Genomic DNA, 144,179 nt, shown 5'->3' on the forward strand with positions numbered 1-144,179 from the left:
CCCTAGGACCCGGCGCCGCTGCTACTCGAGGCTAGGCGCATGCGCTCTCTGCAGCTGGTTCGCGACCAGGCCAGGTGAGTAGTCGCGTTCATGTGATCTTGGCCGTGGATGACACGAGTGCCGGACCGTCTTATTCCCTGAGCATTCCGCGGGAGAAGGAAGCTTTCAGCCGTCGTCGGCAAGCCACGTTGGACAACTTGCGGTACATTTCCCGGCGAGCTGCTACAATGGAGGAATCCCAATCCCGCAGAGCTATCGTCAGAGACTCACAAAAAGCCAGCCGTTCGGCTCGCAAAGCGCCGAAACCGTGGCTTTAACCATAGGCAAAGGCAGGCTTCGGAATAATAGTGTAATAACAGGTAAATCAAAAATTAACCAAGGGGAACCAAGACCTAATCAGGGTAAGCACAGCCTTCGATTTTGAAATCCAACGTTTGCTGAGCTAAGCTGCAGCCTTTTTTTCACTTCGCGAGTTCGCGATGCGGTGTACAAAAGAAAGTGTGAAGATTAGAGGAGAGAGGAAAGTATGAAAGCAAGGGAAAGATAAAGCAAGAAAGTGCGATAGAAGGAGCCCAATATTCCAGGGGATTCAGGAAACCAATCACACCGGTCAAGGCTACATGTAGTTGGCTGCGCGGTGGCTGCGTAGGGGTTGGCCTTAAGTGTTCATCTGAAAAGCTTTGCAAAACTCCACTACATCCGTTTCGTTATGAGTTTGCTCTTGCAATTGGCCAAATACCAAAACGCCGAAGTGATTGGGGCATGAAAAAAGTCCTGCACTCCTTAGGTATTTAACGGCGCAGCAGTCTCAGCTGGTACTTCCGCCTCGGAGCAATACTAGGGAACTAACTTAATCTGCGAAAAGGAGAGACTGACAATACTAGGCGAAAAGGTATGAGGCAAACTGTCGAGGAGGCAAGAGCTCACGAGCGCGTGTTTGTGCTCAATAACAAAAAGCGGTTAGGAAGGTTCTGTAAATCGAACTGGGCATTGTTACGTTGTGAAACCGTCAACCGAACCACTGGGCCACTCTAAATGCCCGAGAAGTACGGGGTAAGCAACGGCTGGGTACAATAACAGCAGATTGGACAGACACGTAGCCCCTATTGGCAGTCGTGAGCAACACGAACAAGCCAAGAAGGCAAGAAAGAAATTTTTAGAGTAATATATTCCAATACTTCATTTTGAAGCGAAAAATTATATAAGCCGAACAACAAATTCAGCCGCCTAGTGCGCACAGAAAACACGCGGTCTCGCCCTCTCATGTCTCCTTATTACTAGATGTAAAGGCAAATGCAAACATAGGTTAGGGAAGTTATAAATAACTTATAAAAACAATACAGCAATAACAACCCCTACCAAATTCAGAGCAACAGAAAAAAATTAAGATATCGTCAATACATAAAAGACAGAGAGACGAACCATGGCAAAAACGTTTTCTGTGGTCAAAGCCTAACCTGGCTTCCTCAGGATATAAAAGCGGTTTCCTTGAAGTAGCGTTCATGACATGATCTCTTGCGTACTGTTCTCCACGCCAGTTCATGTGCATTGGCGCCTGAGATTGGGAACACCGACGCCGAGTTCGGCTACAAAAACCAATTTCTAGCTCTTTCTGACGCCGCTCGCTATTTCTCTTGCAAAATTTTTTTGTTGTTTCTACGCTGTTTATGTTACCAAATAAGATGAATTGGCAATTCACTGACCCCAATCCAATATTAGTTGTTTCTTAGAAATGTAGAGAATTTTGTGCATAGCGTCACAGAGGTAAAGAGCATCATGTAGCACTAAATATTTCCACATACGTATGTATTTGTGGGATTTGCGTTGTTTCCATATTTTTAGGGAAGAACGTCTTGAGAAAACGAGGAGAAAGTTTAGTAATTCAGCAGCTAAAGCCGTCGCGCGCGTCGCCATTCTGTTTCTTTACACTCGTAGTAATCTTACTAACCACCAGATGGCCCTAAAATATTTATTGTTAGACAAATCATACCTAAGTATGCCTAACTAGAGAAAATGTTTAGTTTTGGTAGTTCTTGTTGCCAGAAATACGAGGATTTAAATGTGCCCAGTGGTGTACATAGAGTCTGACAGGGCTAGAAGCCGGTGGCTGTGGCTTCAAGCGCGTGCTATTGGGAATATCTGAAAGCCTGCAGCCAAAAGATCCGGGGCAGAGAGTCATTGAAAACTTTCCCCGGCAAATTTAAAAATCCATGAGAGGTGGAACAGGCGGGTCTCCGAAGAAAGGTTTAGTGGCCTTGCACCCCTAGTGGGAGCTGCTCCATTTATAAACAGCTGATCTGTTTAAGCTCTTGGTTGCGCCGTCTATACGCCAAAATACCAACAAATGCCGAGCGCGTGAGAAATCGAGCAGGAATTGGGTGTCAAGAGCAAAAATGCACCCGCTACGGAAACCTTAAAATTAAAAAGTTAAGCTTTTGACTGAAAAAAGTGCGTGTAATCCCAAGCGATATTTGATAAAAAATGGTGACCTAGAGGTGAGAACAAAAGAACAACCAGTTTTAACTGGAAACAGTAAACGCTATCAGGGCAGGCTCATATTCACAGATACGTATTCTGGCATGCGCATGGGCTTGCGCAACGTGTGGAGCTCGCAAAAACCAATAGAAAGAATACCGAGCGCACTTGCCAGTCAGCGTTTTAGCAAACTGTGTTGCCGACAAAGCGACTGTCGTCTGCTTCTGAAACCCCTGGCTTCGCGTTGGTAGGGGCACTTGCGTGCGCTCATAAGATTTGAGATCGCTGCGGCGGGAGCGGCAGCAACGCTCTCTCTTACTCTGCGGCTCACATTGGGGACGGGGCAACAAAGGAAGATCCGGACGCCTAAAGAGGAGGCGGATAATCAGGACGGGTGCCGCGCTGCCAGCTGAGAAATGAGTAGTGAAGAAGTATCACAAAAAACGACAGGAGGAAGTCGAGGTATTCAATGGCGAGATAGCGCTCAGTGAAGCCTTTGCGGCGGCGGACGATGTAGCATACAAACACTGAAAGGGCGCTGCAGAAATAAATATCTTGTATACTTTACTCTGCGTGTAGTCTATTCGCATGCTGACGAGCGCAATATATTACACGGGGTAAATGGTTGTCAACAATTTGCATCGTGGTTGTCGAATTTAGCTTAGTGGGACAAACACCAGCTGTGACTCCATGCAGCCACTGTCGTGCAAGCTTGCTCTCGATTTTTTTACGAAAGGATTTAAAGATATTTCCTTGTAAAATATTACGCTGCAAAAGAATTTGCTCCTCTTCACACACCACGAACAGCTCTTGGCACCTGTAGTATTTTAACAGGAGAGCTGATGAAACACTTGGTTGTGGCGTTCCTACGGAGAAAGAAGTAGCAAGAAATTCCGATCACGAGTACACCCGTTGGGGATTCGCGGAAACCGTGCGTAGAGAGTATTAATGCGACATCAATCGCAAAGAAGATGCGGATGCCTTAAGAAGAAGCGGATAATCAGGACGCGTGCCGCGCTGCCAGGGCCAGAACTTCCGCTTCTAGCCCAATGAAGTGAAGAGCGACAGATCTCAGCGTTCAGAACGCGTACACACGGAGAGAGCGGGGCATCGCCACATTAGTACGAATAGTACACCAGTAGAAAGTGAGTAGAATAAAAATTGTTGTTCATTTTATGCACAACCTGTTCACTGCGTTATTTGTACCGAATTGTTTACTTTTTCTTCTTGTCTTGTTATACAAATGTAAACCTAATTATCATTTTTTTACAATTACCCTAACTTGTATTAACCTAACTTCCTCACAGAAACTGATGCACGTGCCTTTTTTATAAATCTGCACAGAGCAGGCAGAAACAACGCTTTGGCGTTCGAAAACCACCTCTTAATGCGAGATTTCCGTGTGAATATTAATCCGTTAACAAAGGAATATCGGCACCGAGTGCAGCCGATTCCATAAATGAAGCTAGCGATGTATTTATAAACGTATTCAAAATCTATGAGGGAAGTTTTAACCATGTTTTATATCCTAGGTTCCAGGTATCAAACCCAATCGCTAACTCGACCGAATGCAGCTAATTTGTTCGCGTTTTTAATATCCTTAAGCGACATTTTGTAAAGCGAGTGAAGTGGATACCAGACTGAGGTCGATTTAAAAAAGTTAAGAGTGTCACTCGGAGCTCGTGCCACACAAAATATATATCGAGCATAAAAAACGCAAATTTCTTTGCAACAAGAATTCAGATGAAACAACAATAATAGTAATGATCTTATTACTAATGCAGTGAGAGAGTTCCCGTTTTTGCAACACGCACTTCCCCCCCTGCAATATTTTTTTAGCACACATTTTATGTCTCCAGGATACGCAAATCCTTTACCATTAAAACAACTATCGGCGAGAAAAAAAGCGCCGAGCACAGGCATATAGGTCGCAAGATATTGGACTGGTCAGTTCACAAATTTTTACCAATATATATCCGAGCACAGAGGACAATGGTCCGAAAATAATGGGTGGCCAGCCGCAGAATAGCTTACAATTACAAAGAATTAAGAAATTACGGAACGACATAATGGGTTAATAGTGTACCACGACGCCGAATCAACCTATCAATATTTACGCTGTAAAAAATTGACCTTTTACGAAACGTACTATGACGAACGGACATGTGACCACAGCTTACCCGGACAGCTTATCCAACGCGTATTTATCAAACGCTCTTTCATTGAACGCCGTGTCATCGACGAGCGTTTTCTCGAGTAACTTCCCTCAGGCTTCTTACGTACCACAATTTGCTGTAATGATTTTAGTTTCCTCCGCGCTCTGTATAAACCTGTACTGAACGGCGTTTGTGTCCACAGCGAGTGCTTGTTCAAGAGAACTTTCGCAGTCATTTTTCCCTCTAGAGTGCTTATGTTTCTCTGATGCCCAAACTTTGCGTCCAAAAATTGTTCTTAATGTTCCTACCGCAAGTTCGGCGATGTTAGAAAATCTCAATCTCGCTGCATTCTCCCCTAGGATCACAGCAAATTACGGCCTTGCAGTAAATGAGCCAAAAAACCGTGATATAATCTGTTTATGTTTCTTTACCTCACTTTTGTTGACCTTCAAAAGTGCTCAATAATTGTCGCTTAGGTTCCGCGTACGGTTGGTGCTGCTTGTTGATGTTCCTGTTTGAAAAAAGCTCAGCTGGAAAGCTGGAAATCTGGTCCTTCTTGCCACATCTAAAGGCGGTTACTTGTTAAGTGCAGACTGGCAGTTGTTCTGGCAACCTTAGCAGTGAAGAACGCAAGGTTACATTTTGAGCTTGGGGGATTACCGCTGAAGAGGTAGAAAGAACATCAAAAGAAAAAGAAATAAAGGAGTAAAATAAGAAGAATGAAAAGTGTGAACAAATAGTTACTAATTCCAATTGAAATAAAACTGGAATGCAATCTCTGGATGACCCCCTGATTGTATTGTTTCCGTATGTATTCAGGGACATTGCAAAATGGCTGATGGTTGTAGTGACAGCACGCGCTGGAGCCGCTAAGGTTACGGCGCAGCTCGCAAGAGAACGGAATGGAATGGATGACTTTATTACAGGAGGAGGCCAATAGACCCTGGTGTGGGACACGGGGAAAAGGGGAGGGGAAGATTGTTCATATAAAGTCTGCACTGCACTGTGAGCGTTCACTTAGCACGATATGCACAGGTGAAGTTGTGACGAGGGCACTCTAATACGACCATGATTGGGGTATCCAAAAGGAGCCATTCAGGAGCCACAAGGGGTGTGTTTGGGGGTACATCTAGAGAGAGGGTGAACGATCCGCCATCAGAATTCTTTATAGAGACCTGTTTTGAGACCGAGTGCTGTAATTTTCTGTAAAATTTGGGGGTTGTTTCTGACGTGCTGGACATGTTCTTCAGAAGCCTTCGGGCGTACGTGCGTCGTAAGGAACTGGTCGCGGTCAGTCGAGTAAGCTGAACAAGCCCAGATGAGGTGGAAAAGGTTCGGTGTATTGTTGCTGCCACAGTAGGGGCACCGAGGACTAACAAGGTGCCTATGCGTTGTCCATTTGGAGATGACGTCCGGAGTGTAGGCCGAGTCAGCGTAGACTTTATTAGCGAAAATTTCTCCTGTTCTCGGCAGGAACAAAATCTGGAGTCGCTAGTTGCTGGCCTGTGATTATTCCCGCCGTCACATGGCGTTTCGCTATCAGGCGGTTGGTACTATGACGATTTGTAATAAGGGAACATTCGGCAAAGTCTGGTTCGAGAAATTGGAAAATAAATATCCACGCTTTTTTTATTAGTATATGGTCCTTAGGGAAGTTGATGGGATGGTTAAACAGCTAAAGAGTATGCGGAAGGGGAACCGTTAAACTAAAAAATGGGCTCCAAAACGCGGTGTGAAGGTGTTTGGAAAGCAAAGCTTTGATTCATGTGACGCCACTTTCATGTGACGCCACTTCCATTGTGACGCCACTTGAGTAAACGAACGTGGCTCTACAAAGAGTGAAACCAGAGATTCTGCCAGCCGGTACGTGGGATTCGGGGGGGGGCGGCGTCCCAAACGCCGCAGCATCAGCCACGGCGGGGCTTGAGTGGCAGACGCACCGCTGCAGCCCGGCCTTGAATCCCAAGAAATAAAATCCTGAGGACCGTGTTTCGAAGATTGAGACAGCGGCACCTAGTCATCATGATGTGCTAGCTCGGGGCTACACCCCCGCTCGACACAAGCGCAGACACCAAAACAATCTGGCATGTGGGCTTAATATTCCCATTTATACAAATTTAAACTGAAAAGTTTCGTAAGCTTGACAATTGCGGAACGCTCACGGAATTTTTAAGACCGCTAGTTCTCAGAACCACTTGTTCAATTCGCCTCTTGTAATACCTGTTAAAACAACCGAACTGGTTTTAAGTAATTTATATGACGCAGTCGCATTCGGGACAAACAGTGCGGAAAAGGTAGCGTTTCTGTAGTGGCAAGATCTCTGTAAGTGGTGTCTTCTTTTTGTTTTCCTGCCCTGCAAAAAAAATCCTTAATGAACATTTCCCATACTACCACTTGATTCCGTCGGGTCCGGGTTACCCAGGAGCTGCTGTCGAACAAGTTAATCAAGCCATGCGAAGTAGGCGCGCTATTGACACGAAGCTGTGCCAAAACAGGCCCAAAACCGTCGCTAGAGCAGACACTGTAAACGCAAACTAGCCGGAATTGGAGTTTTAATCAATAAATGCGCCCTGAAAAGTACCTATAGCAAAAAATGTACTCCCTAGGCATAGTCTAAAAAAGTACACGAACCTCCATGGTAGTACCGTTGCCCATCCATGTACAAAAGAGAGGAGTTAGAACGACTTAACAGCATTTGTGAGATGGCGTTCGGTTCCTTGTATACTACCATGTCCACAATAAACTCCCCATCGGAGGTAATCATCTGAAGCTGGCGGTCGCCATGTTAGTCTTGTGTTGTTTCCGTGTATCAGAATTCAGCACTTCAATCGTGGCCTAATGCTAATTAGAACGAGAAAGCAGGACGCGACGGTTGCATGCAGCTACAAAACCGATACCGTACGTATACCCGTATAGAAGCTTCAACCAGAGAGATCACAGGCAGACAGCGCGGCCGTGTTGTTTCAATCTGTTTATTTTGGCGATAGGTGTTGTCAAACACTGCTGCTAACGAAGAGACAGTTCTCGCCGTTGCAAACAATTGCAATGCAATCTGCTATGCAATGTTCATCTGCAATGTTCATCTGCTTCGCTTGCTTGCGCATACATAGAAGATTTAAATTCTCGTGCCAGCAGGCCAACGCACCCGACTGCAGCGACTCAACTTGCCCTGGCGGCACGACTGGCTGCCCGGATGTAAACAACCTCCGTGCTATAAACGCAGCGTGGCCGGTGACTCGGTGCAGCCCGAGCTTCAAGCCTCACCTTGGGCCGTCCTTTTTTTCTAATTTGTGAAGGACTATACTCGGATACAACTCAAGAAGAGTCTTTTCCTCATCAAAGGACCCCCTCCAGCCAATGGTTTCGCCGTAATAACGTGACGTCGCGGTAGGCCACCTCCACGCCGCGCTCCCGGAAGAAATCACAAAGTATGTTCTTCCGCGCTTACGGACTTCTACCAAAATGGCCGCCTCCGCTGTTCGCGTCAAACCGTCGGCGGCGTCGGGCTCTCTGAAGGCGATTTTTGTTAACGTTCAATCGTATTCCTTGTTTGCATGTTGTGACGGAACATGCTCGGTAACGACAATCGCTATGGTGATTTCCTTCTGCTTTGTGAGTGATCGGCGTTGTCGGGAAATAGCCGTCGCTGCTGGTGCTGGAATCTGCGTACGCGATAGCAAGCGGTCGTCTTCATCCGGTGCAGGCGTTTCTTCTTGAGCGTGAAGTGCTTCTCGTTCTGTATACCGTTTAGTCCCTCGTGTGTCTGTACTACCCACGTTATCCACCAGTGACTGCGACAGGGGGCGATAAGTCCTTGTTTATTTCTCGCAGATTACGCCAGTCATAAATATTACTGTTGTGCCTAGCGCACGACATTGACTCCATGGAGAGTTGTGCACGGGGCCACTATATTATTTCTATGCACGGGGCAAAACGGGAACAGCGCGACGTCGCGCGCTGCATTTTGTTAGAGCAAATGTCGAGCCGTGTGTCCCAAGTCTATGCCGGGCGCAAGCGTGTTCGGCCAAATTGTGATCAAGTCACCAAATACAAGCTGAATTTTCGCGTTTTTTTACCGTGAATGCGTACGAGCTGTAGCTTAGCTGCGTGATGTGATTTAATATGCCACCTTTTCTATTTTATTTCTCGGTTACGCTGATGTTCCATTGGTAAAGGTCTTATTTGCAGCTGGTATGTTTTCGTCGCCTGTTTTTTTTTGTTAGAGCACTTTAAGTTGTTTTTTGGACAAAAACCTTTGGGAATTAGATACTAATAAAAATCTTCGTCGAGTTTGCATTGTCTATGATAATAAAGATTCCACATGAGTATTACCACTGTAAGTTCAATTTCATTGTCTTGCTTAGGCTTCGTGAATGAGCTGTGCCTCGCGATTGTGACATTGAATGAGGTAGATTTCACCAGTATGACCAGGTGCAACAATGCATATGAAGACATGAAACGCAGCACTGAAATCAAATAAACCACCTTTCAGCTTTTCCTACACGTGCACATTTTTCACGAAACCAAATTCTTGCATGAGAGATGGGCATTATTGAAGCTGTGCAGGCGCTTCTCGCCTTGTGTTTGTCACTTAAGTAAGAAGCAGCTGCTGTAATGGTCATCTGCATGCATGTGCTCTACATTCGAAATAGAGCATTCAGGGTGGAAAACTTCAGCATTTCGCCCATTCTCCTGGTCGCATCACAAGTGGCTGCTGGAGCGAGAAGCCCGCTGCTACAGCAGTTTTCAACATCCTGGATGTCAAGTCGAATAGTAAGCTGCTGCTTGCTGCAGCGCTGTTGACAACGTGACACGTGCAATGTCTTCTCTTCTTGTTATGCAAGATCCAGAATTGGATCATATGTTCAGGAAAAAATGTATTATCTTGACAAAAATGCACTACAATAAATTATTCCCATACATAGGAGGATCGTTTGAAGCCAACATTGTTTCCTCTTCCCAAAGCGTTGGGCATTGTTTTTATTAACGTTGTGCTTCTGCATTTATCCAGTGCCTTAGACAACAGATAAACCCTATTTATCTTATTCCTGCGTAAGACACCAGATAGCCAGATAGAATTTAAACAGAATCAACGTAGAAATAAAACACCGAAGCAACTTTTCTTGTCCTTACTGCTGTTATCATAAGACAGATTTGGCCCAGACAGCTAAACAGACAAACTGCTGAATTATGCAGAGCAAATGAAATGAGCACTAAAAGACTGAAGCAGATTTATTTGTTCTTAACGCTCTATCAGAAGACAACTTGGCTCAGCCAGCCAGACGGGCACACAATGTTTAGTTACATGCTTTCATGTAGGCATTTTATTTGCAACTGCTTCTGCATCGCATACATGCATGAGTATCCAAACAATGTAAAAAACTTGCAGTGAAAACTCGGACTAGTGTCTTGTCCTGTAGGTGAAACTTGTCTTTATCGACATTAACATAGTGTCGCACAAGGAGCCCTAACGCCACACACCGCAGAAGTTATTCTGCTCGAACGGAATTTGTGAACTCGCTTGACTCAGCTTGCACACACCTCATGCTATACATGCGATAGTCGTCCTCCCCGTGCAGCAAAAACTAAACTATCGCACAGTACAATCGTGGCCTTGCTTCCAGAAAATAGTTTGGAACGGTGGGGGTTCTCTTTAGCTCGAGATGTACGATTTTCTTTTAAGGATACACCTGCTATGCAGTATCCTGTCACGACTGAACTTATTCGGCTGAATTCCCGCCCCAAACTTGCAACAAATGAGATCGGAAACCAAGCACTTCAACAGCCTTTTGTTATTCGCATAGTTACATATCAACCATGAACCAGCACCACACATCACACTGCTCCATTCACTACAGAAATTGAGATCATAACCCATTTTGTTGAAATAGCTTCTGCCGCCTTCACTGTTATACTGGAAGATAACTGTTGAGTCTACGACACAGCAGACAACACTGAGTAATGACAAATGAGATTGCAAGCGAAACAATGCAATGGCCTCTTCTGATTCTCGTAGCTACATATCAAAGCAATCAACCCTGAGCAAGCTACGCACCACACACAGGCTGCTCAGTTAACTCCAGAAATAAGTCTGAATAAAGCACACAAACAGCACATCTGGTCTTCTCTGCTTTCTGAAGGAGTTTCTTGCTCCTACAGCTATGGAAACACAGGTATTTAAGCTAAATGCCGCACTCCGCACTAACTGAACGAGGCAAAGGCAGCACTGGCGAATAGGTCGCAGCCTTACACATCTTGGAAGGACTTTATAGCAGATAGGTCACTGTCAGAGTCTATGTCGTCTTCACCTTGATGTATTATAATAGGTTGAACATGCGCACTTGCTTCACCATCTCCTCTGAACTTTGTTTCAATGTTGATCATATGCCGAACAGTGTTGGCCCAGTGCTGAGCTGTTACCTTGGCAACTTCTTCCCTCAGGACCACCTCTACATCTGCCAGCTTAAATGTGGCATTTCTTGCTGCGACGCCTAGCTTCATCTGTGCCCATATGCACTCAATTGGACTGATCTCAGATTGGTAGAGCTCCTGAATACATCCGGTCCTTTCAGCTGCACCGTCAGTACGATACCTGATGTACCGTGTCTTAACAGAGGCAACAAAGGTGAGGAGCTGGTTTTTAAGCGTTTTTTTTTCATCCCAAGCAGGTCCTTGGACGTCACCCAGTCCTGAACAACATTTTTGCGCAAAGTCAACGTAGGCACTGCTTCTTCCAGCCACGAGTGGTACGAGGCATTGTCCATGACAATTACACTACCGTGAGGCACTTGTGGCAAAACGGCCCCAAACCACCTTTCAAAGCGGGTGTCGTCCGTCTCCTCGTGGTAGTCGCCGGTCTTCGTGCCCCAAAAGATGTCCAGGCACCCACCGACGAAGCCGCCCTCGCTGTCGATGTGCGTTACAATCAGGCGCTATCCTTTCCATGACGGCTGCTTCAAACCTGTGGTCAGACCACGCATGAAGGCGTCGTGGTGGGAAGCAACCGTCGTGTCCTTCAAACAGTCGATATCGTGTGTCCCGCATTCACCCAGGTTTCATCAAAGTAGAACATTTTTGGATCTTCAATCCTGTACCTGGCGATGTCGTAGAGGTACTTCTGCTGCCACGCGACAATGTCGTGCCGCTCGATCAGGAGCGAGTTCCGGCCGCTCTTCTCATACCTGAACCATATTGATGTCATTCAGCAGGCGGCGCACAGTCCATGGCTTGAGAGGAGTAACATCGCCCCTAGAGCTGACATCCGCAGCAATTGCCTTCACTGTCGGGATCCCATTGCGGCGAAAAAGGCGATGCACGGACGACCGCAATGCGCACTTCGTGTAGTCGTGGTACACTTCTGTGCGTTGTCTCTCTCCACCGCTTCGCGGGCGCTTTCGGCCAGGCGTCGCAAGATTGCCATCGTTATTTTTCATCTCCTCCTTCACGTCCATCACCAAACTCACGCTGATTCCAAGAAGATCGTTTCTTCAACGCTGCGGTCTGGGTGTAGACGCCGCAAGCGAACGTACGCGTTCCGGATAATCTCCCGCCCGCAGCTGCAGATAACACGGCCACTTTTCTTTTCCTGACCATTGGCGTGGCCAGGATAGGAACGCACAATAATCCTCACTCGAGAACGACAACGCACACTCACTTTCACTCAGACGCGACCCTGACGCGAATTCTTCGGCTCCAAACCAGAAAAGGGAACCGGCAATCCATAAAACCAGAAGCAAGCGGTTGAGGGAAAACCCGGAAGAGCAGAAATTTACCATCAGCAATAAAATTGAAACTCACTACTCTGGCTGACGAATAAGTTCTTTGACGCGTTTCATTATATTGGCAAATAAGTAATTTTTAGCTAAGGTTTTTATCTCGGCTCTAAATAAAGGCATCCTGAAGAATTACTTTTCGGCGCGGACTCACTCAGAAAAGCTTGGCTCCGAGCGCTGCCTGCAGGTGCAAGGCGGTCGGCCGCGACGTCACGTTGATAGAGCGATACCACTGGCTGGAAGGGGGTAGTGGAAGAGGGGGGGATTGGGTAACTCCCCTTTTTTCTTGTCTTGTATCCGAGTATAGTAGTGCCACTTGGTGGAAAGATTTTCATCTGCCCCTGTCACAGCAGGAACGGCCGCAAACAGCATTTGGATACGGCGACAGCTGTGGACGGCTCGCTGGTAAGTGGTCTGTCATCAGTCGATGCGTTTATCAAACGTTTGGATAGGGTTAACAGCGAAGCACCCAGGTACACCCGGCGTCAAAATAAGCCGGGGCACGCGAGCGCGTGGCAAAATTAATTGCCGCGACATCTGACGTTGCACTTCTGGTATCGAGACATCGATGAGCGCGTGCGCGTCCAACCACGCTCGCTACGCTGTCTTTTACTTCGCTTCAAACGGTAGCGCTGATGACATTCAGAGCTTGGCGCCAGGGGTCACGTTCTTTGCTCGACATGTCTTGCTCGTACACGCTTCAGCGGCCGAGGGTTAGAGTGAAGATGCGTTGCTGGTCCTTCCCTGTTATGACAGATAACTAATCTTGCCCGTCTCGCGGTGACAAAATATGTCCCACATATGCTCTCCCACTTCGATATTTCTAACAGCGACGCTGTTCTTGGGCTGGGCTTGATTACAGCCTGTCCTTGTATCGTTTTACGCTCCCTCCGAAGTTCCCAGCAAAGCGTTCGTGTATACAGGTAAATCCGACTTTATGAAAATCGGCGGAAGCTTCGTCTTTGTAAGCTGGCCTTCCGACACTGCCTGTTGCGCAGCGAAGCATGGAAATCTACGGAGGGAGTATAATTAAATAAAACGGCTTTAACTCATGTGCTATTAATTGTATCCAAAAACAAGCTGAATGAAACTATGCCGATATGACGATTATACCGCTAGGCCGAGTTTTGTTTACTTGTCGTAATTAGGTAGTGAAGTTGTAAACGTTGAAGAATTAGTATGTTGTCATTATAACGCAATCTACGGAGAGAGATTGCCATGTATTGGAGAAAACGGTCGTTACTGCGGCTCCGCGCTGTTTCAGTAGATATCAATCACAATCCCTAGAACGAGTTTTAATATTTTTTTCGTCAAACATGCAATTGGTTGTTAACTAAGAATGAGCACTCTGTGAAGAAAAATGACCATCAAAGCTGCGGTACCGAGCCTCAACGTGACCTTTGACTGGGTCCAAGGGGTGCACGAAGCAAAACACGTTTGTTTGTAATTTGCGATTCAGCATAGTTCCTGGTTAATTGACTGAATGTACTTTTGATTAACTAGAGTTTTCTTCCGGTGGAAAAACATGGGGCTGTCCGTTTCCCTCCCGTAGAATCCCCCATATGTACAGACAGCGGACGAGAATTACACAACATTTACAATTTCACTGTGAACCATGAAATTTTGAAAAATATAAAACCCGGCTTTGTTTTAGATTCGTCTTAGCGGCTAATTGTCATATAATTTGTTTCGGTATAGTTTCAATGAAGCAAGCGTTAGAGCCACTTTATGTTATGGTATTCCCTCCGAAGATTGACTTGATTCACTGTTCAACCGTCGATGTGGGAAAGCCATCTTACACAGATCAAGCTTACAACGATCCCCTTAATGTCTGCTTCACCTCCTAACACAAATGAATTGCAGGGAAGACATTTTAGGAAACAGCCCTTTGGCGCCCTTCTCTGGGCTCACCCGCGTCGGCGTCGTCGTGACCGAGCGAACGAGGGGAAGACCGAAGTGTGAAGGAAAGCAAAGGAAGAGAAAGTTGCGAAATTGGGAGAGTAGGTTCGTCGTCGTGGCGCGAGCCAGCCCTCTCCGAAAGTGTGTGGTGGGGTAAAAGAAGGGGCAGTATGCTGTGCCCGCAGGAGGCGCTGGACGCTTGGCGGATACGTGAGGGGTGCGTTCACGCGACAATGATGTGCGTTCACTTAATGCTATGTTCAGACCCGCCGCGGTGGCTCAGTGGCTAAGGCGTTGCGCTGCTGAGCACGAGGTCGCGGGCTCGATTCCCGGCCGAGGCGGCCGCTTTTCTAATGGAGGCGAAAAGCAAAAACGCCCGCGTGTACGAGATTTCGGCGCACGTTAAAGATCCCCAGGTGGTCAAAATTATTATGGAGCCCTCCACTACGGCGCGCCTCATCGCCTGCGTTGCGTCGGCGCGTTAAACCCCGCAATCAATCAATGCTATGTTCAGACTAAAAACGTAACAGCCGTATCGTGCTCTATGGACGTAAAAAAACGGCGTTTTACACAGTTCGGTTGGCTGAGACGTCAAATGACGTCATTACTTAAAATTATTACGACAATTGCAACAACACTCTGAACCCACCCTACGACGCAGTTCTTGTCTACATATTGTCTACATTCTTGTCTACATTGCTATATTACCGAAAATTGTCAGCTCGATCCTAGCCATAGAAAGTTTTTCTGCAAAAAAGAATGCAGTATTAAAAACTAAGATAGCAGTCCCGTTTTAATGTATCCATTATAAGAGCAGCGCAGAGCGAGCAACGCATCTTCACCCTCGCCCTCGGCCGCTGAAGCGTGTGTGAGCAAGAGGGGTTTCCCAAAGAAAGTGGCGCCTGCCGCCAAGCGCTGAATGTGAGAAGCGTTGCCGTTTGAAGCGAATGAAAAGACAGGCTAGTGAGCGTGGTTGGACGCACACGCGCACATCGGTGTCTCGACACCAGATGTGCAACGTCAGATGTCGCGGTGATGCATTTTGCCACGCGCTCGCGTGCCCCGGCTTATTTTGACGCCGAGTGTACCCGTGCAGCTCACAGCACGTACACACACGGGCAAAAAAAAAAAGCTCACACTCGCATTATTTTACTTGTTTGCGGGTTTTGGGGTATGCATTCGCATTTTTTTGTAGGCCGCTTTGTAACAGGGCATTTGAGATAAAATCGTTTGTCGCGCGGGGCGCCGTTTCAAACCAACGTGACGGTTACTTCGTGCTGGCGAAAAACAGCGCAGTCAGACGGAAGCGCGAAGGAAGGTAGAGAGATCGGGAAAGAGGGCGCTAATATATAAAAGAATGCGTAATGCAAGACGATAAATGAAACGCAACCCGCCTGCGTTTCTCCGAACTTCAGGACAGAGCCGCACGCGGGAACGTTGTCACAAACTCGAGCGTACGACGTCTATAAGTACCGTATATTTTTTTCATTTTTCAACGTGACCTGAGCCACTTATCTTCTCATTGCCGCGCATGGAGACCTGATTGTGTCCCTGTGTTTGAGCACACAGCCATCCTTTTCGGCCATAAGAACCAGCAAACGCGAGAAATTGTAGAAGCCAGCCACATCAGAAAAGCTGTTCCGAATGTATCAGTCATCCCTCTATCGCCCTGCTTAATCGAGAGGTCGCATATTTAGACGCATATTGATCGCTGTTTCGGTGCCTCTTCTGGCCATGCGTGTTGGGGGTGGGAGGGGGTCTTAATCCATGTATGACGCGCTTATCTTTGCTGATTTTTCGCCTTTCGTGCGCCTCAAATTTCTTTTGTCGTTTTGTTGTTACGGTTTTTTAGTATTTTCGGCTGAGTGCGCCGAGAACTGTGACGCATTGGGGGCGCGGCAAATGGGTCCTTGGGCATTTAAAGCTTTGAATTGTGCAATAATAAACTAGTTGCGAGTCTGCGCTTGTGCCGTCTTCATGTGTTCTTGTCCTCGTTAATTTGAGCGCAGTTTGTTTTTCGAGATGCATCATTACCAACTCGCCCAACTCTCAACCCTTTTACAGATCCTATACTTCGTAAACATGAGTTGCCTGTCTTTTTAGGTAAGGCAAAATCTCGCGCAGCGCATCATTCTGCCAGGGGGCCATATCCTAATGTCAATGCACACACTCTGAAAGCAGCTTGCACCTAATGCGTCACATTGTCTGGTGATAAGCATTTAGCTTCGCCCCTCTCATCATCATTCACTTCGTGGAGATTGCGGGATTTTCTTTCATAGCTTGTTGTCACTGCAGTAATCAATAGCAGAATCAGTCCTACAAATCACAGCCTGGTGTAAGAGGGGTATAATAGTGTTCTCCGTGAGCTAATCTATGAACCTAGAGAGACTTGCATTTTACTTCACTGTCATTTAAAGTTGTGCTTGAGTATATTGTGCGGAAGTAATATCTTTTTTATTGCTGCAAAAGCCACGATGGTTAAAGGGGCCCTAAATAGGCTTCCGTAGGTCGCCATGTCAATCGCGCAATCGCTAGAGTACCCCTTCACGACAACGTGTACCAAATATTACACCTCTGCGTAAAGCAGGGGCCGCACAAACACGAAAAAAAGATTTCACTTTCTCTCCTGGCTCACCAACCATACCTTGCTGCCACACTTGCGCGCTCTGACGCAGTTCTTTCCGGCTCTGACGCGCCTCTATGACGCACGAGACCCTGCCCAGTGCGGCGCCGCGAACGCGAACCACAGCGACAGCGCGACAGCGCTAACCGTGCAACCGGAATCTGGTGGGCGGAGCATGCGCGTCGAGTGCTAAAAAAAAAAACAAAAAGCGCGCGCAGGGCTTGGCGCAGCCAATGACTGCGCGTACATCAAGGAGGGTGATGGATTGCCCTGTTTCTCTCGGTGGTCTTGCGCCGGGTCGATGACGTCGCGGCTTCCACAGTGCTTCGGAGGAGCTACTAGAGGAGGAGAGCCCCAGGCCTTATGGGTGGCCCCTTTTAATGAGCGATAACTCAGCTAATACTTAACGCATTTAAACAATTTTTGCGGCGTGACGTTCCTTGGATAGTACTCCAGTGACTGCGCACGCAAAATCGTAACATTTGGCAGCCTATTTAGGGCCCCTTTAATGTACTGGTGCTTGGTTTTATGAAGCCTTTGCATTCCTAATTTAAGTGCTGAAATTCGCAGGGAACCTGGCCTAACAATGTTAATACTGCACCGAATAATTAAGTTCACTTAACCATAGTGTCTGTTTTGAATTTTACATGTGGGGCATTTGTTTTCTTTTTTTGCTTTTTCAGGCAGGTGTTCCTTTGACTTCCTGCCTGCATTCCGCGAACGGGGAAGTTAGCCTCCACATCGATGGCCAGAGTGTCTTGACTGCATCATCTTTACTCGGAGAACTGTGTAGTCTGTTTGCATCGTTCTGGGTTTTCAACATTCAATATCCCAAGAAGGCACACAGAGCTCTAACGTTTGTGGGACATGCCTTTTTGGACCTTGCCAGCACCAAACCACGTTTGAAGGATTTAGAACTAATTAACTGTAATCGCATCGATATCCCTCACTAATATTTTATTTGTTTTCAATCCTGTTCTCATTGGATAGTAGTTTAAAAGAATTGCGTATTATGTTTCTTACTTTTTCTTTTTTTCTTTTTTTACTTAACAGGGGATCTTTGATGGGCACTTCTGTATGCTGATAATACAGCCATCTTTTAGTGAAGCAATAATATTAACGAACTAATATAAGTTGGAAAAATTATCTGAATAATTTTGGAAACTGGCGCCAAATGAATCAATTAAAAATTATCCGAAAAACACGAAATACATGGCTTTTTCTTCTCATTCTAAAGAAGCCGTTGCGATACAACCTATTCTGTTCCATATCCTTCCAAATAACCCTTCAGACTCGGTCCCTTTTCTTGGAGCATTTGTGTCTTTATCAAAACGCACTGGTGTTTTCCGCAGCATATTTCTCGTTCTTTATATTGCTCATTTATCCATAGCCATCTCATTGCTGTCTGACTCCCACATCATTTATCTCTTGTGCCTTTACCATCTAGAAAATGCTCGTTACCGTTCACTATCAAATCGTTACACAGCTCTCGCTCATTTCACCACCAATTGAAAAATTTTTTTCTTGTTGTAAACCACTGCAATCATTTTTTTCACTTTCTGTACTGAGTACTGATGCGTACTGATAAGTACTCACGCGTTCTCAATCCTCTAGTAATATATAATGATGTCACTTACCATGCCGTTGTGTCTGTGCCTATATGTTTTTCGCATATTTCCAGTTCTTGTAGCAATATTGTTTCTACAGTCTGTTCAACTAGCACAGAGCTCGGTTATTTTTACCACCAGCTTAAATTTTTTTGTTGTTGTTGTAAACCACTGCAACCATTTTTTTCACTTGGTGTACTGAGTACTGATGCGTACAGATAAGTTCTGATAAGTACTGACGCGTTATCGATCCGCTAGTATTATATAATGATTTCACTTACCATGCGGATGTGTTTGCGCCTATCTTTGTTTTTCGCGTATTTCCAGTTCTTGTAGTAATATTAATTCTACGGTTTATTCAACTAGCATTGTATTGCTGTCTTCCATTTCTAACTGGCATGTTATTTAGCAATGTACCATTTGTGCTTTCTTATAGGAGGTCGCCCTAAGTTTGTATTCCAGAACCTTCTTGTGTACACCATGTACCACGTAAACTTGTATGCGAACGTTCGTTGAAATAAACCTGAAACCGAGAAAAAGCGTGTGAAATCAGTATTCCCGCACGGAACTAGAAACTCTCCCTTGTGGCCTTGAAAAAAATCCTTTCAGAAGGCCTACAAAATCGCCCCAACTTTCGCAACACTCCATTCAAAACAAATATATGCTTCTCTTGAACCTCCTAAAAAACTCCCCTCACGAGGACTACTAAGAGAAAAATGCCTCCCTGGAAGCTCCTAAAGACGCCCCTAAAATAACATAAGTACTTCCCAAGAGAGCCATAGTAACCTCCTATTCAACCGCCTAAAAAGTCCATAAACATCACTTAAAAACGCCTTGAAGAAGTAAAAAATACTGCATTTTGATCTCCTTAAAGTCTCCCAAACATTACTTAACACTCCCAAACTACCTCCTTTCTATTACCTAAAAACGCCCTCTTTTGAGGAGGTAAACAAAACCAACCTGTTCCATGTAGTAAAAAAAACTCCTACAAGGACGATCACTAGAGGACTGGCGAAAAAGAACCTCTAGGGAGTATATGGGAGGAAAAAAAGTTCAGACTGGGATGTCAAAGCCGACGGAAGGGGGCCACCGACGCACCCGCCGATGTGAGCACGGGGAACGCTGGGCAATAGCGCTCTATCCCCGGGCCATCTACACTGTGCTCTGTGAGTGAAAAGCGCCATCCCCCTCACCAGCCTTGTTGGGGTTTCTTGTACCGCACGCCACGAAAGAACCGCTGGCCGCTAGATGTAGAAAGCGTTGGTTGAAAATGGGACTTTGCATTAAAAATGGGACAATAACTGAAACAGGTTGGGAGGAAACGAAGGACTTGCCCCCACTCCCTTTGATTCCCGAGGCCGGTTTGTGCGTCCTTCAGCCGCACACCTGGACGGAAAGAGATATAGAGTCACCCTTTTGAGCGCTCACTTGCACACGCGCACGCAGATTCTTCTGTCACGCACCTGTGCACGCAAACACACGCGCGTAAAAGCACCAGCTCCACTGCACAACTTTAGGCTAAGCCGCCACAACCTAAATCGACTAGAGATATCGAAATCAGCTTCCTAAATTGCATATGTCAGCCGGGACATTTCACCTAGTAAACCCTTCGGTAAGTGTAGTCATAAGCGCCAATTCTTTTGTCTACTTCGTGGTGATATCACGGTGATGTCCATTAGCTGAGCGCCGCTCCGCGTGCTGTGGCGTCAGCGCGTTAGATTAGATCCAATTAAAGTATGTTCTTCGCGTCGCAGGCCGCTCACATTTCAGCCAGGGTATTCTGTTGAGTAAAGGAAGCGAACTGTGCAATAACATCAACGCCGAAATTGGTGTCAGTACCACTTTTGGTTACGGCGCATGGAACGCAATGTGTAGCCGCGGAGTGATCCAATCCGTCATGACATTGGAGCTGTTCACTGCAGAACAGAAAGCCGTCACTCTTCCCAGCAGCTGTTCTGCAGATGCCTTCCATTAAGTAGGTGAGCTGACCACCTTCGACATTCACGCGCCTTACTCAATACCCCGGGCGAGTTCGTACGTGCTAGAGCACAAGCGACAAGGGAGATAACATCGCTCCCATCGTCACGCCAAAATCGATCATCACAGCAGATCAAAAAGGCTCTGGTTTTTGTGGTTTTCCTGCACCATATCTGCTCCGTAAAGTAACGCCTCTTACGATCTGTGAAAATGTTTATCGAAACCATACACTGGGAGATTATGCCTTATGATTTTGCCTTCTGGTACAGTTTCAGGTAATAATAATTTAGCGCATTCTCTTTACAGGCCGATGACACCAGAGCTACAGAATTTATACTCCCGCCTTCAGCCTGTGTTTACACGACTGGCTTCCTTTCTTTAGGGGAACATCACATCCAAGCGGCTATTTGGGGGTGCCTGATGGTATTTCTCACTGTTTCAAAACAATGTGGTCACATTTTTTATCACAGAGCATAAACTTCAGTGTATAAAACTCTCGCTCTAAATGAAATAATCCTGGAAAAGGGTAGGAAGTACGGTGAACTTGGGTTCCCAAAATGTTGGGCACTGCCTAACCTAGCGACGGTAGTGTAACCTTCTACGGAAAAGGCAAATTTGTGAAGCTTTTTACAGCGCAAGGAGCCAAGACGGTATGCCGCCTTTCATCCTGATTGGAGCGTGGCGATTAAAATTTTGTTTTGCGTGCCGTCCGTCGTCAGCATCCTTTTTTTGTGTTCATAATTCGACTAGCATTAGCGGAGCGAAATAGGAGCGGCTTAGCTGGTACTCCTTCCCGCTCTTCGCGGAAAATTTCTTTTCAAATATGGTTGCAATGCGCCTCATCTAAGCCATAAAACGTGTTGCAGGAAAGCTACACAAACAAAGTTGCAAGAATTATAGGATAAGAGTTCTGTAGCGCATAATCTCAAAAAGACTAACACTCCGGAGTGATTTTTCTTACCTGTTTTCCAAGCGCCACAATTTTGCTTTTACCAGAGCGGCAAAATTTGAAATCCACAGTGTTCTTCTAAGCAGCAGCAGAAAACGTTAAGACACCCAGGGAGGCTAGCGCGTTATTCGTACAAGCCTACACTTTTGCCAATGCGTGCAGCTGGAGCCGTGCCGTAGATATCCAGAACACGTTGTTTTTAGCTGTCTCCTTTATGGAATGGTGGCCATTTGTTTTCTGCGCCATTCAGTCGCGCACCGGACGGGCGAAGAGCCAGGAGAGGGCACAATCATGCTTCGGCGATTCGTGTCCCTCAGTCCTGGGGATGTTATGTTTTTAGGTCATATAGAGGGCCATGAGTAGACATTTTACAACACATGGCCTAACGCCGCCTCTCCTAAGCCACTCCAGAGGCATCACAAGATCTCTCTGCACACAAAATTGTTCGTCTTGTGGGCTAGAGAAGTAGCCCAGCGAAATTTTGTTTCGCATAATGACTTAAATGTATAGCAAATCGACTTTGCAAGCTGACGCCTTATGTTTTTGGCTTGATAACCACACCTAGGTCCATGAAGTTCTGCTCAGTACAGACATTTGGTTTCGCTACCAAGTAATGTTAAGATTATGTATTCGGGACAGGTATGTTTGAGTTCAGCAAACATTTAAGCATTCTTTGCATCCTCAAAATTCACTTTATTGCAATCACCGCTTCACCACAATGGTCATGACAGCTTCATGGTATGGTTGTTCCAGGCACGGCATTGAGACGTGTTATTCCACCAATGAACAATGTCTGGGTACACCGATTCTTCCTTAAAGCTGGTGCTATAAAGCTTAGCACAAAGGTTGCAGTAGGTATAGTACTCCCAGTGCTTCACGTCATAGAGTCCTTTCCACGCAAAATACTTTCTGTACAGACGAAATTCTCGTTTAACATGCTTAAGATAGTCGGCGAGGTCCTTCGGGGTCTTGAATGCAAGAGCGTCAATGTAGGAATGTGGTGGGGCGAAAGATTTGTAGTCTGCACCACCAAAGGTCACGGGTATTATGTCAAATTGAATGGTTAAGTAGAACTTTTCTGCAACGTAGTCTTTGCATACAGTGTTTTCGAAAGACAAATAAAAGAAGTATTTTCGGGCAAATTCTTCATGACATTTTGAGCCGCGGGGCTGACACGTATAGTTGCCACAGTCTCCATAAACGTCGACCCGAACATACTTGCGTAGCTCCTCGACAAAGTTCTCTCGCTGGCCGAATGTATTGCAGTGGCTGACTGGCCAGACCGCCATAATTTCTTTCTGCATCCATATCTTTCTGATGTGGTCAATGGAATACGACTCTGGTGCTGCCTTTCGTTTAACGCTTCCGTACGTATCCAAAACATCCGAGTCAAGCCTGTATGTCATGGTCCAGTTTATAGCGGTCCTCCAGGAAAGAAGCGGCCCCATCTCAAAGTTCGTGGGCGGCTCCAGTGACCAGAACACCCACTTCTGACCCAGCGCTCTTCGAGTAGGCACGTCAGAGGCGTTCAGGTCGGAGTAGTAGAAGACGATGGCATCACTTACGGCCATTGTACGCCGGTCATTTGCTATATAACAGCGATGTGTGCACTCAGGGTTTGCCGTCCAATAGGCCAGTTCAGCAGTTCCATTTTCGCTGAGTCCAGAATAACCCCACCAGCCGGATATCGTCGTCCAGAACAGAATCCGTGGTTTGTCAGGCTGTCCGAGTTTGTCGGTGCGCTCGAAGAACGGCTTCCATCTATAGTCCGTGCGAGAAACAAAACAAAAACGTTATTTTCATTTCGAAAATCAGGTATCATGGAGGCAGACTTACAGGGCAAAATTTTGAATGGGCCCAGAAAGAGGCTTGGAAAAAACATGCATGTACACATAATCAGATAAATCAATCTTATCGAAATAATTGTATACTAGATATACTAGAAATAACGTTTAAACCAGGCCCACTCTCTGTGTGGTATATCGATATATCCTACCGGTACGAAGGAATTACTGTCTGGTAAAGTAAACCTTACTTGAATAACGCTTCTGCAGCATAGTACTCTGAATCTTGGCGCACATTTCTACATTTACGCTCATTTCTTTCGCTAGTATTGATTCTTTCGTGATTAAATTACCTTCTGTAGCTAGTTTTTTCCACATAACAAACTTTATAATTTATACGACCCCACCGGTCACAAACGATTATGCAATTTGCAGCTCCGGAGAAACAACGTTGCGAAGCGCACGTTCAAAGCATCGCAAGCCAAAATACGGATCTCATTTGCACTTCTGTTGAGTTTTATGGGCGTCACATAACTTACTTAGTTTATTACACTCCAGAAACTAACAAAAATCAGCCACATTCACTGCTGCACAAATGTTTTCGGTGCACAGTTTTCGCTTCTCGATGGATTCTAGACGACCCGCTGGCCTGTCGATTTTGTTGGCGTCTTTGGTTTTGCGTCTTTGGTTGGCGTGTTTGGTTTTGGTTGGCGTCTTTGGCGTCTTTGATTTTGCTCCTTCGATCGGTCAACGTGTTAATTTCACTGTCGGCGTCTTGTGAAAACGTGCTCGGCGAGCGCGGAAGTCGGCGTCACCTTGGTGTTTTCGTCGTATCGCCACCGTGTTACCGAGTGTTATGAAGAAGCGTGGTAATACAGTGAAGAAGGCAAATAGGGCTAACACAATAGCGTTTAACCGTTCTGCAGGAAGGAATACTTAACAAAAAGGACGGCCAACCCGCCGACACTGGTCAGAACACTCTTCCTTTTGCAGGGAATATCTTCTTTGCGACGTACATGGCAGAATCGATGAGTACAATTGATTTAAATGGCGGTGCACAAAACGCACAGAAAAGGTTGGGAATAGGGCGACAAGTTTTGCAAGCAAAGTGGGGGCTTGCAGCTACTCGTACAAAAGTTATAGATGGCACAGGAAAAATTTTCCACCCAAATAAAAGACTGCGGTGGTTCATTTAGTGTGCTCAAAATGCTTTTTAGGGACCTTTAAGGAGATAGAGTAATAACGTCTTCAATTGATGAATCTAGGAAAATCCATAGCGTTCAGCTGTGGCGTTTTTCTGTGGCCACACTCAAACGTCAGCTGCCGCGTTAGCAGAAATTTTTTTTCTGCCTGCTTCCTTCGTCTCCGCGATTTCAGCTTGTCTCAAATAGAAAATGTATTGCAGGGCAACATAGCCACCAAACCTGCCATTTCCTTATTGCTCAGTTATCCAAGCAAAAAAGAACACGCTAATCTAATGCATCTCCATTATTCCTTGAAAGCCATAGGAACGCTGAACGCACAGGCCAATTCCATTGACACACGGAACCTTAGGAGCGTTCAAGCAGAGATAGCCGTGGAAGTGCCGTAAGTACGGGTTTAGTAGATAGTTTTGATACCCTGAGGGAACCTCTTAATGCCTTTATTTTATTTCTGTCAATGGCTACGAGCCACCTCAGCAGTCCAACGTTTGCCGCTCCTGTAAAGCAAGCGGCAAAGGGCTAGTTTGAAGAGTATTCGTGTTCCTTTTGAATGTATATTTTCAACCACCATGCTCATGCGTTACGGTATTATCTGAAAGCATTCCATTCTATTTAGTGTCAACAGTTGAGGGACTATCCTCACATGCTTGCATTATCCTCCTTATGTTAAGAAGGTCGCTTGTGCATTGGGAATTTTTCCTTGTATTCTTCTTACAACATGGCTAATTATATAGAAAAGTTTGCCGTATGCCTGTCTGATCGACTAAGGACTAAAGCTCGTATTGTACCGGTCTGCTCATGGGATCGTGATTAAGATCGTCTTACTGCAACTCTGTGTCGTAAATCTTAGTCCTTACAACCGTGGTTCCGAATGAAGTCAGGAACAATCTACAAACAAAAGTGCAGCTCCGTTGCGCAAGGAGAAATATTCTCAAAAAACTACATTGTAAATAAAGCGTTACTTTATTTTCTGTACTGGACGTTTGCCTTCGCCCAGGACTTCAGGTAATTTCGGTCCTCCAGCTGACAGCATGCTTTATTTCTGAGATTTTTTTACCAGGCGTCTAGCCTAACGCATTGGTATATCAAGCAAGAACACCCTGAATGCCTATAATAAAAGCTGCACGACACGTCACTGGTTCTTTATATGGCTTGACACTCTTGTTCCAGAAAGAATGCATTTCAGTTTTATGGCTATATTTATGTCGCCTTGAATGTTATATCTTTGCTCGTTGTAGTAGAATATAGTGTGAACCCTTGTAGAAAAAATACTTACCCAAAGAGTCCACCAGATTTATTTCCGAGTTCAGAGAGCCAGGGACGGGTCATATTCAAGTGTTTTAAAGGTGAAATTTTAATCGTGGGAAGGTGAAAGGCGGTCAGCAGAGCAACGACGAGCAGTGTACTGAACTGCAGCATCGCCAAGTCACGTCGCCGAGACTCCATTTTGGGCGACGCTGCAGGAAAGTTAGACCGTGATCAGCTGTATACACTTAATGTTTAAAATGCACAACAAAGCCAGCTGGCGCAGTCACAAAAAATGAATCTGTGCAATTTCAATGCTTGTCGTTATACGGGGTGGTCAAAATTAGGTCGACAGAATTATTTTTTTTTAATTAGGCGTTTAGGTTTACATGAACACCACTTATGTAGTGAGGTTACTTGCCCAGGGGGACACAGAATGGAGTGGTAATTGTTGATGTCGGTGGCTGAATTCACTAAAATATAATAATTATCTTTAAGTGGCTGCAGTAAGAAGGAATGTTTCGATTGAAAAAATTAGTCGCAATCGTGTTTCTACGTAGAATAATTTGTCCGAATTCTTCTATCGCATCCGCACTGCGAGATACTGAACTGCGAAGTTTATTTGCCGTTCGCATGATTCCGCATGCTAGATAGTGACGACCGGCGCAAAGCTCCTCCCTTTTGTTCAGCGGTTTCGCATACTAGAGATTGCGATAACGTGGGCCAAGGTTGAAAGGGTGCCAGTAATCACTTTTTTCCATGCCTCCACCCGGTTGTCAAACTAAACACCGTTCAGAGCAGGCACGTCACAAAAGGGAGGAGCTTTCGCCACACCGCACTGTCTTGCATGCGTAATCATGCCAACATCAATTAAACTTCGTAGTTCGACATCTTGGCGCATGGTTTCACAAGAATATTTCTGCGAAATGAAACTGCATAGAAACACAATTGCGTTTAACTTTTCAAAACATACCTGTCTCCTTATTGCAGCAACTATAATTTTTTTAATTTTCGTCAATCAATATTTACCACTTCAATCGGTGTCCCCCTCCGCGCATAGCCTCACTGTAGAGTTCACCTTCACCTAGATTCAAGGGCATAATTTTGAAGAAACCTTTCGAATTAGGTTTGATCACCCTCCATGATTTACGCGGGTGCACCGACACATCGGCGGGAGAACGCGCTCGAATAAAATGACCATTCGAATCCAGTGCCAATCCTACCAAAACCAAAAACTACAAGGAATGCGGAAAGTTATCAATAAGTGTGTCACTTCGGAAATATATAAATAATGTATGTACAATTTATTTATCTTCTTCCCGTCCACTCAACTATCCGCATTCCACAATTGCAGTTTTATTCACTTCTTTCATATCTCGTGTGAATAACTTTGTTGACGAAGCCCCACACACCTTTGCAGGCCTAAGAATTGCGAGACGTTTCATCATCATCATTTATTAAACACTTAAGGACCCCAGAGGGGCATTACATGAGGGGGTGGGGCCAGAGTCATCGTAGTACATATGTGGCACAAGGAAAATACGGTTTGATACACGGCTCATATAGAAAATGTATACAACAAATTTAATTTGAGAATTTAACTACAACCAAAATAATAATAAACTAGAAAAGGCAGCAGGGGCAATTCGTGGGGATTATATGAAAATGAAGACTGAGGTTAGATAACAAATATTCTTTGAATTTGGCCGGATTGTGTTCACGGACCAAAGAGTTTGGCAGCGTGTTTCATTCTTTGATGGCACGTGGTAGGAATGACATATTGAATGCGTTAGATGAACCTTTCCACACAACTGCATTAGTTTCGTTCATACGCTTTCAGCATTTTGATATTCCCGTGACCGCTTCCAGAAATAAGACGCCTCACTTCTGTAGAAAAAGGAGACACGTACACTTCCTTCCGCAGTGCTACACCACATTCCGCCTAAAGTACTGTAATATTGAGATCTCGGGTGAGAGAAATCTAATTATTATCTGAACTGTAACAGGGTACAATAATTTAATACGACGAACCAGTTTAAGCGCAGATAGGTCTAAGTAAGTATTCAAGAGTTCAAGAGCATTAGATTTCTTTCAAACGAACGACACAAATTACGACTCTGTCGGCCGTTTGGAGCTGCGGTGCTCTCAGGAGAGAAGAATTCTTGCACCGAATCCAGGTAGGATAAACGACGAATCATGAGGCTGCCATGTCACGAAGCGGCAAAACAAAAACTATAAAACAAATGCACAAGTGCCTCCGAAATTTCGTTTAGCTCCATGTAAATCTCGCGCTGACTATGCCTGTGCCTAAAATGACGGTTCGGTGATAGTCAAATCTCGACATAACTAATCGCGCGGGACCTTCGAAAAACCGTTCGTTATTTCAAAATACCCTTGAAATAAAAAACTGGCGCTTATAAGCCAGTGCTCAAAATAAAGCATCACAATAGAAGCGTGTGCATACAGGCAAACTATCAAATAAACATGTTGCGCTCACGTCAAAGCTGCTTCATCAGATATAAATCAATAATTTTCTTATGGCGCGTGTAGCACGCGCGACCGATCAGGAACGCGTTTACATATTCTGTCTTCCACAATACCTTATCGAGTATGCCATTGCACCGAGCAAAGAACGTGCGGGATTTGTTCATATGAAATAAAAGATAAATGTTCGACCCGGTCTCATCTCCTACTGTGCTCGGTGAACCGCAGTCGTGATCTTTCGCGTCGTCATCGTCACTAAAGTTGATGCCTGCACAAGCTTGTTCTTTGCTTTATCGCCAGCTGTTCTCATCTATGGATCTCGCCAGAACAACGCCATAAAACTATCCCCAACAAAGAAATACCTGCCCGCACATCTGATTAGCCTGAATAACAACTAACCGGCCACCAACACCCAACACAACGAGAGAGAAGAGAGACAAACTAGGCTAGGTCTGCTAGGCCATTCCACATGAAACCGCATCTTTATGTTGGCGCTAGCTGTTCGCGCTCGATATGGTGCTGATTAAAGCTACTGCACTCCGGGAATACGTAGAAAAACGGCGGTTTCTATTGCACGCGATAGTTCCGGCGCTGTTACTTATAGCCGAATTCGTACTACTGATGTTCCTCAATTAAAACAGGAAAAGAAATTACGTGCGTTTTTCTGAAATGTGGGCTATATTGAGATCCGTAATTCGGAAATATTTTTACATTGAATAACAGGCAATCGCGTAGGGATTCCTAAAAGATTCGTAAATTTGAGAAATTGGTTTGTGGTGTTCGCAGTCACGGGATTTGACTGCCGACGCTGTCTCTAGTGTACAAGATTCATATTCCCTGCCACTAGGGCTGAGTTGTTGTACTGATGCTGGCAGTGTTTTTGAATAGCGAGACGCCTAAAATTCATGCGTAGCATTCTTTGACGAGTACCCCCAGAGACAGGACAGTGTAGCACCTTTCATTTCTACAAAAGCACAGATATAGCGGGAGATTCAATTGTAATTGTCACAATAGCATAAATGGAGATAAATTGTCGAAGATATTTTCAAACATTGATCAAGAAAACACAAAAAATACCTAAAATGGCGAACCGTGTAGTGTCCTGAATTTTGAAAATAATGCACATTTACGGAAAGTTCTGCTTCTAATCGTCATAATAATGTAAATGGAGACAATTGGTCTTAATAAATTTTGAAAAAAAACGAAATGGGACAAATATTAAAAGACATTACGCTAAATGGCCTACTGTAATCCACATTATTGCGGCATTACCACACTAATACGATTTCGTGGAAGTTCCACTTGTAATAGTGATGATAGCGTGAATTGAGATAATTGATGGCTGAGTATTTAAAAGAAACAGAAAATGTGACTGTCAAAAAATCACACTCAAGACAAGCGGCATAAGAATGCAATACGTTAGTAGACGATTCTTAAAATTTCTGGTATCTTCTTCTGCACATTCTTCTTCTATGTAAGCGCTGTGCAAAGGTCATGCGCTTTTAACTTGGTAATCGCTGTGGCCGCAAATATAGTCCGTGGGAATGTAGCTCACCACGTTCTTGGCTTATTCGTGTCTTCTCTTTAAGGAAAAGTTCTACGGCAAATATTTGGCAGAAAGAACAGCAACACAACGCCTAAACTGAACTTTGACATGCCTACTTTTGAACGGTGGGAAGTGAACTTTTCTTGAGACGTGCATATTTCTAATTCGCCAAAGCGTTACGACGTCTGAAACAGTTTTTACCACAGACAAACTGTTTCCACCAAGAACTGTCGTTTGGGCACGCTCTGAGGCATCACGTAAAAGTGGATAATCTCGCCTCTTATTATGGGCCGCGTCATTCACTCCTTGCTGATCGGGATTGGATTTTGTGCGTACGTAATATGGATGATAAAGTGTGTATCTGGGATTATATTTTGCTCTTTCTGCAATCGTAATTTGGTGATGATTACCCGCTAAAAACGTTTTTGCTACCTCAATAGGGACAGCACAGTGGCTAGTTTCTAAAACAAATTGTCTGTTCATTTGCTGTGTCGTTTATTTAGTGGCGAACCAGATGCAAGCCCAGACTTTGTTTTCATGAGCAAAGTTTAAGCTATGCCTCTCAAGGGGGATGTAAAAAAAGGGCTGTCATGTGTAATTCAGGTATTTTTGGCCCGTAAGCAGGGCACCGCGAATGACACAGGGAACCAAGATCCATACTCAACTGAAAAAGTGTGCCATCTGACTACCATTAGTAGCGTCATCTAGCGTTCCTTGTATACACAGACAATGGAAATGTTTAGTTACAGTGAATAGGAGTAAACTTTTTAAGCTTCATTTAGCAGCCAGTAAACGTAGCCGAAAATTACGAGCTCAACCATGCTAGCCAGGTCGGAAAATTTTCCAGAAGATATTTGTTCCCGAATGCGAATCACGCATTTCGGTAATGCCATGTCCCGCCAAAACATACCGTCCATAATACAACTGAACAGCGCTGGGAGTACAAAAACGCTGACGGCATTACGCTATCATGGCCAAAGCGCGCCCAAGCGACGAAGCACAACATATATTCAAAATTATTTTGAATTACGATTTGTGCAACGCTTCTGAGACAACCCCAGCGAACACATCCAAACTCATGCAGTTCTGGTGACACTGGGCGAAGCACCAGCAATTTGTTGCAATTTTCGTTCAACCCGTGAATAAAACATAGGAGGTCGGTGCAACCACGAAACGGTAGGTATTTTAGGTCAAGTTATGTGGACCAGCCCGGGTACACCCGCGCTATCTATAGAAAACACAATATGATTTATTTATACTCCCTAAAAAAATCCCGGTAATGTGCAGGTGATACCTTTTTCAATTTGAGCAACACAGGCCTAATGTTAAGCAATGGCATGAATAGGGTATATTGAGATAGACAAATAGGGACAAGGCATGGCAGCGTTTATTCCGGCTTTCTCCAGCAAGCAGCACATGAAACCAGAGCGAATGATGATGAGAATTGAAGACTCTAATATTTGTAGAATGATGATGAGTATGTACATGAGGTGTAGAAGGTGTCCTGCGTTATAGCGTATCAGTTCGCAAAATACTTTTCTCACAATATTGATTTTATTTCGAAGTTCTCTCTGAAGATTTATTCTAACGCCCTCGTCTTGCCACGCTCCCAAAAGCCGACTTAAGTACAAAAACCAGGCTCGGAGAAATTCAATCACTCTGCATAAACATTTATGGGTATAAATACCAGTACACGTAGAAATACACAAAACTCAAGAATGGGATAAGCATTTTTTTTGCAATTCTTTACCCGGAGGTTGTATTTACAGCAACCTAAAAAAATGAAAAGTGCATGTTACACTCAAGCAAAGTCATGATTATAAGAACACAGTAAGAACTCCCAAAAGAACCACTTACAATAACCCGGAAGCTCTTGGCGTTACGTCTACCAAAATAAATAAAAGCGTTAACAAACAAATAACAGGTGCCTCAAGATCCGACTTTTCCTATCAGGAGGAGGTAATATTGTGATTTTCCTATGACTCTCACAAAAGCGCACCCTCAGCCCATGTGAAGGCTAAATTGCCAGGTCACCCATAAAATTTTCGTACATTTTTGCACCTTTTCTTATGCTACTGTCTACAAAAAGGCGCTATTATTTTAAAAGACCTCTAAACTCCACGCAATGCCTTTCCACCGACGACAAGGTACACGCCGAATGAATAGTGTAAAATTACGAAGACGACAAACGGGCCCGACATACTTAACCTTCCAGCTGTAGGAACAGCGCTGCTTCTCGCTCGTGTAATTGCATAATCGTCATTATCACGTGCACTGCCACTACCTCTCGTCGCTACTGCTGCATTTGCATTAGTGCGTGGTCGTGCAACGCAACCGGTGTCTCGCTTGTTATTGAAAAAAATTCACAATTCTTTATGCGTCTCCGAAAAACACAAATTCCGGCTTCGTTTTTAGCTTGTAGATGGTCTGCACATTTACGGAAAAAGATGTACCGTCCTGGTGCCTCGAAGATAAGAAAACAAGTTTTTTTTTTGGCTGCTTTGGCTACCTCTAATCTCATATCAGCCCTAATTTTAGAGGCAGCGATAATTTCTCACCGCAGTTTCCACGAAAGCTGGCTGGCCTAAACTTTTCTGAATATTATTACGTTCCAACGTAACCTAACATAAAAAACTCACCGAACCTAGCGTTACTAACCGAGCACTTTATAGCCAACTTAAATCCAACGAAACTGCAACAAAGCAAGTCTAACCCAGCCAAACGACAGAGAACACTACCTATAATAAACGTATTTTAACCCATTCTAAAAGTCATGTGCCTCGTTCTTGCGATATAGTAAAAACCAGAGAAAAAGTATTACAGAATCACGGGGACCGAAATATCCCCCCCCCCACCCAAAACAAATCAGCGCATTGTCAGATTCAAACCCAAGCCTTCTCGCTTAAAACCAACTACTATACCACAGCGTTACAAGGGCAACAGAAAGCGTAGCTTTGTAGGGAATATGTATCACGTACACGTAGAATCTCCGCGTAGCATGCTTAGCCAACGAGAGGCGGCAGCCGTGAGAAATTTCTGACGGTAATTCGCATGGTCGCCGTGATAATACCCTCTACCTTCCTTGTTACTTCGAACTGAGTGGGGATTGAGCAATATGTGGGCTTGCTGCAGTCAAATCAGCCGCATTGTTTTTTACATTCTCTGACATGGCTCGGCAGTGACAATTCAGCAGAGAATTCAACAATGCATTCTGTAAATTGTAACTCATTTGACGCAGTAGGTAATCATTCAAAGTAATAAATCTGCCCACCGCCCGTACAAAAGAAAGCAGTGGGCGGTAAAACGCACCGTTGCGAGAAAATATGAAGCAGACCACGGGGCAGCAATGAACCATGCGGGAGAACTTGGATGGTGGGGTATTTACCGTTTGCCGAGCAAGGAAGGAAAACAGTCAGCGTTTGGCAGACCAAGGAAGGAAAGCAGCTTCTAGGCGTCCGGTTCCATTGGAATCATGGAATACCGATGACGACGACGACGATGATGATGACGATGATGCCCTGAACGTTTGGGCGCGTGCCCACGAGGGGTTGACCAGGGCTAAATTACTCATGGAAAGAAGTAATCACTTCAAAATACTGAGCATTTTTGGGAAGAAAGCGGCCGCAAAATTAAAGTTGAGCCCCTAAAACACATTATTATTACCCTTCAGCAATCCAAGCGACCTGTAGTAGAAAGGAATGTGTGAATACAATTATGCATATTCCTCTTTGCAAACCCAAAACTTGTTTCAACAACAGAGAACGGGGTTGATAGAATAAACCCCAAATGCCCAATGGGGTCCTCCAAAAACAGTTGTCTGGCCGCCTAGAAGTGGCGACAGGCAAGAACAAAAAAGATCGATGGTTTCCGCGAGCGGGAACCACACACATAGTTTCGTAGGGGAAAGCCCTGTTTTGAACAGATAAAAATCTACCCTTGGAATCCTGCAGCGCTGGTCGGTGAATGTCACTTCGCATTTCTGCGAACACAAAGAGGAAATTACACGCGAAGTTTAAACCTTGATGTTTTTGAAAGGATAGGAGGCCAGCGGAACCAGTAGCGTCTAAATGTCAATGTCGTTTGAAGGGCTGCCGGTCGCCATCTGAGAGGGAGGAATTCAGGAAGGCTCCCCCTTCCTTTTACTCCTTTCAACCAGTTTTGGGCAAAATAAAGTTATTATCATCATCATAATCATTCTTGGAAGCGAAAAAAAGGCTCGATAATGTAGGCCGAATCGAACAGAAGCTGTGACAACGAGATTAGCTAAATGGCCTTCTAACTCGCTGCCCCCTGATGCCGGTATGGCCAAGGACCCAAACGAAACATACCTCCTTCCCATGCGGTGGATAAAAAAATGAAGCAAGCTCACAATAACGCCTAGGAGTTGCAGGTGGAGAAGGTGCACGCAACCTTCATGGCCATAACGAAGGTTTAAGCCCACGATTGCAGCCACTTTGATGCTTCGCTGCCGGACCGACCTTGATTCCATCACTAATGTTTACGTGTGAGCGTCTTTCATTTTTTGGTAGCGATAATCTTTGTACATAACCTTGGAGGGGCACATAAGTGTTGCCACGTGTTGCCCCGATTACGGCGAACGCTGCAGTCTATTCTTCCGAGAAAGTGCCAAGGTAAATGTACGTCGTAGCGAAGCTTCGGGCGAAAAGCGGCTGGCAACCGATTGCCAGCGACAGCTAAACGGGGAGTAACGGCAGTGGCGATTTAAGCGTGACTAGGTGAGGAAGGAACCAACACTACTAAAAAAAAACCAAGTTTTATTCTTCAACAAAACAATATTTATATTGTACGAACAATATTTATTACGGAATCACATTTATTTAGGCACAGTGCACAAAGAATAATGATAATGTTATTCATTCTCAAAAACCTTTTTTTGTAGCGCCTTCTGAAGAAGGGTATGGGCCATTGCTCTGTAATGCAGTCCTTGTAGTGTAAAGTTCGTCTGCAAGGAAACGCATTTTTGCTTGCGTTGGTTTTGCGCATTTGGATTCATTTTTATTTACTTATTTGGTGTGAACCTAATGTTTGCTGTGCGTGGAGTTGCGAGGTGTGTACGACGGGTACGGTGTCCAACGGGATGATGCTGCCAATGGTTGGCGCAGAGCGCGTTCCTCGGTACCCACCGAAACGATGTGCTGTACAAGGTTGCAACAGCAACTCCCGTGCGCCTGACGTTTCAATGTAGCGTTTCCCTATCATTGTGATAATTTAAGTCAAAAATATAATACTGGTAATAGGTCCCGGGGGGTTGTGTAAGGGGATGTCGTGGTGCTTTAAAAAAGAGTCTAAAGCTTTATGTTATGTCACAGTTACCGTTTCATTTCACCTCAACTTTGGCTCGGAGCAAGTGGTGTCAAATAGTCTAGCACTTATCAGCGTATTCCATTGGCGCAAGTATTGTGCGCCACTCGGATTCAAACGATTCGCTATAATTGTCTTTTGCAGGGCATTCTCTATTGCATCACAACGCTTGTAGTGATCGTAGCTTCCCGCGCTTGCACGTGCCAGCAATCTTTCCATCGCATTACTGTGTATTGTTGCTCTGTGCGGTGCTGCTGCGACATATGTTTCCTCCTATGTGTCTTTACTTAACGACCGTCGCTTTCTTTTTTATTGATCCATTTTTTCTCCTTTTACGTATCTGTTTCGACGCTTGCCTAAACAATGCTACTATGAAATTGCAGGCATGAATTCTGAGTGAAGTTCTGTAGAAACACATGTCTATTTCATATGACGCCCGGACAGCTACTGTTTGGAATGATGTGCTTGAAGCACTTTCGTGAATCGGCCTTCCTGCGGCTCAGTTTTCTGCGGCAAATTCGCTGTTCGTTCCATATTTACAGTTATCGGTTTTTTCCGGCACGTAAAGAAAATGATAGTGCATGCAGTGCAAACGAACATTTAGTATTTATTTCCATGCTTGAGTTTGTATAGCGTAACGAAGATGTTTTGTCTTTATCCTGGAATAAAATTGAAATGTCACGAGTTTGGCATGACTGTGCGTTATTTCGTCTCTTGGAAGTGAAGCACACACACCGCGCAAGCATTTATAAGGCCGGGTTCAGGCAATTGTCGCAGCTGTCGTAATATCTCTAAATAAGGACGTGATATCACCTCTCCCCCAACCGAACTGTGTGAAACTCCGTTTTTTCAGGTTCAAATCGCAGAATATGGCTGTTACTTCGGTAGTCTGAACATAACCTAACCTTGATCTAAATTTACGGCATGCACGAAACCTGCGTATGTGCGGCGCAATAACAACTAAGAAGTGGCGTAGGCAGAAATTTGTATCGGAGGAACGCGGGCGTACGCTTTTGGTATGAGGGGGGGGGGGGGGGCAGCAGAAAAGTGTGGTCTAGTGTCATTTTGTGCTCTGTATCCTAAGGAAGAGCAACATTTCTAGCGAAGAGGGGGGCGCAGTGCCCGGTTTCCTGTTTGCTACCTGCTGCAATCAAGGCAAACAACTGCTTTCTTATATACAGCGGTGGAAGAAATGAATGCGGAAGAAAGATTCCGAGAAAATACAAGATTTTTTAGCAATACATTGGCGAATCATGCGACCGTATGCTTAAGCATGTTCATCTAGTCACAAGTCTGCACTAGTTATGCTGGCGCTGAATTGAATCATACTCGCCCAGCGCTCGCCGAATTGCGTCGTATGGCAATGGCATGATCTCTCAGCAATCAGAGGCCTGCTAAAGCTATTTTTCAGTCAAATTTTCGCGCTAATCCAGCCAAAGTGACGTCACGTTTTGACTGGATCTTGCATAACATCGGATTTGTTCTTTGTTTCGGAGGAAGTGTACCCTCGTCACAAAGGCAGCGCTAAGCGCCATGAGCAGCTTTAAGGGCTTCCATTTTCTGAACTCGTGGGCTTCTATGGAAGCTTCGTTACAGGTTACATTCACTTTGCAATTGTTGTCACGGTTTAGGCGAATGCTGGAGTTTTTTTTTTGCCAATCTTGGCCAACCTCCCTGAGATGAGCGCTAAGCATTTAATTGTATTTGATAACTGCCGAGCGGTCATCGCGAGGCCCGCTCTCACGTGCTCCCACTCGGCAATTTCTTGGTATTTTTTTCTGCACACGGGGAATTAGGATTTGCGGTGCAGCTTCTCTGTAAAAGCAATTATATACCCGCCGCTGGGGCTCAGTGCCTATGGCGTTGTGCTACTGAGCACGAAGACTCGGGTTCAGACTACGGCTGCGGCGGCCGTGTTTTTGATGGAGGTGAAAAGCAAAAATGCCCGTCTGTTAGAGATTTAGGCTTATGCTCAAGATCCTTGGGCGATCAAAATTATTACGGAGCCCTCGACTACGGCGCGGCTCAATGCCTGCGTAATGTCGAAGGATTAAACCTCCCAGTCAATTTAAAACAATTATGTCCTGTAGAGTGGGAGAAGGAACTTGATGCCGATATAAGTGACAACAAATCGGATAATACCATGATGTCTGATACCTAATAAGGTACTTTACATAAAGCGAGAGCTATTGCTAAATATTTTAATATCGAAATGAGTGTGTTGTCCGGGATTCGTAGCGAATAAATCCAATATAGAGATCTTGCCCTCGCATGTGGAAGTAGCAACGGATGCGTCGATACTTGCGCCGGGTACGGGCGACAAAACTCTGAGCCCACAAGCTAATTGCTCACATTGTTATGGCTTACATGGCTATATTCTAACATGTGAAGCGACGGTTTGTTGCAATAGTTCTTGCCTTACAAATCTTACCTCGCCATTTTTAAATGTTGTTGTTGTTTGAGCCCTTCTGTCGGTCGCACCTCATAGCATCTTCAAAAGATTTGTTACTCATTCGGATTAGGTCACTCTGACTCATGACTAAATGAAACGGCTGATTTCAGCTGCCGCACCATCGAATCATCTTTGGCCGGATTATCCATGGCCGCATTATCTTTAAATTATGCTGTATTAACCCCTCTGCCTAATTTCATCTCTGCTGGCGTGGGCAAGGTTTTGCAAATACCACCGCATATGGAGAACACAACAAAGTTCTGTCATATTATAGACGACCATGCTTATCTAGGTCACACTTCGGAATTGCATTTTTGTGACCTCCCCGGAGTTATAAAATACATTATCAGCATTGACGTTTCAATTACTTCGGCAAAGCTTTTAATTGCATCGTGGTGATCTCATCCTATGCGCTCTTTGTGATGCTTGCGGTCAAAAGACAACAACAACTGATCATTTGTTTTATTGCCATGGTTTCCCTGCCGTTAGCAGTTGTTAATCAGCCACACCTAATCAACACCTTGACATTGCTCTGTCGATGCTCGCACTGATTTCGCTCGGGGCAGCATTCCTGATGTTTTGTCGTAAAGGTGCAGTTGCGGCCGTTCACGTGTACATTTAGGGCAACTAACTCCGGTCCTGTAAACCCGTTTGAGTGGTGGGCTTTTCCCTGTACTCCAAGCGGTGACACCAAACTATATGTTTTATCGAATTCTACTAAATAGTTCCGTTGTGATTTCCCCACTTCAATTCAGTGGACTGATTATATAGTGCTATGAGGGGGGCTTTTCAGGTCTGATTAGCTAACCCGTTTCAAGGGCGGTTCCAATGGGTGTATGCGCCATTTAATGAAGGAGCAACAACCACAACCTGGGACGTCGAAGCCGCCTAAGCTGCCACTGCTTTCCAGTTTATACTTTAACACACGCTTAGTGTGCCTCGTAAATACATCCCGTGCGTTGCGACGTTACATCATTGTCCCAATTGTCTAGGCAAGGCATCAAAACTCTGCTAAATAGACTTCCATGCAACTGAAGAGCATTTTTCAAACGTTTCTTACCAAGCACACAAATGTTTAACGGAAGAAACTGTTTCTTGAAGACATTGGAAATGCTGCTGCACCATACTCTTTCGCTGCTGGATCTTATATTGAGCAATTCTATGCTAATCAAGATGTTTTTAATGCTCAACCTTTACATTGAAAATAAAAATGGATTTCAGTATGCTCTTTGAAGCATAGTGCTAGTGTTCGGCAACATTTCATCTCCCGACAATCCGTGAATACGGAAGCATTTCAGTGTCCCTGGAAATACTTTACCTAGCTAATTTCTCGTGATCTTCCTTAAAGCTACCACATTGCAGAATTCCAACTACTCATAACGCACTTACGCAGGTCAATTGCTTGTCGTGACACGCACCCTTTATGGTCACACACAACTCCGACAAAAGCGATGCATCCGTAGTTTTTGCTACTGCCTCATACAGCAGTCGGCTTACTGAGTGAACCTTATACAAAACCAAAATTTCCCAAAAATCACCTAGAGAAATTATCCCCTGGCAGTTGACAGCTGTACTGAGTGGATCACGACGGGCTCAGATTTTACCATTATATTATTCTTCCGATTCGAACCACGTCGCAAGCTTAATTTTTGCTTCTCTTATATATGCCGCCAACAGAACCTGAGCAGCTGGCTGGTGTTGTGAATGCTTCTTTTGTATTAAGCTAACACGTAATGCATCTATTTTTACAGTAGTAGTAAATAAGTATGCCGCCCTCTACCAATATACGAACCATGCACATAAAGTACACATGAAACATTGCTTTTCGAACGGCGAAGCGGATGTTTTGTCGCAGCCATTCATCGGTTCTCTCAGCATTTCCCAAGAGAGAAAAAGCATTTATGAATTCTTTTTTATTCACATACCACCCGACCACGATCGAAACCCCCGTCATGTATAACTCTCCTCAGAGGAAGAAGCTTGTTGATTGAGCAGCCAATGGAGACGCAAACAGCGCAATACTATTTATACCAGAGTATCCAGGCCTTGCCAAAAACCTTTTTAGCAAGAAATAAACAAAACAAGCTTCCTCTTATGTAGCAATTAACAGGTCCTTTGTTAGAAAAATCCAGAATGCCCCAATATATCTTAGTTTTGGAAAACAATTTGTCAACATAATTCGGCATGCACTGGTCACAGTTCTTGGTGATTCATAAACTTTTCCCAATGGCTAGAAACTACACCAAGCTATTTTGAAAGACTGAATATAAACATGTACTTTAATGTTTCATGCTCCACTAATATTTGCGTTGGGAAGAAAACTTCAGTCCGCTGCTTATGGCAGTAGACCAGGCCCAACTAGCAAGAAATACGAATGTGCCGATTGTGCCCCCCCCCCCCCCCAGCAAAAGCAACCCCGTTCTCCGTGCTTGGAGGCACCAAAATTATAACATTGAATCAAAAAAATATTTCTGGAAACAAAGCTTCAAATAAGTGTGTTAGATGTGTCCTGTGCGTATGCTGCACTCCATGCAGTAACACCTGCCCTAAACAGATTTCAAGATGATAATGACTGAAATTCACCTTTGCAGCTGTATTGGTGGGCCAAGCGTGATTCGTTTGGCTGAATTCTAGACTTCTGTGCAGGGACGGACTCGTTGACGTTAAAAAAAGTCACTAAAACAAGTTTCAAAAGTTCAAAAAAGCCTGACTGGGGATATACTAGGAGGTAAAAATTAATATAGGAAAAAATTTATATAAAAATATTTTAAAAGAAATATTGATATCGCACCTATTCTTTATGTATGCTGTTAAAGAAGTTCCTCGGTTCCTGCTCGCGTTCAGAATATAATTATCTATTAAAAAGGATTCCAAGGTTCCCTTTGTTCGTCCCAGCCATTTATCTTTTCGTTTTATACAACATTGGTACACAAACCCGGCAAAATAACACGTATCGGTGCTGGCAAGTTTCCGTCATTTTGTGCAAGAATGATGGAGGCCTTATGGTGAACCTGGTGTCTACATACTGAAGGGCTAATAAGAAATTCTGACCAAAGGGCAGTGCCATGGCACGCTGCAGGATCGCGGTTAGTAAACCAAGGGCCGTATCTTTCCTTTAAAATAATACAACGGCTGACGCAGATAAGGGGGACAGTTTTTGAAGGTTCGCTGTAGCCGAGTCTATATTATAATACGAAAGGCGCTGCAAGCATAAACACCAAAAAATCAAGGCGAAGCCCTTTCACCCGGTGAATTGCTTGCACCACAGTGACATAGTACTCAAAGGCCTTCTTTAACGCATCCAACAACACAACGCCCAGAATAAAATATTCGACAAATAGAGTGAGTCCTACATATATACTAACCCAAAGTATTGATGAAGAAAATAGAACACGTTTTATGAAGAAAAAGTAAAATGGTCATTTGACCGACATTAGGATGCGCTTAAGAACAAACAATCAAGCCAGAATCCCACACTTGTGCTACCGGAGTAATACACAATAACGCCGTTTCTTCAGTCGCAACGCAAACCAAGAATTAGGTGCCACACCATCACCCGTCACATCATAGAATTTCAGCACCACCTTACTTATTGTTGACTCGAGTGATTAGGCTGCAGCGGCAAGCCATATTGTAAGCGGAAGCAGGGTGACGTACGCCAACGAGCAGGCTCACCCACCGGAGGCTCGCGCGGAGCTGGAGTAAGAGAGGAGATACGGTTTTGCTCCGCAGTGGGGTTTCTCTTTGAATGAGCTCTACAAAGTTATTCCGTGCAAAGCTACAGCAGGACATTTCCCAACAGCAAGGTTCCAATGCCTTTCTTTCCCAGCAGCACTTAGAGAAAACGTTTAACGACAGTGAATAACCAGAATGTGAGCACTTTCACTCGACCTCAGCTTGAACCCGCTTTCACAAAACACAAATTACTGTGCGCTTACCGCGCATGATACAGGCAGTGACAAATCAACGCGCACAGTTTGGACAGAAAACATCACACGCTAATCATATTTTTGTAGGCAAGAGTGGGAGCAGTGATTATTATGGTAGCATTATACAGTGGAAATTTGAACCACTTTACCATAACCACTTTTGAATAGGGGCCATGCATAAACTGTGGAATGTTGTGTCAACGGCAATATGAATAATTTCATATATCCAGTTGCTACCTCGTTGAACTGGATGCTTCAAGTTATCTCTAATTACATGCAGTGCCGGCTGGATATCATGTGGGTTCTAATGACTACAGGTTTTCGCTGTGCAAAAAAGGTTGAGGCAAATAATTTCACAAGGACGTATTTGTATGAATCGTAGTGCAAAAGATTCGCCCATTTAGAGTATGCTATCAGACACCGCGAAGGACGCACTACGCCACGTGTGGGTATGCTCTGATACGGTGGCCATGGGCAATAATGGGTATGTAGTAAATGGGGGTTGTGCAGACGACGAGGAGATAACACCGGCCTCGCGGAGAATGCGCCACGATCTCTGGGGCAGTCGGGCTTGGTCGGTGCAACGGGGATGTTTTTCGCGTTCTTCACTCATTTATTGCCGAAACAGGTCGCTTGCCTTGTTAATCAATAGCTTCAACCCATTTTTAATCGTTTCTTGAAATACCTGTTGGTACAGAGGCTCCCCTCCGGCGCCTGGGTCTCGCCTTCTGGGTGCGCAATTTATTAATTGTCATTTGGGGCAGTCGGGCTTGGTCGGTGCAACGGGGATGTTTCTCGCGCTCTTCACTAATTTATTGCCGAAACAGGTCGCTTGCCTTGTTAATTAATAGCCTCAACCCATTTTTATACGTTTATTGAAATACGTATTGGTACAGTAGTATTGAATCAATTTTGGGTCCAAAATTGTTAGCATCACTGTACCCTATTTTCCCTTCGTTTGAAACTAATTACTAAGCTTCTTCAGCAGTGGAATCACAATAGGACATGGACAATCCCCGAGAGTGGGTACGCGCCATTCTCGTTCCGGATCCAACCAACCAACCAACCATCTCTGATAGCTTGCTGCATTGTGATCATCGCTCCGGCTAGTCCTCTCAGTGCCTACCTGAGTACCGTCACCTGTAACGCTACCATTCCCTGCCAATAAACTCAATTTACAGGAAATAAATAAGCAATAAACAGGCTAAATATCTACGCATTTCCCCGAGGGGAAGAATGTGAAAGTGCGAATGCACGAGTTGAATTGGCGCGGTTCGGTAATGTTCGCGAAAGAGAGATCACACACACACACACACACAACTACAAAGAAAGAAAGATGCATTTATTCACAGACACCTATTTGTGTTGTCGTTGTACTTGATTGCTAGAGCGGATCTCAGCTTTGAAATGTCGTGTCAGTACTCCTTTAAGCAGGTGCATTAGCCCTTCTCACGCCCGATTCTTGGCCAATCCCCCCCGTGTGTATGTGCCACGTCAGCGGCCAGGCTGCGCGCGCCTATCTCCACGTGCGCGGACATCGCCGGTGGACGCAGGATCAGGGTCGCTTAAGAAGTGCATTCGCACTTAAAAACTTGTATTTGCAGTGGCTCACGAAGCATATGCACCGGTTTCCTAGCACACTGTGCAGCACTCCCTCGGGTGGTGGCGTCGGCGGCGCTCAGCCTCTGTTCTGGTACCTCGTTTAGTTGCAGGGGCTGAAGAAGTGCACGAACGGTTGCCTCATTCGAAGTTCAGAACTCACTCCTGATGGCTGCAGTGCGCTGAGGCAGCACTCACTGTTGGGTTCTCTTGACGGCAGCTATCGTGATTCTCTGGGTCCGTTACGCGATGTGCGTCTCAGGTGGGGACTGCGAACTCCGTCTCAGGAAGCGAACGCACATCATCGTCATGGCCCTCTCATGTTCTCGCCAAGCGTCGCGAAGTCAAGCGTCTTGTGCGGGCACAACGTTCTGCGCTCTCCCTTCCCCTTTTCGCCGACTTACGGAGAAGCATGTCGCACGCCCCTCCCAATTTCGCGACAGCCTCCTCCTTTTCTTTCTTTCCCTCTTTGGTCTTGTCATCGTTCATTTGGTTACGACGACGGTGACACTGCTCAGCCAAGTAACAAATGCCAAGGGCTGCGCCCTAAAAAGTTCTCTCTCTTTAAGACTCAATTCGTTTGTTGTGCGCTCTTAAAGAAAACTTAGTGTCGTATTAGTTTTTCTTTCCCACCACGGGCCATTAGAAAAGCCAGTCCCAAATCGAAGAAGTTATATTTTGGCGCCGGAAAGGCCCGTGCCCGGATGAAAACTTTAGCACGCTGTCCGTGTCCACCCGTTCTCAGCTGCTCTACAACCCGTGCACACATCTACCCTGCACGCAACCTTCTCCGCTTATTTATAGGTCACAAATAAACAGTGTCTCATAAAACGTTTGAAAGCAACAGTGATTTGAAAACAGGTATTGAAAAGTCTGGGTCGCCTGAAAGCGGGAAAGCGGGCTAACGGGAATGGTAGATACTACTTTTTCTTGCATTGGCTCGACCCGCCAGAAATGCGCACATTGTTTCGGTTGCTACCCGGCCAATGTGAAGCGGCTTCGTTCGTTGCTAGGAGTCGCTTTGGGAATTGGGAGAACGTGTCTTTGTTACAGAGAAATATTGCAGTTCCACTACTGAGTGTTCATTTCATAATACATGGCAAAACTTCGAATTCAGTTTCCTCAGTTTCCTATTTTTGGTTGTTTACCTCAGCCTTACGCAGCTTTTTGGAAACTTCTTTTTGCTTCATAAGGTCATTCCTGGTACCATTTTCTTTTTCAGTACAACCTGAGGTACCCGATGACATTCTTAGTTTTTCTATTTAGGCCATTCGTAAATAATGACTTGCAGTTATTTTGATGAGCCAAAACATCGAATACTGCCATCTTTTATACTTGACAAAATTTTTTTAAATTCCATGACTTTTGAGAAAAATGAAGAATGTCATCGGTTATAGAAACACTCCGGCTATCAATTCATGTAATAAAAAGCTACAAAGTGCAATGCAAATGTTCAATAAATCTGCGTAAGAAATAACATAATTGCGGTTTAGACTTTGTATGATAAGTTTCAAACTAACAGCAGCAACTCAAATATAATTGCATAGTTGAAGTTACAGAGAAAAATGCACTTGTGTGCAAATTTTTTTAACTTTCTGCCAATAAATAAAAAGTTAGTTTTAAGACCCCTGTTCCCTCTCAACCAGATCAATTTATTTTTTGTATCCCAGCACCTTTTTACGTCATGTTTTGCAAATAACAATGCGAAGCCCATTTAAAGGTGAAGAAATCCTGGTTCGTACATTTGTGCCAAAACGCACGGTATATCTGGAATCAGATAAATACTGAGTTTATACAGAGTATGCCCGGCCGAGGCATACCTAAAGGTAAAATTCTTTCCAGAGCAGCACGTTCAACGAATTTTTCACAATAAGAGCAACTGACGCAAAATTTTGGTTATCTTTCTGTAGGCTTGGTGAATGTGAAATTCATGTAGACAGTGATTTGGCGTTCCTGGCGATCTAATGGGAGGAAAAAATCTGGAGAAATAAGAAGTCTGGCGCCTGAAGCAACCGACGAAGAGCGAACCAGGACAAAAAGCTTGTTTGGTACATTTTCCCCCGCGCTTCAATGGGCATTTGCTCTGCGTCTTTCAAATTTCACCTCAATATATTCGCAAAAAAGTATGGGAATAGCGCCGGCGCTTTGAAAACTCAGTGAAGATCATCAAAAGGTGATAATTGTGACGGAGACTTTCGTTCCGCTCTTCTTTACCTTCCCCGACCGTTACTTCACTTCGCCGATCGCTGTCGATGTTTGTACCCGCACACGTCAGGGAAATACATCCGGTCTGGGTCCCAGTAGGCAAAGGTATTGAACTTAACGGAACCGCGGATTACCTGTCAGGAGTAGCACTGAATGGTCCTCTGTTTGATACTGTGCCCCCGATAGCCTACGTTGTTGCAATTAGGTTTCGAGGGTACAGTTCGCTGGACAGTTTCCCACCACAAAGCATCGCTGGCTGCCCTGACATTGAGCATCTCCGGCACTCTTAGAAGTGTGACTTTGCGACGTATCGTCTGTGCGAGGTCACACTGACTTGCTTTCGATGCCGAACTCCTAATTTGACATTTTATCTACACCGCGCACGCATAGCGCCATCGGCCATGTGCGGCTTCTGTAAAGAGGAGGAAACAATTGACCACTTCCTGTTGTCCTGCCGGCGGTTCTCCTCCCTCCGAAATTGTTACCTGGAGGATCCCCTCCGGCGCCTTGGTCTCGCCTTGTCGGTGCCTAATTTATTGTCATTTTGGGCAGTGGGGCTTGGTTGATGCAACGGGGATGTTTGTCGGGCACTTCGCTCTTTTATTGCTGAATCAGGTCAGGTCGCGTCTTTTGTTAGTCAATCGCATCAACCAATTTTGAATCGTTTATTCAAATACCTGTTGTTCTAGCAGTATTGATTTGTTTTCTTTATGTTTAAAATTCTTAGCCTCACTTCACCCACTATAATCCCACTTCTATTTTTCCTTAGTGTGAGTTCGTATTCTTCATCAACATTGAGACCACAATCAGACTTCGCCAGTCTCTTAGCGTACGTTACATTCTTGTTGATGCACATAAATTACTTATTTTGTTTTATGTGTAAATTTCGGCGAAAACACATATGTCGAGAAAGTCGCATAGCCGTTGGTGTACATACACTTGCCGAAATAAAGAGGGACTTGATAAAACTCCCTATATCCTGCCTAAATAGATGCACGCCAACTTTCCGCCCACTTGCGGGACAACAGTGACTTATCTGAAGGGTTCTGGTGGCTTCAATAGAATGCTGAACCCCCACTTTCGGGACAACGGTGACTTATGTTAAGGGTTCTGGTGGGCTCAATAAAATGCTGATCGTCTTCGACATCAAGGATGAGAACATAACTTTGTCTTTACCCGCAAATGGGTGTTCACTGGGTGCCAATTTCGCGGTACAATTGTTTGACCATGGTCCAGAACAAGTCGCTCTCCAGCCGCCCTACGACAACCGCGTCTTGACCTTCTGCTTGTGCATCACGTAGTGCCTTTTAACGAGAGAATTTCGAAGAAAGATTCTGGAGCAGTAATATGTGCTTTAGTTTCAATGACGTACACCGACCCTAACTGGAGGCTATGGATAGTGACGCTCTCGATTCATGTAGTCGTCCCCTAAAAATATTCGTATGGAATGTAGATAACTGCTTTTGAGTTTTGAAGCCGGACATCCGCAAGCACTTTTGCAACATCTCACCTCCATCTAGCCAACAACAGGTATTACGGCGTGCGGGAAGCCAGCCATTCTGACATTATAGTGTGGTGTAAAATAAATTTTGACGTCTTGACGATGGTCGATCTGAAGCATGCATATGGCCGTCAATACCTGGACTTAGCTTGTTGGCAACCTGAGAGACAAGGATACTCTTTTGCCTCTTCAAGTTGTTCACATTTGCGCATAAATGATGTCTTTACAGGATTCGAAGTGACCTAAGAAGAAGTGGTTATTTAAAGCAAATAATTTCGCTGAGAACGCAGGTCAGCAACATCCCCCTCCAGCAGAGAGCATAATCGGGCCCCCGTTCCTATCCAGCGGGTTAAGGCAAAGCTTTAAATGGATATTTACCCAATAGAACGACCACAATTACCACAGTCCAATAGGTAAGCTCAGGCAGCAACTTTAAAATGCCAAATATGCGCTTCAACGCAACGACACCCCGAATTGATAAACTAAATGTGCTGTCGTGTTTGCGACGCACCAAATTTACGCTCACTGGAAAAACTGAAGGGAGACTAATTGAGCACACAAATGACGTTGCCCAAAGTGACATAACGCTAATCGTGTTGCAGGTACACCTCAAACAACCCGGTCACAATATCACTTGGGACTCGGTCCCAATCATTGCCATCGATACGTAGCTATCAACGCGCGTTCCCCGGCAATCCTTTCCCATTACAGTCTAGTCCACTTATAACAATATCCAAGTACCAAGGAAATTCCATCAGTATAACCGATTATTGTTATATGCGGGTTGCTAAATAAAAAGACGTACCAGAGCTCAAAACAATTTATTTGTAGGCAAGCAAGGTTGTACTGCCACCTATTTGCGGAAAAGAAGCCATACCCCGTCAGCATTGTTTGCTGCACATCAAGCTGGTGCACAACGTTTTCAAGAGCATCTATAGATGCTTCACCCAGCTAAGCCAAGGTCCTTGGTGGAAACGAAGTCCTTGAGGGGTACCACGCGTTGGGCCTTCTGCGAAGGTCCTACCCGAGTAGGCTGTGCAATCGCGTGTGTGAGAGCTGTCCTTGCCACCGCTGTCCGCAGCACGTATCTGCGCAACGATTGCATCTTCAGTGAGACACTCAGACGTTTCCAAAACACTGGGCCTGACTTCCGATCTGCTGAAAAACAGACGTAGTTGAAGAGGCACCCAGTCAAATAAAAAGCAGCAGGCCTGGGGACGGGGCTAAAGCGGCGGCTTCGAGAGGGGAATTTGAAAGAAGAACTATTCCCCTCCTACCCTCGCTGCTCGTAAGTTGCGCAGTTGACTCGTTTTCTGAGCTGTGGACGGGACTCGGGCGCGTCGCGGCGCATAGTGTCGGCGTGGTTGGGATGGAGAGCCGCCGCACCTCGCATTTGCAGTGCTTGCTATAACTCGATTCAATCGTTATATCCGATATCGCGGCACTAGAGCATTGTAATAAGCGGTTTATTTTCCCACGGAAAGAACACAAAAGTGGACGGTGCAATAGCTGTTCATAGTTATATCCGATATATTGTTATAAACGGTATCGTTATAAGTCGACTCGACTGTATACCGATACCGCACCCTCCTTATCAGAATCTGCGCTCATGCGTACAGCCTACGTGTGCTCATCGAAGTTTTAAAACTTCGGGAAATATTGTCCAACGCTGTCAAAGAAGCCCTAGGACCCGGCGCCACTGCTTCTCCAGGGTTGGCGCATGCGCTCTCTGCAGCTGGTGCGCCACCAGGCCACTTGAGTAGTCGCGTTCATGAGATCTTGGCCGTGGATGACAAGAGTGCAGGACCGCCTTATTCCCTGAGCATTCCGCGGGAGCAGGAAGCTTTCAGCTTTCGTCGACAAACCACGTCGGACAACTTGTGGGTCATTTCCCGGCGAGCTGCTACACTGGAGGAATCCCAATCCCGCAGATCTATCGTCAGAGACTCAAAAGAAGCCAGCCGTTCGGCTCGCAAAGAGCCGAAACCGGGGCTTTAACCATAGGCAAAGGCTGGATTCGGAAGAATAGTATAATAACAGGTAAATCAAAAATTAACCAAGGGGAACCAAGACGTAATCAGGGGAAGTACAGCCTTCGATTTTCATATCCAAGATTTGCTGAGCTAAGCTGCAGCCATTTTTCTCACTTGGCGATTTTGCGTTGCGGTATATAAAAGACGGTGTGAAGATGAGAAGAGAGAGGAAAGTATGAAAGCAAGGGAAAGATAAAGCAACAAAGCGCGATAGAAGGAGCCCAATATTCTGGGGGATTCAGGAAACCGATAACACCGGTCAAGGCTACAGGTAGTTGGCTGCGCGGTGGCTGCGCAGGGGTTGGCCTTAAGTGTTTGTCTCAAAAGCTTTGAAAACCTCTACTACATCCTTTTTGTTATGAGTTCGCTCTTGCAATTGATCCAACTCCAAAACGCCGAAGTGAATGGGGCATGAAGAAAGTCATGCACTCTTTAGGTATTTAACAGCGCAGCAGTCTCAGCTGTTAGTTCCGCCTCGGAGCCTTACTAGGAAACTATGTTAACCTGCGAAAAGGAGAGGCTGACAATAGTAGGCGAAAAGGTATGAGGCAAACTGTCGAGGAGGCAATAGCTCACGAGCGCGTGTTTGTGCTCAAGAACAACAAGCGGATAGGAAGGTTCTATAAATCGAACTGGGCATCGTTACGTTGTGAAACCGTCAACCGAACCACTGGGCCACTCTAAATGCCCGACAAGTACGGGGTAAGCAACGGCTGGGTACAATAACAGCAGATTGGACAGAAGCGTAGCCCCTATTGACAGTCGTGAGCAACACGAACAAGCCAAGAAGGCGACATAGAAATTTTTAGGAGTTTATATTAAAATATTTTAATTTTGAAGCGAAAAAATATATAGGCCGAACAACAAATTCCGCCGCTTATTGCGTACAGAAAACACGCGGTCTCGCCCTCTCATGTCTCCTTATTACTAGATGTGAAAGCAAATGCAAACAAAGGTTAGGGAAGCTATAAATAACTTATAAAAAGAATACAGCAAGAACATCCCCCACCAAATTCAAAGCAGCAGAAAACACTTAAGATATCGTCACTACATAAAAGACAGAGAGACGAACCAGGGCAAAGCGCTTTCCGGTGTCAAAGCCTAACCTGGCTTCCTCAAGATATAAAAGCGGTGTCCTTGAAGTAGCGGTCATGACATGATCTCTTGCGCGCTGTTCTCCAAGCCAGTTCATGTGCATTGGCGCCTGACATTGGGAACACCGACGCCGAGTTCGCGCTGCAAAAACTCATTTCTAGGCCTTTCTGACGCCGCTCGCTATTTCCCCTTGCAAAATTGTTTTGTTGTTTCTACGCTGTCTATTTTACCGAATAAGATAAATTGGATATTCACTGACCCCAAAACATTCTTAGTTGTTTTTTAGACATGAATAGAATTTTGTGCATAGCGTCACAGAGGTCAGGAGTATCATGTAGCACTGAATATTTCAACATACGCATATATTTGTGTGTTATGAGTTGTTTTCATATTTTTAGGGACGAAAGTCTTGAGAAAACGAGGACAAAGTGTAGACATTTCAGAAGCTAGAGCCGTCGCGTGCGTCGCATTTTTCTTTGTTTACACTCGTAGTAATCTTACTAGCCACAGATGGCTCTAAAATATTAATTTTTAGACGAAGGATACTGAAGTATGCTTAACTAAAGAAAATGTTTAGTTGCCGCAGTTCTTGTTGCCAAAAATACGAGCATTTAAATGTACCCAGTGGTGTACATAGAGTCTGACAGGGCTAGAAGCCGGTGGCTGTGGGTTCAAGCGCGTGCTATTGGGAGGAGGAGGTAGCCTTTATTGTGGCAGGAAGACTCTACGTCAAGTGGGGGAAGGGGAAATAGAAGGGGGGGGGGTTGTAACTTGGGACATCTTAAATGAGTACAGTTCGACCCAAAACAGGTGGGCTCCTTAAGAATGCTGAAGAGGCCGCGTGGGGTGAGGAGAGCAGGCTCACGACTCTAGACTGCTCGCGCTAGACCGCTTTTTAGGGAAAAGTGTGCAATTAAAGCCAGCATGGAGGGTTCCAGTGTACGAGGGTCGATGTAAAGAGAGGCTGTATTTGGAGGAGGCTTGAAGGTTCTGTAGCGCACGAACTTCGGGCAGTGCCAAATTAGGTGCTGGAGATTGGCGGGAGTGGGGAAGGCGCAGAAGGGACATCGAGGCGGTAGAGACGGGGTGTACCATTTCCGGAAGGTCTCAGGGGTAAGGCTAGCATTAGCAAAATATTTGTTTATGAAAATTTCGGCTGATCTTGGGAGCGGAGGCAGGGCGGATAAAAAGCCGGTTGGAGTCAGGGCCTTGAGGCGGTCTTTTTTTTCCTTTTTGTAACGTAGAAGCTGTATCGCTGGTGGTAATGTCTCAGTAGGTGGAGGAGCCAAGTCGGGTAGCAGCGGAGGACTAGAGGTTATACACTCCCGCGCAGCCGAGTGGGCTGCCTGGTTCCCCGGTGATGACCCCTCATGTCCAGGTGACCAGTCGATGCGAACATGAATGCCGCTAGATTAAGATCTGAAAGCCTGCAGCCAAACGATCCGGGGCAGACAATCATTGAAAACTTTCCGCGGCAAATTTAAAAATCCATGAGAGGTGGAACGGGCGGGTCTCCGAAGAAAGGTTTAGTGGCCTTGCACCTTTAGTGAAAGCTGCTCCATTTATTAACAGCTGAACTGTTTAAGCTCTTGGTTGCGCCGTCTATACGCCGTGAAAATACCAACAAATGCCGAGCGCACATACACACGTGGGAAATCGACCAGGAATTGGGTGTAAAGAGGACAAATGCAGCCGCTAATCAAACCTGAAAATTAGAAAGTTAAGCTTTTGACTGAAGAACGTGCATGTAATGCCAAGCGATAATTGATAAAAATTGGTGAGGTAGAGGTGAGAACAAAAGAACAACCAATTTTACTGAAAACAGTAAACGCTATCAGGTCAGGCTCGTATTCACAGTTACGTATTCAGGCATGCTCGGGGGCTTGCGCTACGTGCGGAGCTCGGAAAAACCAATAGAAAGAACGCCGAGCGCACTTGCCAGTCAGCGTTTTCGCAAACTGTGTCGCCGACAAAGCGACTGTCGTCTGCTTCTGAAACCCCTCGCTTCGCGTTGGTAGGGGCACTTGCGTGCGCTCATAAAATTTGTGATCGCTGCGGCGGGAGCGGCACCAACGCTCTCTGACTCTCCGGCTCACATTGGGGACGGGGCAACAAAGGAAGATCCGGACGCCTAAAGAAGAGGCGGATAATCAGGACGTGTGCCGCGCTGCCAGCTGAGAAATGAGTAGCCAAGAAGATCACAAAAAACGACAGGAGGAACTTGAGGTATTCAATGGCAAGACCTGAAAGGGCGCTGCAGAAATAAATATCTTGCATACTTTACTGTGCGTGTGGCCTTGTCGTCTGCTGACGAGCGGCATATATTAAATGTTTAGCGGCATATATAAATGTTTCTCAATAATTTGCATCGTGGTTGTCGAATTTAGCTTAGTGGGACAAACACCACCTGTGACTCCGTGCAAGCTTGCTTTGATTTTTTTACGACAGGATTTATAGATGTTTCCTTGTAAAATATTACGCTGCAAAACAATTCGCTCCTCTGCACACACGAGGAACAGCTTTTTGGCAACTGTTATATTTTAACAGGAGAGCTGTTTAAGCACTAGGTTGTGGCGTTCCTACGGAGAAAGAAGTAGCAAGAAAATGCCGATCGCGAGTACACCCGTTGGGGATTCCCGGAAAGCGTGCGTAGAGAGTATAATGCGGCATTCATCGTAAAGAAGATCCGGATGCCTAAAGAAGAGGCGGATAATCAGGACACATGCCGCGCTGCCAGGGCCAGAACATCCGCTTCTAGCCCCATGATGCGAAGACCGACAGATCCCAGCGTGTAGAACGCTTACACAAGGAGAGAGCGGGGCATCGCCACAATAGTACAAATAGTACAACAGTAGAAAGCGAGTAGAATAAAAAAATTTCCTCGCATTTCCCCGAGGGGAAGAATGTGAAAGTGCGAATGCAGGAGTTGAATTTGCGCGGTTCGGTAATGTTCGCGAAAGAGAGATCACACACACACACACACAACTACCAAGAAAGAAAGATGCATTTATTCACAGACACCTATTTGTGCTGGCGTTGTACTTGATTGCTAGAGCGGATCTCAGCTTTGAAATTTCGTGTCAGTACTCCTTTAAGCGGGTGCATTAGCCCTTCTCACGCCCGATTCCTGGCCAATCCCCCACGCGGGTATGTGCCATGCACAGACACCTATTTGTGTTATCGTTGTACTTGATTGCTAGAGCGAATCTCACCCCTGCCACTGAAGCGACCCTGGACCACCTCCTTGGTTCATGCTCGGGCCTCCAGGCAGCACGAGTTCGTCACATGAGGGCCCTTGGGTACCACCCAGGACGACCACCTGACCTTCGCCGCTGGACGCACGGTTCCCAATACCGGCCCCTCCTCGACTTCATTGTGGAGACGGGACTGCTGGACTACATCTAGTTTATGCCAAAGGGCGTACTTGCGTAAAAAAAAAAAAAAAAAAGAATCTCAGCTTTGAAATTTCGTGTCAGTACTCCTTTAAGCGGGTGCATTAGCCCTTCTCACGCCCGATTCCTGCCCAATCCCCCACGTGGGTATGTGCCATGTCAGCGGCCACACAGCGCGCGCCCATCTCCCCCTGTTGCCAAGGAAGACGAGGAGATTCCTGGCCAATCCCCCACGTGAGTATGTGCCATGTCAGCGGCCAGGCAGCGCGCGCCCATCTCCCCCCGTTGCCAAGGAAGACGAGGAGCGCGCGCACCCGCAGCTGTTGCTATGTGGACGGACGGCGGTCACCGGAATTCAGGGTCGCTTATAAAGTGCATTCGCACTTAATAATTTTTCATTTCAAGCACAACCTGTTCACTGCGTTATTTGTACCGTATTGTTTACTTTTTCTCGGTGTCTTGTTAATACAAATGTAAACCTAATTATCATTTTTTTACAATTAACCTAACGTATATTAACCTAAATTCCTCCGCAGAAACTGATGCACGTGCCTTTTTTATAAAGGCTGCACACAGCAGGCAGAAACACCGCTTTGGCGTTCGAAAACCACCTCTTAATGCGATATTTCCGTGTGACTAATAACACGTTAACGAAAGAATTCCTGCACCGAGTGCAGCCGATTCCATAAATGGAGCGAGCGATGTTTTTATAAACGTATACAAAATCTATGAGTGAAGTTTTAACCATGTTTTATATCCTTGTTCCCAGGTATCAAACCCAATCGCTAACTCGACCCAATGCACCTAATTTGTTCGGGTTTTTAATATCCTTAAGCGACATTTTGTAACGCGAGTGAAGTGGATACCAGACTGAGTTCGATTTAAAAAGTGAAGAGTGTCACTGGGAGCTCGTGCCACACAAAATATATATCAACCATAAAAACGCAAATTTCTTTACAAAATGATTTCAGATGAAACAACAATAATAGTAATAATTTTAGTGAACGAGTTCCGGTTTTTTTTCACGCACTTCCCAACCTGCATTATTTTTTTATCAAACATTTTATGCCTCAATGATACGCAAATCTTTTACCAATTATACAACTATCGGCCGGAAAAAAAGCGCCGAGCACAGGCATATAGGTCGCAAGATATTGAACTGACTGGTCAGTTCACAAAATTTTAGCAATATATATCGCAGCATAGAGGACAATGTTCGGAAAGAATGGGCGGTCAGCTGCAGAATAGCTTACAATTACAAAAAATTATAAAAAAACAAAATGACATACTGGTTTAAGAGTGCCCCACGACGCCGAATCAAAGTATCAATAATTACGCTGTAAAAAAATCACCTTTTACGAAACTTACTATGACGAACGGACATGTGACTACAGCTTAACCAGACAGCTTATCAAACGCGTCTTTATCAAACGCTCCTTCATTGAACGTCGTGTTATCGACGAGCGTCTTCTCGAGTAACTTCCCCCAGGCTTCCTACGTACCACAATTTGCTGTAATGATTTTACTTTAATCCACGCTTCCTACACACCTGTACTGAACGGCGTTTGTGTCCTCAGCGAGTGCTTGTTCAAGAGAACTTTCGCAGTCATTTTTCTCTCTAGAGTTCTTATTTTCTCTGATGCCCAAAGTTTGCCTCCAAAAATTGTTCCTAATGTTCCTACCGCAAGTGCGGCGATGTTAGAAAATCTAAATCTCGCTCCATTCTCCACTAGGATCACAGCAAATTACCGCCTTGCAGTATGTAGCCTAAAAAAACGTGATATAATCTGTTTATGTTTCATTACCTCACTTTTATTGACCTTCAAAAGTGTTGAATAATTGACGCTTAGGTTCCGCGTACGTGTGGTGCTGCTTGTTGATGTTCCTGAGAGAAAACATTTCGGCTGGCAAGCTGGAAATCGGGTCCTTCTTGCCACATCGAAAGGCGGTTACTTGATAAGGGCAGACTGGCAGTTGTTCTGGCAACCTTAGCAGTGAAGAACGCAGGGTTACATTTTGAGCTTGGGGGATGAACGCTGAAGAGGTAGAAAGAACATCAAAAGAGAAAAGAAATAAATGAGTAAATCAAGAAGAATGAAAAGTCTGAAGAAAAAGTAACCAATTCCAAACTGAAACAAAACCGGAATGCAATCTCTGGATGACCCCCTGATTGTATTGTTTCCCTATGTATTCAGGGATATTGCAAAATGGCTGATGGTTGTAGTGACAGCACGCGCTGGAGCCGCTAAGGTTACGGCGCAGCTAGAGAGAGAAAACAATTCTGGAGTCGCTAGTTGTTGGCCTGTGATTATTCCCGCCGTCACATGGCGTTTCGCTATCAGGCGGTTGGTACTATGACGATTTGTAACAGGGGAACATTCGGCAGAGTCTGGTTAGAGAATCTGGGAAATAAATATTCACGCTTTTTCTTATGAGTATATGGTCCTTGGGAAGCTGATGGGACAATTATACAGCTAACGAGTATGCAAAAGGGGAACCGTTAAACTAAAAATTGGCTCCAAAACGCGGTGTGAAGGTGTTTGGAAAGAAAAGCTTTGAAACCCACAGCAATCATTCATGTGACGTCAGTTGAGTAAACGAACGTGGCTCTACAAGGAGTGAAACGAGAGATTCTGCCAGCCGGTACGTGGGATTCGCGGGGCGGCGTCCCAAACACCGCAACATCAGCCATGGCGGGGCTTGAGTGGCAGACGCGCCGCTGCAGCCCGCCATGCATCGCAAGAAAGAAAACCCAGAGGAGCGTGTTCCGAAGATTGAGACAGCGGCACCTAGCCATCATGATGTGCTAGCTCGGGGCTACACCACCGCGCGACACAAGCGCAGACACGAAAACAATCTGGCACGTGGGCTTAAGATTCCCATTTATACAGATGTAAACTGAAAAGTTTCGTAAGCTTGACAATTGCGAGAACTCTCACGGAATTTTTAAAACCGCTATTTATCAGAACCACTTGTTCAATTCGCCTCTTGTAATACCTGTTAAAACACAACCGAACTGGTTTTAGTAATTTATATAACGCCGTCTTATTCGGGACAAACAGTGCAGAAAAGGTAACGTTTCTGTAGCGGCAAGATCTCTGTAAGGGGTGTTTGCTTTTTGTTTTCCTGCCCTGCAAAAAATTCTTAATGTACCTTTGCCGTACTACCACTTGATTCCGTCGGGTCCGGGCTACCCAGGAGCTGCTGTCAAATAAGTTAATCAAGCCATTCGAAGTAGGCGCGCTATTGACACGAAGCTGCGCTAAAACAGGCCCAAAACCCTCGCTAGAGCAGATGACAAAGCCGACGGAAGGGGGCCACCGACGCGCCCGCCGCTGTGAGCACGGGGAACGCTGGGTAATAGCGATCTATCCCCGCGCCATCTACACTGCGCTCCGTGAGTGAAAAGCGCCATCCCCCTCACCAGCCTCGTAGGGGTTTCTTGTACCGCACACCAAGAAAGAACCGCTGGCCGGTAGATGTTGAAAGCGTTGGTTGAAAATAGGGACTTTGCATTAAAAATGGGACAATAACTGAAACAGCTTGGGAGGAAACGAAGGACTTGCCCCCTCTCCCTTTGATTCATGAGGCCGGTTTGTGCATCCTTCAGCCCCACACCTGGACGGAAAGAGATATAGAGTCACCCTTTTGAGCGCTCACTTACACACGCGCACGCAGATTCTTCTGTCACGCACCCGTGCACGCAAACACACGCGAGTACAAGCACGAGCTCCACTGCGCAACTTTAGGTTAAGCCGCCACAACCTAAATCGACTAGAGATATGGTAATCAGCTTCATAAATTGCATATGTCAGCCGGGACATTTCACCTAATAAACCCTTCGTTAGGTGTAGTCATAAGCACCAATTCCTTTGTCTACTTCGTGGTGATATCACGGTGATGTTCATTAGCTGGGCGCCGCTCCGCGTGCTGTCGCGTCAGCGCATTAGATTAGATCCAATTAAAGTATGTTCTTCGCGTCGCAGGCCGCTCACATTTCAGCCAGGGTATTCTGTTGAGTAAAGGAAGCGAACTGTGCAATAACATCAACGCCGAAATTGGTGTCAGTACCCCTTTTGGTTACGGCGCATGGAATGAAATGTGTAGCCGCGGAGTGATCCAATCCGTCTTGACATTGGAGCTGTTCACTGCAGAACAGAAAGCCGTCACTCTTCCCAGAAGCTGTTCTGCAGATGCCTTCCATTAAGTAGGTGAGCTGACCACCTTCGACATTAACGCGCCTTACTGCATACCCCGGCCGAGTTCGTACGTGCTGGAGCAAAAGCGACAACGGAGATAACATCGCTCCCATCGTCACGCCAACATCGATCACCACAGAAGATCAAAAAGACTCTGGTTTTTGTGGTTTTCCTGCACCATATCTGCTCCGTAAAGTAACGCCTCTTACGTACGTGTAAAAATGTTTATCGAAACCATACACTGGCAGCTTATGTCTTACGATTTTGCCTTCTGGTACAGTTTCTGGTAATATTAATTTAGCGCATTCTCTTTACAGGCCGATGACACCAGAGCCACAGAATTTATACTCACGCCTTCAACCTGTGTTTACACGGCTGGCTTCTTTCTTCAGGGGAAAATGACATCCAAGCGGCTATTTGGGGGTGCCTGATGGTATTTCTCACTGTTTTAAAACAATGTGGTCACATTTTTGACCACAGAGCAAAAACTTCACTGTATAAAACTCTCGCTCGTAATGAAATACTCCTGGAAAAGGGTAGGAAGTACGGTGAACTTGGGTTCCCAAAATGTTGGGCACTGCCTAACCTAGCGACGCTAGTCTAACCTGCTACGGAAAAAGGCAAATTTGTGAAGCTTTTTACAGCGCAAGGAGCCAAGACGGTATGCCGCCTTTCATCCTGATTGGAGCGTGGCGATGAAAATTTTGTTTTGCGTGGCCGTCCGTCGTCAGCATCCTTTTCTGTGTTCATAATTCGACTAGCATTAGCGGAGCGAAATAGGAGCGGCTCAGCTGGTACTCCTTCCCGCTCTTCGCGGAAAATTGCTTTTCAAATATGGTTGCAATGCGCCTCATCTAAGCCATAAAACGTGTTGCAGGAAAGCTACCCAAAAAAGTTGCAAGAAATATAGGATAAGAGTTCTGTAGCGCATAATCACAAAAAGACTAACACGCCGGAGTTATTTTTCTTCCCTGTTTTCCAAGCGCCTTAATTTTGCGTTACCAGAGCGGCAAAATTTGAAATCCACAGTATTCTCCTAAGCAGCAGCAGAAAACGCTTAGACGCCCAGAGAGGCTAGCGCGTTAGTCGTACAAGCCTACACTTTTGCCAATGCGTGCAGCTGGAGCAGTGCCGTAGATATCCAGAACACGTTGCTTTTAATTGTCTCCGTTATGAAATGGTGGCCATTTGTTTTTGGCGCCATTCAGTTGCGCACCAGACGGGCGAAGAGCCGGGAGAGGGCACAATCATGCTTCGGCAGTGCGTGTACCTCAATCCTGGGGATGTTATGTTTTTAGGTCATATAGAGGGCCATGAGTAGACATTTTATAACACATGGCCTCACGCCGCCTCTCCTAAGCCACTCGAGCGGCATCACCAAATCTCTCTGCACACAAAATTGTTCGTCTTGTGGGCTAGAGAAGTAGCCCAGGTAAATTTTGTGTCGCATAATGCCTAAAATGTATAGCAAATCGACTTTGCAAGCTGACGCCTTATGTTTTTGGCTTGATAACCACACGTAGGTCCATGAAGTTCTGCTCAGTACACACATTTGGTTTCGCTGCCAAGTAATGTTAGGATTATGCATTCGGGACAGGTATGTTTGAGTTCAGCAAACATTTAAGCATTCTTTGCATCCTCACAATTCACTTTATTGCAATCACCGCTTCACCACAATGGTCATGACAGCTTCATGGTATGGTTGTTCCAGGCACGGCACTGAGACGTATTATTCCACCAATGAACAATGTCTGGGTACACCGATTGTTCCTTAAAGCTGGTGCTATAAAGCTTAGCACAAAGGTTGCAAAAGGTATAGTACTCCCAGTGCTTCACGTCATAGAGTCCTTTCCACGCAAAATACTTTCTGTACAAACGAAAGTCTCGTTTAACATGGTTAAGATAGTCGGCGAGGTCCTTCGGTGTCTTGAATGCAAGAGCGTCAATGTAGGAATGTGGTGGGGCGAAAGATTTGTAGTCAGCAGCACCAAAGGTCACCGGTATTATGTCAAATTGAACGGTTAAGTATAACTTTTCTGTAACGTAGTCTTTGCATACAGTGTTTTCGAAAGACAAATAAAAGAAATATTTTCGGGCAAATTCTTCATGACATTTTGAGCCGCGGGGCTGACACGTATAGTTGCCACAGTCTCCATAAACGTCGACCCGAACATACTTGCGTAACTCCTCGACAAAGTTCTCTCGCTGGCCGAATGTATTGCAGTGGCTGACTGGCCAGACCGCCATAATTTCTTTCTGCATCCATTTCTTTCTGAGGTCGTCAATGGAGTCTGGTGCTGCCTTTCGTTTAACGCTTCCGTATGTATCCAAAACATCCGAGTCAAGCCTGTATGTCATGGTCCAGTTTATAGCACTCCTCCAGGAAAGAAGCGGCCACATCTCACAGTTCGTGGGCGGCTCCAGTGACCAGAACACCCACTTCTGACCCAGCGCTCTTCGAGTAGGCACGTCAGAGGCGTTCAGGTCGGAGTAGTAGAAGACGATGGCATCACTTACGGCCATTGTACGCCGGTCATTTGCTATGTAACAGTGATGTGTGCACTCAGTGTTTTCCGTCCAATAGGCCAGTTCAGCAGTTCCATTTTCGCTGAGTCCAGAAAACCACCCGCCGGTTATCGTCGTCCAGAACAGAATCCGTGGTTTGTCAGGCTGTCCAAGTTTGTCGGTGCGCTCGAAGAACGGCTTCCATCTATAGTCCGTGAGAGAAACAAAACAAAAACGTTATTTTGATTCCGAAAATCAGGTATCATGGAGGCAGACTTACAGGGCAAAAATTTGAATGGGCCCAGAAAGAGGCTTTGAAAAAACATGGATGTTCACATAAACAGATAAATCAATGTTATCGAAATAATTGTATGCTAGATATATTAAAAATAACGTTTAAACCAGGCCCACTCTCTGTGTGGTATATCAATATATCCTACCGGTATGAAGGCATTACTGTCTGGTAAACTAAACCTTACTTGAATTACGCTTCTGCAGCATAGTTCTCTGAATGTTGCCGCACATTTTTTTATTTACGCTCATTTCTTTCGCTAGTATTGATTCTTTAGTAATTAAATGACATTCTGTAGGTAGTTTTTTCTACATAATAAACTTTATATTGTACATGACCGCGCCGGTGACAAACAATTATGGCGTTTGCAGCTCCGGAAAAACAACGTCACGAAGCGCACGTTCAAAGCATCGCTAGCCAAAATACGGATCTCATTTGCACTTCTGTTGAGTTTTATGGGCGTCACATACCTTACTTAGTTTATTATACTCTAGAAACTAACAAAAATCAGCCACATTCACTGCTGCACAAATGGTTTTGGTGCACAGTTTTCGCTTCTCGATTAATTGTAGACGACCCGCTGGCCTACCGGTTTTGTTGGCGTCTTTGGTGGGCAAGCTAGTCTACTGCACGGACCTTCGATCGGTCAACGTGTTAATTTCACTGTGGGCGTCCTGTGAAAACGTGCTCTGCGAGCTCGGAAGTCGGCGTCGCCTTGGTGTTTCATCGTATCGCCACAGTGTTACCGGGTGTTATCAAGAAGCGTGGTAATACAGTGAAGAAGGCAAATATGGGATAACACAATAGCGTTTAACCGTTCTGCAGGAAGGAATACTAAAAAAAGGTACGGCCCCAACCCGCCGACACTGGTCAGAACACGCTTCTATTTGCAGGGAATTTCTTCGCGACGTACATGGGAGAATCGATGAGGTAGAATCGATTTAAATGGCGGTGCACAAAACGCACCGAAAAGGTTGGGAATAGGGCGACAAATTTTGCAAGCAAAGTGGGGGCTTGCAGCTACTCGTACAAAAGTTATACATGGCACAGGAAACTTTAACACCCAAATAAAAGACTGCGGTGGTTCATTTAGTGTGCTCAAAATGCTTTTAGGGCCCTTTAGGGAGATAGAGCAAAACCGTCTTCAATTGATGAATCTAGCAAAATCCATACCGTTCAGCTGTGTCGTTTTTATGTGGCCACACTCAAAGGTCAGCTGCCGCGTTAGCAGAAATTTTCTTTCTTCCTTCTTCCTTCGTCTGCGCGATTTGAGCTTGTCTCAAATAGAAAATGTATCAGGGCAACATAGCCACCAAACCTGCCATTTTCTTATTACTTATTTATCCAAGGAAAAAACAATACGCTAAACTAATGCATCTGCATTATTCCTTGAAAGTCATTGGAACGCTGAACGCACTGGTCAATGGCATTGACACAGGGACCTTAGGAGCGTTGAAGCAGAGATAGCCGTGGAAGTGCCGTAAGTACGGGTTTTTGTCGATAGATTTGATGCGCTGAGGTAACCTCTTTATGTCTTCAATTTATTTCTGTGAATGGCTACGAGCCACCTCAGCAGTCCCACGTTTGCCGCTCCGGTAAAGCACGCGGCAAAGGGCAGTTTTCAAGAGTATTCGTGTTACTTTTGAATGTATATTTTCAACCAATATGCTCATCCGTTAAGGTATTATCAGAAAGCATTCCACTTTATTTAGTGTCAAGAGTTGAGGAACTATCCTCACATGGTTGCATTATCCTCCTAATGTTAGGAAGGTCGCTTGTGCATTGGGGTTTTTCCTTGTACTCTTCTTACAACATGGCTAATTATATGAAAAAGTTTTCCGTATGCCTTTCTGCACGACTAAGGACTAAAGCTCGTATTGCACCGGTCGGCTCATGGTATCGTGATTAAGATAGTCTTACTACAACTCTGCGTCGTAAATGTTAGTCCTTACAACCGTGGTTTCGATTGAAGTCAGGAACAATCTACAAACAAAACTGCAGCTCCGTGGCGAAAGGACAAATATCATAAAAAAAACTGCATTGTAAATAAAGCGGCACTTGAGTTTCTTTACTGGACATTTGCCTTCGCCAAGGACTTCAGGTAATTTCGGTCCTCCAGCTGACAGCATGCTTTCTTTCTGAGATTTTTTTACGATGCGTCTAGCCTAACGCATTGGTATATCAAGCAAGAACACCCTGAAAGCCTTAATAAAAGCTGCCAGACACGTCACTGGTTTTTTGTATGGCTTGACACTCTTGTTCCAGAAAGAATGCATTTCAATTTTAAGGCTATATTTATATCGCCACGAATGTTACATCTTTGCTCGTTGTCGTAGAATATAGTGTGAACCCTTGTGGAAAACATACTTACCCAATGAGTCCACCAGATGTATTTCCGAGTTCAGAGAGCCGGGAACGGGTCACATTCAAGTGCTTTAAAGGTGAAATTTTAATCGTGGGGAGGTGAAAGGCGGTCAGCAGAGCAACGACGAGCAGTGTACTGAACTGCAGCATAGCCACGTCGCGTCGCTGAGATTCCATTTTGGGCGAGGCTGCAGGAAAGTTAGACCGTGATCAGCTGTATACACTAAATGTTTGAAATGCACAACAAAGCCAACCTGCGCAGTCAAGAAAAATGAATCTGTGCAACTTCAGTGCTTGTCGTTATACAGGGTAATCAAAATTAGGTCGACAGGATTTTTTTTATTAGGCGTTTAGTTTTACGTGAACACCACTTCTGCAGTGAGGTTACTTGCCCAGGGGGACACAGAATGAAGTGGTAATTGTTATGTCGGTGGCTGAATTCACTAAAATATAATAATTCACTTTAAAGTGGCTGCAGTAAGAAGGAATGTTTCGATTAAAAAAATTAGATGCAATCGTGTTTCTACGTAGTATAATTTGTCCGAATTCTTCTATCGCATCCGCACTCCGAGATACTGAACTGCGAAGTTTAATTGCCGTTCTCATGATTCCGCATGCTAGATAGTGACGACCACGCAAAGCTCCTCCTTTTGGTTCAGCTGTTTCGCATACTAGAGATTGCGATAACGTGGGCCAAGGCTGAAAGGGTGCCACTAATAACTTTTTTCTATGTCTCCACCCGGTTGTCAAACTAAACACCGTACAGAGCAGGCACGTCACAAAAGGGAGGAGCTGTCTTGCATGCACTGTCTTGTCTTGCATGCACCGCACTGTCTTGCATGCGTAATCATGCGAACATCAATTAAACTTCGTAGTTCTATATGTTGGCGCATAGTTTCACAAGAATAATTCTGCGTAATGAAACTGCGTAGAAACACGATTGCGTTTATCTTTTCAAAACATACATGCCTCCTATTGCAGCCACTATAAATTTTAAGTGCGAATACACTTCTTAAGCGAGCCTGAAGCGTCCGCCGCCGTCCGCATAGCAACAGCTGCGGGTGCGCGCGCTCCTCGTCTTCCTTGGCAACGGAGGGAGATGGGCGCGCGCTGCCTGGCCGCTGACATGGCACATACCCACGTGGGGTATTGCCCAAGAATCGGGCGTGAGAAGGGCTAATGCACTCGCCTAAAGGAGTACTGACACGAAATTTCAAAGCTGAGATCCGCTCTAGCAATCAAGTACAACGACAACACAAATAGGTGTCTGTGAATAAATGCATCTTTCTTTCTTTGTAGTTGTGTGTGTGTGTGTGATCTCTCTTTCGCGAACATTACCGAACCGCGCAAATTCAAGTCGTGCATTCGCACTTTCACAATCTTCCCGTCGGGGAAATGCGGGGAATTTTTTTTATTTTCGTCAATCAATATTTACCACTTCAATCGGTGTCCCTCTCCGCCCATAGCCTCACTGTAGAGTTCGCCTTCACGTAGATTCAAGTTCATAATTTTTAAGAAACCTGTCGAATTAGGTTTGGTCACCCTACATTGATCACCCTCCATGATTTACGCGGGTGCACCGACACATCGGCGGGAGCACGCGCCCGAATAAAATGACCAGCCGATATTACTGCCCATCTTGCCAAAACCAAAAAGTACAAGAAATCCGGAAATTTATCGATAAGTGTATCACTTGGGAAATATATAAATAATGTATGTACAAATTATTTAGCTTCTTCCCGTCCACTCAACTGTCCGCATTTCACACTTGCAGTTTTCTGCACTTCTTTCATATCTCGTGTGAATATCTTTGTTGACGAAGCCCCACACACCTTTGCAGGCCTAAGAATTGCGAGACGTTTCATCATCATCATTTAATAAACACTTAAGGACCCCAGAGGGGCATTACATGAGGGGGTGGGGCCAGAGTCATCGTAGTACATATGTGGCAGAAAGAAAATGCGGTTCGATACATCATTCATATAGAAAATGTATACAACAAACCTAATTTGAGAATTTAACTACAACCAAAATATTATTAAACTAGAAAAGCCAGCTGGGGCAATTCGTGGGGATTGTATGAAAATGAAGGCCGAGGTTAGAAAACAAATATTCTTTGAATTTGGCCGGATTGTGTTCACGGACAACAGAGTTTGGCAGCGTGTTCCATTCTTTGATGGCACGTGGTAGGAATGACATATTGAATGCGTTAGATGAACCTTTCAGCACCACTGCATTAGTTTCGTTCATACCCTTTCAACATTTAATATTCCCCTGTCCACTTCCAGAAATAAGACGCCTCACTTCTCTAGAAAAAGGAGACACGTAGATTTCTTTCCGCAGTGCTAGGCCACATTCCGCCAAATGTAGCTGTAATATTTGGATCTCGGGTGAGCGAAATTTAATTATTTGCTGAACTGTAACAGGGTACAAAAATGTAGCACGACGCTCCAGTTTAAGCGCAGAAAGGTCTCAGTAACTATTCAAGAGCAGCAGCTTTCCTTCCAACGAACGACACAAATTACGACTCTGTCGGCCGTTTGGAGCCGCGGTGCTCCCAGGAGAGCAGAATTCTCGCACCGAATCCAGATAGGATAAACGACGCATCATGAGGCTGCCATGTCACGCAGCCGCAAAGCAAAAACTATAAAACAAATGCACAAGTGCCTCCGAAATGTCGTTTAGCTCCATGTAAGTCTCGCGCTGACTATGCCTGTGCCTAAAATGACGGTTCGGTGATAGTCAAATCTCGACATAACTAATCGCGCGGGACCTTCGAAAAACCGTTCGTTATTTCAAAATACAATTGTAATATAAAACTGACGCTTATAAGCCAGTGCTCAAAATAAGGCATCGCAATAGACACGTGTGCATACAGGCAAACTCTCAAATAAACATGTTGAGATCAATCAAAGCTGCTTCATCAGATAAAATCCATAATTTTATTATAGCGCGTGTAGCACGCGCGACCGATCGGGAACGCGTTTACATATTCTGTCTTCCACAATACCTTATCGGGTATGCCATTGCACCGAGCAAAGAACGTGCGGGATTTGTTCATAATATGATTAGTATGATTATGATTAGTATGATTAGTATTATGATTATGATTATGGGAATTATGATTAGTATGTACATGAGGTGTACAAGGTGTCCTGCGTTATAGAGTATCAGTTTACACAATACTTTTCTCACAATATTGATTTTATTTCGAAGTTCTCCCTGAAAATTTATTCCAACGCCATCGTCTTGCCACACTCCCAAAAGCCGAATTTAGTACAAAAACCAGACTCGGAGAAATTCAATCACTCTGCATAAACATTTATGGGTATAAATACCAGTACACGTAGAAATACACAAAACTCAAGAATGTGATAAGCATTTTTTTTGCAATTCTTTACCCGGAGGTTGTAATTACAGCAACCTAAAAAATTGAAAAGTGCATGTTACACTCAAGCAAAGTCATGATTATAAGAACACAGTAAGAATTGCCAAAAGAACCACTTACAATACCCCGGAAGCTCTTGGCGTTACGTCTACCAAAATAAATAAAAGCGTTAACAAACAAATAACAGGTGCCTCAAGATCCGACTTTTCTTATCAGGAGGAGGTAATATTGTGATTTTCCTATGACCCTCACAAAACCGCACCCTCAGCCCATGTGAAGGCGAAATTGCCAGGTCACCCATAAAATTTTTGTACATATTTGCACCTTTTCTTATGCTACTGTCTACAAAAAGGCGTTATTATTTTAAAAGACCTCTAAACTCCACGCAATGCCTTTGCACCGACGACAAGGTACACGCCGAATGAACAGTGTAAAATTACCAACACGACAAACGGGCTCGACATACTTAACCTTCCAGCTGTAGGAACAGCGCTGCTTCTCGCTCGTATAATTGCATAATCGTCATTATCACGTGTACTGCCACTACCTCTCGTCGCTACTGCTGCATTCGCATTAGTGCGTGGTCGTGCAACGCAACCGGTGTATCGTTTGTTCTTAAAAAAAATTCACAATTCTTTATGCGTCTCCGAAAAACACAAAGACCGGCTTCGTTTTTAGCTTGTAGATGATCTGCACATTTACGGAAAAAGATGTTCCGTCCTGGCGCCTCGAAGATAAGAAAACAAGTTTTTTTGTTGGCTGCTTTGGCTGCCTCTAATCTCACATCACCCCTGATTTTAGATGCAGCCGGGAATTTCTCACCGCAGTTTCCACGAAAGCTGGCTGGCCTAAACTTTTCTGAATATTATTACGTTCCAACGTAACCTAACATAAAAAACTCACCGAACCTAGCGTTACTAACCGAGCACTTTATAGGCAACCTAAATCCAACCAAACTGCAACAAAGCAAGTCTAACCCAGCCAAACGACAGAGAACACTACCTATAATGAACGTATTTTAACCCATTCTAAAAGTCATGTGCCTCGTTCCCGTGATATAGTAAAAACCAGAGAAGAAGTATTACAGAATCACGGTGACCGAAAAATCCCCCCCCCCCAAAACAAATCAGCGCATTGTCAGATTCAGACCCAAGCCTTCTCGCTTAAAACCGACTACTATACCACAGCGTTACAAGGGCAACAGAAAGCGTAGCTTTGTAGGAAATATGTATCACGTACACTTAGAATCTGCGCGTAGCATGCTTAGCCAATGAGAGGCGGCAGCCGTGAGAAATTTCTGACGGTAATTCGCATGGTCGCCGCGATAATATACTCTACCTTCTTTGTTACTTCGAGCTGAGTGGGGATTGAGCAATATGTGGGCTTGCTGAAGTCAAATCAGCCGCATTGTTTTTTACATTCTCTGACATGGCTCGGCAGTGACAATTCAGCAGAGAATTCAACAGTGCATTCTGTAAATTGTAACTCATTTGACGCAGTAGGTAATCATTCAAAGTAATAAATCTGCCGATCGCCCGTTCAAAGGAAAGTGGTGGGCGGTAAACGCACCGTTGCGAGCAAATATACAGCAGACTACGGGGCAGCAATGAACCAGACGGGAGAAGTTGCATGGTGAGGTATTTACCGTTTGCCGATCAAGGAAGGAAAACAGTCAGCGTGTGGCAGACCAAGGAAGGAAAGCAGCTCCCAGGCGTCCGGTTCCAGTGGAATCATGGAATAGCGATGACGACGACGATGATGATGATGACGATGATGCCCTGAACGTTTGGGCGCGTGCCCACGAGGGGTTGACCAGGGCTAAATTACTCAGAGAAAGAAGTAAGCACTTCAAAATACTGACGCATTTTTGGAAAGAAAGCGGCCGCAAAATTAAAGTTGAGCCCCTAAAACACATTATTATTACCCTTCAGCAATCCAAGCGACCTGTAGTAGAAATGAATGTGTGAATACATTTATGCATATTCCTCTTTGCAAACCCAAAACTTGTTTCACCAACAGAGAAGGGGGCCGATAGAATCAACCCCAAATGCCCAATGCGGTCCTCCAAAAACAGTTGTCTGGCCGCCTAGCAGTGGCGACAGGCAAGAACAAAATGATCGATGGTTTCCGCTAGCGGGAACCACACACATAGTTTCGTAGGGGAAAGCCCTGTTCTGAACAGATAGAAATCTACTCTTGGAATCCTGCAGCGCAGGTCGGTGAATGTCACTTCGCATTTCTCCGAACACAAAACGGAAATTACACCCGAAGTTTAAACCTTGATGTTCTTCAAAGGATAGGAGGCCATCGGACCCAGTAGCTTCTAAATGTAAATGTCTCTTGAAGGACTGCCGGTCACCATCTGAGAGGGAGGAATTCAGGAAGGCTCCCCCTTCCTTTTACTCCTTTCAACCAGTTTTGGGCAAAATAAGGTTATTATCATCATCATAATCATTCTTGGAGGCGAAAAAAGGCTCGATAATATAGGCCGAATCGAACAGAAGCTGTGACAACGAGATGAGCTAAATGGCCTTTTTACTCGCTGCCCCCCGATGCCGGTATGGCCAAGGACCCAAACGAAACATACCTCCTTCCCGTGCGTTGGATAAAAAAATGAAGCAAGCTCACAATAACGCCTAGGAGTTGCAGGTGGAGAAGGTGCACGCAACCTTCAAGGCCATAACGAAGGTTTAAGCCCACGATTGCAGCCACTCTGATGCTTCGCTGCCGGAGCGACCTTGATTCCATCACTGATGTTTACGTGTGAGTGTCTTTCATTTTTTGGTAGTGATAATCTTTGTACATAACCTTGGAGGGGCACACAAGTGTTGCCACGTGTTGCCCCGATTACGGCGAACGCTGCAGTCTATTCTTCCGAGAAAGTGTCAAGGTGATTGCACGTGGTAGCGAAGCTTCGGGCGAAAAGCGGCTCGGAACCGATTGCCAGCGACATCGAAACTGGGAGTAACGGGAGTGGGCATTTAGGCGTGACTAGGTGAGGAAGGAACCAACACTACTAACAAAAAACCAAGTTTTATTCTTCAACAAAACAATATTTATATTGTACAAACAATATGTATTACGGAATCACATTTATTTAGGCACAGTGCACAAAGAATGATGATAATGTTATTCATTCTCAAAAACCTTTTTTTGTAGCGCCCTCTGAAGAAGGGTATGTGCCATTGCTCTGTAATGCAGTCCTTGTAGTGTAAAGTTCGTCTGGAAGGAAACGCATTTTTGCTTGCTTTGGTTTTGCGCATTTGGATTCATTTTTATTTACCTATTTGGTGTGAACCTAATGTTTGCTGTGCGTGGAGTTGCGAGGTGTGTACGACGGGTACGGTGTCCAACGGGATGATGCTGCCAATGGTTGGCGCAGAGCGTGTTCCTCGGTACCCACCGAAACGATGTGTTGTACAAGGTTGCAACAGCAACTCCCGTGCGCCTGATGTTTCAATGTAGCGTTTCCCTATCATTGTGATAATTTAAGTCAAAAATATAATACTGGTAATAGGTCCCGGGGGGGGGGGGGGTTGTGTGAGGGGACGTCGTGGTGCTTTAAAAAAGGGTCTAAAGCTTTATGTTATGTCACAGTTACCGTTTCATTTCACCTCAACTTTTGCTCGGAGCAAGTGTTGTCAAATACTCTAGCGTATCAGCGTATTCCATTGGCGCAAGTATTGTGCGCCACTCGGATTCAAACGATTCGCTATAATTGTCTTTTGCAGGGCCTTCTCTCTTACATAACTACGCTTGTAGTGATCGCAGCTTCCCGCGCTTGCACGTGCGAGCAATCTCTCCATCGCATTACTGTGTAGTGTTGCTCTGTGAGGTGCTGCTGCGACATATCTTTCCTCCTATGTGTCTTTAATTACGGCCATCGCTTTCTTTTTCATTGATTCATTTTTTCTCATTTTACGTATCTTTCGACGCTTGCCTAAACAATGTTACCATAAAATTGCAGGCATAAATTCTGTCTGAAGTTCTGTAGAAACACATGTCTACTTCATAAGACGCCCGGACAGCTACTGTTCGGAGTGATGTGCTTGCTGCACTTTCGTGAATCGACCTTCTTGCGGCTCAGTTTTCTGCGTCAAATTGCAGTTGCTTTCATATTTCCAGTTATCGGTTTTTTCGGGCGCGTAAAGAAAATGATAGTGCATGCAGTGCAAAGGAACATTTAGTACTTATTTCCATGCTTGAGTTTGTATAGTGTAACAAATATGTTTTGTGTTTATCCTGGAATAAAATTTGAATGTCACGAGTTTGGCATGACTGTGAGTTATTTCTTCTCTTAAAAGTGAAGCACACACACCGCGCAGGCTTTTATAAGGCCGGGTTCAGGCTATTGTCGCAGCTGTCGTAATATCTCTAAATAAGGACGTGATATCACCTCTCACCCAACCGAACGGTGTGAAACTCTGCTTTTTTACGTTCAAATCGCACAATATAGCTGTTACTTCGGTAGTCTGAACATAACCTAACCTTGATCTAAATTTACGGCACTCACGAAACTTTCGTATGTGCGGCGCAATAACAACCAAGAAGTGGCGCAGGCAGAAATTTGTATCGGAGAAACGGGGGCGCACGTTTTTGGTATGAAGGTAGGGGGGGGCCAGAGAAAAGTGTGGTATAGTGTCATTTTGTGCTTTGTATCCCAAGGAAGAGGAAAATTTCTAGAGAGAGGGGGGGGGTGCCCAGTTTCCTGTTTGCTACCTGCTGCAATCAAGGTGAACAACCGCTTTCTTATATAGAGCGGTTGTGGCTATAAATTCGGAAGAAAGAATCAGAGAAAATACAAGATTTTTTAGCAACACGTTGGCGAATCATACGACCGTTTGCTTAAGCATGTTCATCTGGTCACAAGTCTGCACTAGTTGTGCTGGCGCTGAATTAAATCATACTCGCCCAGCGCTCACCGACTTGCGTCTTATGGCAATGGCATGAGCCCTTAGCAATCAGAGGCCTGCTAAAGCTATTTTTCAGTCAAATTGTCGCGCTAATCCAACAAAAGTGACGTCACGTTATGACTGGAATTGCATAACATCTGATTTGTTCTTTGTTCCGCAGGAAGTGTTCCCTCCTCAAAAAGGCCGCGCAAAGTCCCATGAGCAGCTCAAGGGCTTCCATTTTCTGAATTCGTGTGCTTCTATGAAAGCTTCGCTACAGGTTACATTCACTTTGCAAGTGTTGACACGGTTAAGGCGAATGCTGGAGTTTTTTTTTGCCACTTTTACCCACCTCCCTGAGATGAGCGCTAAGAATTTCATTGTATTTGATAACTGCCGAGCGGTCATCGCGAGGCCCGCGCTCAGGTGCTCCCACTCGGAAATTTCTTGGTATTTTTATCTGCACACCGGGAATTTGGATTTGCGACACAGCTTCGCTGCAAAAGCAATTATGTACCCGCCGCTGGGGCTCAGTGGCTAAGGCGTTGTTGTACTATGCCCGAGGATGCGGGTTCGAATCCCGACCGCGGTGGGCGCGTTTCTGATGGAGGCGAAAAGCAAAAATGCCCGTCTGTTAGAGATTTAGGCTTATGCTCAAGATCCTTAGGCAATCAAAATTATTCCGGAGCCCCCACTACGGCGCGGCTGAATGCCTGTGTAATGTCGAAGTATTAAACCTCCCAGTCAAATTAAAACAATTATGTGCTGTACAATGGAGAGTGGGAAGAGGAACTTGATGCCCATATAAGTGACATCAAATCGGATAATACCATGATGTCTGATACCTAATAAGGTGCTTTACATAGAGCGAGAGCTATTGCTAAATATTTTAATATAGAAATGAGTGTGTTGTCCGGGATTCGTAGCGAATAAATCTAATATAGAAATCTTGCGCTCTCATGTGGTAGTAGCAACGGATGCGCCGAATTTTGCGCCGGGTACGGGCGACCAAACTCTGAGCCCACAATCTAATTGTTCACCTCGTTATGGCTTACATGGCTATACTCTAACATGCGAAGCGATGGTTTCTTGCAATAGTTCTTGCCTTACAAATCTCACCTCGCCAATTTTTAAATGTGTTTGTTGTTGGAGCTTTCTGTCGGTTCGCACCTCATAGCATCTTCAAAATATTTGTTACTCATTCGCACGTTTCTTTTCTGGCTATCTATTTACAAATGTGCCTTATATGGAATCCAGCTCACTGGGACTTATGACTAAATGAAGCGGCTAGTTTCACCAGCCGCACCATCGAATAAACTTTGGCCGGATCATCCATGGCCGCATTATCTTTAAATTGTCATGTATTAAACATCTGCCCAACTCCTTGTCTGCTGGCTTGGGCAAGGTTAAGCAAATACCACCGCATATGGAGAACACAGCAAAGTGCTATCATATGCATAGACGACCATGCCTATCTAGGTCACACTTCGGAATTGCAGTTTTGTGACTCCCCCGAAATAGAAGTTACAATACTAGCATGACAGTTCAATTACTTCGGCAAAGCTTTTAATTGCATCGCGGTGATCTCATCCTATACGCTCTTTGTGATGGTTGCGGTCAAAGGACAACAACTGATCATTTTTTTCTTTTATTGCCACGGTTTCACAGTCGTTAGCAATTGTTAATCAGCCACACCTATTCAACACCTTGAGGAGGAGGACGAGGAATAACTTTATTTTACACAGGTTAGGTAAGGGTGTTGTTTGTTTGAGGAGGGGAGGTGCCCCTATTCAGGGCCCCTGTAGTTCTAGCTGCACTCGAGGCCCGTCGTACCAGCTTTCGCTGATCTCCCGGGTCCGAGCTTAGCAACGCAGCTTTCCACTGCTCAAGAGTTGGGTTGGGTATCGAGGAATGTTTGGAATGGCGGGGCACACCCACGTAACGTGGTAAAGGGAGGCATACTGAGTTGTGCAAGAAGGGCATTTGTTTTAAGGGTGAATTGTAGGGTACATGCCGTGGAGCCTTACTAGTTGCGGGAAGGTGTTTGTTTGCAGTTGACGCCAGAATGTCGCTACTTCTCTTGTTAAGGATTTATGCGGAGGAGGAAAGGCTCGTCGGGTGAGTCGCTGGTGCTGTAGGATTGTGTTGTATTGCAGCATTATGGGCTCCGGGTAATAATTTTCCAGTGGCGCCCGGGAAGCATGGGCTCGGGCGACAGCGTTAGCTCGCCGATTGCCACAAAGAGAGTCGTGTCCTGGAGTCCATACTATTGTAACACTTGGGAGGTGTTCTGACGCCTTGCTGGCGAGATTGCGGTGTGCTATAGAAGAGACCCTGCCCCTTGCATAGCTCCGGCAGGCGGCCTGAGAGTTGGTGATGACGGGTACGTGTTTTTGGTTTGATGCGCTGGATACTATGGCCATGGCTATAGCTGCCTCTTCTGCCTCTGTTGGGCTGCTTGTGTTGACGGAGGCCTAAGCTATCTCCTGCAGGTCTGGGTCGATGACGGAAATTGCCATCGCTGGCCGATGCGGATCTTTGGCTGCGTCCGTGAACCTCGAATCTCGGTGACTGTCGAATCAAGACTGAATATATTTGGCTCTCTCCGATCTTCTCCCTGTATGATGCTCGGGGTGCATGTTCCGAGATATTGGGGTCACGTTGAGTTTATCTCTAAACTCGAGGCGTAAAGTCTCTGTCTTCGCGGTGTGCGCTCCAGCGTTGGTTGAATATCCCTGACGACGGAGTACATGTATTCCGGTAGGAGTGAGCGTGAGACGTTCCCGCTGGCTTATAAGGTGTGCTTCGATATGCTCCTCCACCGTGTTGTAGACGCCTAAGGAGATGAGCTTGCTAGTTGCTGTGGTGTGTGGTAGACCGAGGGCTTGTTTGTAAGCCTTGCGGAGAATGGTATCAAGCTTTTCCTTTTCGTAATTCTTGAGCTGGAGATATGAAGCTGCGTACACGATCCGGCTGATATTTAGGGCTTGCATAAGTCTCGTCCCGTCTGATTCTTTGAGCCCGTGATGTCTGTTGGTAATTCGGCCAATCATTCGCATTATTTGGGCTGCTGATTGTGTGATTCGTTGAACTGTGTATCCGCTCTCCCCATTTTGCTGTATATGCAAGCCAAGGATGCGTGCTCGATCGACAGTGGGAATCTCTTGCCCGTCCAAACTCACTGTGATCTGGGGTTGCTGATATGCGAATCCTCGTCGCCGGCGTTTAACTGGAAGTAATTCCGATTTCTCCGGCGCGCATTGGAGCCCACTCGCTTGTGCGTATTGCTGCACTGTGTGTACGGCGCTTTGCAATTTTTCTTCTATCTCGCCATCCGATCCCGTGTTGGTCGAAATCGTTATATCATCGGCATAAATAGCATGATGGACGCCTTCAATCTCGTGTAGTTTTGATGAGAGCTTCATCATGGCTATATAATTAAGGTTGGAGAGAGTACAGCGCCTTGTAGAGTGCCTTTGTTCGGGGTTCTTATGGTGTCTGTGCGGAGATCTTCATTTCCTATTGTGGCCGTTCGGTTCGTCAGAAAGGATCGGATGAAGTTGTACGTTCGTACGGAAGAGTTTGTTTCAATTTAATTTTCGAGGATAATATGATGGGCTACATTGTCAAAGGCTCCTTTAAGATCTCACGCCAAAATTGCCCTGACGCCGTCTCGAGAGGCCTGCTGAATGATGTCCTCCTTTAGTTGTAGCAGAATGTCTTGGGTTGATAGTTTCGGTAGGAAACCGAAGATTGTTTCAGGAAGAAGTTCGCTATCTTCCAAGTATGGCTGTAGACGGTTCAGAATTATGCGCTCGCGGAGTTTCCCGAGGCACGACGTGAGTGTAATCGGTCTCAAGTTGTCTAGGGTCGGAGGTTTATTCGGCTTCGGGATTGGTACTATGTGGGCGTGTTTCCAATCTTTTGGTAGGGTGCCGGATTCCCAGTGTTTGTTGTAAAATTTTGTTAAGGCTTGAACGGAAGAGTTGCCCAGATTTTTTATGAGTTGGTATGTAACCTGATCTATGCCTGGAGCTGTGTTGCGAGTGAGAGCGGGAAGTCCTTGTTTGACTTCAGGCAGCGTTATAGGGTTCAGACTTCAGACAGCGTTATAGCAGCGCTAACTCGTTCGGTTCCCCTGTGTATTCAGGGTGTGTTTCATTTTGGATGTTGGAACCTATATATTTCTTATTAGCGCATCTAGGATTTCGTTATCAGTACCCGGGTGTTGATGCACGATGCGTTGAATGGTTTGCAGACGCGCGAATTGCTCCTGGTCGTATGCAGCAGGTGGCGGAGCAGTGACCATGTTTTCGCCGTGCTCAATGTGCCTTGCAGGCCATTGCGTATCTGCTGCTAATTTAGTTGCGTTAACTCTGCGGCATAATTCGCAGCCTTTTCGGTGATTTTGGCTGTCCTCAGGTTAAGCTTTCTGTTGTGCCTTTGCCGCTTCTATCTTTTTCTCAGACATCTTCTTGCATCCCACAGATGTAGGAGGTGGGCGTCTGCCGCAGGTGCATCTGAAGTTAGAGCAACTTCTGTGGTGCATGTTTTTACGTCGGCGTGTATCTGGGCAATCCAATCTTGTATGGATTCTATTTCAGATGTGATGCCATTTCTGGCGGTACGAAAGGAGTGCCAATCTGTAATATTGGTAGCCCCTATTTTCTTCTTGGTATGCGAAACGGGAAACTGGGTAGCGACAATATAATGATCACTTCCCAGTGTTTCTTCGGTATTCTTCTATTCGGCGTATGCTGTGTTCTTAATTATAGATAAATCAGGACAAGTGTCTCTAGACATGCTATTTCCTACCCTTGTGGGTTGCTCTGGGTCTGTGAGCATTTTAAGTCCGTGTTTTTGTATTTTCTCCTATAGGCGGACGCTCTTGATTGTGGAGACATGGTATCCCCACGCATGATCAGCAGCTTTAAAGTCGCCCACAATGATTAGGCGGTTTCGCCCAGTTATTTTAAGTGGGGGGGGGGAAACAACATCTTTACTCGCCGGCTAAAAGGTCGTTTTGGCGAAAAGGTAATCGAAATAATCTTTTCAGCGGCTAGGAGGGCTGTATACATTCAGAACAAATGTGCATAAATGGCAGCGTTTTGGTGGCAATATTTCCATTATAACATGATCAACGTTGGCTCCATCTATTGCGTGCTGTATGACTGCGTTATTACGTCTGACCAACCTGGCTGTCTTGCTTGCTGGATCGGTTGTGTATGTGATGTATCCGATTTGAGAGGGTGGAACTCCTATTTCTTGCTGAGCTATTACGTCCGCTGGTTCTTCTAGGTTTGATATAAATTGCTGTATACCGGCCTTTTTGTTCTTGTATTCCCGACAGTTTCACTGCCAGACCTGCAGGCAGTGTTCGCACAGGTCCTTGAAATTCTGCTGCCAAAGTGCTTCTCACAAAGTTTGTAAAGTTTTCAGTTCTGTCTGCGTCAACAGAAGTCACAAGCCTGTTGAAAATTAATATTGAAGACCCAAGCAACCACCGTGCACTTGAAAATGTGGATATCGGCCACACAGCCGACAAATCCTCAAGGACTCAAAGGTCAGCGCCAAAGATTCATTTGCATTTAACATGCAGTGCAAGACATTCTTAGTGAACATGACCAAGAAGATCCTTGAGAAGAGCCCTCTGAAGTATACCTTTGTGAGAGGCTTATCCTCGTTGGACCCCAGGCAGATGTGCACCAAACCAGAGCAGTGCCTAGCAGGTATCAAGAAAGTTCTGGATGCCCTTATTGTTGCACGAAGGTTGCATAGTCACCAACGAGACTCAGTACTTGCCGAGTATGCTGGGATGCTGCAAGAAGACAAGCACAAACTGAGACTGTTCGATAAGAGCGCAGACAGGCTGGACGAATTTTTCGCAGAACTTCTGAAGTTCAATTCGTCCTACACCGAGCTATGGAAAGTGGTGTACCTCCTTCTTACCCTTAGCCATGGTCAGGCCACCGTAGAGAGGGGGTTTAGTGTAAACCGCCAAGTCTCTGTCGAGAACTTGAAGGATGCCTCCTACATCGCGCAGAGGATCATATGTGATGCCATCTACAAGGTAGGCGGTATCCTGCAAGTTACCATTACCAAAGGGTTGAGGATTTCAGTGTCAGCAGCTAGGCACCGCTATCAAGCGTATCTTGAATCTCAGAAGAAGGAGCAGCTTGAAGGAGCAAGACAGTCGAAAAGGCGCATTGTCGAGGAGGAGATTGAAAACTTGAGGAAGAAGAAGGCGAAGCTTGTGTCAACGGTAGCTGATCTGATTTCTTCAGGAGATACCTTTGCTGAGAAAGCGGAAGAGACATGGGATATTACACTTATTGTCAAATCAAACATCCTCAGGAAAACAGCTAAAACGAAGAAGGAGGAGCTCCTAAGCCTCAACCAAGAAATAACCGAGAAGATGAAAGAGCTTTCATGAATCATGAACACCTACTGAAGTGTTGTGCAATAAGTTCCTAAATATGATACAGTCAATATGTTCTACGTGTTGTGCAATAAGTTTTGCAGTCTTGAGAAGTTCGTCCTGTATAAGTATTTACAAATAAACCGTTATGTTGGGTCCTTGAAAGTGTGTTTTCTGGTCCTTGAAAGTCCTTGAAAACCTGTGAATTTTGGCCTTTGTTGCCTGTACGAACCCTGCGCAGGAGAGCTTTTTTTCCCTTGCGAGAACTACCCGTGTTCCGGAGTTTGTAGATTGGTGTTCACGTCTGAAGGCGACGCTTCCGTTGTCCGATTTTTAATTTCTTCGGCGCAGCCTCTCTATCCAGGATAGGTGTATGTCTTCACGTAAATTCGACATGGATAACATGTTATCCTGCGTTGCCTTATATAAGTCCTGCATAGCGCGCTGCGTATCCTGAATGACGTTTATAATCATGTCCAGCTTCGACTCTTCCGGTTCTGACTGGCTCTCTATTTCGACTGATTCATTTCTGGATGGAGCTTGCTGAGGCGCTTGTGGTGGGTGTGTAGCTTGAACTGGTTCTAGAGGACGTGAGGCCGATAGAAGCGGCTATGTTGGGGCCACTGCTGCTAATGCGGCTCGTAGTTGACGGATTTCTTCTTGTCCCGGTCTGTCGGATTCTTGAAGTTGCCTAATTTGCGCCATAAGTGTTGCATTTATCTCATTAGCTTTCCGCAATTCGGCGATGAATTGCTCTGCGTGCGGATGATGGCTTGCAAGATTTTCTGTGGCAGGTGTACAGGTGGGGAGGGATTGAGCAGTGACACTGTGAAAAAGCTGCGCTGCCCAGCTCACCTTTGGTGCTCCCGGGTCAGGCTGACTCTGGCTGCTGGCCCTGGCGCTCTCCTTGTATTGCCCCCTCTTGGCTAGGTGACCAGACTGGGAGAGGAATCGGTGTCCTGGCGGTTGGAACCGGTGTCCGGGGTCTTCTGTCCGGATGAGCGCGAAGTTTCTGCGGCTCATTAGGCCAGATGCAGGTGGTAGTCCGGTGGTACCCCTTGGTAGGTTACGGGCGCTTCAGTCTCAGTGGGCACTCTCGCGCTGCCGTTGGGTCTTCTCCCTGGCACAGCAAACATTTGGGCGCAAATGGGTGGGCAGTATCGGGGTTGGCTGTTCCACATGTCTGACATTTCGCAGTGTCGGGGGTAGGGCACACATCGGTTCGATGTCCCTCTTGGAGGCAAATTCGGCAGACGTGTCTTGTTGGGCGGTAGGGAGTGAATCGCATTTCGCCGTTCATGTAATACACGAAAAAGGGGAGTCGTTTTCCGGCGAAAGTGTTTACTGCTGTATACGTCTGTCCCAACATCCGGGCATAAAGAATTTTATGCCCTGGTACTTCCAGGTTGTCCAAAGTGTCGTCTGGTGTTGTTCCCGCGGGAATTCCATGCACTATCTCTTTCACTGATTCGTCCGGGGCTGCTGTGTATGCCGTGACTGCGTAGTCGGTTGCCCCGAGAGGTAACGTTCGGAGTTTGGTAAGCTTGTTTGCCAGGTTCAAATCCGGAGTGCTGTAAATTATGATGTTTTGCTTCGAGTCGATGCGCAGTTTATTGTGTCGTAGGACGGTTTTGTCCAACGAATTCGATGTGTCTGCTTCCAGTCTGCTGCGAAGGATTGTGCCCACTTGTACGGTTGTCCAATAATTGAGGTCTAAAGAGTCTCGAGGTCGGATGATCACCTTGAAGTCATTTCTCAGAAGAGGTTGCAGCTTCGGTAGATTTCTCTGGTTCGTTGAAGGCATTGTTGCCTGAGGCGGTGGCGCTGAAGTACTAGCTAGTTGGGGTTCCTTGGCTAGTTTTCGTCGCCTACTGCGGCTATGTATCTCCATCCATGAGCCTTCTTCCGCTTCTGCATGTTCCTCTGGTGGCGCAGGGTATTTTCTAGGTTGTCTTCGGCTTCTAATTCCATGGCGTGTGAAGGTTCCGTTACGAGAGGCGTCGCATGTAGGGTTTCGGGAAGCGTGGTTGCGCTTGAGCTTGCGCCTTCCTCGCCTGTCGGGTTTCTAGTGGCATGAGCGGATCTTGGGCGGTGCGCACTCAGCTTCACTGTAGGGCAGGGCCTGGGGGCGCGCCCGAGGCGAAGGCGGAGCACGAGCCCGGGGAGGTTGGCGCTCATAGCACGTGGCGCTCGTCGCGCGTGGCGGCTGTTCTTTTCTAGGTTAGGTTTAGAGAGCCCGCTTGGTGTGGTCCGGGTTTATTGAAGCGACAGCGGCTGAAAATGCCACTCACCGGTGTGAAGTTGGATATGTCCAGTGTCAACTCGTCCTTACGATTGCATCGGTGGCACTCTCTGGGAGATCTTTGCGTTCTAGCCGCAGTTGTTGACAAAAAACGTGGGAGCACATGCATCAAGCGACTGATACAGTCAGCCCCCTGGTGGGCTTTGACATTGCTCTGTCGATGCTCGCACTGATTTTGCTTGGGGCAGTATCTCTGATGTTTTGTCTTAAAGGTGCAGTTGCGGCCATTAACGTGTACATTAAAGGGAACTAACTCCGGTCCTCTAAATCCGCTTCAGAAGTGAACTTTTCCCAGTACTCCCAACGGTGACACCAATCTATATGTTTTATCGAATTCTACTAAATATCTCCGTGGTCATTTCCCCACTTGAATTTAGTAGACTGATTATATAGTGCTATGAGGGGGCTTTTTAGTGCTGAAAAGCTAACCCGTTTCAAGGCCAGTTCCAATGGTTGTATGCGCCATTTAGTGAAGGAGCAACAACCACATCCTGGGGAATCGAAGCCGCCTAAGCTGCCACTGCTTTCCAGTTTATACTTGATAACACGCTTAGTGTGCCTCGTAAATACATCCCGTGCATTGCCACGTTACATCATTGTCCGAATTTTCTTTGCAAGACATCAAAACTCTGCGAAATACACTTCCACGCAACTGCAGAGCATTTTTCAAAAGTTTCTTACCAAGCAAACAAATGTTTAACGGAAGAAACTGTTTCTTTAAGACATTGGAAATGCTGCTGCACCGTACTCTTTCGCGTCTGGCTCTTCTATCGAGCAATTATATGGTAAACTAGATATTTTTGATGCTAACCATTACGTTGAAAATAAAATTGGATTTCAGTATTCTTCTAGAAGCATAGTGCTAGTGTTCGGGAAACATTTCGTCTCCTGACACTGCGTGAATACGGAAGCATTTCAGTGTCCGTGGAAATAATTAACCGAGCTAATGTCTCGTGCATCGTTCTTAAAGCTACCACATTGCAGAATCCCAACTACTCATCACGCACTTACGTAGGTCAATTGCTTGTGGTCACACGCACCCGCTTATGGTCACACAGATCTCCGACAAAAGCGATGCATCCGTAGATTTTGCTACTGCATGATATGGCAGTCGTCTTACTGAGTGAACCATATACAAAACCAAAATTGCCCAAAAATCACTCAGAGCATTTTATCCTGGCAGTTGACAGCTGTAATGAGTGGATCACGACGGGCTCAGATTTTACCCTTATATTATGCTTCCAATTCGAAACACGTCGTAAACTTAATTTTCGCTGCTCTTATATATGCAACCGACGGAACCTGAGCAGCTGCCTGGTGTTGTGAATGCTTCTTTCGTATTACGCTAACATGTAATGCATCTATTCTTACAGTAGTAGTGAATAGGTATGCCGCCCTCTACCAATATACGAGCCACGGACATAAAGTACACATGACACAATGCTTTTCGAACGGCGAAGCGGATGTTTCATCGCAGCCATTCGTGGGTCCTCTCAGCATTTCCCAAGAGAGAAAAAACATTTATGAATTCTTTTTTATTCTACATAACACTCGACCACGATCGAAACCCCTGTCATGTATGACTCTCTGCAGAGGAAGTACCTTGTTGATTGAGCAGCCAATGGAGACTCAAACGCGCCGTACTATTTATAGCGAAGCTTCCAGGCCTTGCCAAAAACCTTTTTAGCAAGAAACAAAGAAAACAGGCTTCCTCTTCTGTAGCAATTAACAGGTTCTATGTTAGAAAAATCCACAATTCCCCAATATATCTGAGTTTTGGAAAACAATTTGTCAACATGAGTCGGCATGCATTCATCTGAGTTCTTGGTGATTCATAAACTTTTCCCAATGGCTAAAACTACACCAAGGTATTTTGAAAGACTGAATATAAACATGTTTTTTAATGTTTCATGCTCCACTAATTATTTGCATGGGAAGAAAATATGAGCCCGCTGCTTAAGGCAGTAGACCAGGCCCAACTAACAAGTAATACGAATGTGCCGATCGTGCCCCCCCCCCCCCAGCGAAAGGAGCCCCGTTCTCCGTGCTTGGACGCACCAAAATTATAACAATAAATCAAAAAAATTATTTCTGGAAACAAAGCTTCAAATGAGTGTGTTAGACGTGTCCTGTGCGTATGCTGCACTCCATGCAGTAACATCTGCCCTAAACAGATTTGAAGATAATAATGACTCAAATACACCTTTGCAGGTGTATTGGTGGGCCAAGCGTGATTCGTTTGGCGTAAGTGTAGATTTCTGTGCAGGAACGGACTTGTTTACGTTAAAAAAAGTGACTAAAACAAGTTTCGAAAGTTCAAAAAAGCCTGACTGGGGATATACTAGGAGGCAAAAATAATAGAGGAAAAAAATAAAAATAATTAAAAAGAAATATTGATATCGGACCTATACTTTATGTATGCTGGTAAAAAGGTTCCTCGGTTCCTGCTCACGCTCACAGTAGAATTATTTAATTAAAACGATCCCAAGGTTCCCTTCCTACATCCCATCCATTTATCTTTTGGTTTCCACAACATTGGTGCATGTACCAGGAAAAATAACACGTATCGATGTCTGGCAAGTTTCTGTAATTTTGTGAAAGAATGATGGACGCCTTATGGTGAACCTGGTGTCTACATACTGAAGGGCTAATAAGAAATTCTGACCAAAGGGTTGTGTCATGGCACGCTGCAGGATCGCGGCTAGCAAACCAAGGGCAATATCTTTGCTTTAAAATTATACAACGGCTGATGCAGATAAGGGGGACAGTTTTTGAAGGTTCGCTGTAGCCGAGTCTATAGTATAAAACGAAAGGCGCTGCACGCATCAACACAGAAAAATCAAGGCGAAGCCCTTTTACCCCGTGAAGTGCTTGCAACACAGTGACATAGTACTCAAAAGCCTTCTTTAACGCTTCCAACAACACAAAGCCGAGAGTAAAATATTCAAAAAATAGATTGAGTCCTACACATATACTAACCCAAAGTATTGATGAAGAAAATAGAACACGTTTTATGAAGAAAAAGTAAAATCGTCACTCGGCCGACATTAGGATGCTTTTAAGAACAAAGAATCAAGACAGAATCTCACACTTGTGCTACCGGAGTAATAAACAACAACGCTGTTTCTTCAGTCGCAACGCAAACTAAGAATAAAATGCCAAACCATCACGCGTCACATCATAGAATTTCAACAGCACCTTACGTATTGCTGACTTGAGTGATTAGGCTGCAGCGGCAAGGCATATTGTCAACGGAAGCAGGGTGACGCACGCCAACGAGCAGGCTCACCCGCCGGAGGCTCGCGTGCAGCTGGCATAAGAGAGGAGATACGGTTTCGCGCCGCAGTGGGGTCTCTCTTAGAATGAGCTCTACAAAGTTATTCCGTGCAAAGCTACAGCAGGACATTTCCCAACAGCAAGGTTCCAATGCCTTTCTTTCCCAGCAGCACTTCGAGAAAACGTTTAACGACAGTGAATAACCAAAAGGTAAGCACTTTCACCCGACCTCATTTTGAAGCCGCTTTCACAAAACACAAGTTACTATGCGCTTTCTGCGCATAATACAGGCAGTGACAAATTAACGCGCACAGTTTGGACAGACAACTTCACACGCTAATCATATTTTTGTAGGCCAGAGTGGGAGCAGTGGTTATTATGGTAGCATTAAACAGTTGAAATTAGAACCACTTTACCATAACCACTTTTGACTAGGGACCATGCATAAACTGTGGAATGTTCTTTCAACGAAAATATGAATAATTTGATATAGCCAGATGCTACCTCGGTGAACTGGATGCTTCAAGTTATCTCTAATTACGTGCAGTGCCTGGTGGATATCATGTGGGTTCTCATGACTACAGGTTTTCGCTGTGTAAAAAAGGTTGAGGCAAATAATTTCACAAAGACATATTTGTATGAATTGTAGTGCAAAAGATTCGCCCATTTAGAGTATGCTATCAGACACTGCGAAGGACGCACTATGCCGCATGTGGGTATGCTGTGATACGGTGGCCATGGGCAATAATGGGTATGTAGAAAATGGGGGCTGTGAAACGACGAGGAGATATAACCGGCCTCGTGGAGAACGCGCGACGATCTCTGGGGCAGTGGGGCTTGGTCGGTGCAACGGGGATGTTTTTCGCGTTCTTCACTCATTTATTGCCGACACAGGTCGCTTGCATTGTTATTCAAGAGCTTCAACCCATTTTTATTCGTTTATTGAAATACCTGTTGGTACAGAGGCTCCCCTCCGGCGCCTGGGTCTCGCCTTGTCGGTGCGGAAATTATTGTCATTTGGGGCAGTGGGGCTTGGTCGGTGCAACAGGGTTGTTTTTCGCGCTCTTCACTCATTTATTGCCGAAACAGGTCGCTTGCCTTGTTAATCAAGCTTCGACCCATTTTTAATCGTTTATAGGAATAGCTGTTGGTACAGTAGTCTTGAATTTATTTTGGTTCCAAAATTACTTACCATCAGTGTACCCTATTTTTCCTTCGTTTGAAACTAATTAGTAAGCTTCTTCAGCAGTGAAATCACAATAAGACTTGGCCAATCCCCCAGAGTGGGTACGCGACATTCTCGTCCCAGATCCAACCAACCAACCAACCATCTCTGATAGCTCGCTGCATTGTGATCATCGCTCCGGCTAGTCCTCTCAGTGCCTACCTGAATACCGTTATTAGAACGCTACCATTCCGTGCCAATAAACGCCTTTTCAATTGGTGGAGCGTGTGGGTTTCCGTCCTCACCGCTGCCTGGAGTTACGAAGCAGAAGTCTCCGTCGCGTCCTGTCCACTGACGACCCTCGGGAAATAGCGTCTCCTTCGCAACCCCCATCGTCTGTTCCGGTGCAACCTGCAAGCGAGACCCACCGATGTTCAATGGCGATGACGACCATGACGTCGAGGATTGGCTGTCGTCGTATAAAGGGTGAGCGCACATAACAGATGGGATGACAAGATGAAGCTGAACAATGTTCCATTTTCCCTCAAGCGACTAGCTGAGACGTGGTACCTGAACCACGGAGCCGACTTGCAGTCTTGGTCAGCTTTTAAGACCGATTTTCTGAAAGTATTTGTCCGCCCAGCCATGCGGAAACTTCGCGCCGAACAACTTTTGCGAAAGCGGGCGCAGAACGCAGGCGAAACATTCACGAGTTACATAGAAGACGTTATCGGCCTGTGCAAGCTGGCAGACTCTTCTATGAGCAAGGCTGACAAGATCAAGCATCTCATTAAGGGGATAGACGACGACGCCTTTCAGATGTTGTTGAGTAAAGATCGTCGGGGTGTGGGGGACGTCATCAACTGGTGCCAGAGCTTCGACTAACTCCACAAGCAGCGGCTTTTCACGCGGCGCTCAGCGTTACAGCCGGGAGAGCCCCTTTCGGAATAGGTCGTCGGCAGCGAGGAGTCTTCCCTGATGCCCTGCATTCAAGATATTATTCGCCAAGAAATCGCGCGTCAACTATCTCTTCTATCGTGTGCGCCCGCTGCTGTATCAGCGCCCCCGTTGTCTTCAACACTTCAGCAAGCGATACGGGAACAAGTTACCGAAGCGATACGGGAACAAGTGTTGCAGTTCTGGGAGACGGCGGTCGAATCGACTAACTGAAGGCGTTGGGGTTGATTGAAAGAAAAGAAGAGTTTATATACAGCTATTTACAGTAGTAAAACTGGGTGCATGAGTAATAAAGGAAAAACTGCAAATTTCAGCGAGACGCTAGCTCCGAGTGCGCACAAATCACTCGAGCTCCTCAACTTGGTCTAACTCTCCTATTCTCGGAGCGTACACAAACCACTCAAAAAACAACGGCCGAGACTCTGTCTCGCCCCAAGATCAGTCTAGTTACCCGATACGGCGCTGTACCCTAAACCTCCGACGCGATCTTAACCTCTAGCTTGGGTGGCTCACAAATCCCAACCTAGCTTTAACGGGCGGGACTCCTTGTCCCGCCGGGAACTGCCCAGCTCGGCACTCAGACAAGAACGATTTCAAACGGACCAGGTCGGCCTTATAAAACCTCGAGATCACCCTCTCTCGGGGACACCCCTGAAGCGTTCGTAACGCAAAAGGGAGTGCCCAAATTCACGTGTACAGCTGTCACTCAGCACGCCATGGAATATTCAATGAGGCGGCGCCATCTTCTGCTCAAAGGCACGCTCGCAGACGAGCAAGTGCGGGCGACCCCGCGCGGTGAAAGCGAAAGACGGCGCAGTGCCCTGCGCCGGCGGGGGCGCTTTAACAATGGTTTCTTGCACGGCGCGCGCTTCGACGCCGGTAATCCTGAAACCTCCGCGCGTCTCGCCCACGGTGGTTCCCGGAATGCGAAGGCGCCTTCTGGTTTCTCAATGGGATATTATCCCTGTGGTATGCGGTGGGCCAGACAATCCGTCTCCCGTGCACGCCGTGACGAATTGGCGCCGGCTTCAGCGTAGAGTCTATAGTGCTGGGCCACCAGACAGAGCGGCGGGTTCTCAGGTGCAGCTCGGGCGCCTTGCTGCTAATCTCATAAGTGGACCTTAAACGCCGCATATGCTTCGTGTATCGTGTTGCCGGCCACGTCACCCGTTACTGTTGCCGCCAAGCTGTCGGATACGATAAGTCGTTTCAGTCGCCGTCCTACGTCGTGTATGAGCCGCCACTTCGTCAGCAGTCCATCTTGCCGTCGTCGAACTCGCCTCCTGCTTCGTGACCGACATTCAACAGCCGCAGGCCGTACTCGCCGCGTCGCCGATCTATCTCGTCTATGCGTGTCCGTGTTGAGCCCACACAGGAGGAAAACTAGTCGCCGCAGTTCCTGAGGCAAGATCTGCGTCCACATCGAAAACCTTAAGTCCTTGATTTTAACCCCATATTGCCAATAATGGTACTGTTGAACACTCGTCGTAATCGCCCTTGTCGATACCGGAGCTGCCGTGTCAGTAATCAGCGAAAAGGTCTGCCGCAAATTACGCAAAGTGATGACGCCAGTGTCCGACCTCACACGCCGCATTGCAAGCGCACAACACATCCGGCCTGTTGCTGCGTGCACAGCACGGGTCACCATTGAACACATCACTTACCCCATTGAGTTTATCGAACTACTTCGTGCTCCCACGACGTTATTCTCGGTTGGGATTTTCTCTCGACACACCACGCCGTCATCAATTGCGCCCGTGCTCAGCTGGAGTTATTTTTAGTTGTAGACGCCTCATCGGACGAGCCCCCTGCCTCTTTTCGCCTGGTTGTCGCCGAAGACACTGATGTTCCTCCTAGCTCTGCCGTACTTGTACCCGTTCTGTGCGACTCAGTTCTTGACGCCACTGTACTGCTCCACCCTTCCGAACTGTTTTGTCGCCGACAATGCTTCCCGCTTCCGTTCGCGGTTATATAAATGCAGCAAGGGTTCAGCTCCATGTTTATTTGCAACCCCAATTCCTCCCCAACTATACTGTTTCGTGGTGAGTGCCTAGGTCGTGTAGAAGAGATTAACGCCCTCCTCGTCACCGACGTTCCCAAGAACTTATCGTATGTTTCACTTGCTCTCCTCGACCCCTCCGCTCCAGCCCAGGATACCTCGGTTTTCTTTTGCTCAATCGACGAGAGTCTTCCTGCGCCTGAACGAAACCGAGTTCTCATCATGCTACAAGAGTTCCTCTCGTCTTTCGACTGCCAGACATCCTCCATGGGCCGCTCATCTACGGTTACTCACCACAGTGACACAGGAACTCACCCGCCATTACGACAGTGGCCGTATCGCGTGACAGCCAAAGAACGTGGCGTTATTGACAGTCATGTGGACGATATGCTTGAACGCGGCGTCATACAGCCTTCCAACTGCCCGTGGGCATCACCGGTTGTTCTCGTCACAAAGAAGGACGGATCTATACGCATTTGTGTTGATTATCGCCGACTCAATAACACGCAAGGATGTCTACCCTCTCCCCAGAATCGACGATGCCCTCGACACTTTGCAAGCAGCCAAGTTTTCTTCCCTTGATTTAAGGTCTGGCTACTGGCAGGTCCCCATGGCAGAAGCTACTTGTGTGAAAAAGGCCTTTGTAACACCAAATGGCTTGTACGAGTTTACCGTCATGCCTTTTGGCCTTTGCAACGCACCTGCAACATTTGAACGCATGATGAGAATATTTTGCGCGGCTTAAAGTGGAATACCTGCCTCCGTTACCTTGATGATATTGTCGTCTCTTCTTCCGATTTTGACACGCATATTACCCGCCTTTGACAAGTCTTGAAATGCTCACTGACGCAGGACTTCAGCTTAACCTCAAGAAGTGCCATTTTGCTGCCCGCCAACTTACAATTTTAGGTCATGTTGTGTCCAAAGATGGCGTCAGTCCTGAAGCTGACAAACTTCGTGCGGTCACCGAGTTTCCTAAGCCCAGCACCACCAGGCAGCTCCGAAGATTTATCGGCCTCTGCTCGTACTTCCGACGATTCGTGAGGAACATTGCGTCGATAACGGCACCTTCAACGAAGCTTCTGAACGGGTCCAACGACATCGCTCATTGGTCTCTAGAGTATGACGAGGCTTTCAAAAAGCTCTGTTCTGTGCTGACGTGTCCACCGATCCTTCGCCATTTCGACCCGTCGGCCCCTACCGACCTTCATACTGACGCCAGCAGTGTTGCCCTCGGCGCTGTGCTCGCCCAACGGAAATCTGGCTTCGACGAATACGTCGCTGCTTGTGCGAGCCGGACACCCACAAGAGCGGAGGAAAACTACTCTGTCACGGAGAAAGAGTGCCTGGCTATTGTGTGGGCCATAAGAAAATTTCGTCACTACTTGTATAGCAGGCCCTTCGACGTAATCACCGACCACCACGCCCTATGCTGGCTATCTTCTTTGAAGGATCCGTCTGGTCGTCTTGGAAGGTGGGCCCTTCGCTTACAAGAGTACGATATTCGAGTGCTCTATCAATCTGGCCGCAAACACACCGACGCCGATGAGATCTCACGCTCTCCTGTGACCGCCGACAGTGCCTTTTTGTCATCCATAGACGGAATTCTGTCCTCTCTGTCACTTGACGACATGCCTCGCCAGCAGCGCAAGGATCCCTGGAACACTTCTCTTTTGGACTTTCTGACAAACCCTGCTTCGCCAAACGCCCCTCTAGCTGTGCGGCGACCTGCCACTCACTTCTCTATTCGTGACGAGCTTCTGTACTGCGGAAATTATAACGCAGACGGCCAGAAGTGGCTCCTTGTTATTCCCCGACATCTCCGTTCGGACATTTGCGCTTGTTTTCACGCCGATGCGCAGTGTGGTCAAGCTTGAGTACTGAAGAGATACCGACGTCTCCGCATGCGTTACCTCTGGCGTGGAATGTACACCTTTGTCACCAAGTTCGTCCGTTCCTGCGAAAAATGTCAACGCCATAAGTCCCCACCACACAAACTGCCGGCTCCGTTGCAGCCCCTGCTGTGTCCAGTACGACCTTTCGACCGTGTAGGAGTCACTTTGTATGGGCCGCTCCCCTACACGGTTTCCGGAAACCGCTGGGCCATCGTCGCGGTAGACCACTTAACGAGATACGCTGAAACTGCCGCACTACCAGCAGCTAACGCCCGTGAGGTCGCGTCATTTCTCTTACGCCAGTTGATTTTTTGTCAGGGTGCCCCTAGAGAGTTGCTCAGCGACAAAAGCCGTGTGTTTCTATCTGAAGTATTTGAAGCCCTGCTCGCAAAGTGCAACGTTATCCAACGCACCACCACTTCTTACCATCCGCTTACCAATGGGCTCACGGAAAGATTTAATCGGACACTGGGCGATATGTTGGCAACTAATTTTTCGGCAGACCACACCGACTGGGACCAAGTTCTTCTGTACGTAACTTATCCGTACAACACCGCCACTCAAGCAACTACGGGGTTTACGCCTTTCTCTCTCCTCTACGGCCGCGAGCCGTCATGTCAGCTCGACACCATCCTGCCGTACCGACCAGATGCAGCTGAATGTACCCCCGTGTCACAGGTATCTCGGCACGCCGAAGAGTGCCGCGAGCTCGCCAGGGCCCTGACTTCCGATGAACAATCTCGCCAGCAGCAGCGTCACGACAATGGAACACTACCCCCTGAGTTCGCTGTCGGTTCTCTTGTGTGGGTGTGGATACCCTCGACTGTTCCTGGTCCTGCTCAGAAGTTACCCTGAAAATAGTATGGTCCTCACCGTGATATCGAGCGCGTATTCCCAGTGAACTACGTAGTTGAGCCACTCACGTTGTCCCCGGACCTTCGTTGTTGCGGCCGCGAAACTGTGCACGTTGACCGCCTCAAGGCTTACCACGAACCGATGGTTTTATCTTGCCCTTAGGTAGCCAGGATGGCTTGTTTGTCCACGGGGGGTAATTGTAGTGCAAACGATGCGCCCATTTAGAGTATGCTATCAGACACTGCGAAGGACGCACTATGCCCAGGAGAAGGCTTCATTGAGCTCACTAGCAGGCATATTCTGTGCTACAGAGGATCCCAAGAGAAGAAAAAACATGGGGTGTGACTTTAATGTACAGAAAACTGTCAGTTCTCTTGTGTGGCTGTAGATGCCCTCGACTGTTCCTGGTCTTGCTCAGAAGTTACCCTCCAGATATCATGGTCCTTACCGTGTAATCGAGCGCGCATCCCCAGTGAACTACGTAGTTGAGCCACTCACGTTGTCCCCGGACCTTCGTTGTCGCGGCCGCGAAACTGTGCACGTTGACCATCTCAGGGCTTACCACGGTGGCCATGGGCAATAATGGGTATGTAGTAAATAGGGGCTGTGAAGACGATGAGGAGGTAGCACCGGCCTCGTGGAGAACGCGCCACGATCTCTGATAGCTCGCTGCATTGTGATCATCGCTCCGGCTAGTCCTCTCAGTGCCTACTTGAATACCGTCACCTGGAACGCTGCCATTCTCTGCCAATAAACGAAATTTACAGGAAATAAATAAACAATAAACAGGCTAAAAAATTTGTATTTGCAGTGGCTCACGAAGCACATGCACCGGTTGCCTTGCACACTGTTCAGCACTCCCTCGGGTTGTGCCGTCGGCGGCGCTCAGCCTCTGTTCTGGCAGCTCGTTTAGTTGCAGGGGCTGAAGAAGCGCACGAACGGTTGCTTCATTCGAAGTTCAGAACTCACTCCTGATGGCTGCAGTGCACTGAGGCAACACTCACTGTTGGGTTCTCTCGACGGCAGCTATCGTGATTCTCTGGGTCGGTTACGCGAAGTGCGTCTCAGGTGGGGACTGCGAACTCCGTCTCAGGAAGCGAACGCACCTCACCGTCATGGCCCTCTCACGTTCTCGCCAAGTGTCGCGCAGTCGAGCGTCTCGTGCGGGCACAACGTTCTGCACTCTCCCCTCCCCTTTCGCCGACGTACGGAGAAGCATTTCGCACGCCCTTTCCACTTTCGCGACAGCCTCCTTCTTTGCTTTCTTTCACTCTTTGGTCTTGTCATCGTTCGTTTGGTTACGACGACGGCGACACCGCTCAGCCACGTAATGATTGCCAAGGGCTGAGTTCTAAAAAGTTCTCTATCTTCAAGACTCAATTCGTTTGTTGTGCACTCTTAACGAAAACTTAATGTCGTATTACTTTTTGTTTCCTACCACGGGCCGTTAGAACAGCAAGTCCCTAATCGAAACAGTTATATTTCGGGGACGAAAAGGCCCGTGATCGGATGAAAACTTTAGCACGCTGTCCGTGTCCTCCCGTTCTCAGCTGCTCCACAACCCGTGCACACATCTACCCTGCACGCAACCTTCTCCGCTTATTTATAGGTCCCAAATAAACACTGTCTCATAAAACGATTGAAAGCAACCGTGATTTGAAAACAGGTATTCAAAAGTGCAGGGCTCGCCTGAAGGCGGGAATTTCAGGGGAGACTGGTGGGTCTATGGTAGGGTCTACAATTTCTTGCATTGGCTCGACCCGCCAGAAATGCGCATATTGTTTCGGTTGCTACCCGGCCAATGTGAAGCGGCTTCGTTCGTTGCTAGGAGTCACTTTGGGAATTGGGAGAACGTGTCTTTGTTACAGAGAAATATTGCAGTTACACTACTGAGCGTTCATTTCATAACACATGGCCAAACTTCAAATTCAGTTTCCTCAGTTTCATATTTTTGGTCATTTACCTCATCCTTACGCAGCTTTTTGGAAACTTGTTTTTACTTCATAACGTCATTCCTGGTACTGTTTTCTTTTTCAGTACAACCTGAGGCACACGATGACATTCTTAGTTTTTCTATTTAGGCCATTCATAAATTATGACTTGCCGTAATTTTGATGAGCCAAAATATGGAATACTGCCATCTTTTATACTTGACAAAAATTTTTTAAATTCCATGATTTTGAGAAAAATGAAGAATGTCATCGGGTATGGAAACTCTCCGGCAATCAATTCATGTAATAAAAAGCTACAAAGTGCAATGCATAGGTTCAATAAAGCTGCGTAAGAAATCACATAATTGCGGTTTAGAATTTGTATGATAAGTGTCAAACTAACAGCAGCAACTCAAATATAATTGCATAGTTGAAATTACAGAGAAAAATACACTTGTGTGCAAATTTTCATAATTTTCTTCCAATAAATAAAAAGTTAGTTTTAAGACCCCATGTTCCCCCTCAACCAGATCAATTTATTTTTTGTATCCCAGCAACATTTTACGCCATGTTTTGCAAATGACACTGCTAAGCCCATTTAAAGGTGAAGAAATCCTCGTTCGTACACTCGTGCCAAAAAGCACCGCATATCTGGAATCAGGGGAATACTGAGTTTGTATAGAGTATACCCTGCCGGGGCATACCTAAAGGGAAAATTATTTTCTAGAACAGCACGTTCAACGAATTTTTCACAATAAGAGCAATTGACGCAAGATTTTGGATACTTTTCTGTAGGCTTGGTGGATGCAAAATTCATGCAGACAGTGCTTTGGCATTCCCGGCGATCTAATCGGAGGAAAAATGCTGGTGCAATTAGAAGAATGGCGCCTGCAGCAACCGACGAAGAGCGAACGAGGACAAAAAGCTGGTTAGGTACATTTTTACCATCGCTTCACTGGGCATTTGCTCTGCGTCTTTCAAATTTCACATCAATATATTCGGAAAAAATTCTGGGAATAGCGCTCGCGCTTTGAAAACTCAGTGAAGATCATCCACTGGTGATAATTGTGACGGAGACTTTCGTTCCGCTCTGCTTTACCTTCCCCGACCGTTACTTCACTTCATCGATCGCTGTCGATGTTTGTACCCGCACACGTCAGGGAATTACATCCGGTCTGGGTCCCAGTAGGCAAAGGTATTGAACTTAACGGAACCGCGGATTACCTGTCAGGAGTAGCACTGAATGGTCCTCTGTTTGATACTGTGCCCCCGATAGCCTACGTTGTTGCAATTAGGTTTCGAGGGTACAGTTCGCTGGACAGTTTCCCACCACAAAGCATCGCTGGCTGCCCTGACATTGAGCATCTCCGGCACTCTTAGAAGTGTGACTTTGCGAAGTATCGTCTTTTCGAGGTCACACTGACTTGCTTTCGATGCCGAACTCCTAATTTGAATTTTTATCTACACCGCGCACGCATAGCGCCATTGGCCATGTGCGGCTTCTGTCAAGAGGAGGAAACAATTGACCACTTCCTGTTGTCTTGCCGGCGGTTCTCCTCCCTCCGAAATTGTTACCTATAGGTTCACCTCCGGCGCCTTGGTCTCGCCTTGTCGGTACCTAATTTATGGTCATTTGGGGCAGTGGGGCTTGGTTGATGCAACAGAGATGTTTATCGCGCTCTTCGCTCTTTCATTGCGAAATCATGTAGCTTGCCTTGTTAGTCAATCGCATCGACCAATTTTGAATCATTTATTAAAATACCTATTTTTCTAGCACTATTGATTTGTTTTTTTTTTTGTTAAAAATTGTTAGCCTCACTTTACCCACTATAACCCCACTTCTATTTTCCCTTAGTTTGAGTTCGTAATCTTCTTCAACATTGAGACCACTATGAGACTTGGCCAATCCCTTAGAGATCGTACGTTTTATTCTTGTTGACGCACAAAAATTATTTATTTTGTTTTATGTGTAAATATCGCCGAAAGAACATATGTCGAGTAAGTCCCATAGCGGTAGCAAACATACACTTGCCAAAATAAAAAGGACCTTGATAAAACGCCCTATATCCTGTCTAAATAGAGGCACACCAACTTGCGGCCCACTTTCGGGACAACGGTGACCTATCTGAAGGATTCTGGTGGGTTCAATTGAATGCTGAACGTCTTAGACATCAAAGACGAGAACATAACTCTGTCTTTAACCGCAAATCGATGTTCACTCGGTGCGAATTTCGCCGTACAATTGGTTGACCATGGTCCAGAACAAGTTGCTCTCAAGCCGCCCTACGACAGCCACATCTTGTACTTCTGCTTGTGCATCACGTAGTGCCTTTTAACGAGAGAACCTCGAAGAAAGATTCTCGAGCAGCAGTATGTGCTTTATTTTCAATGACGTGCGCCGACCCTAATTTGAGGCTATGGAGAGTGACGCTTCGATTCATGTAGTCGTCCCCGAAAAATATTTTTATGGAATGTGGATGACTGCTTTTGAGTTTTGAAGCCGGACACCCGCAAGCACATGTGCCACATCTCACCTCCGTCTAGCCAAAAACAAGTTTTACGGCGGGCGGGAAGCCTGCCTTTCTGATATTCTAGTGCGGTGCAAAAACATTCCGACGTCCTGACGATGGTCGATCTGAAGCATGCATATAGCGGTCAATACCTCGACTTCGCTTGTGCGCAACCTCGCCTCTTCAAGTTGTTCATATTTGCGTATAAAAGATGACTTTACAAGAATAAAAGTGACCTAACACGTGGTTATTTAAGGCAAATAATTGCGCTGAGAACGCAGATCAGCAACATCCCCACCCCAGCACAAAGTGAGGAGCGGAATCGGGTGACGTTCCTATCCAGCGGGTTAAGGCAAAGCGCTCTATGGATATTTTCCCAATCGAGCGACCACAATTACCACAGCCCTATAAGAAGGCTCAGGCAGCCACTTTAAAATGACTATTATGCGCTTGAACGCAACGACACCCCGAATTGATAAACCAAATGTGCTCTCATGTTTGCGACGCAGCGAATTTACGCTCAGTGAAAAACCGAAGGAACACCTAATGAGCACACAAATGACGCCCACAGTGGCATAACGGTAATCGTGTTGCAGCAACTCCTCAAACACCCTGGTCACACTATCGCTTGGTACTCGGTCACAATCATTGCCATCGAGACGTAGCTATCAACGCGCGTTCTCCGAAAATCCTTTCCCATTCTACCAAATCCGCACTCTCTTTGTCGGAATGTGCGCTCATGCGTGCAGAACACGCGTGCTCATCGAAATATTAGTGTGTTTCAAAACGGCGGGACACATTGTCCCACGATGTACAAAGAGCCTCTACGATCCGGCGCCGCTGCCACTCCAGGCTTGGCGCATGCGCTGTCTGCAGCTGGTTCGCCGCCTGGCCACGTGTCTAGTCGCGTCCATGTGATCTTGCCCAGGGACGAGACGAGTGCCGCACCGTTTTCATTCTCTGAGCATTTCACGGGAGCTGGAAGCTTTCAGCCGTCGTCGGGGAGCCACGTCCGACCACCCTTGGGATATTTCCCGGCGAGCTGCTTCACTGGAGGAATCCCAATCGCGCAAAGCTAGCGTCAGAGACTCACAATAAGCGAGCCGTTCGGCATGAAAAGCGCCGAAAGCGGCGCCACAACCGTAGACGAAGGCAGGCTTCGGAGAATAGTATATTTACAGGTAAATCAAAGGTTAACCAAGGGGAACCAAGACCAAATCAGGCTAAGCAAAGCCTTCGATTTCCATATCCAAGGTTAGCCGAGCTAGGCTGCAGCGATTTTTTTACTTCGCTGTTTCGCGATTTGGTATATAAAAGAAGCTGTGAAGATGAGAAGAGAGAGGAAAGTATGAAAGCAAGGGAAATATAAAGCAAGAAATCGCGAGTGAAGGAGCCCAGTATTCCCGGGTATCAAGGAAACCGGTAACACTGGTGAAGGCTACACGTAGTTGGCTGCTTGTTAGCTGCATGGGGGTTGGCCTTATTGGTTCGTCTCAAAGGCTTTGCAATCCTCCAGTAGATCTTTTTCGTTATGAGTTCGCTGGTGCAATTGCTCCAATTCCGAAACCCCGAAGTGAATGGGGCATCAAAAAAGTGTTGCACTCTTTAGGTATTTTAACAGCGCAACAGTCTCAGCTGTTAGTTCTGCCTGGGAGCCTTACTAAAGAACAATCTTTTTCTGCGAAAAGGAGAGACTGACAATACTAGGCGAAAAGGTATGAGGCAAACTGTCGAGGAAGCAAGAGCGCACGAGCGCGTGCTTGTGCTCAAGAACAAAAAGCCGTTAGGAAGGTTCTGTACATCGAACTGGGCATCGTTACGTTGAGAAACTGTCAAGCGAACCACTAGGCCACTCTAAATGCCCGAGGGGTACGGGGTAAGCAGCGGCTGGGTACAATAACAGCAAATTGGATAGAAATGTAGACCCTATTGACAGTCGTGTGGAACACGTACAAGCCAAGAAGGCGAGATAGAAATTTTTACAAGTATTTTATTCAAATAATTTCGTTTTTAGCAAAAAAAAAATAAGTATAACAAAGAATTTAGCCGCCTATTGCGTACAGAAACCACGCGATCTCACCCTCGCATTCCTCCTTATTACTAAATTGGAAGGCAAATGCAAACACAGGTTAGGGAAGTTATAGATAACTTATAAAAACAATACAGCAATAACGTAACCCAACAACCCCAAAACAACAGAAAACAATTAAAATATCGGCACTGCATAAAGGACAGAGAGATGAACCTGGGCAAAAACGCTTCCCGTGGTCAAAGCCTAACGTGGGTTTCTCTGTTGAAACCGGTGTCTTTGAAGTAGCGTTCATGACATGATCTCTTGCGTGCTGTTCTCCACGCCAGTTCATCTGCATTGGCGCCTGAGACTGGAAATACAGACGCCGAGTTCGCGCTACAAAAACCGATATCTAGCCCTTTCTGACGCCGCTCGCTATTTCCTCTTGCAATTTTTTTGTTGTTTCTAGGCTGTTTATTTTACCAAATAAGATGAATTGGCAATTCACTGACCCCAATTCAATCTTAGTTGTTTTTTAGTCATGCATAGAATTTTGTGCCTAGCGTCACAGAGGTCAGGAGCATCATGTAGCACTGAAGATTTTCATATACGTATATATTTGTGTGATATGCGTTGTTTCCATATTTTTAGAGACGAAAGACTTGAGAAAACGAGGAGAAAGTAGAGAATTCAGCAGCTACAGCCGTCGCGTGCGTCGTCATTTTGTTTGGTTACACTCGTGGTAATCTTAGTAGCCACCAGATGGCTCTAAAATATTCATTGTTAGACGAATGATACTGAAGTATGCTTAACTAGAGAAAATGTTTAGTTTTGGTAGTTCTTGTTGCCAGAAATACGAGGATTTAAATGTACCCAGTGGGGTACATAGAGTCTGAAAGGGCTACAAGCCGGTGGCTGTGGGTTCAAGCGCGTGCTAACGCGGTCAGCTATGGGGAAGATCTGAAAGCCTGCAGCAAATGATCCGGGGCAGACAGTCATTGAAAACTTTCCGCTGCAAATTGAGAAATCCATGAGAGGTGGAACAGGCGGGTCTCCGAAAAAAGGTTTAGTGGCCTTGCACCTCTAGGCCTTGCTCCATTTATTATCAGCTGAGCTGTTTAAGCTCTTGGTTGCGCCGTCTATACGTCGTGAAAATACAAACAAATGCCGAGCGCACATACACACGTGGGGAATCGACCAGGAATTGGGTGTAAAGAGGACCAATGCACCCGCAACTCAAACCGGAAAATTAGAAAGTGAAGCTTTTGACTGAAGAAAGTGCGTGTAATCTCAAGCGACAATTCATAAAAAATGGTGAGGTAGAGGTGAGAACAAAAGAACAACCAATTTTAACTGGAAACCGTAAAAGCATTAAGGGCAGGCTCGTATAAGTATACAGGCATGCGCATGGGCTTGCGCAGCGTGCGGAGCTCGCAAAAACCAATATAAAGAATACCGAGCGCACTTGCCAGTCAGCGTTTTAGCAAACTGTGTCGCCGACAAAGCGACTGCCGTCGGCTTCTGAAACCCCTCGCTTCGCGTTGGTAGGGGCACTTGCCTGCGCTCATAAAATTTGAGGTCGCTGCAGCGGGAGCGCCAGCAACGCTCTCTTTGATTCTGCGGCTCACAATGGGGACGGCGCAACTAAGGAAGATCCGGACGTCTAAAGAAGAGGCGGATAATCAGGACGCGTGCCGCGCTGGCAGCTGAGAAATGAGTAGCCAAGAAGATTCACAAAAAACGACAGGAGGAAGTCGAGGTATTCAATGGCGAGATAGCGCTCTGTGAAGTCTTTGCGGCGGTAGACGATGTAGCATACAAACACTGAAAGTGCGCTGCAGAAATAAATATCTTGTATACTTTACTGTGCGTGTGGTCTTGTCGTCTGCTGACGAGCGGCATATATTACACGGGGTAAATGTTTCTCAATAATTCGCATCGTGGTTGTCGAATTTAGCTTATTGGGACAAACATCACCTGTGACTCCATGCTGTCACTGTCGTGCAAGATTGCTTTGATTTTTTTACGACAGGATTTATAGGTGTTTCCTTGTAAAATATTACGCTGCAAAACAATTTGCTCCTCTTCACACACGAGGAAAAGCTCTTGGCACTTGTATTATTTTAACAGGAGAGCTGCTTAAGCACTTGGTTGGGGCGTTCCTACGGAGAAAGAAGTAGCAAGAAAATGCCGATCGCGATTACACACGTTGGAGATTCGCGGAATTTGTGCGTAGAGAGTATTAATGCGGCATCCATCGCAAAGAAGATCCGGATGCCTAAAGAGGAGGAGGATAGTCAGGACGCGTGCCGCGCTGCCAGGGCCACCATATCCGCTTCTAGCCCAATGAAGCGAAGAGCGACAGATCCCAGCGTTTAGAACGCGTACACAGGGAGAGAGCGGGGCATTGCCACAATACTACCAAAAGTACATCAGTAGAAAGCGAGTAGAAGAAAAATAATTTTTCATTTCATGCACAACCTGTTCACTGCGTTATTTGTACCGTATTTTTTACTTTTTCTCCGTGTCTTGTTATACAAATGTACACCTAATTATCATTTTTCTACAATTACCCTAACTAATATTAACATAACTTCCTCCGCAGAAACTGATGCACGTGCCTTTTTTATAAAGGCTGCACAGACCAGGCAGAAACACCGCTTCGGCGTTCGAAAACCGCCTCTTAATGCGAGATTTCCGTGCGGCTAATAATCCGTTAACAAAAGAATTTCGGCACCGAGTGCAGCCGATTCCATAAATGGAGCGAGGGATGTTTTTATAAACGTATACAAAATCTATAAGTGACCTTTTAACCATGTTTTATATCCTAGGTCCCAGGTATCAAACCCAATCGCGAACTCCACCCAATGCACCTAATTTGTTCACGTTTTTAATGTCCTTAAGAGACATTTTGCAACACGAGTGAACTGGATATCAGATTGAGGTCGATTTAAAAAAGTGAAGTGTATCACTGGGAGCTCGTGCCACACAAAATATATATATAAAGCATAAAAACGCAAATTTCTTTACAAAATCAATTCATATGAGACAACAACAATAGTAATAATTTTAATAATAATACAGTGAACGAGTTCCTGTTTTTTTTTTCACGCACTTCCCAACCTGCAATATTTTTTACACACATTTTATGTCTCCAGGATACGCAAATCTTTTACCATTAAAACAACTATCGGCGAGAAAAAAAGCGCCGAGCACAGGCATATAGGTCGCAAAATATTGAACTGACTGGTCAGCTCACAAATTTTTACCAATATATATCCCATCATAGAGGACCATGTTCAGAAAATAATTGGTGGCCAGCCGCAGAATAGCTTACAATTACGAAGAATTAAGAAATTACGTAATGACATACTGGGTTAAAAGTGTACCACGACGCCGAATCATCCTATCAATATTTACGCTGTAAAAAATTGACCTTTTACGAAACGTACTATGACGAACGGACATGTGACTACAGCTTACCCGGACAGCTTATCCAACGGGTCTTTATCAAACGCTCTTTCATTGAACGTCGTCTCACCGACGAGCGTTTTCTCCATTAACTTCCCCCAGGCTTCCTACGTACCACAATTTGCTGTAATGATTTTAGTTTCCTCCATGCTCTCTATACACCTGTACTTAACGGGGTTTGTGTCCACAGCGAGTGCTTGTTCAAGAGAACTTTCGCAGTCATTTTGCCCTCTAGAGTTCTTATGTTTCTTTGATGCCCAAAGTTTGCCTCCAAAAATTGTTCTTGAGGTTCCTACCGCAAGAGCGGTGATGTTAGAAAATCTCAATCTCGCTCCATTCTCCCCTAGGATCACAGCAAATTACGGCCTTGCAGTAAATAGCCAAAAACCGTGATATAATCTGTTTATGTTTCATTACCTCACTTTTATTGACCTTCAAAAGTGCTGAATAATTGTCGCTTAGGTTCCGCGTACGGTTGGTGCTGCTTGTTGATGTTCCTGATGGAAAAAAGGTGAGCTGGAAAGCTGGAAATCGGGTCCTTCTTGCCACATCGAAAGGCGGTTACTTGATGAGGGCAGACTGGCAGTTGTTCTGGCAACCTTAGCAGTGAAGAACGCAGGGTTACATTTTGAGCTTGGGGGATAACCGCTGAAGAGGTAGAAAGAACATCAAAAGAGAAGTGAAATAAAGGACTAGAATAAGAAGAATGAAAATTGTGAACAAATAGTTACCAATTCCAATTGAAACAAAACTGGAATGCAATCTGTGGATGACCCCCTGATTGTATTGTTTCCCTATGTATTCAGGGACATTCCAAAAGGGCTGATGGTTGTAGTGACAGCACGCGCTGGAGCCGCTAACGTTACGGCGCAGCTCGCAAAAGAATGGAATGGAATGGATGACTTTATTACAGGAGGAGGCCAATAGGCCCTGGTGTGGGACACGGGGAAAAGGGGAGGGGAAGATTGTTCATATAAAGTCTGCACTGCACTGTGAGCGTTCACTTAGCACGATATGCACAGGTGAAGTTGTGACGAGGGCACTCTAATACGACCATGATTGGGGTATCCAAAAGGAGCCATTCAGGAGCCACAAGGGGTGTGTTTGGGGGTACATCTAGAGAGAGGGTGAACGATCCGCCATCAGACTACTTTGTAGAGACCTGTTTTGAGACCGAGTTCTGTAATTTTCTGTAAAATTTGGGGGTTGTTTCTGACGTGTTGGACATGTTCTTCAGAAGTCGTCGGGCGTACGTGCGTCGTAAGGAACTGGTCGCGGTCAGTCGAGTAAGCTGAACAAGCCCAGATGAGGTGGAAAAGGTTCGGTGTATTGTTGCTGCCACATTAGGGGCATCGAGGACTAGCAAGGTGCCTATGCGTTGTCCATTTGGAGATGACGCCCGGAGTGTAGGCCGAGTCAGCATAGACTTTATTAGCGAAAATTTCTCCTGTTCTTGGCAGGAAAAAAATCTGGATTCGCTAGTTGTTGGCCTGTGATTATTCCCGCCGTCACACGGCGTTTCGCTATCAGGCGGTTGGTACTATGACGATTTGTAACAGGGCAACATTCGGCAAAGTCTGTTTCGAGAAATTGGAAAATAAATATCTACGCATTTTATTTATTAGTATATGGTCCTTAGGGAAGTTGATGGGATGGTTAAACAGCTAAAGAGTATGCGGAAGGGGAACCGTTAAACTAAAAAATGGGCTTCAAAACGCGGTGTGAAGGTGTTTGGAAAGCAAAGCTTTAATTCATGTGAAGCCACTTTCATGTGACGCCACTTCCATGTGACGCCACTTTCATGTGACGCTTGATTCATGATTCATGTGACACCACTTTCATGTGACGCCTTAATTCATGTGACGCCACTTGAGTAAACGAACGTGGCTCTACAAAGAGTGAAACCAGAGAATCTGCCAGCCGGTACGTGGGATTCGCGGGGGCGGCGTCCCAAACGCCGCAGCATCAGCCACGGCGGGGCTTGAGTGGCAGACGCGCCGCTGCAGCCCGGCCATGCATCGCAAGAAAGAAAATCCTGAGGAGCGTGTTTCGAAGATTGAGACAGCGGCACCTAGCCATCATGATGTGCTAGCTCGGGGCTACACCACCGCGCGACACAAGCGCAGACACCAAAACAATCTAGCATGTGGGCTTAATATTCCCATTTATACAAATTTAAACTGAAAAGTTTCGTAAGCTGGACAATTGCGGAACGCTCACCGAATTTTTAAGACCGCTAGTTCTCAGAACCACTCGTTCAATTCGCCTCTTGTAATACCTGTTAAAACAATCGAACTGGTTTTAAGTAATTTATATGACGCAGTCTTATTCGGGACAAACAGTGCGGAAAAGGTTGCGTTTCTGTAGCGGCAAGATCTCTGTAAGTGGTGTCTGCTTTTTGTTTTCCTGCCCTGCAAAAAAAATCCTTAATGTACCTTTGCCGTACTACCACTTGATTCCGTCGGGTCCGGGTTACCCAGGAGCTGCTGTCGAACAAGTTAATCAAGCCATGCGAAGTAGGCGCGCTATTGACACGAAGCTGCGCCAAAACAGGCCCAAAACCGTCGCTAGAGCAGACACTGTAAACGCAAACTAGCCGGAAATGGAGTTTTAATCAAGTAATGCGCCCTGAAAAGTACCTATAGCAAAAAATGTACTCCCTAGGCATGATCTAAAAAAGTGCACGAACCTCCATGGTAGTACCGTTGCCCATCCATGTAACAAAAGAGAGGATTTAGAACGACTTAACATCATTTGTGAGATGGCGTTCGGTTCCTTGTATACAACTACGTCCACAATAAACTCCCCATCTGAGGTAATCATCTCAAGCGGGCGGTCGCCATGTTAGTCTTGTGTTGTTTCCGTGTATCAGAATTCAGCACTTCAATCGTGGCCTAATGCTAATTAGAACGAGGAAACATGACGCGACGGTTGCATGCAGCTACAAAACCGGTACCGTACGTAAACGCTCCGGCTATGCGGTGTCGCTAACCACCAGCGACCTTCTCTCTCGAGGAGGTCGTGCCGTGCAGGGCCGAACTGGGTAGAGCCAGTCGGCACAGGCAGGTGCGGCAAAGCTCAGATGAGCCCCTTGCGTATAGATGCTTCAACCAGAGCGATCACAGGCAGACAGCGCGGCCGTGTTGTTTCAATCTGTTTATTTTGGCGATAGGTGTTGTCAAACACTGCTGCTAACGAAGAGAAAGTTCTCGCCGTTGCAAACAATTGCAATGTTCATCTGCTTCGCTTGCTTGTGCATACATAGAAGATTTAAATTCTCGTGTCAGCACGCCAACGCACCCGACTGCAGCGACTCAACTTGCCCTGGCGGCACGACTGGCTGCCCAGATGTAAACAACCTCCGTGCTATCAACGCAGCGCGGCCGGTGACTCGGTGCGGCCGGAGCTTCAAGCCTCACCTTGGGCCGTCGTTTTTTTCTAATTTGTGAAGGACTATACTCGGATACAACTCAAGAAGAATGCGTCTTTTCCTCATCAAAGGACCCCCCCCAGCCAATGGCGTCGCCGTATCAACGTGACGTCGCGGTAGGCCGCCTCCACGCCGCGCTCCCGGAAGAAATCACAAAGTATGTTCTTCCGCGCTTACGGACTTCTACCAAAATGGCCGCCTCCGCTGTTCGCGTCAAACCATCGGCGGCGTCGGGATCTCTGAAGGCGATTTTTGTTAACGTTCAATCGTATTCCTTGTTTGCGTGTTGTGACGGAACATGCTCGGTAACGACAATCGCTATGGTGATTTCCTTCTGCTTTGTGAGTGATCGGCGTATCCGGGAAATAGCCGTCGCTGCTGGTGCTGGAATCTGTGTACGCGATAGCAAGCGGTCGTCGTCATCCTGTGCGGGCGTTTCTTCTTGAGCTTGAAGTGCTTCTCGTTCTGTATACCGTTTAGTCCCTCGTGTGTCTGTACTACCCACGTTATCCACCAGTGACTGCGGCAGGGGCGATAAGTCCTTGTTTATTTCTCGTAGATTACGCCAGTCGTAAATATTACTGTTGTGCATAGCGCACGATGACTCCATGGAGAGTTGTGCACGGGGCCACTATATTATTTCTATGCACGGGGCAAAACGCGAACAGCGCGACGTCGCGCGCTGCATTTCGTTAGAGCAAATGTCGAGCCGTGTGTCCCAAGTCTATGCCGAGCGCAAGCATGTTCGCCCAAATTGTGATCAAGTCGCCAAATACAAGCTGAATTTTCGCGTTTTGTTACCGTGAATGCCTACGAGCTGTAGCTTAGCTGCGTGATGTGATTTAATATGCCACCTTTTCTATTTTGATTCTCAGTTACGCTGATGTTCCATTCTTAAAGGTGTTATTTGCAGCTGGGATGTTTTCGTCGCCTTTTTTTTGTTAGAGCGCTTTAAGTTGTTGTTTTGGACAAAAACTTTTGGGAATAAGGTACTAATAAAAATCTTCGTCGAGTTTGCATTGTCTATGATAATAAAGATTCCACATGAGTATTACCACTGTAAGTTCAATTTCATTGTCTTGCTTAGGCTTCATGAATGAGCTGTGCTTCGCGATAGTGACATTAGATGAGCTAGATTTCACCAGTATGACCAGCTGCAACAATGCACATGAAGACATGAAACGCAGCACTGTAATCAAATAAACCACCTTTCAGCTTTTCCTACACGTGCACATTCTTCACAAAACCAAATTCTTGCATCAGAGATGGGCATTATTGAAGCTATGTAGGCGCTGCTCGCCTTGTGTTTATGTCACTTAAGTAAGAAGCAGCTGCTGTAATGGTCATCTGCATGCATGTGCTCTAAATTCGAAATAGAGCATTTATGGTGGAAAACGTCAGCATTTCACCCATTCTCCTGGTCGCATCACAAGTGGCTGCTGGAGCGAGAAGCCCGCTGCTACAGCAGTGTTCAACATCATGGATGTCAAGTCGAATAGTTAGCTGCTGCTTGCTGCAGCGCTGTTGACAACGTAAGACGTGCAATGTCTGCACATATATTAGGAGTGTAAATCACAATGACAGCATATCAATTGATGCCAAATTCATAACACAGGCAATGAAGTATGTTTGAAGGGTAACTCAGTGATATGTACCATAAAACGTTATCTACACTGGTTGATGTATGGCATGTGGGTTGAGTCAATGCATGGAAACACACATATAGTACATACCGCTCCGCTGAAACTGGTCAATGCTTATCATTCTTTTCTTGTTATGCAAGATCCAGAATTGGATCATATGTTCAGGAAAAAATGTATTATCTTGCCAAAAATGCACTACATTAAATTATTCCCGTACATAGGAGGATCGTTTGAAGGCAACATTGTTTCTTCTTCCCAAAGCTTTGGGCATTGTTTTTATTAACGTTGTGCTTCTGCATTTATCCAGTGCCTTAGACAACAGATAACTCTATTTATCTTATTCCTGCGTAAGACAGCAGATAGGCAGATAGAAGCTAAACAGAATCAAAGTAGAAATAAAACACCGAAGCAACTTTTCTTGTCCTCACTGCTGTTATCATAAGTCAGATTTGGCCCAGACAGCTAAACAGACAAACTGCTGAATTATGCAGAGCAAATGAAATGAGCACTAAGAGACAGAAGCAGATTTATTTGTTCTTAACGCTCTATCAGAACACAACTTGGCTTAGCCAGCCAGACGGGCACACAATGTTCAGTTACATGCTTTCATGTAGGCATTTTATTTGCAGCTGCTTCTGCATCCCATACATGCATAAGTATCCAAACAATGTAAAAAACGTGCAGTGAAAACTCGGACTAGCGTCTTGTCCTGTAGGTGAAACTTGTCTTTATCGACATTAACATAGTGTCGCACAAGGAGCCCTAACGCCACACACCGCAGAAGTGATTCTGCTCGAACTGAATTTGTGAACTCGCTTGACTCAGCTTGCACACACCTCATGCTATACATGCGATAGTCGTCCTCCCCGTGCAGCAAAAACTAAACTTTCGCACAGTACAAGCGTGGCCTTGCTTCCAGAAAATAGTTTGGAACGGTGGGGGTTCTCTTTAGCTCGAGATGCACGATTTTCGTTTATGGATACACCTGCCATGCAGTATCCTGTCACGACTGAACTTATTCGGCTGAATTCCTGCCCCACACTTGCAACAAATGAGATCAGAAACCAAGCACTTCAACAGCCTTTTCTTATTCTCATAGTTACATATCAAGGCAATAAACCATGAACCAGCACCACACATCACACCGCTCCAATCACCACAGAAATTGAGATCATTACCCAATTGTTGAAATAGCTTCTGCCGCCCTCACTGTTATACTGGAAGATAACTGTTGAGTATACGACACAGCAGACAACACTGAGTAATGACAAATGAGATTACAAGCCAAACATTGCAATGGCCTCTTCTGATTCTCGTAGCTACATATCAAAGCAATCAACCCTGAGCAAGTTACGCACCACACACTGGCTGCTCAGTTAACTCCAGAAATAAGTCTGAGTAAAGGACACAAACAGCACATCTGGTCTTCTCTGCTTTCTCAAGGAGTTTCTTGCTCCTGCAGCTATGGAAACACAGGTATTTAAGCTAAACGCCGCACTCTGCACTAACTGAACGAGGCAAAGGCAGCACTGGCGAATAGGTCGCAGCCTCACACATCTTGAAAGGACTTGATAGCAGATAGGTCACTGTCAGAGTCCATGTCGTCTTCACCCAGATGTATTATAATAGGTTGAACATGCGCACTTGCTTCACCATCTCCTCTGAACTTTGTTTCAATGTTGATCACACCGAACAGTGTTCGCCCAGTGCTGAGCTGTTACTTTGGCAACTTCTTAATTCAGGAGCACCTCTACATCTGCCAGCTCAGATGTGGCATTTCTTGCTGCGACGCCTCGCTTCATCTGTGCCCATATGCGCTCAATTGGACTGATCTCAGATTGGTAGAGCTCCTGAATGCATCCGGTCCTTTCAGCTGCATCGTCAGTACGATACCTGATGTACCGTGTCTTAACAGAGGCCACAAGGGTGAGGAGCTTGTTTTTAAGCGTTTTTTTTTTCATCCCAAGCAGGTCCTTCGGACGTCACCCAGTCCTGAACAACATTTTTGCGCGAAGTCAACGTAGGCACTGCTTCTTCCAGCCACGAGTGGTACGAGGCATTGTCCATGACAATTACACTACCGTGAGGCACTTGTGGCAAAACGGCCCCATACCACCTTTCAAAGCGGGTGTCGTCCGTCTCCTCGTGGTAGTCGCCGGTTTTCGTGCCCCGAGAGATGTCCAGGCACCCACCGACGAAGCCACCCTCGCTGTCGATGTGCGTTACAATCAGGCGCTATCCTTTCCATGACGGCTGCTTCAAACCTGTCGTCAGACCACGCGTGAAGGCGTCGTGGTGGGAAGCAACCGTCGTGTCAGTCAAACAGTCGATATCGTGTGTCCCGCATTCACCCAGGTTTCATCAAAGTAGAACATTTTTAGATCTTCAATCCTGTACCTGGCGATGTCGTAGAGGTACTTCTGCTGCCACGCGACAATGTCGTGCCGCTCTATCAGGAGCGAGTTCCGGCCCCTCTTCTCATACCTGAACCATACCGATGTCATTCAGCAGTCGGCGCACAGTCCATGGCTTGAGAGGAGTAACATCGCCGCTAGCGCTGACATCCGCAGCAATTGCCTTCACTGTCGGGATCCCATTGCGGCTAAAAAGGCGATGCACGGACGACCGCAATGCGCACTTCGTGTAGTCGTCGTACACTTCTGTGCGTTGTCTGTCTCCACCGCTTCGCGGGCGCTTTCGGCAGGGCGTCGCAAGATTGCCATCGTTATTTTTCATCTCCTCCTTCACGTCCATCACCAAACTCACGCTGATTCCAAGAAGATCGTTTCTTCAACGCTGCGCTCTGGGTGTAGATGCCGCAAGCGAACGTACGCCTTCCGGATAATATCCCGTCCGCAGCTGCACATGACAAGGCCGCTTTTCTTTTCCTTGTACCATTGGCGTGGCCAGGATAGGAACGCACCACAATCCTCACTCGAGAACGACAACGCACACTCACTGTCACTCAGACGCGACCCTGACGCGAATTTTTCGGGCTCCAAACCAGAAAAGGGAACCGGCAATGCATAAAACCAGAAGCAAGCGGTTGAGGGAAAATCCGGAAAAGCAGAAATTTACCATCAGCAATAAAATTGAAACTCACTACTCCGGCTGACGAATAAGTTCTTTGACGCGTTTCATTATATTGAAAAATAAGGAATTTGTAGCTAAGGTTTTTATCTCGGCTCTAAATAAAGGCATCCTGAAGAATTACTTTTCGACGCGGACTCACTCAGAGAAGCTTGGCTCCGAGCGCTGCCTGCAGGTGCAAGGCGGTCGGCCGCGACGTCACGTTGATAGAGCGATACCATTGGCTGGAAGGGGGTAGTGGAAGAGGGGGGGATTGGGTCACTCCCCTTTTTTCTTGACTTGTATCCGAGTGTAGTAGTGCCATTTGGTGGAAAGATTTTCATCTGCCCCTGTCACACGAGGAACGGCCGCAAACAGCATTTGGATACGGCGACAGCTGTGGACAGCTCGCTGGTAAGTGGTCTGTCATCAGTCGATGCGTTTGTCAAACGTTTGGATAGGGTTAACAGCGAAGCACCCAGGTACACCCGGTGTCAAAATAAGCCGGGGCACGCGAGCGCGTGGCAAAATTAATTGCCGCGACATCTGACGTTGCACTTCTGGTGTCGAGACATCGATGAGCGCGTGCGCGTCCAACCACGCTCGCTACGCTGTCTTTTACTTCGCTTCTAACGGTAGCGCTGATCACATTCAGAGCTTGGCGCCAGGGGTCACGTTCTTTTCTCGACATGTCTTGCTCGTACACGCTTCAGCGGCCGAGGGTTAGAGTGAAGATGCGTTGCTCGTCCTTCCCTGTTATGACAGATAACTAATCTTGCCCGTCCCGCGGTGACAAAATATGTCCCACATATGCTCTCCCACTTCGGTATTTCTAACAGCGACGCTGTTCTTGGGCTGGGCTTGATTACAGCCTGTCCTTGTATCGTTTTACGCTCCCTCCGAAGTTCCCAGCAAAGCGTTCGTGTTTACAGGTAAAGCCGACTTTATGAAAATCGGCGGAAGCTTGGTCTTTGTAAGCTGGCCTTCCGACACTGCCTGTTGCGCAGCGAAGCGTGGAAATCTACGGAGGAAGTATGATTAAATAAAACGGCTTTAACCCATGTGTTATTGATTTTATCCAAAAACAAGTTCTATGAAACTATGCCGATATGACGATTATACCGCTAGGCCGAGTTTCATTTACTTGTCGTAAAGTAGTGAAGTTGTAAACGTTGAAGAATTAGTTTGTTGTCATTATAACGCAATCTACGGAGAGAGATTGCCATGTATTGGAGAAAACGGTCGTTACTGCGGCTCCGCGCTGTTTCAGTAGATATCAATCACAATCCCTAGAACGAGGTTTAATATTTTTTCGTCAAACATGCAATTGGTTGTTAACTAAGAATGAGCACTCTGTGAAGAAAGATGACCATCAAAGCTGCGGTGCCGAGCCTCAACGTGTCCTTTGACTGGGTCCAAGGGGTGCACGAAGCAAAACACGTTTGTTTGTAATTTGCAATTCAGCATAGTTCCTGGTTAATTCACTGAATGAACTTTTGATTAACTAGAGTTTTCTTTTGGTGGAAAAACATGGGGCTGTCCGTTTCCCTCCCGTAGAATCCCCCATATGTACAGACAGCGGACAAGAATTACACAATATTTACAATTTCACTGTGAACCATGCAATTTTGAAAAATATAAAACCCGGCTTTGTGTTAGATTCGTCCTAGCGGCTAATTGTCATATAATTTTTTCGGTATAGTTTCAATGAAGCAAGCGTTAGAGCCACTTTATGTGATGGTATTCCCTCCAAAGATTGACTTGATTTACTGTTCAACCGTCGATGTGGGAAAGCCATCTTACACAGATCAAGCTTACAACGATCCCCTTAATGTCTGCTTCACCTCCTAACAAAAATGAATTGCAGGGAAGACATTTTAGGAAACAGCCCTTTGGCGCCCTTCTCTGGGCTCAGCCGCGTCGGCGTCGTCGTGACCGAGCGAACGAGGGGAAGACCGACGAGTGAAGGAAAGCAAAGGAAGAGAATGTTGCGAAATTGGGAGAGTAGGTTCGCCGTCGTGGCGCGAGCCAGCCCTCTCCGAAAGTGTGCGGTGGGGTAAGAGAAGGGGCAGTATGCTGTGCCCGCACGAGGCGCTGAACACTTGGAGAATACGTGAGGGGTGCGTTCACGTGACAATGATGTGCGTTCACTTAATGCTATGTTCAGACTAAAAACGTAACAGCCGTATCGTGCGCTATGGACGTAAAAAAAGGCGTTTTACACAGTTCGGTTGGCTGAGACGTCAAATGACGTCATTACTTAAAATTATTACGACAGTTGCGACAACACTCTGAACCCGGCCTAAGACGCAATTCTTGTCTACATCTTGTCTACATTCTTGTCTACATTGCTCTATTACCGGAGATTCTGCTGGATCCTAACCATAGAAAGTTTTCCTGCAAAAAAGAATGCAGTAATAAAAACTAAGATAGCAGTCCCGTTTTAATGTATCCATTGTCAGAGCAGCACAGAGCGAGCAACGCATCTTCACCCTCGCCCTCGGCCGCTGAAGCGTGTGTGAGCAAGAGGGGTTTCCCAAAGAAAGTGGCCCCTACCGCCAAGCGCTGAATGTGAGAAGCGTTGCCGTTTGAAGCGAATGAAAAGACAGGCTAGTGAGCGTGGTTGGACGCGCACGCGCACATCGGTGTCTCGACGCCAGATGTGCAACGTCAGATGTCGCGGCGATGCATTTTGCTACGCACTCGCGTGCCCCGGCTTATTTTGACGCCGGGTGTACCCGTGCCGCTCACAGCACGTACACACACGGGCAAAAAAAAAAAGCTCACACTCGTATTATTTTACTTGTTTGTGGGTTTTGGGGTATGTATTCGCATTCTTTTGTAGGCCGCTTTGTAACAGGGCATTTCAGATAAAATCGTTTGTCGCGCGGGGCGCTGTTTCAAAGCAACGTGACGGTTACTTCGTGCTGGCGAAAAACAGCGCAGTCAGACGGAAGCGGGAAGGAAGGTAGAGAGATCGGGAAAGAGGGCGCTAATATATAAAAGAATGCGTAATGCAAGACGATAAATGGAACGCAACCCGCCTGCTTTTCTCGGAACTTCAGGACAGAGCCGCACACGGGTACGTTGTCACAAACAGGAGCGTACGACGTCTATAAGTACCGTATATTTTTTCATTTTCAACGTGACCTGAGCCACTTATCTTCTCATTGCCGCGCATTAAGACCTGATTGTGTCCCTGTGTTTGAGCACACAGCCATCCTTTTCGGACATAAGAACCGTGCAAACGCGAGAAATTGTAGAAGCCAGCCACATCAGAAAAGCTGGTTCCGAATGTATCAGTCATCCCTCTATCGCCCTTCTTAATCTAGAGGTCGCATATTTAGACGCACATTGAGCGCTGTTGCTGTGCCTCTTCTGGGCATGCGTGTTGGGGGTGGGAGGGGGTCTTAATCCATGTATGATGCGGTTATCTTTGCTGATTTTTCGCCTTTCGTGCGCCTCAAATTTCGTTTTGTGGTTTTGTTGTTACGGTTTTTTTAGTATTTTCGGCTGAGTGCGCCGAGAACTGTGACGCATTGGGGGCGCGGCAATTGGGCCCTTGGGCATTTAAAGCTTTGAATTGTGCAATAATAAACTAGTTGCGAGTCTGCGCTTGTGCCGTCTTCATGTGTTCTTGTCCTCGTTAATTTGAGCGCAGTTTGTTTTTCGAGATGCATCATTACCAACTCGCCCAACTCTCAACCCTTTTACAGATCCTATACTTCGTAAACATGAGTTGCCTGTCTTTTTAGGTAAGGTAAAATCTCGCGCAGCGCATCATTCTGCCAGGGGGCCATATCCTAATGTCAATGCACACAGTATGAAAGCAGCTTGCACTTAATGCGTCACATTGTCTCTGATAAGCATTTTAGCTTGGCCCCTCTCATCATCATTCACTTCGTGGAGATTGCGGGATTTTCTTTCATGGCTTGTTGTCACTGCAGTAATCAATAGCAGAATCAGTCCTACAAATCACAGAAACGGTTCGTTTCACGTTGAAATTACTCACAGTAACACACTTTGCACCACACGGAGGAACAATCGGTTGCAGTGATGAGGCATGAGGGTAACTTGTGGTTAAAGGGTCATTGAAGGCAACCAGCAAGTTGGTTTCAAACGGAAGTCAGACCTACGCATAACCATATCAGCATTAATTTAGTGCCAAGATGCCTTAAGCGCTGAGAAATCGCTGTTCAAATGATCATCAAACGTGACGCAAACACGACTGCAGTCGCTGTTTGCATCAGGATAAACCGGAAGCAAGTGACGCAGCGGTGAATAATAGCAGTATACAAGCAACTGAGTACAACATTACCACGTACCAAGCAGTTTGGTCAGTTTCGGTCAAATCGCTCATGCTTCCCCATACTCCCCTGTCACTAAGCAAAATGTTTCTCCATTGGACCCGTGATCAGTTTATACGCTTCACTGAAGAAAAACATTGGCCTTTTGAGACCCCGCAAGTGTTGGCGTCGAAAGATTTTCTCGTGCGTAGCTCGCATGCTCCCTGGAAAGCGGTACTGCCACCCCAAGTATGGACGACTAGCACCATCCAGCGGCAGCCAAGAAAGAAGTTGCGCGCGTCAGGCCATTTAAGCCCTTCCGGTAACACCGCGTTTTTGCTAGTTTCAACCTTATTTTAAATAAAAAGCCTGGCGTAAGAGGGGTATAATAGTGTTCTTCGTGAGCTAATCTATCAACCTAGAGAGACTTGCATTTTACTTCACTGTCATTTAAAGCTGTGCTTGAGTATATTGTGCGGAAGTAATATCTTTTTTATTGCTGCAAAAGCCACGATGGTTAATGTACTGGTGCTTGGTTTTATGAAGCCTTTGAGTTCCTAATTTAAGTACTGAAATTCGCAGGGAACCTGGCCTAACAATTTTATTACTGCACCGAATAATTAAGTTCATTTAACCATAGTGTCTGTTTTGAATTTTCCACGCGGGGCATTTTTTTTCTTTTTTGCTTTTTCAGGCAGGTGTTCCTTTGACTCCCTGCCTGCATTCCGCGAACGGAGAAATTAGCCTCCACATCGATGGCCAGAGTGTCTTGACTGCATCATCTTTACTGGGAGGACTGTGTAGTCTGTTTGCATCGTTCTGGGTTTTCAACATTCGATATCCCAAGAAGGCACACAAAGCTCTAACGTTTGTGGAACATGCCTTTTTGGACCTTGCGAGCACCAAAGCACGTGTGAAGGATTTAAAACTAATTACCTGTAATCGCATCAATATCCCTCACTAATATTTTATTTGTTTTCAATCCTGTAATCATTGGATAGTAGTTTAAAAGAATTGCGTATTATGTTTCTGACTTTTTCTTTTTTTCTTTTTTTACTGAACAGGGGATCTTTGATGGGCCCTTCTGTATGCTGATAATACAGCTATCTCTTAGTGAAACAATAATAAAATAACGAACTAATATAAGTTGGAACAATTATCTGAATAATTTTGGAAACTGGTGCCAAATGAATCAACTAAAAAGTATCTGAAAAACACGAATTACATGGCTTTTTCTTCTCACTCTAAAGAAGCCGTCGCGATACCACCGATTCTGTTGTATATCCTTGCAAATAACCCTTCAGACTCGGTCTCTTTTTTTGGCGCATTTGTGTCTTTATCAAAACGCACTGGTATTTTCCGCAGCATATTTCTCGTTCTTTATATTGCTCATTTATTCATAGCCATCTCATTGCTGTCTGTCTCCTACATCATTTATCTCTTGTGCCTTTACCATCTAGAAAATGCTCGTTACCTTTCAATATCAAATCGTTACACAGCTCTCGCTCATTTCACCACCAATTGAAAAATTTGTTTCTTGTTGTAAACCACTGCAACCATTTTTTTCACTTTCTGTACTGAGTACCGATGCGTACTGATAAGTACTCACGCGTTCTCAATCCTTTAGTAATATATAATGTCACTTACCATGCCGTTGTGTCTGTGCATATATGTTTTCGCATACTTCCAGTTCTTGTAGCAATATTGTTTCTACAGTTTGTTCAACTAGCACACAGCTCGCTCATTTCACCACCAACTGAAATTTTTTGTTGTTGTTGTAAACCACTGCAACAATTTTTTCACTTGGTGTACCAAGTACTGATGCGTACTGATAAGTTCTGATAAGTACTGACGCGTTCTCGATCCGCTAGTATTGTATAATGATTTCACTTACCATGCGGGTGTGTTTGCACCTATCTTTGTTTTTCGCGTATTTCCAGTTCTTGTAGTAATATTAATTCTACGGTTTGTTTAACTAGCATTTTATTGCTGTCTTCCATTCCTAACTGGCGTGTTATATAGCAATGTACCATTTGTGCTTTCTTATAGGAGGTCGCCCTAAGTTTTTATTCCGGAACCTTCTTGTGTATACCATGTACCACGTAAACTTGTATGCAAAAGTTCGTTGAAATAAACCTGAAACCGAGAAAAAAGCGTGTGAAATCAGTATTCCCGCCCGGAACTAGAAACTTTCCCTTGTGGCCTTGAAAAAAATCTTTTCGGAAGGCCTGCAAAACCGCCCCAACTTTCGCAAGACTCAATTCAAAAGAAATATATGCTTCCCTTAAATCTCCTAAAAAACTCCCCTCACGAGGCCTACAAAGAAAAAAATGCTTCCCTGGAACCTCCTAAAAACTCCCCTAAAATAACATAAGTACTTCCCAAGGGAGCCATAATAGCCTCCTATTCAACCGCCTAAAAAGTCCATAAACATCACTTAAAAACGCCTTGAAGAAGTAAAAAATACTGCATTTTGATCTCCTTAAATTCTCCCAAACATTGCTTAACACTCCCTAACTACCTCCTGTCTATTACCTAAAAACGCCCTCTTTTGAGGAGGTAAACAAAACCTCTCTGTTCCATGTAGTAAACAAACTCCTACAAGGAGAATCACTAGAGCACCCACCGGCGAAAAAGAACCTCTAGGGAGTATATGGGACGAAAAAAGTTTAGAGTGAGATTACAAAGCCGACGGAAGGGGGCCATTGACGCACCCGCCGATGTGAGCACGGGGAACGCTGGGCAATAGCGCTCTATCCCCGGGCCATCTACACTGTGCTCCATGAGTGAAAAGCGCCATCCCCCTCACCAGCCTTGTTGGGGTTTCTTATACCGCACGCCACGAAAGAACCGCTGGCCGGTAGATGTTGAAAGCGTTGGTTGAAAATTGGGACATTGCATTAAAAGTGGGACAATAACTGAAACAGCTTGGGAGGAAACGAAGGACTTGCCCCCACTCCCTTTGATTCCCAAGGCCGGTTTGTGCGTCCTTCAGCCCCACACCTGGACGGAAAGTAAAATAGAGTCACCCTTTTGAGCGCTCACTTGCACAAGCGCACGCAGATTCTTCTGTCACGCACCCGTGCACGCAAACACACGCGCGTAAAAGCACCAGCTCCACTGCACAACTTTAGGTTAAGCCGCCAAAACCGAAATCGACTAGAGATATGGAAATCAGCTTCCTAAATTGCATATGTCAGGCGGGACATTTCACCTAATAAACCCTTCGTTAGGTGTAGTCATAAGCACCAATTCCTTTGCCTACTTCGTGGTGATATCACGGTGATGTCCATTAGTTGGGCGCCGCTCCGCGTGCTGTGGCGTCAGCGAGTTAGATTAGATCCAATTAAAGTTTGTTCTTCGCGTCGCAGGCCGCTCACATTTCAGCCATGGTATTCTGTTGAGTAAAGGAAGCGAACTGTGCAATAACATCAACGCCGAAATTGGTGTCAGTACCCCTTTTGGTTACGGCGCATGGAATGAAATGTGTAGCCGCGGAGTGATCCAATCCGTCTTGACATTGGAGCTGTTCACTGCAGAACAGAAAGCCGTCACTCTTCCCAGAAGCTGTTCTGCAGATGCCTTCCATTAAGTAGGTGAGCTGACCACCTTCGACATTCACGCGCCTTACTCAATACCCCGGCCGAGTTCGTACGTGCTGGAGCAAAAGCGACAACGGAGATAACATCGCTCCCATCGTCACGCCAACATCGATCACCACAGAAGATCAAAAAGACTCTGGTTTTTGTGGTTTTCCTGCACCATATCTGCTCCGTAAAGTAACGCCTCTTACGTACGTGTAAAAATGTTTATCGAAACCATACACTGGCAGCTTATGTCTTACGATTTTGCCTTCTGGTACAGTTTCTGGTAATATTAATTTAGCGCATTCTGTTTACAGGCCGATGATACCAGAACCGCAGAATTTATATTCCCCCCTTCAGCCTGTTGTTACACGGCTGGCTTCATTTCTTTAGGGGAACATCACATCCAAGCGGCTATTTGCGGGGGCCTGATGGTATTTCTCACTGTTTTAAAACAATGTGGTCACATGATTGTCCACAGAGCAAAAACTTCACGGTATAAAACCCACGCTCTGAACGAAATACTCCTGGAAAAGGGTAGGAAGTACTGTAAACTTGGGTTCCCAAAATTTTGGCCACTGCCTAACCTAGCGACGCTAGTCTAACCTGCTACGGAAAAGCAAATTTGTGAAGATGTTTACAGCGCAAGGAGCCAAGACGGTATGCCGCCTTTCATCCTGATGAGAGCGTGGCGATGAAAATTTTGTTTTGCGTGGCCGTCCGTCGTCAGCATCCTTTGTTTGTGTTCATAATTCGACTAGCATTAGCGGAGCGAAATAGGAGCTCTTCGCGGGAAATTGGAGGGGAAGGCCGCAGCGTAGCACCAACCTTTCAAATCTGGTGGCAATGCTCCTCATCTAAGCCATAAAACATGTTGCAGGAAAGCTACACAAACAAAGTTGCAAGAAATATAGGATAAAAGTTCTGTAGCGCATAACCTCAAAAATACTAACACCCCGGAGTGATTTTTCCTACCTGTTTTCCAAGCGCCACAGTTTTGCGTTACCAGAGCGGCACAATTTGAAATCCACAGTGTTCTCCTAAGCAGCAGCAGAAAACGCTTAGACGCCCAGGGAGGCTAGCGCGTTAGTCGTACAAGCCTACACTTTTGCCAATGAGTGCAGCTGGAGCCGAGCCGTAGATATCCAGAACACGTTGTTTTTAGCTGTCTCCGTTATGAAATGGTGGCCATTTGTTTTTTGCGCCATTCAGTTGCGCCCAGGACGGGCGAAGAGCCGGGAGAGGGCGCAATGATGCTTCGGTGGTGCGTGTCCCTTAATCCTGGGGATGTTATGTTTTTAAGTCATATAGAGGGCCATGAGTAGACATTTCACAACACATGGCTTAACGCCGCCTCTCCTAAGCCACTCGAGCGGCATCACAAGATCTCTCTGCACACAACATTGTTCGTCTTGTGGGCTAGAGAAGTATCCCAGGTAAATTTTGTGTCGCATAATGCCTAAAATGTATAGCAAATCGACTTTGCAAGCTGACGCCTTATGTTTTTGGCTTGATAACCACATCAAGGTCCATGAAGTTCTGCTCAGTACACACATTTGGTTTCGCTACCACGTAACGTTAGGATTCTGTATTCGGGACAGGTATGTTTGAGTTCAGCAAACATTTAAGCATTTTTTGTATCCTCAAAATTCACTTTTATTGCAATCACCGCTTCACCACAATGGTCATGACAGTTTCATGGTATGGTTGTTCCAGGCACGGCATTGGGACGTGTTATTCCACCAATGAACAATGTCTGGGTACACCGATTGTTCCTTAAAGCTGGTGCTATAAAGCTTAGCACAAAGGTTGCAGTAGGTATAGTACTCCCAGTGCTTCACGTCATAGAGTCCTTTCCACGCAAAATACTTTCTGTACAAACGAAAGTCTCGTTTAACATGCTTAAGATAGTCGGCGAGGTCCTTCGGAGTCTTGAATGCAAGAGCGTCAATGTAGGAATGTGGTGGGGCGAAAGATTTGTAGTCTGCACCCCCAAAGGTCACCGGAATTATGTCAAATTGAATGGTCAAGTAGAACTTTTCTGTAACGTAGTCTTTGCATACAGTGTTTTCGAAAGACAAATAAAAGAAGTATTTTCGGGCAAATTCTTCATGACATTTTGAGCCACGGGGCTGACACGTATAGTTGCCACAGTCTCCATAAACGTCGACCCGAACATACTTGCGTAGCTCCTCGACAAAGTTCTCTCGCTGGCCGAATGTATTGCAGTGGCTGACTGGCCAGACCGCCATAATGTCCTTCTGCATCCATATCTTTCTGATGTGGTCAATGGAATACGACTCTGGTGCTGCCTTTCGTTTAACGCTTCCGTACGTATCCAAAACATCCGAGTCAAGCCTGTATGTCATGGTCCAGTTTATAGCGGTCCTCCAGGAAAGAAGCGGCCGCATCTCAAAGTTCGTGGGCGGCTCCAGTGACCAGAACACCCACTTCTGACCCAGCGCTCTTCGAGTAGGCACGTCAGAGGCGTTCAGGTCGGAGTAGTAGAAGACGATGGCATCACTTACGGCCATTGTACGCCGGTCATTTGCTATATAACAGCGATGTGTGCACTCAGGGTTTGCCGTCCAATAGGCCAGTTCAGCAGTTCCATTTTCGCTGAGTCCAGAATAACCCCACCAGCCGGATATCGTCGTCCAGAACAGAATCCGTGGTTTGTCAGGCTGTCCAAGTTTGTCGGTGCGCTCGAAGAACGGCTTCCATCTATAGTCCGTGAGAGAAACAAAACAAAAACGTTATTTTGATTCCGAAAATCAGGTATCATGGAGGCAGACTTACAAGGCAAAAATTTGAATGGGTCCAGAAAGAGGCTTTGAAAAAACTTGCATGTTCACATAATCAGATAAATCAATCTTATCGAAATAATTGTATACTAGATATACTAGAAATAACGTTTAAACCAGGCCCACTCTCTGTGTGGTATATCAATATATCATACCGGTACGAAGGAATTACTGTCTGGTAAAGTAAACCTTACTTGAATAACGCTACTGCAGCATAGTTCTCTGAATCGTGGCGCCCATTTTTACATTTACGCTCGTTTCTTTCTCTAGTATTGATTCTTTCGTAATTAAATTACATTCTGTAGCTAGTTTTTTCCACATAACAAACTGTATAATTTATACGACTGCGCCGGTCCCAAACGATTATGAAATTTGCAACTCCGGAGAAACAACGTTGCAAAACGCACGTTCAAAGCATCGCAAGCCAAAATACGGATCTCATTTGCACTTTTGTTGAGTTTTATGGGGTCACATACCTTACTTTGTTTATTACACTCTAAAACTAAAAAAATCAGCCACATTCACTGCTGCACAAAAGTTTTCGGCGCACAGTTTTTGCTTCTCAATGGATTCTAGACGACCCGCTGGCCTACCGGTTTTGTTGGCATCTTTGGTGAGCAAGCTAGCGTACTGCACGGACCTTCGATCGGTCAACGTGTTAATTTCACTGTCGGCGTCTTGTGAAAACGTGCTCTGCGAGCTCGGAAGTCGGCGTCGCCTTGGTGTTCCGTCGTATCGCCACAGTGTTACCGGGTGTTATCAAGAAGTGTGGTAATACAGTGAAGAAGGCAATAATGGGATAACACAATAGCGTTTAACCGTTCTGCATGAAGGAATACTAAAAAAAGGTACGGGCACAACCCGCCGACACTGGTCAGGACACGCTTCTATTTGGAGGGAATTTCTTCGCGACGTACATGGGAGAATCGATGAGGTACAATCTATTTAAATGGCGGTGCACAAAACGCACCGAAAAGGTTGGGAATAGGGCGACAAATTTTGCAAGCAAAGTGGGGGCTTGCAGCTACTCGTACAAAAGTTATACATGGCACAGGAAACTTTAACACCCAAATAAAAGACTGCGGTGGTTCATTTAGTGTGCTCAAAATGCTTTTAGGGCCCTTTAGGGAGATAGAGCAAAACCGTCTTCAATTGATGAATCTAGCAAAATCCATACCGTTCAGCTGTGTCGTTTTTATGTGGCCACACTCAAAGGTCAGCTGCCGCGTTAGCAGAAATTTTCTTTGTGCCTTCTTCCTTCGTCTGCGCGATTTGAGCTTGTCTCAAATAGAAAATGCATTGCAGGGCGACATAGCCACCAAACCTGCAATTTCCTTATTACTTATTTATCTAAGAAAAAAACAATACGCTAAACTAATGCATCTGCATTATTCCTTGAAAGTCATTGGAACGCCGAACGCACAGGTCAATTCCATTGACACAGGGAACCTTAGGAGCGTTGAAGCAGAGATAGCCGTGGAAGTGCCGTAAGTACGGGTTTTTGTCGATAGATTTGATGCGCTGAGGTAACCTCTTTACGCCTTCATTTTATTTCTGTGAATGGCTACGAGCCACCTCAGCAGTCCCACGTTAGCCGCTCCGGTAAAGCACGCGGCAAAGGGCAGTTTTCAAGAGTATTCGTGTTACTTTTGAATGTATATTTTCAACCACTATGCTCATCCGTTAAGGTATTATCAGAAAGCATTCCACTTTATTTAGTGTCAAGAGTTGAGGAACTATCCTCACATGGTTGCATTATCCTCCTAATGTTAGGAAGGTCGCTTGTGCATTGGGATTTTTCCTTGTACTCTTCTTACAACATGGCTAATTATATGGAAAAGTTTTTCGTATGCCTTTCTGCACGACTAAGGACTAAATCTCGTATTGTACCGGTCTGCTCATGGGATCGTGATTAAGATAGTCTTACTACAACTCTGTGTTGTAAATTATAGTCCTTACAACCGTGGTTCCGATTGAAGTCAGGAACAATCTACAAACAAAACTGCAGCTCCGTGGCGAAAGGACAAATATCCTAAAAAAAATACTGCATTGTAAATAAAGCGGCACTTCAGTTTCTTTACTGGACATTTGCCTTCGCCAAGGACTTCAGGTAATTTCGGTCCTCCAGCTGACAGCATGCTTTCTTTCTGAGATTTTTTTTACGATGCGTCTAGCCTAACGCATTGGTATATCAAGCAAGAACACCCTGAATGCCTTAATAAAAGCTGGCAGACTCGTCACTGGTTTTTTGTATGGCTTGACACTCTTGTTCCAGAAAGAATGCATTTCAATTTTATGGCTATTTTTATATCGCCATGAATGTTACATCTTTGCTCGTTGTCGTAGAATATAGTGAGAACCCTTGTGGAAAACACACTTACCCAATGAGTCCACCAGATGTATTTCCGAGTTCAGAGAGCCGGGGACGGGTCACATTCAAGTGTTTTAAAGGTGAAATTTTAATCGTGGGGAGGTGAAAGGCGGTCAGCAGAGCAACGACGAGCAGTGTACTGAACTGCAGCATAGCCACGTCGCGTCGCCGAGACTCCATTTTGGGCGAGGCTGCAGGAAAGTTAGACCGTGATCAGCTGTATACACTAAATGTTTGAAATGCACAACAAAGCCAACTGGCGCAGTCAAGAAAAATGAATCTGTGCAACTTCAGTGCTTGTCGTTATACAGGGTAATCAAAATTAGGTCGACAGGATTTTTTTTTTTAATTAGGCGTTTAGGTTTACGTGAACACCACTTCTGCAGTGAGGTTACTTGCCCAGGGTAAGTGGTAATTGTTATGTCGGTGGCTGAATGAAGTGGTAATTGTTATGTCGGTGGCTGAATTCACTAAAATATAATAATTCACTTTAAAGTGGCTGCAGTAAGAAGGAATGTTAGATTAAAAAAATTAGACGCAATCGTGTTTCTACGTAGTATAATTTTTCCGAATTCTTCTATCGCATCCCCACTCCGAGATACTGAACTGCGAAGTTTAATTGCCGTTCTCATGATTCCGCATGCTAGATAGTGTTACCGGCGCAAAGCTCCTCTCTTTGGTTCAGCTGTTTCGCATACTAGAGATTGCGATAACGTGGGCCAAGGCAGAAAGGGTGCCACTAATCACTTTTTTCTATGTCTCCACCCGGTTGTCAAACTAAACACCGTACAGAGCAGGCACGTCACAAAAGGGAGGAGCTTTCGCCACACCGCACTGTCTTGCATGCGTAATCATGCGAACATCAATTAAACTTCGTAGTTGGATATGTTGGCGCATGGTTTCACAAGAATATTTCTGCGAAATGAAACTGCGTAGAAACACGATTGCGTTTATCTTTTCAAAACATACATGCCTCCTATTGCAGCCACTATAATTTTTTTTTAATTTCCGCCAATCAATATTTACCACTTCAATCGGTGTCCCCATCCGCGCATAGCCTCACTGTAGAGTTCGCCTTCACGTAGATTCAAGTTCATAATTTTTAAGAAACCTGTCGAATTAGGTTTGATCACCCTGCATTGATCACCCTCCATGATTTACGCACGTGCACCGACACATCGGCTGGAGAACGCGCCCGAATAAAATGAGCAGCCGATTCCACTGCCCATCTTTCCAAAACCAAAAAGTACAAGGAATCCGGAAAGTTATCAATAAGTGTATCACTTCGGAAATATATAAATAATGTATGTACAAATTATTTAGCTTCTTCCCGTCCACTCAACTGTCCGCATTCCACACTTGCAGTTTTCTGCACTTCTTTCATATCTCTTGTGAATAACTTTGTTGACGAAGCCCCACACACCTTTGCAGGCCTAAGAATTGCGAGACGTTTCATCATCATCATTTATTAAACACTTAAGGACCCCAGAGGGGCATTACATGAGGGGGTGGGGCCAGAGTCATCGTAGTACATATGTGGCACAAGGAAAATACGGTTTGATACACGGCTCATATAGAAAATGTATACAACAAATTTAATTTGAGAATTTAACTACAACCAAAATAATAATAAACTAGAAAAGGCAGCAGGGGCAATTCGTGGGGGTTATATGAAAATGAAGACTGAGGTTAGATAACAAATATTTGAATTTGGCCGGATTGTGTTAACGGACAACAGAGTTTGGCAGCGTGTTCCATTCTTTGATGGCACGTGGTAGGAATGACATATTGAATGCGTTAGATGAACCTTTCAGCACAACTGCATTAGTTTCGTTCATACCCTTTCAGCATTTAATATTCCCCTGTCCACTTCCAGAAATAAGACGCCTCACTTCTCTAGAAAAAGGAGACACGTAGATTTCTTTCCGCAGTGCTAGGCCACATTCCGCCAAATGTAGCTGTAATATTTGGATCTCGGGTGAGCGAAATCTAATTATTTGCTGAACTGTAACAGGGTACGAAAATGTAGCACGACGCACCAGTTTAAGCGCAGAAAGGTCTAAGTAACTATTCATGAGCACGAGATTTCCTTCAAACGAACGACACAAATTACGACTCTGTCGGCCGTTTGGAGCCGCGGTGCTCCCAGGAGAGCAGAATTCTCGCACCGAATCCAGATAGGATAAACGACGCATCATGAGGCTGCCATGTCACGCAGCCGCAAAGCAAAAACTATAAAACAAATGCACAAGTGCCTCCGAAATGTCGTTTAGCTCCATGTAAGTCTCGCGCTGACTATGCCTGTGCCTAAAATGACGGTTCGGTGATAGTCAAATCTCGACATAACTAATCGCGCGGGACCTTCGAAAAACCGTTCGTTATTTCAAAATACCCTTGAAATAAAAAACTGGCGCTTATAAGCCAGTGCTCAAAATAAAGCATCGCAATAGAAGCGTGTGCATACAGGCAAACTATCAAATAAACATGTTGCGCTCACTTCAAAGCTGCTTCATCAGATATAAATCAATAATTTTCTTATGGCGCGTGTAGCACGCGCGACCGATCGGGAACGCGTTTACATATTCTGTCTTCCACAATACCTTATCGGGTATGCCACTGCAGCGAGCAAAGAACGTGCGGGATGATTTGTTCATATGAAATAAAAGATAAATGTTCGACCCGGTCTCATCTCCTTCTGTGCTCGGTGAACCGCAGTCGTGACCTTTCGCGTCGTCATCGTCACTAAAGTTGATGCCTGCACAAGCTTGTTCTTTGCTTTATCGCCAGCTGTTCTCATCTATGGATCTCGCCAGAACAACGCCATAAAACTATCCCCAACAAAGAAATACCTGCCCGCACATCTAATTAGCCTGAATAACAACTAACCGGCCACCAACACCCAACACAACGAGAGAGAAGAGAGACAAACTAGGCTAGGTCTGCTAGGCCATTCCACATGAAACCACATCTTTATGTTGGCGCTAGCTGTTCGCGCTCGATATGGTGCTGATTAAAGCTACTGCACTCCGGGAATACGTAGAAAAACGGCGGTTTCTATTGCACGCGATAGTTCCGGCGCTGTTACTTATAGCCGAATTCGTACTACTGATGTTCCTCAATTAAAACAGGAAAAGAAATTACGTGCGTTTTTCTGAAATGTGCGCTATATTGAGATCCGTAATTCGGAAATATTTTTAGATTGAATAAGAGGCAGTCGCGTAGGGATTCCTAAAAGATTCGTAAATTTGAGCAATTGGTTTGTGGGGTTCGCCGTCACGGGATTTGACTGTCGACGCTGTCTCTAGTGTACAAGATTCATATTCCCTGCCACTAGGGCTGAGTTGTCGTACTGATGCTGGCAGTGTTTTTGAATAGCGAGACGCCTAAAATTCATGTGTAGCATTCTTTGACGAGTACCCCCACAGCCAGGACAGTGTAGCACATTTCATTTCTACAAAAGCACAGATATAGCGGGAGATTCAATTGTAATTGCCACAATAGCATAAATGGAGATAAATTGTCGAAGATATTTTCAAACATTGATCAAGAAAACACAAAAAATACCTAAAATGGCGAACCCTGTAATGTCCTGACTTTTGAAAATAATGCACATTTACGGAAAGTTCTGCTTCTAATCGTGATAATAATGTAAATGGAGACAATTGGTCTTAATAAATTTTGAAAAAAAAAGAAATGGGACAAATATTAAAAGACATTACGCTAAATGGCCTACTGTAATCCACATTATTGCGGCATTACCACAATAATACGATTTCGTGGAAGTTCCACTTGTAATAGTGATGATAGCGTGAATTGAGATAATTGATGGCTGAGTATTTAAAAGAAACAAAAAATGTGACTGTCAAGAAATCACACTCAAGACAAGCGGCATAAGAAGGCAATACGTTAGTAGACGATTCTCAAAATTTCTGGTATCTTCTTCTGCACATTCTTCTCCTATGTAAGCGCTGTGCAAAGGTCATGCGCTTTTAACATTGTAGTCGCTGTGCCCCCCCAATATAGTCCGTGGGAATGTAGCTCACCACGTTCTTGGCTTATTCGTGTCTTCTCTTTAAGCAAAAGTTCTACGGCAAATTTTTGGCAGAAAGAACAGCAACACAGCGCCTAAACTGAACTTTGACATGCCTACTTTTGAACGGTGGGAAGTGAACATTTCTTGAGACGTGCATATTTCTAATTCGCCAAAGCGTTACGACGTCTGAAACAGTTTTTACCACAGACAAACTGTTTCCACCAAGAACTGTCGTTTGGGCACGCTCTGAGGCATCACGTAAAAGTGGATAATCTCACCGCTTATTATGGACCGCGTCATTCACTCCTTGCTGATTGGGATTGGATTGTGTGCGTACGTAATATGGACGGTGAAGTGTGTATCTGGGATTATATTTTGCTATTTCTGCAATCGTAATTTGGTGATGATTGCCCGCTAAAAACTTTTTTGCTACCTCAATGGGGAAAGCACAGTGGCTAGTTTCTATAAAAAACTGTGTGTTCATTTGCTGTGTCGTTTATTTATTAGCGAACCTGATGCTAGCGCAGACTTTGTTTTTAAGAGCAAAGTTTAGGCTATGCCTCTCAAGGGGGATGTGAAAAAAGGCTGTCATGTTAATTCAGTTATTTTTGGCCCGTAAGCAGGGCACCGCGAATGATACAGGGAACCGGGATCCATACTCAACTGAAAAAGTGTGTCACCTGACTACCATTAGTAGCGTCTTCTAGCGTTCCTTGTATACACAGACAATGAAAGTGTTTAGTTACAGTGAATAAGATTAAACTTTTTAAGTTTCATTTAGCAGCCACTAAACGTAGCCGAAAATTGCGAGCTCAACCATTATAGCCAGGTCGGAAAATTTTCCAGAAAATATTTTTTCTCGGATGCGAATCACGCGTTTCGTTAATGCCATGTCCCGCCAAAACATACCGTCCATAATAAAACTAATTGCGCCGTGAGTACAAAAACCCTGACGGCAGTACGCTATCGTGGCCAAAGCGCGCTCAAGCGACGAAGCACAACATATATTCAAAATTATTTTGAATTACGATTTGTGCAACGCTTCTGGGACAACCCCAGCGAACACATCCAAACTCATGCTGTTCTGGTGACACTGGGCGAAGCAACAGTTATTTGTTGCAATTTTCGTTTAACCCGTGAATAAAACAGAAGAGGTCGGTGCAACCACGGTACGGCAGGTATTTTAGGTTATATCGACCGGCAGGTACACCGGCGCTATTAAAACAAAACACAATATGATTTATTTATACTCCCTAAAAAAAGTCTGGTAATGTGCAGGCGATACCTTTTTCAATTTGATGAACACAGGCCTAATGTTTAGCAACGGCGTAAATAGGGTATATTGAGAGAGACAAATAGGGCTAAGGCATGGCGGCGTTTATTCCGGCTTTCTCCAGCAAGCAGCACATGAAACCAGAGCAAAAGATGATGAGAATTGGAGACTCTAATAATTTGTAGAATGATGATGAGTATGTACATGACGTGTACAAGGTGTCCTGCGTTATAGCGTATCAGTTCACAGAATAATTTTCCCACAATATTGATTTTATTTCGAAGTTCTCTCTGAAGATTTATTCTAGCGCCATCGTCTTGCCACGCTCCCAAAAGCCGAATTTAGTACAAAAAGCAGACTCGGAGAAATTAAATCATTCTGCATAAAAATTTGTGGGTATAAATACCAGTACACGTATTTATGTGAGCAAATATACACAATATGTGAGCAAATATACACAAAACTCAAGAATAGGACAAGCATTTTTTTTTGCAATTCTTTACCCGGAGGTCGTAATTACAGCAACTTAAAAAATTGAAAAGTGCATGTTACACACAAGCAAAGTCATGATTATAAGAATACCGTAAGAATTCCCAAAAGAACCACTTACAATACCCCGGAAGCCTACCAAAATAAATAAAAGCGTTCACAAACAAATAACAGGTGTCTCAAGATCCGACTGTTCCTATCAGGAAGTGGTAATATTGTGATTTTCCAATGGCCCTCACAAAAGCGCACCCTGAGCCCATGTGAAGGCGAAATTGCCAGGTTACCCATAAAATTTTCGTACATTTTTCCACCTTTTCTTATGCTGCTGTGTACAAAAACGCGCAAATATTTTAAAAGACCTATAAACTCCACGCAATGCCTTTCCACCAACGCCAAGGTACACGCCGAATGAACAGTGTAAAATTGCTAAGACGACAAACGGGTCCGACATCCTTAACCTTTCAGCTGTAGGAACAGCGCTGCTTCTCGCTCGTGTAATCGCATAATCGTCATTATCACGTCTACAGCCACTACCTCTTGTCGCTACTGCTGCATTTGCATTAGTGCGTGGTCGTGCAAAGCAACCGCTGTATGGTTTGTTCTTGAAAAAAAAAATCTCAATTCTTTATACATCTCCGAAAAACACAAAGACCTTCTTCGTTTTTAGCTTGCAGAGGGTCTGCACATTTACGGAAAAAGATTTTCCGTCCTGGCGCCTCGAAGATAAGAAAACAAGTTTTTTTTGTTGGCTGCTTTGGCTGCCTCTAATCTCACAGCAGCCCTGATATTACAATCAGCCGGGAATTGCTCACAGCAGATTCCACGAAAGCTGGCTGGCCTAAACTTTTCTTAATGTTAATACGTTCCAACGTAACCTAACATAAAACTCACAGAATGTAGGATTACTAACCGAGCACGTTATAGCCAACTTAAATCCAGCCAAACCGCAACAAACCTAATCTAACCCAGCCCAACGACACAGAAAACTACCTATATTAAACGTATTTCAACCCATTCTAAAAGTCATGTGCCTCGTTCTCGTGATATAGTAAAAACCAGAGTAAAAGTATTACAGAATCTCGGTGACCGAAAAATCCACCCCCCCCCAAAAAAAATCATCGCATTGTCGGATTCAAACCTGGGCATTCTCGCTTAAAACCGACTACTATACCACAGCGTTACAAGGGCAACAGAAAGCGTAGCTTTGTAGCGAACATGTATCACGTACACGTAGAATCTCCGCATAGCATGCTTAGCCAATGAGAAGCGGCAGCCGTGAGAAATTTCTGAGGGTAATTCGCATGGTCGCCGTGATAATGCCCTCTACCTTCCTTGTTACTTCGAACTGAGTGGGGATTGAGGAATATGTGGGCTTGCTGCAGTCAAATCAGCCGCATTGTTTTTTCCGTTCTCTGACATGGCTGGGCAGTGACAATTCAGCAGAGAAATCAACAGTGCATTCTGTAAATTGTAACCTATTTGACGCAGTAGGTAATCATTCAAAGTAATAAATCTGCCGATCGCCCGTTCAAAGGAAAGCGGTGGGCGGTAAACGCACCGTTGCGAGCAAATATACAGCATACTACGGGGCAGCAATGAACCAGACGGGAGAAGTTGGATGGTGAGGTATTTACCGTTTGCCGATCAAGGAAGGAAAACAGTCAGCGTTGGGCAGACCAAGGAAGGAAAGCAGCTCCCAGACGTCCGGTTCCAGTGGAATCAATGAATACCGATGACGACGACGATGATGATGATGACGATGATCCCCTGAACGTTTGGGCGCGTGCCAACGAGGGGTTGACCAGGGCTAAATTACTCATGGAAAGAAGTAAGCACATCAAAATACTGACGCATTTTTGGAAAGAAAGCGGCCGCAAAATTAAAGTTGAGCCCCTAAAACACATTATTATTACCCTTCAGCAATCCAAGCGACCTGCAGTAGAAACTGGACTGGAAAGGACTTTATTTAAACAAACCCTGCAGTAGGCAGGAGCCGGGTTACGGCTCCGCCTCGACGTGGCCTGGCGTCGCGTCTTCTTCTGCGACCCTACTCGTCACAAGCCCGTTTTACGGAGCCCGTGCGTTTCGAGCGCGACGAAGACCTGCTGGATGGCCCATGACTGGTCTGTCTTGCTTGTAGATTCGATGGCTCTCTGGAGTTCCTCCGGATACTCTTCGAAGTGCGCGCCGTCTGGGTCGGCGGCACAGTCCCACATGATGTGCCACCGGTTGGCCGGTCCTTTCTTACACACACTGCACTGATCACTCGGGTACTCGTCCGGGTACATTTGGTGAAAGGAGGCCGGCGACGTTGTCGACGCTGTTTGGAGTCTTCTTAGATGTATCGCCTCCTCGCGGCCCAGTTCCCGGTGGGGCGGCGGGTACGCTCGTCTGGCCAGACGTAGGGCCTTCAGTGTTTCTCCGTAGCCCCTGGCTCTGTCTTTGGTTTCCGTCCACCACTCCCACTCGGGACGAGTGCCGGAATGTGTGAATACAATTATGCTAATTTCTCTATGCAAACCCAAAACTTGTTTCACCAACACAGTACGGAGCCGATAGAATCAACCCCAAATGCCCAATGAGGTCATCCAGAAACCGTTGTCTGGCCGCCGAGAAGTGGCGACAGGCAAGAAAAAAAAAAGATCGATGGTTTCCGCGAGCGGGAACCACACATAGTTTCGTATGGGAAAACCCTGTTCTGAACAAATAGAAATCTACCCTTGGAATCCTGCAGCGCAGGTCGGTGAATGTCACTTCGCATTTCTGCGAACACAAAAAGGAAATTACACCCGAAGTTTAAACCTGGATGTTCTTCAAAGGATAGGAAGCCATCGGAACCAGTAGCGTCTAAATGTCAATGTCATTTGAAGGGCTGCCGGTCGCCATCTGAGAGGGAAGAATTCAGGAAGGCTCCCCCTTCCTTTTCCTCCTTTCTCCCAGTTTTGGGAAAAATAAAGTTATCATCATCATCAGCATCATCAATCTTGGAGGCGAAAAAAGGCTCGATTATGTAGGCCGAATCGAGCAGAAGCTGTGTCAAAGAGATTAGCTTGTAGGCGACCGATGAGGCGGTGCGGCAGGGCCTACATTTATTTAGAGTTGCGTGAGGGCGACAACATGGGCCGAGAATCAGGGAGCAGCCCGTGGAGTGCGGCCGAGCAGCGCGGAGGCCATCATGTTCTGTGGCGCGTGGCTCGTCCTGCGTGTCGTGGCCACGCGCTGCTGACGCTGGCGGTGGCGGCCAATGATGATGATGGTGGCTCTTGCTCTCGATGACGAAGTGGCTTCTACAAGCTAAATGGCCTTCTAACTCGTTGCCCCCTGATGTCCGTATGCCCAAGGACCCAAACGAAACATACCTCCTTCCCGTGCCTTAGATAAAAAAACGAATCAAGCTCACAAAAACGCGTAGGAGTTGAAGTTGGAGAAAATGTATGCAACCTTCATAACCAACACGAAGGTTTAAGCCCATGATTGGAGCCGATTTGCTGCTTCGCTGCCGGAGCGACCTTTATTCCATCACTGATGTTTACGTGTGAGCTTCTTTCATTTTTTGGTAACGATAATCTTTGTACATCACCTTGGAGGGCCATACAGGTGTCGCCACGTGTTGCCCCGATTACGACGAACGCTGCAGTCTATTCTTCCGAGAAAGTGTCAAGGTGATTGCACGTGGTAGCGAAGCTTCGGGCGAAAAGCGGCTCGGAACCGATTGCCAGTGACATCGAAACTGGGAGTAACTGGAGTGGGCATTTAGGCGTGACTAGGTGAGGAAGGAACCAACACTACTACCAAAAAACCAAGTTTTATTCTTCAACAAAACAATATTTATATTGTACGAACAATATTTATTACGGAATCACGTTTATTTAGGCACAGTATACAAAGAATAATGATAATGTTATTCATTCTCAAAAACCTTTTTTGTAGCGCCCTCTGAAGAAGGGTATGTGCCATTGCTCTTTGATGCAGTCCTTGTAGTGTAAAGTTCGTCTGCAAGCAAACGCATTTTTGCGTGCTTTGGTTTTGCGCATTTGGATTCGTCTTTTTTACTTATTTGGTGTGAACCTAATGTTTGCTGTGTGTGAAGTTGCGAGGTGTGTACGACGGGTACGTTGTCCAACGGGATGATGCTGCCAATGGTTGGCGGAGAGCGCGTTCCTCGGTACCCACCGAAACGATGTGCTGTACAAGGTTGCAACAGCAACTCCCGTGCGCCTGATGTTTCAATGTAGCGTTTGCCTTTCATTCTGACAATTTAAGTCAAAAATATAATACTGTAATAGGTTCCTGGGGGGTTGTGTAAGGGGACGTCGTGGTGCTTTAAAAAAGGGTCCAAAGCTTTATGTTATGTCACAGTTACCGTTTCATTTCACCTCAACTTTGGCTCGGATTAAGTGGTGTCAAATACTCTGGCACTTATCAGCGTATTCCATTGGCGCAATTATTGTGCGCCACTCAGATTTAAACGATTCGCTATAATTGTCTTTTGCAGGGCATTCTCTATTGCATTACAACGCTTCTAGTGATCGTAGCTTCCCGCGCTTGCATGTGCAAGCAATCTTTCCATCGCATTAGTGTGTATTATTGCTCTGTGCGGTGCTGCTGCGACATATCTTTCCTCCGATGTGTCTTTACTTAACGGCCGTCGCTTTCTTTTTTATTGATCCATTTTTTCTCCTTTAACGTATCTGTTGCGACGCTTGCCAAAACAATGTTACCATAAAATTGCAGGCATGAATTCTGGGTGAAGTTCTGTAAAAACACATGTCTACTTCATAAGACGCCCGGACAGCTACTGTTCGGAGTGATATGCATGCTGCACTTTCGTGAATCGGCCTTCCTGCGGCTCAGTTTTCTTCGTCAAATTACAGTTCCTTCCATATTTCCAGTTATCGGTTTTTTCGGGCGCGTAAAGAAAATGATAGTGCATGCAGTGCGAACGAACATTAAGTACTTCACCGGGGCACTTCACCGCAAGCAGGATGGCATGCTTACCGCTCCCCCTGTTTCAGATTTCCCTCATCGGTGGTTTGAGCTGCTTGGTACCCTGGCCGTTGCAACGTGGCTTCATCGCCTCGCCGCAGCACTGGGCTGCCGATGTGCCTGTTTCGCTAAGTTTGGTCACCACCAGCACCGTCATCTGGCAACGCGGGACGAGCAACAGTACCGAATCAAGTGGCGCGGGAGATAAAAGACCGCAAGCAACGATCCCCCTCGGGCACTTCACCGCAAGCAGAATGGCATGCTCACCGCTCCTCCTGTTTCAGATTTCCCTCATCGGTGGTTTGAGCTGCTTGGTACCCTGGCCGTTGCAACGTGGCTTCATCGCCTCGCCGCAGCACTGGGCTGCCGATGTGCCTGTTTCGCTAAGTTTGGTCACCACCAGCACCGTCATCTGGCAACGCGGGACGAGCAACAGTACCGAATCAAGTGGCGCGGGAGATAAAAGACCGCAAGCAACGATCCCCCTCGGGCACTTCACCGCAAGCAGGATGGCATGCTCACCGCTCCTCCTGTTTCAGATTTCCCTCATCGGTGGTTTGAGCTGCTTGGTACCCTGGCCGTTGCAACGTGGCTTCATCGCCTCGCCGCAGCACTGGGCTGCCGATGTGCCTGTTTCGCTAAGTTTGGTCACCACCAGCACCGTCATCTGGCAACGCGGGACGAGCAACAGTACCGAATCAAGTGGCGCGGGAGATAAAAGACCGCAAGCAACGATCCCCCTCGGGCACTTCACCGCAAGCAGGATGGCATGCTCACCGCTCCTCCTGTTTCAGATTTCCCTCATCGGTGGTTTGAGCTGCTTGGTACCCTGGCCGTTGCAACGTGGCTTCATCGCCTCGCCGCAGCACTGGGCTGCCGATGTGCCTGTTTCGCTAAGTTTGGTCACCACCAGCACCGTCATCTGGCAACGCGGGACGAGCAACAGTACCGAATCAAGTGGCGCGGGAGATAAAAGACCGCAAGCAACGATCCCCCTCGGGCACTTCACCGCAAGCAGGATGGCATGCTCACCGCTCCTCCTGTTTCAGATTTCCCTCATCGGTGGTTTGAGCTGCTTGGTACCCTGGCCGTTGCAACGTGGCTTCATCGCCTCGCCGCAGCACTGGGCTGCCGATGTGCCTGTTTCGCTAAGTTTGGTCACCACCAGCACCGTCATCTGGCAACGCGGGACGAGCAACAGTACCGAATCAAGTGGCGCGGGAGATAAAAGACCGCAAGCAACGATCCCCCTCGGGCACTTCACCGCAAGCAGGATGGCATGCTCACCGCTCCTCCTGTTTCAGATTTCCCTCATCGGTGGTTTGAGCTGCTTGGTACCCTGGCCGTTGCAACGTGGCTTCATCGCCTCGCCGCAGCACTGGGCTGCCGATGTGCCTGTTTCGCTAAGTTTGGTCACCACCAGCACCGTCATCTGGCAACGCGGGACGAGCAACAGTACCGAATCAAGTGGCGCGGGAGATAAAAGACCGCAAGCAACGATCCCCCTCGGGCACTTCACCGCAAGCAGGATGGCATGCTCACCGCTCCTCCTGTTTCAGATTTCCCTCATCGGTGGTTTGAGCTGCTTGGTACCCTGGCCGTTGCAACGTGGCTTCATCGCCTCGCCGCAGCACTGGGCTGCCGATGTGCCTGTTTCGCTAAGTTTGGTCACCACCAGCACCGTCATCTGGCAACGCGGGACGAGCAACAGTACCGAATCAAGTGGCGCGGGAGATAAAAGACCGCAAGCAACGATCCCCCTCGGGCACTTCACCGCAAGCAGGATGGCATGCTCACCGCTCCTCCTGTTTCAGATTTCCCTCATCGGTGGTTTGAGCTGCTTGGTACCCTGGCCGTTGCAACGTGGCTTCATCGCCTCGCCGCAGCACTGGGCTGCCGATGTGCCTGTTTCGCTAAGTTTGGTCACCACCAGCACCGTCATCTGGCAACGCGGGACGAGCAACAGTACCGAATCAAGTGGCGCGGGAGATAAAAGACCCCAAGCAACGATCCCCCTCGGGCACTTCACCGCAAGCAGGATGGCATGCTCACCGCTCCTCCTGTTTCAGATTTCCCTCATCGGTGGTTTGAGCTGCTTGGTACCCTGGCCGTTGCAACATGGCTTCATCGCCTCGCCGCAGCACTGGGCTGCCGATGTGCCTGTTTCGCTAAGTTTGGTCACCACCAGCACCGTCATCTGGCAACGCGGGACGAGCAACAGTACCGAATCAAGTGGCGCGGGAGATAAAAGACCGCAAGCAACGATCCCCCTCGGGCACTTCACCGCAAGCAGGATGGCATGCTCACCGCTCCTCCTGTTTCAGATTTCCCTCATCGGTGGTTTGAGCTGCTTGGTACCCTGGCCGTTGCAACGTGGCTTCATCGCCTCGCCGCAGCACTGGGCTGCCGATGTGCCTGTTTCGCTAAGTTTGGTCACCACCAGCACCGTCATCTGGCAACGCGGGACGAGCAACAGTACCGAATCAAGTGGCGCGGGAGATAAAAGACCGCAAGCAACGATCCCCCTCGGGCACTTCACCGCAAGCAGGATGGCATGCTCACCGCTCCTCCTGTTTCAGATTTCCCTCATCGGTGGTTTGAGCTGCTTGGTACCCTGGCCGTTGCAACGTGGCTTCATCGCCTCGCCGCAGCACTGGGCTGCCGATGTGCCTGTTTCGCTAAGTTTGGTCACCACCAGCACCGTCATCTGGCAACGCGGGACGAGCAACAGTACCGAATCATGTGGCGCGGGAGATAAAAGACCGCAAGCAACGATCCCCCTCGGGCACTTCACCGCAAGCAGGATGGCATGCTCACCGCTCCTCCTGTTTCAGATTTCCCTCATCGGTGGTTTGAGCTGCTTGGTACCCTGGCCGTTGCAACGTGGCTTCATCGCCTCGCCGCAGCACTGGGCTGCCGATGTGCCTGTTTCGCTAAGTTTGGTCACCACCAGCACCGTCATCTGGCAACGCGGGACGAGCAACAGTACCGAATCAAGTGGCGCGGGAGATAAAAGACCCCAAGCAACGATCCCCCTCGGGCACTTCACCGCAAGCAGGATGGCATGCTCACCGCTCCTCCTGTTTCAGATTTCCCTCATCGGTGGTTTGAGCTGCTTGGTACCCTGGCCGTTGCAACGTGGCTTCATCGCCTCGCCGCAGCACTGGGCTGCCGATGTGCCTGTTTCGCTAAGTTTGGTCACCACCAGCACCGTCATCTGGCAACGCGGGACGAGCAACTGTACCGAATCAAGTGGCGCGGGAGATAAAAGACCGCAAGCAACGATCCCCCTCGGGCACTTCACCGCAAGCAGGATGGCATGCTCACCGCTCCTCCTGTTTCAGATTTCCCTCATCGGTGGTTTGAGCTGCTTGGTACCCTGGCCGTTGCAACGTGGCTTCATCGCCTCACCGCAGCACTGGGCTGCCGATGTTCCTGTTTCGCTAAGTTTGGTCACCACCAGCACCGTCATCTGGCAACGCGGGACGAGCAACAGTACCGAATCAAGTGGCGCGGGAGATAAAAGACCGCAAGCAACGATCCCCCTCGGGCACTTCACCGCAAGCAGGATGGCATGCTCACCGCTCCTCCTGTTTCAGATTTCCCTCATCGGTGGTTTGAGCTGCTTGGTACCCTGGCCGTTGCAACGTGCCTTCATCGCCTCGCCGCAGCACTGGGCTGCCGATGTGGCTGTTTCGCTAAGTTTGGTCACCACCAGCACCGTCATCTGGCAACGCGGGACGAGCAACAGTACCGAATCAAGTGGCGCGGGAGATAAAAGACCGCAAGCAACGATCCCCCTCGGGCACTTCACCGCAAGCAGGATGGCATGCTCACCGCTCCTCCTGTTTCAGGTTAGATATATGAACTTTGCTGCCTGTACTAGGAGTAGTGACTACTGTTTGCTAGCGGTGTCGTGCCCAATAGATGTTTATGAACAAATGAAATGGTTGTTGTGCTTGCCTTCACGGAAAGGTTCACAATGTGTTGACTTCATGCGTTTGTTGTTGTCAGGGGACGTGGAAACAAATCCCGGCCCCACTAAGAAAGGTGGTAGTCTTGACAAAGATAGCGATTCTAACACCCTCGCCTCTGTGTTAGAAACTGTGCGCCGAATCGAAGCAGGGCAGCAGACGATACTGAACGAACTCCAGAGTTTAAAGGAAAAACAGTTGGCAACCGATAATGAAGTTAAACGCCTCACTGAAAGAATGGTTGCCCTTGAAACTAGTGTTGCCTCTCAAAACTCTCCAGTGGAAGGCACTTCTAGTAATGTTTTACACACATTAACAAACCAGTTACAGACTGTTACGTTAAGGTGCGACGATGCGGAAAACAGAATGCGACGTTCTAATCTGCTGTTCTATGGGATTGATGATGACGAGAACGAAGATTGGGCTGCATCAGAAGAAACAATTATCAAACTTTGCACAGATAAACTTGAGGTGCCTAGCACGAGCACTCAATTCGAACGCGTTCATAGGCTTTGCCGTTATTCCCCCGACAAGCAAAGGCCAATAATCGCGAAATTTTCCTTCTACAAAGATAAGCAGAAAGTTCTTTCATCCGCATTTAAACTTAAAGGGTCAACCGTGTCGATTGGCGAGGATTTTTCACCATCTACAAGATTAGCAAGGCGCAAACTGGTCGAGTTTGCAAAAATACAAAAACAGAAATTTAACTTGTCTGTTGACAAGCTGCGCATGGGTAAAGAGACATACGTGTATAATCCCGATTCCAACACTGTTGAGTTATCATCAAGATAGCTAAAAAAGAGAACATGTTCACATGTCCCCAAGCCGCCTCTGTCACGTCGTACTAATCCTTCTTTGAAATTATCATTCACTAACATCCGCAGTCTGCTGCGTAAACAAGATTATATTTGTTCTTTTCTTGAGGACAGCGACACTGATATTTTGGCATTAACCGAGACGTGGTTACATGACCAAATAGGCAATAGCGAGGTCCTTCCGGATAGGTATAACTTTAATATATACCGACGAGACCGCCGCCAAAAAGGGGCGGTGGTGTTCTTCTTGCAGTTAAAAAAACAATTTCATCCTTCGTCATTGAAACTGAGTCGCCTATAGAAATAATCTGGGTTTCTTGCATGACCTCAACTAGTAAAATCTTAATTGGTGTTTGCTACCGTCCTCCCGATGCTTCCAGTTCATTTATTGATGACTTGTTCGACAGTATTAACCTCGCTTTGAAGAAATATCGGGGGCATGAAGTTTACCTTCTTGGAGACTTCAATTACCCGCAAATTGATTGGCCTTTGTTGTCATCCACTTGTAGCAGCTCAACCAATTTCATAAATTTAATTCTGGACTTTAATTTCTCTCAAATTGTAGACCAACCAACCCGGGGACCTAATGTTCTAGATTTAATTTTCACCACTGCACCTGAAACCATAGGCCCGTTATCTTATTTGGGTGGATTTAGTGACCACAAACTAATCCAGTTACCGTTGAAATGCCTACTCCAGAAACAGGATTCAGTAATAAAAAAATTCGCGATTATAGCAGAGGGAATTACGCTTGCATGAACTCTGATTTGGATGTCTTTCTTAATCAAGTTTTTCTGCCAACATTTAACGACCGTACTGTGGAATCCAACTGGCTCCTTTTTAAGCACAAATTGTGCTCGTTAGTCGATAAGTACGTACCCCTAATTAGTATCAGTAACCACAAAACTAACCCATGGTTTAATAAAAATCTTCGAACATTGAGAAGTAAAAAGAAAAGATTGTACAAAATGCAAAGAACGAGCTTCGCGCATCCTCATGGAAAAAATACACCGATTTCCTGAAAGTATATAAGCTGGACTTAGACCGGGCCAAAACCAAGTACTTTACACAGGATCTTCCTTCTGTTCTAAAAAACAACCCTAGAAAATTCTGGCGTACAATTTCCCCTTGTGTTGATGATAATAAAATCTGCTTGTTTGATAACGACACTCCCCTTTCTGATGAACAGTGCGCATCAGCCTTCAACTCATTTTTCACGTCTATCTTCACCAGAGAAGATCATACCAATGTGCCCATTGTTAGTGACCTTGATTGCCCTTTTATGAAGGAAATTGATATCACCCCTGAAGGAATCGTCTCTCTCATTAATAATCTAAAAGTATCCACTTCTAGTGGCGTTGATAACATCAACAATAAGATACTAAAAAACACAGTAAACGTCTCAAGTCAAATATTATTTCATATTTTCAAACAGTCTTTAATTTCAGGCCAGCTACCCACAGATTGGAAGATAGCCAAAGTCATTCCCGTATTCAAAGATGGTAATAAAACGTCACATGAGAACTATCGACCCATTTCATTAACATGCATCTGCTGCAAGTTACGAGCACATCATCGCATCGCACATTTTCAGACACCTAGAGAAAAATAAGTACTTCCACAAAAATCAGCATGGCTTCAGAAAAGGTTTCTCTTGTGATACCCAGCTGCTTGAATTTTCCTCAGATTTGCATTTCAACTTAAATAATAACCAGCAAACAGACTGCATATTCCTCGACTTTTCTAAGGCATTTGACCGTGTTGCTCATTGTCGCCTCATTTCTAAATTATCAGCTCTCCGCATAGACTCATTAACTTTATCGTGGTTGCGAAACTTCTTGTCGCTTCGCCAACAGTTCACCGTCGTGAATGATTCTTCCTCAACTATAACTGACGTCATCTCAGGGGTACCTCAAGGGAGCGTCCTTGGTCCATTACTGTTTTTAATTTACATTAACGACTTGCCCAATAACATTTCATCATGCGTGCGGCTTTTCGCAGACGACTGCATCATTTATCGTGTCATTAACTCTGCCCAAGATCACATTACCTTGCAAAAAGACCTCGACCAAATTAATTCCTGGTGCGCGACTTGGCAAATGATGTTAAACACAACTAAGTGCAAAACTATCTCCTTTTCTCGTAAGCATACTCACTCTGATTTCACTTACCATGTAAATAACGCAGCAATATCACGAGCCACTACCTACAAATATTTAGGCATCAATTTCACTTCTACACTTTCCTGGTCCACTAACATTACTTCAATCTGCGCAAAAGCATCTAAAACTTTGGGACACCTGCGTCGTAACCTGCGTAACGCGCCACCAGACATGCGCCAATTGTCCTACTTCACATTCGTCCGTCCGCAGCTAGAATTCGCCTCATCTATATGGTCACCTCATCAAAGCTACTTAATTAATCTGGTCGAGTCCATCCAAAACAGAGCCGCCCGTTTTATATCTCGGAACTATAGTCGCAATTCAAGTATCACACAGATTAAAATTGACCTTTCATTCCAACCACTACAAGTTCGTCGCATGGTCGCTCTTTTGTGTTTGTTTCACAAATACGCCCATAGTGATAACCCATCCCCGCTCCCCCTCGAACCCCCTTCACGCGTCTCGTCACGTTTACACAATCAATTCAGCTTTAAGCGTATCTATGGGGAAACACTTGCATTCAATTCATCGGCTCTACCTCGCGCCATATCTCATTGGAATGAACTTCCGGACGCTATCGCTTCTATAACAAACCGTGACAAATTTCGTGAACAACTAAATCCGCATTTTTCCTAATCTTTTTACTTCACATGTGTGCTTCCCACATACTCGATAACCATGCTTTCTATCTCTGTTTACACATTCCTTGAATTGTTCTTTTGATTTGAGTGTTTATGAAATTTTGTGGGTACCTTTTCATTAAAAATGTATAGTGATGTCCTGTTAATCTTGTTTATACTTGCCTTTTAGAATGTGTTGGCTATATGCCCCAAGTTCCTCTTTTTTGTATGCCCCCCTTACCCTATGCTCCACCTGGAGCCTGTAAGGTTTTTATAAATATAAATATAATACTTCTTTCCATGCTTGAGTTTCTATAGTGTAACAAAGATGTTTTGTGTATATCCTGGAATAAAATTGAAATGTCATGAGTTTGGCATGACTGTGCGTTATTTCTTCTCTTAGAAGTGAAGCACACACACCGCGCGAGCATTTTATAACGCCGGGTTCAGGCTATTGTAGCAGATGTAATATCTCTAAATAAGGACGTAATATCACCTCTCACCCAACCGAACTGTGTGAAACTCCGTTTTTTTAGGTTCAAATCGCATGGCTGTTACTTCGGTAGTCTAAACATAACCTAACTTTGATCTATATTTACGGCACGCATGAAACCTGCGTATGTGCGGCGCAATAACAACAAAGAAGTGCGTAGGCAGACATTTGTATCGAAGGAATGGGGGCGCACGTTTTTGGTATGAAGGGGGGGGGGGCAGCAGAAAAGTGGTGTCTAGTGTCATTTTGTGCTCTGTATCTCATGGAAGAGCAAGATTTCTAGAGAAGAGGGGGGGGGGTGCCCGGTTTTCTGTTTGCTACCTGCTGCAATCAAGGTAAACAACTGGTTTCTTATATACAGCGGTGGAAGCAATGAATGCGGAAGAAAAATTCAGAGCAAATACAAGATTTTTTAGCAACACGTTGGCGAATCATATGACCGTATGCTTAAGCATGTTCACCTGGTCACAAGTCTGCACTAGTTATGCTGTTGTTGAATTGAATCATACTCGCCCAGCACCCGCCGACTTGCGTCGTATGGCAATGGCATGAGCCCTCAGCAATAAGAGGCCTGCTAAAGCTATTTTTAAGTCAAATTTTCGCGCTAATCCAACCAAAGTGACGTCACGTTTTGACTGGAGCTTGCATAACATCTGATTTGTTCTTTGTTCCGCAGGAAGTGTTCCCTCCTCACAAAGGCAGCGCTAAGCCCCATGATCAGCTCAAAGGCTCAAGACAATTGACAATAACTCTGTGTGATCTACCAGGAAAAGGTTTGAATCCTACCGATGCCTATTCGATATTTTGCGATTGTAAATGCTATGCGCACGGACGCTGGCGGATATTGTGAGGTCCAAAGGTACTCCACACCTAAAGTCTTCTAGGTTTAGAATTAGTGTGGCAGGGAGCCCCATGCTCAAGTTGCTCAAGAAGCCATGAAAATCGTTATATACCCATGGCGAGTTTAAACACCGATAACATGCACAAACAATGACATCTTGCGAGCGTACAATAAAAATTCATGCGAGCGTACAATAAAAATTTGAAACGAGAAAAATGGAGGCATCTATAACTAACAGGCAAGACTTGAACATACGGAAGCTTTACGCAACCATCATGACCATCACAACGGGATAAGTTCACGATTGCAGCCAATTTTTGCTTCTTCGTTGGTGCAATAACATTTCCTCCGTCATTGTTGCTTTAGGTGTGAGCGTCCTTCGTTTTTTGGAAGTGATAACATTGGCCAGAACATGGGAGGGGTGTATACATGACGGGTTTTCTCGTACCGCGCAAATGTTGCCACCTATGGCAAGCGCTGCAGATTTTTGGATAATTTTGTATGATCTCCCTAAGTGGGTATCTCTGGCTTGACAAACCTGCACCTGGAACGCTGGGCGGTGGCCCCAAGGCACGCATACGGGAGCGGTCAGCATTTCCTTGGTTTTTTACTGAAGGGCAGTATGTGCAATCTCGGCCAATATCCCTAAGTGGGTATCCCTTGACAAAAGTGCGCAGGTGGCGCTAGGCGGTCGTCGCGAAGCGCGCAGGCACGTGCGTGTGTACGGCGATTTTTGGGTATTTTTACTGCAGACACAAAAAATACGATTTTCTACAGAGCTTCGCTCTTAAAAAATTCATCTGTAACTCCGGTCAAGATACCACCACCCGAACGCGATCCACGGTGACACATAAAAATTAATTTTTGTTGCATTTTAGGATCTAACTGATTTCAACATTCGAAGCATGCCAGGTTTCGGTCAAAACTGCCACAAGAAATAGGCGAGTGTTAATAATTAGGACGAGCCATCACGCTTGTTGAAGACGCTTCTGATGTTAAAAATCGAAAAAAGAACAGTCGGGATTAGAGGTATCACAACCTGTTTTGGGATCTAGCTGTTGTGGAGAGGATTGGCCATTGCTGACGGGATCATCGCGATTACGACGATTTCAGGGGTCAACTTCGTATGTTTATATTTCGCACACAATGTCTGAGGTGCGCCGTAGGTGTAGAGTGTATTGCCATAACCACTTTAATGCTATTCAGGGGAAGGTTGCGACAGGTCTTTTTGTGGCGTGTAGCCTTGCAGAAGGTATCCTTGATTGCTGTTTGTGTGTCATAAAAATTAGACTTCTAGAAAGAAACTGTATCTTGAGTTTTATATGAAAGGATACGTAACAGCTCTGGAAGAGTTTCGGTGGGACCACCCCAGCCGGTGAGCACGTGCAATAGCCTCGTCAGGTAGCTGCAAGATTAACGGAGAGGTACGAACCTACCGGAAGTTTTCTTCACCATGGGCGCATGTTTCTAATGCTGAAAATTCAAATATGTCGCAAAATCAGGTTCTCATGACGAGAGTTATCCTCATCATAATCCAGGTGCGCTTGGAGGAAAGCCTGCTCACTTCAACTGCTATGGATACCATTTCCAGCATTCAGGGCGAAGTAACGTTTGGTTTTCTTTTGGCTAATCTGTGGATTTAATGGACGTGTGATGTTGCTCGTCGAGGTGTTTTGGTAATTCCTTAACAGCCAAAAGAACGTCACTGTGCTGTTTGCCAGGGTCTAGTTATGGGGGACCAGGTCCCGTCTGCCCGTACGCATAAGTTCCCACCTACAATAAGACGGCGACCGCCGACTACGATAAGTCGGAGACAGCCGCGCCAAATAGGTTGGTTGCCGGAATCGCCGCACGCGACCATCCAGGGTACCAGCGACATTTATGTACCTAGCCATCGAGTACCTAGCTGATCACACGGATACAAAATATAGGGACTTCAAAAAAATCTAGGGGAAACGCTACGAAACCGAAACCGAAACAGACTGAAAAGTCAACAATCGGCGGGCGGAAAATCAGCTCGCAGTACGCTAGAAAGCCAAGTGGGCGTCACCTAGGCCCGTTGTAGCTAAAGAAAACGCTGCCGCATTTTGCCGACAGTCATCTGCCTGCTTTAGAAGCGGCGATCGTTGTGAAGTAGAGCAAACATTATCAGTTAAATTGCGCCACAGTTGGAACCTTGTTGTCTGAGATCTATAAAAATACCCCCACACGCAACCATTTCCTGTGGCGCGACTACACATCTAGTTTCACATGTCCACGGAAAGCAGAAGACGCTTGTAAACAGGCTTTCCACATTATTTTATTGTGACGACGATGTTCTGGTATTTTTGGTCACAAGGATTAATGCAATGAATGTTTCAGCACACTCATTATTGCGACTTGCTCTCGCCAAAGTTGCACAAGCGAAATGGCGCTAATAGATTTACCACGCAACCACGGCCGATGGCTTGTGTGTTGGAGTGCGCGTCTGTGCTACTGCAATATACTATAACGATTTACAGAAAGCAACATGTTTCTACCGACAACGCAATACTGACATATAAGAAAAACACATTACGGCTCAACCGTCTGTACCTGAAATAAACGGGTATATTTAGCGCAGAAGCCATCGCCGGAGACTATTGTCCTCACAAAACGTCCATGCAGACGACCTTGTCTACCCTCATCTGACAATATTCACCTAAAAAACGTGCTAGCGTCTGCGTAGGCGTTTGGTTCGGTTGTGTGTGTCACCGTACTGAAGCAAGGCACTAATATTTATCGGTGAGTGAGAAAAAAAGCAAAATTTGGAATGCAAAAAGTACGCCAGTAAAAAAACAAAATAAAAAAAAACGTGTTTTGTTACCATCGTACGGGCTTGCCCTTTGCGTGGGGGCTATGGTGGTTAGAAAGGGAAGGTGTAAGCATCGGCGCGCCACCGCGCCAACAGCGTTTCATGATGATGCGGCGGCGCTGCTGTCGTTTCCGAGGCGGCTCCGAGGCTGCTCCCCGGCGCTACCGCGCGCGCCCGTTCGCCTCTGTTGCGTCGCAGCGGGAATTTCGCTCATTTCTTGCTAAGAGTGCCATTTGATTAGAAGATCATTGCTATCACTGTGCCAATTGAGGACGATTAAGCGCCCAAACATGGTTCTGGCATAGTTAGTACTTTTGCAACTAGTGCATCTTAGTTACGAATGCAGGAACATCTCGCAGAATGCAGAAAAGAAACTTCTGATAGCAGAGACGAAGGAGGGCTACGATCTCCAATTATGATGGGATATTGTGCAAGCTTACGTAAGAGAGAAACACTGCACATTCATTTTCATTTACGTTGCTTGTATTGTATTTCAGCTGGGCGAGCACCCGCATACGGCGCGGAGACGGCTGTCGTCTGCTCGAGCCGCCTCGGAGGCGACGGGCGCGCCCTTTGTCGCCGTCATGAAAAGCAGCGCGTCTCCGCGCGCAGCGCGCAATGGCCGATGCCCACACCTTTCCCTTCTAGCCACCATATCGGGGCATAAGTTCTCAGCTACAACTTACGCATTCCCTAGGAATAAGTAGTTTGCCCGAAACCGAAACAAGCGCGCGGATAAGTTGGCCGTCTTATTCGCCGCCTTGTTCGCGTAGGGAGTTCCGCGGCCAAGCTTACA

The 144,179-nt window shown here is 45.9% G+C and overlaps 3 protein-coding genes across 3 annotated transcripts; all 3 read right to left on the bottom strand.

Moving 5' to 3' along the window:
• Window positions 1-22,180: 22,180 nt before the first annotated feature.
• Window positions 22,181-59,130, bottom strand: LOC144139919 (alpha-(1,3)-fucosyltransferase C-like). Its single transcript, XM_077672144.1, has 2 exons — window positions 59,111-59,130; window positions 22,181-23,219 (listed from the first exon to the last, which is right to left on the bottom strand). Exons 1-2 carry the CDS (start codon window positions 59,128-59,130, stop codon window positions 22,181-22,183), a joined length of 1,059 nt encoding a protein of 352 aa, XP_077528270.1.
• LOC144139920 (alpha-(1,3)-fucosyltransferase C-like) lies at window positions 59,127-78,328 on the bottom strand. The gene is made up of 4 exons (XM_077672145.1): window positions 78,161-78,328; window positions 76,826-76,969; window positions 76,686-76,705; window positions 59,127-60,156 (listed from the first exon to the last, which is right to left on the bottom strand). The coding sequence occupies exons 1-4, from the start codon at window positions 78,326-78,328 to the stop codon at window positions 59,127-59,129; spliced, it is 1,362 nt and encodes a 453-aa protein (XP_077528271.1).
• Window positions 78,329-117,374: 39,046 nt separating this feature from the next.
• Window positions 117,375-121,044, bottom strand: LOC144139921 (alpha-(1,3)-fucosyltransferase C-like). Its single transcript, XM_077672146.1, has 2 exons — window positions 120,875-121,044; window positions 117,375-118,413 (listed from the first exon to the last, which is right to left on the bottom strand). The coding sequence occupies exons 1-2, from the start codon at window positions 121,042-121,044 to the stop codon at window positions 117,375-117,377; spliced, it is 1,209 nt and encodes a 402-aa protein (XP_077528272.1).
• Between the last annotated feature and the right edge of the window lie 23,135 nt (window positions 121,045-144,179).

Source organism: Haemaphysalis longicornis, unplaced genomic scaffold, assembly GCF_048455015.1.
Source record: "Haemaphysalis longicornis isolate Haplotype H1 unplaced genomic scaffold, Haemaphysalis longicornis Haplotype H1 scaffold_5, whole genome shotgun sequence".
Lineage (NCBI taxonomy): Eukaryota > Metazoa > Arthropoda > Arachnida > Ixodida > Ixodidae > Haemaphysalis > Haemaphysalis longicornis.

Excerpts from the sequence above, each read along its gene's own strand:
- LOC144139919 (XM_077672144.1), bottom strand. The coding sequence starts at position 59,130 with ATGACCATTGTGGTGAAGCG. Across the intron at positions 23,220-59,110 it reads ATGACCATTGTGGTGAAGCG|ATGGAAGCCGTTCTTCGAGC; the intron begins GTGATTGCAATA and ends CACGGACTATAG.
- LOC144139920 (XM_077672145.1), bottom strand. The coding sequence starts at position 78,328 with ATGAGCCGCAGAAACTTCGCGCTCATCCGGACAGAAGACCCCGGACAC. Across the intron at positions 76,970-78,160 it reads CTGACCCGGGAGCACCAAAG|GATACCGCCTACCTTGTAGA; the intron begins GTGAGCTGGGCA and ends GGTAACTTGCAG. Across the intron at positions 60,157-76,685 it reads CATCCCAGCATACTCGGCAA|ATGGAAGCCGTTCTTCGAGC; the intron begins GTACTGAGTCTC and ends CACGGACTATAG.
- LOC144139921 (XM_077672146.1), bottom strand. The coding sequence starts at position 121,044 with ATGGAGTCTCGGCGACGCGACGTGGCTATGCTGCAGTTCAGTACACTG. Across the intron at positions 118,414-120,874 it reads ACATCTGGTGGACTCATTGG|ATGGAAGCCGTTCTTCGAGC; the intron begins GTAAGTGTGTTT and ends CACGGACTATAG.